Source organism: Neospora caninum, chromosome III (genome assembly GCF_000208865.1).
Source record: "Neospora caninum Liverpool complete genome, chromosome III".
In the NCBI taxonomy this organism is placed as follows: domain Eukaryota; phylum Apicomplexa; class Conoidasida; order Eucoccidiorida; family Sarcocystidae; genus Neospora; species Neospora caninum.
The window spans coordinates 22,716-145,600 of NC_018388.1; the positions used below are offsets into that span (position 1 = coordinate 22,716).

Sequence of the window (122,885 nt, forward strand, 5' to 3'; positions counted from 1 at the left end):
AATCCAGCATAAGCATGTCACCTTACCACCACCCGCTAGTATGGTATGCGGACGCAGGTGGTCATTCTACAGACATCAATCTCTAACACCGGAACTCCTGCTGACGCTAGTCTACCGCATAAAGTCGGTGTTAGAAGGTCGCAGCCTTTTGAGGCCGTCCGCCACCGCGCCTGGCAGCTTCGACTTTTCAGTTCGCTCTACAAGTGTGCATCCACAACCGGCTCCCTCCCCCTTCTGCCCTCCTCCGCCACTGCCCCTAGTCTAGGGAGAACCGCTAATTTTTTCCCATTCATCGAAAAAACCGAGTGAACAGCCCGAGAAGCCCCCGAGGGTGCGCCTACAGCCTGCGCAGGAGCACGACAAACAAACAACAGGTCCATCCCTTTAGTCAGGCGAAGTCTTATGATTCAAGCGAGTAAGGGGGAAATGCCCGAGTAGTCGACCCGCCCTCTCGTTTCCGGATATGGAGAGAACAAACGGTACACGCTTCAATACATGACCCGGCTCCTCATGCCTGCCTGCCATCTCTTGTGCTCATCTGTGGGGCTGGGCAAGCCCTACCAGACACAAAAACACGAGCTACGCATACATTACACTCGTAGCAAGGGCCAGCAGCCAGCCTTTACACGATCGCTCAAATACAGCCGATCGGCAGACACGAAAAACGTCGAGCACAAGCCCAGGCACGCACTCCCCGATGGCAACAGAAATTCCCGGCGGCTGCAACACGACATCTCCATCCACATCACTCAAGTCTCAAAAAACACAACTGCAAGCCTCTCGCTGTACTCAGCTTCCACTAGGCCACACGCGAAAACTTGTCCAGAGCTATATGAAGCACATCACGGGAAAAGACCGTAAAACAGTGGCTGCCACCTCGCCAGTCTACTCGCTCCACCCCGAGGACACCAGTGCATTGGGAATCCCAGAGCCTTCACCAACTGAGAGAGGCAGGAGCGATCCAACACACATCAACACATGGTTGGCACAACTAAAGACACAAGGCGCCTGGTCTGCAGGGACGTCGTCTGCGAACCGCGTGGAGGTATCACACCGCCCCATCCTAAGCTTTTCTTCCGCGTCCTACACTTGACCACAACACCTACGAAGCTCGTGACAATCTTTACGTGACCAGCACGACGGCGCAAACCGCCTGGTGGATTGATTTGTTGCCGGATTCCCGGCCTTCCTCTACCCCCGTGCAACAACTCCCTCGCCGGCATTGCATACTGACTGGAGCTGGAGAAACATGCCGCGCCACGCCGCATCCGGAACATATGCGCGACAGCCGATATGAAAGCGAATACGCCCCCCGCCCCCACCCCCCCCGGCCAGCAGCCTTCGCAGACAGTTCTGATGCGATGGTACAAAGGCACCCCGGCCACAAGACAACCCACTAAAACTGGCCTATCCACAACTACTGCAACCCTATTCGAACGAATTGCACGCTTCGCGCGTTACTTGGGAAACGTGCTTGCCCGCCAATGAGACTACAGTCACTACCACCCTCCCCACCATCTGCTAAATGCCGCACCCACCGTACCGGTCCACGCTGATGATCACACACAGACAGCAACCCACCTGACCCCGTGAATATCTCGCCCCACCAAACCGGCAACCTGACGGCAAATGGATTGACAGCCCGGTCCCACGATCGCCACGAAATAAGGTCACGGTGGTCCATTACACAGCCCCACTCACGGCAGCTTCCGGCACCTGCTTCCGCCAAACGTGGCGCCTCTGGACACACACACCCACACATGACAACACCCGATTTCCTCCTCGTAGCCACACCTGTGAGAGTCTCTCGGTCACAATGCCAGTACATTTCAAACCCAAGCACCTATACAACCTAACACCATAATCCACGACTCGCTGTTCACCGGTGCTCATCTCTGTCGCAACCCACTGCACCCCGAATCAAAGAACCCATGACTGCAGCTCGCTTCCCAAAAACCCCAGCAACCGGCTATCTCTCCAAGGACACTCGCCGCCCCGGCCACTGCCCGTGGCCCCACGTCCGTTCATGGCTACGTAGCGTTAGACTTCATTGGTCACCCCCTCTTCCGACCCTCCACAAATGGCCTACAGCCTGGTTGCGAGATCCAGACGTCCACCTTGTCAGGCATGTGGCGAAGCCAAGGCAACCGCCAGCAGGAACAGCTCCCGTCAGGAGGAACAGCTCCCGTCAGGATTGTGGTCCCCCTGAGTCGGACGGTGACGATGCCGCCACTCTAGCGAGCGACTACTCAGAACACACCAGCGCCACACCGGCCACGCGAGTGCCACAACAAAATCTTCCCACGCCACATGTCAACCCCCCCCCCCCGCACCTACCTACTCGCAATAGCATTCTCCCTAGATGCTCATGCCTTCTCGCGAAGAATCCAACACGCTCCAGACGGCTCACAGGTCGTACCACTCACATGGATCAATTCCTGCTCCATGTCCTTAGCTAGTTCATCGCAAACCACATGCAAGGACCATACCGCCTCAAGCTGCAGAGAACAGTCAAACGGGAATCAATAAGCATGCACGAATGCCAAGCTGATGTGCCGCCTCACCAGTCACACCTGCCGCCCATCCACCGACCTTTTCACGCCTCCAATATAAATCCGTGGTCAGCGCCACGACCTCCACACCCGGCTCCGAGGCCTACGCCGCACGGCGTCAACGCACGCACGTGCCTCCTGACTGGCTCGTCCCATTTCCACACAGTTCTTCAAACCCTGCTAAATAACAGACCCCCGACCGGTTGTGACCCCCAGTATAATGTCTACCCACAGACTGAGCCTGAACAAGCAAACGCGAAAGGCGCCGTCGAGGCCACGCTGCGACCACAACCAGATACGACTGAAACGGTGCCCAACAAGCCACCCCTCGCTACCGTCGGAGTGTCAGCTGTTTACGCACCAAAAGATTGCTTTCTGAGCCCTGGCCCCATGCTCTGCATTAAGCTGTACATCGAGAATGAACACTCTAGCCAGTGGGACCGCATCACTCAGTTCCACACATCATCGGCTCCCGGCGTGGTACCATCCTGTCTCTCGCCAAACCTATCGAATGGATTTGCCAAGTCGCACTGGACAGGAGGGCCGTGCCCAACCGTTCCTCACACCATCTCCTGCACCCCTCATGCGTCCGCACAGCTCCTGTTCATAGACCGTTGTACGGCTCTATGCACCCAACCACGCAGGCGACACAGTCTGGGGCATCTATCAGCGTCAATCCCCCGTCCCTACCCCGGCCCTCCAGACCCCCTGATTCACACTCTCTCATCCACAACGCCTTCTCAACACCTACACAGGCGCTCCATCATGTGCCTACAGCCTGCGCAAAAACCCCACAAACCATCAGACCCCTCGAGTGAAAAGAGACTTCGAACCACCTGCCACATGGCCCATCACAACCTGCATCAAATGGGAGAGCCCTCGACGCGACATCCCACACCACTAAACCTACTCATATTCAACACCCACATGCGGTGCAGCCGTACCAACACACAATATAGAATATATCATCAGACTGGCGACACTGTTCTCACTCCTTGATTACCTCACGCCTGTAGCCGCCCGCTCTCAAGGCAGCCAGGATCATCACCAGGTTGCCACTTTTTCAAAAAACCCGTGGCATCTCTGGACCTAGTGCACCTACCATGACCTACTCTTGCCCGAACCTCGATGCCACACTCAGTAGCCGTTCGCATGACACACGCTGTCCTCATCATCCACTAGCAGACACACGCTAACCCTTGTCCAGGAAGTACATGAAGCACATCAAGCGAAGCGACCATCAAGCAGTGCCTGGCACCTCGCCAGCCTAGACCGCCTCACCCGTATAACACCGGTGGATTGGGAACTTCACAGCCACCGCCGACTGTGACAGAGGCCGGACCAAACCAACACATATCAGCGTCTAGCTGTCACAGTCAAAGACACGAGGAGCCTAGTGGGCCTAGTCAGCAGAGACGTCGTCTGCGAACCGCGTGAAGGAATTAGACATCCCTATCCAAGCATTTCTGCTGTGTTCTGCACTCACACACGCAGCCGACGACATTCATGAGATACATGACCAGGGCGGCAGCGCAAATCGCTTGCTGCAGTGGTTTGCTGCTTGTTCCCCGACCTGCCTTCTAACCCCCTGTGGCATCTCTCGCGGTGCCCGACATACATCGGAGAACTGGAGAAAAACGTGACGTCACACCGCCCCAGGAACGCATGCGCGACAGCCGATACGGGAGCACCCCTCCAGCTGCCTTTGCAGACGGGTCCTCTGTGATGATCCAGACGCAACGCTCCACAGGAACGGCCACCACAGCTGGCCTATCCCACACTAATGCTACCATATCCAAACGAATCCTACCCTTTGCGGCTCAATCCGCAGATGTGCATGCGCTCTACTGACTCTACATTAAACACCACTCTCTCTTAATACATCTGCATGGGTCAGCCGCCGTACCGCTTGCATCTGAAAATAGCATTCAGACAGCAACCCACCTGACCCCGTGAATATCTCGCCCCACCAAACCGGCAACCTGCCGGCAAATGGATTGACAGCCCGGTCCCACGATCGCCACGAAATAAGGTCACGGTGGTCCATTACACAGCCCCACTCACGGCAGCTTCCGGCACCTGCTTCCGCCAAACGTGGCGCCTCTGGACACACACACCCACACATGACAACACCCGATTTCCTCCTCGTAGCCACACCTGTGAGAGTCTCTCGGTCACAATGCCAGTACATTTCAAACCCAAGCACCTATACAACCTAACACCATAATCCACGACTCGCTGCTCACCGGTGCTCATCTCTGTCGCAACCCACTGCACCCCGAATCAAAGAACCCATGACTGCAGCTCGCTTCCCAAAAACCCCAGCAACCGGCTATCTCTCCAAGGACACTCGCCGCCCCGGCCACTGCCCGTGGCCCCACGTCCGTTCATGGCTACGTAGCGTTAGACTTCATTGGTCACCCCCTCTTCCGACCCTCCACAAATGGCCTACAGCCTGGTTGCGAGATCCAGACGTCCACCTTGTCAGGCATGTGGCGAAGCCAAGGCAACCGCCAGCAGGAACAGCTCCCGTCAGGAGGAACAGCTCCCGTCAGGATTGTGGTCCCCCTGAGTCGGACGGTGACGATGCCGCCACTCTAGCGAGCGACTACTCAGAACACACCAGCGCCACACCGGCCACGCGAGTGCCACAACAAAATCTTCCCACGCCACATGTCAACACCCCCCCCCCCCCCGCAACTACCTACTCGCAATATCATTCTCCCTAGATGCTCATGCCTTCTCGCGAAGAATCCAACATGCTCCAGACGGCTCACAGGTCGTACCACTCACATGGATCAATTCCTGCTCCATGTCCTTAGCTAGTTCATCGCAAACCACATGCAAGGACCATACCGCCTCAAGCTGCAGAGAACAGTCAAACGGGAATCAGTAAGCATGCGCGAATGCCAAACTGATGTGCCGCCTCACCAGTCACACCTGCCGCCCATCCACCGACCTTTTCACGCCTCCAATATAAATCCGTGGTCAGCGCCACGACCTCCACACCCGGCTCCGAGGCCTACGCCGCACGGCGTCAACGCACGCACGTGCCTCCTGACTGGCTCGTCCCATTTCCACACAGTTCTTCAAACCCTGCTAAATAACAGACCCCCGACCGGTTGTGACCCCCAGTATAATGTCTACCCACAGACTGAGCCTGAACAAGCAAACGCGAAAGGCGCCGTCGAGGCCACGCTGCGACCACAACCAGATACGACTGAAACGGTGCCCAACAAGCCACCCCTCGCTACCGTCGGAGTGTCAGCTGTTTACGCACCAAAAGATTGCTTTCTGAGCCCTGGCCCCATGCTCTGCATTAAGCTGTACATCGAGAATGAACACTCTAGCCAGTGGGACCGCATCACTCAGTTCCACACATCATCGGCTCGCGGCGTGGTACCATCCTGTCTCTCGCCAAACCTATCGAATGGATTTGCCAAGTCGCACTGGACCGGAGGGCCGTGCCCAACCGTTCCTCACACCATCTCCTGCACCCCTCATGCGTCCGCACAGCTCCTGTTCATAGACCGTTGTACGGCTCTATGCACCCAACCACGCAGGCGACACAGTCTGGGGCATCTATCAGCGTCAATCCCCCGTCCCTACCCCGGCCCTCCAGACCCCCTGATTCACACTCTCTCATCCACAACGCCTTCTCAACACCTACACAGGCGCTCCATCATGTGCCTACAGCCTGCGCAAAAACCCCACAAACCATCAGACCCCTCGAGTGAAAAGAGACTTCGAACCACCTGCCACACGGCCCATCACAACCTGCATCAAATGGGAGAGCCCTCGACGCGACATCCCACACCACTAAACCTACTCATATTCAACACCCACATGCGGTGCAGCCGTACCAACACACAATATAGAATATATCATCAGACTGGCGACACTGTTCTCACTCCTTGATTACCTCACGCCTGTAGCCGCCCGCTCTCAAGGCAGCCAGGATCATCACCAGGTTGCCACTTTTTCAAAAAACCCGTGGCATCTCTGGACCTAGTGCACCTACCATGACCTACTCTTGCCCGAACCTCGATGCCACACTCAGTAGCCGTTCGCATGACACACGCTGTCCTCATCATCCACTAGCAGACACACGCTAACCCTTGTCCAGGAAGTACATGAAGCACATCAAGCGAAGCGACCATCAAGCAGTGCCTGGCGCCTCGCCAGCCTAGACCGCCTCACCCGTATAACACCGGTGGATTGGGAACTTCACAGCCACCGCCGACTGTGACAGAGGCCGGACCAAACCAACACATATCAGCGTCTAGCTGTCACAGTCAAAGACACGAGGAGCCTAGTGGGCCTAGTCTGCAGAGACGTCGTCTGCGAACCGCGTGAAGGAATTAGACATCCCTATCCAAGCATTTCTGCTGTGTTCTGCACTCACACACGACACTCGCGAAATCCCGTGCGTCTCGGCGAACAATCCGCAATGCGGCGCAACACCACCTAGTGGACTAGTTTGAGGCAAGTTGCCAAGCCTGCCCTCTGGCCCTCTGCGTCAACTGCCTCGCCTCATGTGCATACGCCCTGGGACTGTACAAGCGCGCCACGTCTCGCCGCACCCGGAACTTACGCACGTGCTCGATCTACTGGCCTGGACTCCAGAAACCTACGCACCTATCCTCGACTCAAAACAAATTCGTTAGTCGCTACTCCAGGTCTCTAGACACCCAAAGCATCCACCTTCCGTACTCTCTGCGTAACATGAGCAATGAATAGTAGCGGCACCCAGCATGCGACAACTGACGCGCATCCCCCATGCAGCCAGCGAAACACCTAAGTAGATTAAATATCGCAATACCTCCCCCACCGACTGCTCTAACGCCGCCTCCACATCACGGGGTCCTCAACCACATGCTTGAACACTTCCGATCCTTCTCGCTGTCCTCCTGGTAGCCCTATCTCTGTTCGTACAGCGACACACCATAATTCCAGTCACGTCTGCCGCCTAACATCAAACTTAATTACTTTTTCCATGGGCTCTGATGCACCGCCACCTCCTCCCACAACACCTCGAACCACATACTCCCTCGGCGACGCTCCGTTGCAAAACCCCCCCATGATCTCCTCCCCCCTCCCACCCCCGGTCACTCCCGCTGCCCTCCTGATTCTTCTGATTCACTCTCTCTCATCCACAACAGCCTCTCATCGCCTACGCAGAAATTGGATCATGTGCCTACAGACTGTGTAACAAGCCCCATCCATCAGACCCTTCGAGCGAAACAAGAATTACTACCACCTACCACACGGCCCACCACTGTCTAGCTTCCAATGGGAAGGCACCCCATGCCTCGTCCCGCTCCATCGGCACAACTCATCTTCAACGCGGCAGCGCAACCCAACCGAGACACAACACAACTCTTGCGCATTTGTGGCACGTGTCTCACGTCTTCATCACCGAACAGCCATGTAGGCGCTGTACTTAACTTGACCACGGTCAACAGCAGGTTCTTTCTTCGTCAATGCACCTGCCATCACTACTCTTAATGCACCAAGTATGAACTACTCTTGGCAGGACATTGCGTTCATACGTACAAGTGGCGCCTAATTTGCACTCTGTCCTCAGCACCCACCGACAGCAAAAGTCAACCCGCATGCAGGCACTACACGTAACAGGTCATCCGAAACTTCTGAGGGACAGTGCTACCTCGTCCTTCTACTTCGCTCCACAGGCAGGCCGGCACAGCATTAGAATACCCAGCGCCAACGGCAACTGCGAGGGTAGACGGAGAAACCAAGCTCAAGAAACTACAGTCATACCAATCACAGACACGGGGCGCCTGTGTTGCACATACATTGTCCGCACAGCGCATGAAGGTATAACACCACCCCATCCGAGCATTTCCGCTGTTCTGCACTAGGGCACAGCACTGACGAAACTCGTGAAACTCGTTACAAGATCATTAAGTCGGCGCAAACACTGCCTGGTGGAGTGAGATACTGCGAGTTCCCAGGGGCCGTCGGCCCCATCCAACAACTGTCTCGTCCAACATACATCGGAGATCTGGAGAAATACGCCGCGCCACGCCGCACCAGGAATGCATTCGCGGCAGCCGATACGGGGGCGAATCACATCCCTCCAGCTGCCTTTGCAGACGGGTCCTCTGTGATGATCCAGACGCAACGCTCCACAGGAACGGCCACCACAGCTGGCCTATCCCACACCAATGCTACCATATCCAACGAATCCTACCCTATGCGACTCAATCTGCAGACGTGCATGCTCTCTACTGACTCTATATTAAACACCACTCTCCCTTAATACATCTGCATGGATCAGCCGCCGTACCGCCTGAAGCTGAAAATAGCACCCAGGCAGCAACGCGCCGGCCCGCGTGAATATCTCGCCCCACCAAACCGGCACCCTGCCGGCAAAACTGGTTGGACAGTGCGTCCCCACGACACACCCCACGGAACTAGCTCACGACACCACCACACACACTACAGCTCCCCGCACATGCTTCTACGGAACGACGCACCTCTGGACACACTCACCCACGCAGGACAACACCCGATGTCCTCGTAGCCCTACTTGAGATAGTCTCTCGGCCCTAACATCAGTTCATTTCAAACGCAAGTTCCGATGCAACCTAAAGCAATACTCGATGACTCGCTTCTCACCGGTACTCTACACCCATACCGGAGCCCCCTCTACCCCGAATCACAGATCCCGTGGCTGATTCTCGCTTGTCCAACGCGCTTATAATATGCTGCCTCCATCCGAAGCTGTCATTCGTCAGTGCCGGTGCCCAGCAGAGAGCCGTAAATTATCTCGCCATCTCATCAGGATCGCCAAGTCAACACTGTGGCAGTCTCTGGACTATCCACCTACAGCCTGTCGGGAAAGTACAGAATCCACGCTTTAGTCCGAGACTGTCGGTAGTGTCCCATGAGCAGAGAGAACGCCGGCTGTCCCCTTGACACGAACAGTGCTAAGTGTGAAGCATCAACCCAAGGTATGACAACCACTGTTGGACTCCGCCAACCTGGGGGTCGATCGGTTTCCTCTCCTGCTCAACATTTCCAGGGAGATCTTCTTCAACCGATGCACTCTCTAGTCGCCCCCCACCAGCATCAAAACACGCAAGCACGACCTGCTAACACAGTCCCAAGGTACTAACACAGACCATGATACTAATGCGCTAGCCAGACGCCACACACGGTCCCTCACAGATAAAAGCCTCGCCCAGTCCAACGCCACCCTCCATTTCCACAAGTTTTCCCCAAACCCCCACAACACGATCGTGAGCCATACACTGTACTCCGCATCCACCACTAGCAAACAAGCCAACACTACTGCAGGCAATGCATAGATCGCATCACGCGAAACGACCGTAAAGCAATGCATCTCGACCTACTCCGCCCCGCACGCAGGTCAGCACCACAGAAAATCCCACAGCCAACGGCAACTGCGAGGGTAGACGGAGCAATCAAGCTCAAGAAACTACAGTCATACCAATCAAAAGGAACGGGGCGCGTATGTTGCACATATGTGGTCCTCACGACGCACGAAGGTGTAACACCACCCCGTCCGAGCATTTCCATTGTGTTCTGCGCTAGGACACAACACTGACGAAACCAGTGATAACCATCTCAAAACTCTCAAACCTGCGCGACACGCGCCTGATGGAGTGGTATGGTGCGAGTTGCCGAGCCTGCTGTCTGGCTGTCTGCAACAGCTCTCTCGCCTGCCGTGCATACCTGCTGGAGCTGGAGAAACACGCACCCGTACCGCAAGTACGACGACCGATTCCGACACGAGAGCGAATCTCCCGCTCCCCACCGTGGCCGGTAGTCTTCGCAGACGTTTCCACTGCGATGATTCAGGCGCACCGCGCCACACAACCGCCCACCATGACTGGCCTGTCCTGCACCACTACTACCCTATAAAAACGAATCACAAGCGTCGCGAGTCGCTCAGCAGATGTGCATGCGCTCTACTGACTCTACAGTAGACACCACCTCGTAATTTTTTCTACATGGCTCAGCTGCCATACCACCTTCAGCTGAAAAACGCACACAGGTAGCAAAGAGCCGGCCCGCAAAGACGAATCGCCCCATCACCCTGTTGTGCGGTGCCCACCTAGTGACCGGTTACCTCACTCGGCCCGGGTGCTCTAGCCCGATTCCCATAGCGCAAACAACACACCTCGAATGGCCGTGGCTCCTGTGCGTGTACCCGCATTCCGGCACACACAGCACACCTCGCATGAAATTACGCCCGCCGCATAATAACCAACTCAATCACTTTTTCCATCGACTCCAATGCGCCTCCACCTCCTCCCACACTACCTCGAACCGCGTCCCCCCTCATGAATGCTCCGTTGTCAAACACTCCAACAAACTCCCCTCCCCCCCATTACGTCTCCCCTCATCCCCGCTGCCCTCCAGACCCCGACAGTTCACACTCTCTCCTCCACAGCGCCTCCACAGTGCCTACGCAGACGCTCCATCATGCGCCTACACTCTGCGCAGCAACCCCACAATCCATCAGGCCCCACGAGTGAAAAGAGACTTCGAACGGCCTGCCACGCGGCCCGTCACGACTTGCATCAAATGGGAGAACACCCCATGCGGCATCCCGCAGTAGTGAACCTACTCATATTCAACATCCGCACGCGGTGAAGCCGCATGGACACAAAAAATCAAACAGATTATTCGCTGCGTGGCGACACTCTTCTCACTCCTTGACCACCGCATGCATGTAGTCACCCGGAACCAAGGTGGCCAGGATCACCAACATCTCGTCACCTCCAACCTAGTCTTGGCATCACTGGTCCGAGTGCACCTAGCATAAACTCCTCCTGACCCAACCTCGCTGCCACACTCGCCAGCCATTCGTAAGCCAGACGCTGTGCTCAGCATTCTCAGGATGACACATGCTCACCCTATTGCAGGCACTGCATGAAACGTCACGCCAAACGATTGTAAAGCAGTGCCACGTCGCCAGTCTACTCCGCTCCACCCAGCGAACAACGAGTGGATTCAAAACCCCTGAGCCACCGCCGACTGTGAGAGAGGCCGAAACAATTCCAACACACATCCACGCATCAACATACAGTTGTGACGATAAGAGAAATGAGGCGCCTTGCCTGCACAGACACCGCCCGCACACCGCGTGAGGATATATCGCCAACCCATCCCGACCATGTTTACCGTGTTCTGCACTCACACCTGACACTCGCGAAATCCCTTGAGTCCCCGAGCAAAATCCACAAAGCATCGCAAAACACCTGATGGAGTGAGCTGAAGCGAGTGTTTGGGCTTGGCACCTGGCCGTCTGCAACAACTGTCTCGCCGCCTTTGCATACATCCTCGATCTGGAGAAACACGCCACCCCCAGGACACATGCGCGACAGCCAATACGGCAGCGAACTCGCCCCCGCCAGCAGTCTTCGCAGACCGTTTCACTGCGATGAGTCACACCGCGCCACTGGACCGCCCACCACGACTGGAATATCTCTCGCCACCGCAGCCCTAGATGAGTAAAGCACATGTTTCGCGAGTCACTGGACGGGTTCGCTTCCGCTCGGCGCCTTCCGCCGCAACCTGCCGTCGCATGAAATTACCAAATACTCAGATGTAGTACGTGTTGTGCTTGAGGTGGGTGCAGAGGATGTGAATCTGCAGGGCCCGGAGTTACATCGCAAGTCTCAGTCAGGCAGAGTGGATGACCTTTTAATCAGCTTCATCAACGGAAACAGTTACTATATATCACAATCATGATGCACCTTGGGGTGCACTCAATCAGCCGTTGTGGACTGTCTACGATCGCCACGCGTAGCCAGCATCAAGAACCTGACTCTTCACTATCTGGCGCTGCTGCGTCACTCCGTTACCGGCTACACAAAAAGCTAGTTCAATGGCAAAACGTTGTCCATGAAACAGCACACTACGCGAGAAGCCACTCGGTAGCGTTGTAGAGACAATTTGTATTTCACTGGCGATGGAGATGACTGAGAAAACCACGCCAGTGCGGTGGAGCACTCGAACCTAGCGGATTTAAAAACTGATTGCCCAGTATATGCTGGGTGGCATGTCGACGAGTTTCCCCCGAGCTGTGAAGGGTTGATGAGGCCGAGTTGGTGAAGCCGTGCCGGCCTCTTTCTTGACAAGGGGAGTCAACCAACCGATCCACCGGCATCCAATTGATGCGGAGGCCAAGCTTACACATTTGCCGTCTTCACCACCACCACCACCCTTCAGCGAGTCTCCGTCTTGTGTTTCCTTCAGTTTCGCTACTGGTCTTCTTCAGTAGATCGTGCCGGCACTGCCGTAGCTTGACAGAAGCCAGCAGTAGCACGAAGACGGTTGCCAGCAAAAAGCCCGCCTTGGCCGCAGACATATATTTGGTACGACGTAACGCCGATGTTTTCCTCTCAAGTGGGCTACTTCTGCAGCGCAACGCCCACATACACATATCGTCTTGTAATTCCGTGTAGAGTGTATACGAATGAAGCTCTCTGGGAACTGACAAATGAGTGTGTGTATGCAAGCTGGCCAGAGAACGGCACTGGGCGAGAATGATCGAGTCGAGACACCGAGAAGGGTACTAGGCTTGAACATCAAGGGGCGCTGCCTCGCATGAAGATCACGGATCAGGACCCAACGCCCCGTATCCCGCTTTCACTCTACTACTTGAAACATGGGGGTTTCTCTCGCAGGTAGCGTCCCGCCGGGCCCTCTATCTATTTTGGGGGGTTGAAAAAACTCTACGTCACATCTCATCATGTCAACCCTACCTCTTTTTTCCCTTCAGAAGATCATGAACTTGTGTTCGTTGTTGTTGGGCTTCGGTTTGGAAGGCTGAGCCGAAGGCCACTGATGTTGCGTCGCTGCCATTGCCCCCGCTGTTGATAGAGTCTGCTGTCATTGCCAGACTCTCAATACAGCAGCTGCCCAGATAGTACGAAAATACAATGAAAAAGGCCGGAGCGACAGCAGAAACCTGGTCCACCATCATGTCAATTCGATGAAGATGCGAAAAAGACACATAACCACTCAGATGTAAGTTCGCAGTGCTCAGGCGACGGGTGAACCGCCGGGACGACTTCACGACGTGTCTGAGGTTGGAGAGAAAATATACCCGCGGCAAGGCTCTCTCTTGTATTTCTAGTTTTGTTTTAAAAGTTGAACTGTGCCTCAGTTGGAGGCAAACAGGCGAGAACACCACAACAAACGAGAAGTCAACACCCATGATAAATCGTAACCGTGCCCGCCAGCTCCGATTCTACTCCCCTCGCCGGTGGTGAGTGTGCGGGTCCGCCGGACTGCCTCGGACCCACCCGCGTCCGAAAAAGGTTTTTCTTGTCTAGCAGGCAAGTATCTGCCCCGCATTCACGTCGAGTCTCTAGAAAATGTCTTCGGAGTTAATCTAACCTGATAAGCCAGCACCCAAGCCTAAGGCATGATATTTTCAAGGCGTCTGCTTCGCGCTGCATCGAAACGAAAAGGGCAAAATGCAATCGGCTAGTGGGGTGGTGTTCGTGGCGCTGTCCGACGAAAGGGTACCCGAAAGCGCCGAGAGTCACATCTCCGCATTCCCTTTAGTTTTCAGTTCATCACAACATACTGCCACGTTGTCTTCAGCGAAGTAACAAGATACATCTATCCCGAAAGGGATGGGGGCATGCTGAGAGAAAATGCTCCATAATCCTCCCTCCAGTGACAGTCATCCTGTACCCCACCAGGCCAAGACAGTCAGTGCTGCCAACGCAGACCAGTTGCAAACGTTATCGTACGACGCAACACGAAACTGTCTGTGACATCACGACCCAGAGGCTCCCACTAGAAGGCCCGAGACAGCCTTCGAAAGCATCGTGAGCCCGAACGGACGTCGGTCTCTCAGGCATCCCAACGAGGACTGTGTCGAGTGCGAGAGCAGCTAAGCACCGGGCAGGGACACGCAGATGTCCACCAGCACGATGTTTGTGTTGCGCAGGGTGGCGAAGCCTGTAGTTACGCGTGTAAGATAAACTGTGTGTTCATCAAGATCTGAGATATGGAGAATATTTTGCAAGGTAAGGGTTCGTTCTCTATTCGCTTGGCGCAGTTACCCTGCTACAGGCCCCGGCAAAAACGTCACCAAAGGCTGGAGGCGGCAGAAAGCACGTGGTGCGCTGGACTATCGTGCAGGGAAATCCATCAATGAGCATTCCGTGCTTCAACAACTTACAGTTTTACGTTTTGTTCGCCTGTGCATCATCTGACAAAGTGGAAACTCCTCTGGCGAAATGTGCCACCAACCTCAATAGCGGGGCTCCCTCCGATGTGCCGAAGACGGGCGGCTTCACACGGATGCTATACCGAGCAGTTCTCACTTATTAACACTATGATGGTGAACTGGACCACGAATGTCGCAATAAAAACACAAATCACTGACTGGACGCCGGTGACCCAGTGTGCCAGCTGATGGCAAAAGTCGGTCCGCCGCGCGGCAAAATCGTGTTCTACATCTGTGGCCGCTCTGACTGCAGTCTCAGAACTGCTAGTATTTCATTGGGGTAGCAATGGCAGGCTTTGTACCGAATAGGTCCCCACCGGGGAGGCGACAGCCACACCTCCCCCGCAAGTCACACGAGGACAAGAAGCACCAGCAGGTACACGTGAACTCCCTCGAGAGAATGAGCGGTCTGTTTTACGATATATTCTTCAACCGCGTTCTGCCTTACATTCCCTTCGCCGGCACTTTATTTCTGCCGTCACCCGACTGGGAAATCTATCGCCGTCCAGGGCTCTGCGGTCTGCCGGAACAAATGCGGCAAGTTTCCTGCGTAACGTATGGAGCAATCGATTAAGACGACACAGGCGAGTGCAAACACCGTCTCAAATGGCAAGAGTAGTGGGAACATGGCTGGATAAACACGAGGACGACATCAAGAAGGGCAAAAAGAAGCTTCTCTTTCTCATGCGACATGCCGAGTCCGAGTTTAACGAACGGAGAAGGGACTCTTTTAGGCGCTTGCGAGTTCGTGGTAAGAAAACAGACTAGAAAGGTTTTACTCGAGGCCTACGAAAAAGCACATGTATTTCAGTAGAACTCGGATTCCTGGCCCAGTAACTTTCTGCCTTGATCATGCGAGTGAGCGCGGAGCCCTGAATTCATGTGTGACGCGTGTCTTCCCGTCTAGTTTTTCTCTGTGTAAGTTCGTGATGTGTTTCTCATCGCCTGCAGATAGAGTATTTGTCACTCTTCCGAAGAACGTTGCTGATGCTTCGAGAGCACCGGAATTCTGAATAGTGCTCCTTGAGGGGTAACGGCAGTGGGATGGAACAGAACTTGCATGTGTGTATCATCAACTATTTCATACCCTAACAGGTGCAGCGGTGTCGGCCGCCTGCCCCGTTTCAGTATACCGAATTCTATCTGTTCTGTCCACAGTGGAATCACTTCTCTTCACTCTCGCAACTCCTCTTCTTCAGTGACTGGATTTCTAGATGAACGCAGGAAATTGTACTGGCCGACTGCCAAGATGCTCGCCTGACTCCACTGTATCTGCCTCACTTTGTCTTGCCTGGTGCAGACATGTTCAGTTACGACCCGAACATGCAAGATGTTTGTCTCACCGATCGCGGTTTGCAGCAGTGTGCAAGCGCTGCAAGGTTTTACTCGCAGTTCCGCGCTGAACTACCCACTGTGGAGGTCGACGCCTATATCGTGTCTCCTCTCAGTCGTACCATTCAGACTGCTCTCAACACTTTCTCTTGTCCCGCTGTTTCTCGCGATCCGGAGCATCGGCTGTCTCCTCGTCCGCGTGAAGGTGAGTTACCAGAAAATCAAGCAGTAGAGCCGCTGCACACTCACGAGAAATGGCTTCTTCTTCCGCTCGTACGAGAGCGTACCGACACAACCGGCGATACTGGACGGAAGGCGGAAGAGCTCCGTGACCACTTGGAAGCTCTGAGAGCTAGCAGACGACTTCCTCCTAACTGCAGCATCGACGAAGACCTTGACTGGTCACTCGTGAACCCCCTCAATAAGTGGTGGCTCCAGTTCGCCGATGACGAGATTGCGCAAATCGAGGAAGTTCTTTCCGCGCCGTGGTATGATGCTGACGCAAGGAAACATCACCATTTAAATGGGGAAGAACATGCTCAGGAAACGCTACGCCCATCCGGTTCCTCTCATGGTCCGGCTTCTTCAGTTGCGGGAGAGCAGGCGGCAGCACAACAGTTGAACAAACTGGAAAGCGACGGCGAGGAGACACCTCTGGAAACGGAACCCGAAAGCGTTCGAGACCAACTGAAAGCGGCACTAAGGGATTACTCTACGGACGTTCATGACCTCATCAGAGAGCAGGCTTGGGCAGAACGCCTCCAGGCATCTTGGCGCTTTAGAAAAGTCCCCCTGGAGAGCAGCCGCGCTGTCCGTGCACGGATGCGTCTTGTCCTCAAAGCAATCTGCAGCGTCAAGGATGCGAGGGTTGTGGTTATTGTAGGCCATTCGATCGCGTTTCGCGTCCTTACATCCACTCCAAAGATGGGCAACGCGTCAATGGCTCCCTTCGCCCTCGACTGCGAGTCGAAAACGATAACGGATCTTCATTAACGCCTTCCAAGAATAACAAAGAAGAAGGCAGCTTAACAGACAGACGGAAATGAACCTGATGCGCGAGACTTCGGTTGTCAATCGTGTCTTCCGAACCTGGCTTCGTTTCCTGTGCCCGAGTACCCCGTTTGTCTTCCGTTCTGTTGTTTCAGCAGACGTGCGTCCGTGAATGCGGGTCTTGACGGACAGATGAGGCTGCGAAGAGGAAGACCATTCGAGCGACATCGGTAGTTGGTGTTGGAGTGAGTGTGGCGCTCTGATTTGCTTCATGTCTCCTCACGGCTAAAATTCTTTTTTGGTCCAATGTTAAGCTAGATCGTGCGATTGGTCGATGTTTTCCGGCACTAGTGCACGACAAGAGCGAAGAGAGAAAGGACAGAAGGGTACAGAACCAATCTTGCTTGGTCAGATGTGCCATGCGTGCGAGTGATAACACAGGAGATGAGATTCCTCTCATGATTCTCACAAACAGTACGGACGACAGGACTTTGAAAGGCTTGTCTCGAGACAGTCGGTCAAGGGTAGACGAGATAGACGAAGTCTAGCGTCTGGAATGATGGTGGGAACGTGTTGTCTCGATAAAGACAGGGTGGGAGACCAACGCAGACCCGGGCTCAAGAGGGAGGCGTCAGACAAAGCTACCGTTCCACGCGTTATGGGGCGGTGGACGCGGAAACAACGTAAGAAAGGAGGACAATGCGACAGAGAGCGATGTAGCCGGAGTAGGATACTTAGTGTCACCGAAGACGCCTCGCGAGGCGTTGGCCCCTCGGGTTGAGCCGAAGCAACCAGGAACAATCGAGCCTGGAATAAGTGATTCGATGACTCTTCTTAATGACCTAAAATAGGGGCCGCCTCAAGGCTCTGGGGTGACGCTGAACCACCGTGTTGCCCACCGACACGCATTACGGGTGAGCTCCGTCTCCCACAGCGTCTTGATACGTGAAACAGCGCGTGCAACTCGAACTGTTAGTCGCCAATTATCTGATGAATGACTTGAGATTGTGCGTAGCAACCGAATTCAAAGTGACAAAACACAGACAGGGCAGATTCCGATGTGCCGACAGGAAGTGGCGAGCTGGGCTACCTCACCGACCCTTAAGGCACAGACCGCAATGGTGACATATGAACTGAACAAGACTGGCTGACATTCCCAATGTAAGCTTGCGGATATCAGTGTACTGGCGTTGGCCAGTCCCAATGCATTACATAAGCAGTGACAGACCTGCACATGAGTTCCAGAACCTAGTGGGAAAAAGCTACTATCACAAAGGTGCTGTTGCCGTCTGATGTTTCTGTTGCAGACCAGATATGAGGAAAAGCTGTGACGTCTGAAAGCCTAGACATCACTGGAGCCTCACTGGGAAACTCCTGCAGAACACACAAAGTTGGGGCGTGATTCGAACGTTCCTACTTTTCGAAAGACCCACCAAGGGAAAGGATCCTTCGTGTGCCGCATGTCTCCGCCCATTCTGTGTGACAAGCCATCTACGTTCCAAACACCAATTTGCGGCTGCTTCGTCCTAGTTCATACCTTGGCTCGTTTCTTGAATCGTGCCCGTATCTGAGCTATTGTATTTCCAATAAAAAGTTGTCACAAGAGCTTAAACGCGATCAATGGAAACGGAGTGACCTAGCGTCGACCTCTCGAACGCTTTGGTGCCTCGAGCGGTTGCGCGCTAAGCTGTGCCGACGTGCTCTTGCATCTGTGCCTTTCCCGGAAAGATGAGCATACGCGCAAAATGTTCTTGTGGAAAACAGGCCATTTCTCGCTGCGGCATCTTTTCGATCCTTCGTACTAATGAAGAAGACAGACGAGTTCTCTGCGCATTTTTCACTGCTGACAGAAACTTGCTACTGCACGGTACGCCAGTGCGAACAGCTCACCGAGGAACCCCCGATCCAGTTATCTGCTCTTGAAATATCGGGAAACGCCGTGTCAGCAACAAAATTGCCGAACTCTACTGGCAAATATTTCGCCTTTTTAGTTTAGGGAGTGAACCGCTGCCGAATTTGCCACGGACTAAAAAGCCTTACTCATGTGCAGGTGAAGATCTGCCGCTGGATTCTTGTCGCACTAGTTTGCACCAGTGACTGTCGTTGCTTGAATCGTCGCTTGTCGAGCATCTTCTCTTCCTACACATTGAACGAAGGAAGGCCTGTCTATCTGAAAGCGTAAGGATATTCCCAAGTCTCTACAGTGTGATGCACGCAAGTGAGGGAATTAAAAGTTTGCTCAGGAGTTCAAATCTAGACCGAGCGGTTCACAGTCACACTTCCTGTTTGTGTTCACGGCCGTACCACAGTAAAACATGGAGAAAAACGAAAGTCGCCGCCGGCTCGCATCTTCATTATTCACTGACTGTCGCTTTTTAATCTGTCATCTCCTCTTGCATACCGCTCCTTCAAGAAATTCCCTGCCTTCCACCACGCAGGTAGGCACACTTCTGAAATGGGCCTACTGACCTCAAATCGATCTATTCCCAGGAAACCTCGTGCCGCTAGTCACACTACTCGCAACGAAGTTAAGCGTTGACCCCTTTTCGAGTACAGTTCCTCTGTCTCTCAAGCGTCTGTCAGCGGGATTCTGTAGATCTTCAACACGGTGTCCCTAGTTCAGATAAAATGCAGTCGCGTTGCGTGGGCTTTTCGACCTGGGTGCGACCTGTAGGGGGAATACTGGCCGGAAAAAGCGGTCACTAGAAGATGTTAAGACCCCTCCTTGTGGCACGGCTGGAAGAGCAGATCATGGAATAAAATGTTTCGAGTATCCTTGACCAGAAATTGTGTAGAGCCTCCATTTCTTCATCTCCCGGGGGCGACCTTAAATGGACGCGCCGTCCTGTTGGTCGACCCACTGTTCGTCCTACACATTCCCTCGTTGAGTGTGCCCATCTTCGTTGATTGTTCTATCAGTCTTGATTGCGCTTCGGTTTTTTGTTGCTAGTATACGAAACTTTGGTTATCGATCTTTTCCCGCTCCTTCGGAGCCGCCGTTCCATCCTCGGCCCTGTGCCAGTACAGACGGTTTTGTTTTCGGTTATCTCAGCTCTTTCATCTTTCACCGGCATTACTTGTTTTCCTTTACTATACAATGCCGTTTTTGGTGGATGTTGTTCCCCGCTCTGCATTCTTCCCTCCCCCCGTGCACTTTGGGTCTGGTGTCTTGGCGGCACGGCAGGCGTTTCTTCCGCTCCTGGACAGAGTACCCCCCTGGGAGGCGGCCCAGCATTTTCACATCGACAACTCCCATTTTGTCGATGACACTGTCTAACAGCGGCCAGTCTTCTGGTTTCCCATGTCCTCCGAGCGTGCCCTTTCGGCGTTTTCAGGAAGACTGCACACCCACACGCTCGCTACCCTCAAACGCCCCTGCCGCCGCGAGTGCCCGACGCCGTTCTTTTTCTACCAACGTCGGAAGCTCGGGCTGCCTGCGCAGACGCTTCGCTCTCGAGTCGGTCCCACTGTGGAGCCCTCTTTCTGGGAAGCGTCTGCCTTTTCATTGTTTTCTTCTTGTCCGCTTGCCTCGTTGCCCGTCGCCACTAGCGACGCGCGGGGACTGCTGCAGAGATGTGTGCACGCCTGCGGCTGCGTATCCAAGAGGAAGAAAAGGATAAACAAGGAAAAGAATCCCTCTCGAAAATGAACAAGGCATCGAGCGACTTCGGCTTTCCGGTTCCTTCGCTCTCTTTTGCACATCTCTCCACTGCGGCTGCTTGCTCCTCATCCTCAGCCTCGTCTGCGCCGCACGCTGGTCTGTCCCTTCAGATTGCCAGTCAGCTTTCGGCTTCGTCCGTGACTGCATCTGACGTTCCCTTCTCCACCTCGTTTTGTCCACTTTTTGGACGAAGCTCAAGTCAAGCGGACAAGGCGAGAGGAAAGGAAGGAGAAGAATGGCTGCTCGGACCAGCAGTGAGAGACAACCAAGGAACCGCGACAGCAACGCGTGCGTGTCCAAAAAGGCCAATAGATGGACAGCAGGTTTCACATGAGGAGAGAGCAGCAAAGAAAGGTGGGAATCCTGGGAGCGAAAGAGGTAAAGATTCAGCTGGAAAAAAGCAAGGCGCCCTCTTTCTGGGCGTGAAGCATGCGAAACCAGGTTGCACAAAAGAAAGGGGTTTCATGACTCGGGGCGGAGAGACTGCCGAGTCCAGCCTGTCACGCCGAGGCCTGTGCCTCCTTCCGTCCACAGCCGAGTCACCTCCAGATAAAAGAAAGAACATGCCAGCGAGGACGGCATTTTACTCGTTCTCTCCCCTCTCTCCGCCTTGTTCTCGGAAGGAAGCCCCCCAGGAATCAGTTCTTCGCAGTGCGTCGAATGCTTCGGAGGCTGACTCCCGCGGCGTCCTACGCTCTTCCGGTCTTCGCCTGAAAGATCGAAATGGTCTCCAGTCGTCTTTTTTTCTTCCGCCTTCCGTACCTCACTTGTCACAAAATCCAAAGAGCGACTGTTGGGATCTGTCGCCCCACAAACCGAGCCGCCGCGTCATCGCAGACCTCCAGGCGCAACTCAGAAAAATTAGGACCGAAGGGAAAGAAGCCCCGGCGCTCGAGAGGGGCGGGGACAAGGAGACAACCGTGGTCAGCGAAGGACGAAGCAAGAAAGCGGAGAGGCAGGGACAACAGGAAGCCTGGACACGGGACGCGAGCGAGCGGCAGGATGGAAGGAAGAACGCACATACAGAGAGGCAGAGATTGATTGAGGAAAGTGAAGAAAGCGGCTACTGTAGCGCCCTCTCCGCCGCAGCAGAGGAAGCGCTGGAAAGAGCGTGGAGTCGCCTAGACGGAACAAGTCGCGGAAGTAGCCAGAGCAGCTCATTGCGCGCCTCGCCGCTCTTCCAGGCAGAGAAGGGCCGGAGATTGCTGGACGGAGCACGGGAGAGCAAGTCTCTAACCGAGAAGGGGGGCAAACGATCGGGCCCCACCACAGAGGAGAACAAGACGACTCACACTCCTCTGTCGTCGGCTTCTCCGTCTGTTTCTTCTTTTCTCAGCAAAGCTAGAACTCTTGAGACCAAGCTCTCAATTGGAGGCAAGGTGTTGTGCGTGGACGACGTTACAAGCATTCGGCAGGGACTTTTCCGAGCGCTCGATCAGGCTCAGAGTCATTTCCGCAAATACCATTCGGCCGCTGTGGAGAAGGATCCTCATGCTGCACGCGCCTCTCTCTTCCCGGGCCCGGAGGCGCCGCACCGCCGCGACCGCGGTCGGAGGAGCGCCACCACCGAGCAGCCGGGGTGCAGAGCCCTACAGAATTCGGCAACAGAACAGGAAACTCCAGGCCCAGAGAAGAGCACACGAAAGTCAGGCTGTCTCTCCCTCGCCGAAGAGTCGTCGTCTCTTGAGGACGAGCCTCAGAACACACGAGAGTCGAGTTCCGGAAACAGGCAAGAAAGCAAAAGAAGGAAGAGACACCCGGCCACGCGACTGAGGTCTTGCCGAGAAAGAGAGACGCTGTCCGCGAAGAAAGCACCGGTTTCGCCAGCGCGTACAGACAGAGAGGAGACAGAAAAAACGGGCCATGCAGACGCTGGTGGTTGCCATTCAAAAGGCAATCTCGATGATCGCCAGGGCCCGCTTAACGGCAAGAGAACGGGGAGGAAAGAACCGACAGGCCTTCCAGAACTCAACTGTCTCGACGAGGCATGCATTTCCCGTAGACCGAATCCTGGGGAGAAGACAAGCATAGAAGAATCAGATGATCTGGATAACAGAAGAGCCATTCGTCCTCGAACACACTTGTGCCCGAGGGACTGTACCCCTAAAGAAAGCCCACTGCCTTGCGGTTCTCTTGAGAGCCCTCGAGCCCCCGATTCGTCTCCCTCCTCTGAAGACTCGCTGTACCACGGAAGTCGAATGTGCACGAAAGAGGCAATCGCGACCTCCCGCAGTCCTTTCGTCACCGCTGGTGTGTGCCCAGCAGAAGACGAAGAACCAAGAAGCGTCCTGACTCTAGGCAACCGGAGATGTGCGGACCAAAACGTTTCGCGCCTGTCGAGTTATAAACAGGCATACGACAAAGGGTGGGACTTGACGAAAGGAGGATCACGAGGGAATGAGTCCGCCCTACGAAACAGTCTCCAGGATTCGCTTGCAAGTTCTCCAAAGCGTATGCACTTAAAACCTAAGGGGAGCAACGAGGCTAGCTCTGCGTTTGCTCATCAGAAGGATCACGGGGGTTGCGTATCTAACGGAACAGGAGCCTTGGAGAAAACGGCGGTTCTTGAAACGGAACGAGCCCAGAAGGTTGTTTCCTCGGGCCCAGGCAGCTCAAACTGTGAAGAAGACGCTCGTGGCAGAGAACAAGTGAAGGCCACAGTACGTGCCGTTCCACACGCCGCAGCACAGAATCTTTCTCTCGTTTTGCCGAGTTGTCGCGGCAGCGGGGTTCCTGCCTCGGCGCAGGCCAGGGAAATTGTCGTCGCTAGGAGAAAAGAGTGTTCCTCCGGGGACTCCGCTTCCGTTTCCTCTCCCTCCAGAGCGAGTCACTCACGGCAGCAACAGAGGCAGCGCGCTTCCCGTCACAAACCGCGTGTCTCGACTTCTTCCCTGACTGAGGGGCGAAGACAGCAGGCCTGCGTCCTTCCTCTTTCGGCCCTCTCAACGACAGAAAAGCTGCTGCGGCGAGGCGCACAGCCCCTCTCAAACGAGAGGGAAGATGCCGCGCGCAGGAAGAAAGACAGCAGAGCATCGTCCATGCCAGTGGTGGAGAAACTCGTCTTGCTTCTGTCGCACGGCGGGGCCTCCCTCAAGCAGGGAGGGGACCGCTCTACTCAAGCGAGACAAGATCTGCCACCGCGTGGCCACCACCGCAACCCCGCGCAGTCCGCTTGCGGAATGCACTTTTCGGTTGAGACTTTAAAAGATTCAAAGGGACATGCGCAAAGTCGTACCACGGAAGGCCGTCAGCCCTGGGGCGTGCCTGCCAGGACAGCGGAGAGACACGGTCGGCCCTCCAGGCCAACCGAGTGTCTCTCGCCCTCCGCTGCAGGCCCCGGCGCGCGAGACCAGCCACCCCACGTTGTCCCTTCGCCATGGGCCCCGCAGCTGCGCTCCCCAGAGGGACGAGGTGGAAACGCTGTGCCGCGGGACCTCGAGAAAGAGCAATCGGCATCTTGTGCGAGTCACACAGGCGAGGCCGACGTGACGTGGATAGCCTTGAAGAGCCAAACTAACGAGGACAAACGTGAAGACCAGGGTGGGAAAGATGCATCACACCCTTCGCCGTCAACGTCGTCCAAATATGTGTTCCTTCTCTCGCACGCTTCTGCCGGAAGCCCAAGTGAAGCATGCAGCAGAGAGAGACGTGAGGGGGCTCTCGTGGGGCAGGGGCCCGGGACTAAGGAGCTGAAGCAAGAAGAGAGGCGCGCTGGAAGACTGGCGTTCGACGCCGCTGCTCCTCCCTTCCTCGCACGTGGCAGAGACTTAGACGTGCGCGTGCAGACCGCGATTCGGGCCGCGGCGAAACCAGTTCTGGCTGCTTCTGAAGAGGAAGCGAGCGAGGCTGTCCTGGTCGGAGATTCCCCCTCCTCGTCTGCGCTGCACTCGCCTCCTCTGCTCACCAGTCACGGAACTCCCTCTGCTGCCTCCGGCGCCTCTCAGAGTTCCTCAGCTTCGCTCGCCTTCTGCCCAGAGAAGTGTGAACAGGGGCGGGTGTCGGCGGAGCTGTCTCTGTCGCGCGCAAATGCTGCAGAGCGGCCCGCGGCCTGCTCTCAGCTTCTGCGTGAAGAGGCCTGTCCCTCGGCGGCTCGGGCCTTGAACGCGGAGGGCGGCAGCCGAGGGCAACGTGAGCCAGGCGCAGCGCTGCGCCCGGACGCTGCGCCTGTCTGGAAAGACGCCGAGCAGCGATGGGGCAGCTGCGGACCAGGGGGGACGGGAGCGCGGGCCTCAAACGCGCCTCAGACTGTGCCGCATCGAGAAGGGGAGAGGCGAGAGGAAATGTGTTTTGACATCTGGATTCGAGAACCGGCAAGAGGAGACCTCACAGATAAGCGAACAGCGAGATGCGAGAGAAACGAACTTGAAGAGGGGTGGAGAAGCTCCCGGAGGGCGCGTGGCGGGGCAGCTGGGTATCAGGTGTCGAAGCAAGAACTACGGTACTGCGCCTGCGCGCCGACAGAGGGAGACGTGGAGTATCGAGCCGGCAGCTTCGGGAGCGGCGCTAGCCTCTTGTCCTCCCTCCAGCAGCGTCATCTTCTCCGTAGAGGCTTCGAAGGCTTCCGCGCTCCTCGCTCCGCGCCCCAAGCTGCCTCTCATCCTCGCTTCGGACTGACCCCTCGCGAAAAGGAGACTCCGAGTCCCCTTCCGTCTCGCCGCCGCCCCGCATCCTCCCGATTGGGCCACAAGGATGAAGATGATCAGGGCTACAGAGACTCAGACGCGCTGGGGTCTCGTAAAACGGAAGGACAGCCATCCAGTCCAACTACGCAGACAGGCTTCCTCTTCTCCCCCAACACCAGAGCTGAAGAATCTGAAGAAGAAAACGCCTTCTTCTCTCCTCTTTCGGTTCCGCGACGCGAGGCGTGCATGCGGAGACAGGCGTTCAGAGATGCTGTCTCCGAGGGCGACAAGAGAGAGCGGGAAGACAGGGAGGTGGAAAAGCCTGAAAGGCGAGACGGCGAAAGACAAACACCGGATGAGACAGGACACTGGTCCCCACCGGAACCGTCTTCCTACCCGTCCTCTTGTCGCTCCGGAGGCTCTCTCACCAATTGCAGTCACCGCACCGTCCGCGACCCCAGAAGTCGAAGGAACAGCCTTGCTTCAAGTCTGCCTGATGACGATGGGGAGTTTTCTGCCGGCGAGCTCCGGCGAGAGGATAGGAAAAAAGATGTCGCTAAGGAAGAAGCGGACTGGGGAAATCAAGACAGTGGTGAGTCTGGAAAGCTGAGGCAAGCTGCAGTGACACGAGAAATTTCCAGGGACATTGCAACAGATGAAGCGACTTCTTCAAAGGCACACGTGATCACTGCCCCCGTCCTTTCGTCCTGTTTGCGGAACAGCGCCGGAGACGTTTGTCAAGCAAACGCCCAAGAGCCTGCAGACGGAGAAGAAGAGACGCAGACAGAGCGGAGTTGGGAACCTGTCCTTGAAGAGGAACAGGAACCTATATCTGTTACCTCGGACAGTGCTGGCCCCCCGCCTGCTGCTTTGTCGGAGGACACGGAAAGGGAGAAGCGAGCCGGTGCGCTGTCCTCTGGACAAACTTCCGAAACGTCTCTTTCTTCATTTCTACTGTGGCGGGAACAAGGTTCCCTTCGCGGCCTCGACAGAGAAATCGAGGACTTGTTGGACTCAGTGGAAGTGTTCCTGCTGGCTCTCGAGGGCGACGGCCACGCGCTCTCGCTCCGCCTGCTGGATCGGCGTGCACGCCAGTGCCAAGCCCGGCCGGAAACCGTAAAGGAAGGAAGCGAAATGTGGGAACCCAAGGAGGGGAAATCGTTCCTTTTGCGTCGGCCGGGGGTGGAGACGAAGGGAACCGAGCAGACAGCGCCCAGCTCGTCTTCAGCTTTCTTCCGTCGGGGCGCACCAAGCGCCGAGCCGGCGACGGAGGAGAGAGAAAGCGAATGGACAAAGGAACAAGATGCGTCGAGAGCGCGAACGAAAGAAAGGCTCCAGCTCCTCCACGAGCAGTTGCTCGCGTTCACGAAGTGCCACACCGGACGAGGAGAGACAGACGAACGGGAAGGAGAGGAAACCGACGGAGGAGACCGAGCGTCAAGCGAACACGCAGAGGAAGCGAAACGAGAGAGCGTGGAAAGCCCGCTGTCGTCGCGTGCGTCGCTCGGCTCCAGACGGCGCACCGGAGCCTTCGATAAGTCGCGAGGGCCTACTGCGGAGTCGAATGTGCACGCTAGCGCACATCTCGAACCTAGGATTGTGGAAGGCAAACACGCGGAGACAGAGCAGGCACGACAACAAGCAGGAGACGACCTGCCTCCCGACCTTTTTGGCACGGCGACGCCGCCAGCAGCTTGGGAGAGCCGAGGAGAACGTCGTCCCACTGGACCGTCGCCGATCGCGGAGGACGAGACCCTGTCGCACTCGCGCACAAGAGAACCCCACGGTCGCCGTATGCCGGAGGCAGGTTCTTTCCGGTCAGGGGCTCGACACAGCACCTCTCCCCTCACCCGTGACGAAGGCCCACAGAGTCTGGCTGTCTGTTCTCGCAGCGACAAACTGCGTGTCTCCGCAGAAGAGGCGAAGACGCAGCATGCGGAAGCAGAGTGGGGGCTCACAGCCTCGCTTTTTGGTGATGCGCCAAGGAGAGAGGGGCGGGGGAAGGATGCTGCGTTGCTAAAACTGGAAAAGGGCTGCAAAGGAACCGTGGGCTCAGACGTCTCGCTTGAGCTACCTAGTCTGTGTCTCGAGGACGCAGCTGCGAAGGAAGACGGGACGGCCGGGCGACGTGCACCAGGCGGCCCCGCTTCGAAGAGTGGGGAGGAAAGCGGCACCTCTTCTGTTGCCGCTCGCAGGTCGCCAATCGGAGAGGAATGGAAGAGGACACCAAATGGGAGAGACAGACTCACGAGGAAGTCGGCAGAGACAGACCGACTCTCCCCACTCGTCGACGCGTGCACGGAGAACCCACCATCAGGCCTTTGGAGAGACAGTAACACAGAAGCAATGACAGTAGTTCGGCCCCAAGAGTCGGGCACCTTCACCCTGTTGGGACCTGGGACTTGTCTTCAAACCGGCGAGACAGAGTGCATCGCGGATGAGGTGACTAGCGGAGTTCTTCTCTCTCCGACGCCTGAGCAGACGGTCGGCAGTTCTCCGTCCCAGCTCCTTCCTTCGTCTTTCCCGCAACCTCTCTCCTCTTCCTCGGGCAGCAGTGCGGATCCTCGTCTCAAGGTCCATGCCGCTCGCCTCCCTGCTTCGTCTTCCTTGCCTTCTTCTGCTTCTTTGTCTTCTTCAGCCTTTGTTTCGTCTCCTTCCTCGTCTTCGTGTCCTCTCCCGGCCGCGTGCGCCTCCCTCTCTGTCTCTCCGCTTTCTGTGTCTCCTTCGAGGGCCTCGTGTCTTCTCTCCCGCGGTGTGGAAAGCGACGGCCGGCAGAGCGAAGGAAACACCGGCGACGAGGCCTGCGACCGCTGGACTCCCTGCAGCCAGGCACAGGAGCGAAGCTCCGACCCTGTCTTTGGTCCCTACAGCCCAAGCGGGCCCATCCGGCAGATTCCAGGCCTTCGCCATCCTTCAGCCGGTCTCTTCGCGCCTCCTATGGGTCTTGGAGCCGGTTTGTCGGGACAAGAAGGCGGCGTAGTCCTCTCAGTTCTTTCGAGGCGCGCAAAGTGCGGCGAGTCCCGCCTTCAGTCGGCTGCGCCTATCAGGACTGCAGGAGAAGAGGAAAAGGCGAGAGAAGACGCAGACGAGGTAGCGGAAGGAAGGAGACAAGGACTAGCGGAGACCGAGGAAGCGACAGGTCTGGCCGCTCAAAACCTACGCGGTCCCGTGTCCCTTGTCGACAGCGGAAAAGCGCCCGTGGAGCCAGAGGGCCTCGACAGAAGGCGAGAGGGTGGGGACGCTTCGACCGTCTACGAGGGAAGCGCCGAAGTGTCGGGATTTCCGCACACAGACGGTTTCTTCGACGAAGACCCCAGCGACGACATTTTCTCGCTCGGAGACTCGCCTGCGGCTTCAGGCCGCGAAGAGCTCCACTCGCCTCGCCCTGCGTCCACTCTAGAGGAAGAAGACCAAGTTGTCCATGCTCTCGCTCCTGCCGATCCGCCACGACCTCCCTCAATCCCTCCAGCTTCAGGCCCGCGTTCCAAGACACGTGCACCCCCTCATTTAGAAATCCCCCTCGAGGGCGAGCTCCGAGGGCAGGGCGCGGAGGATCGCCCGCCCCACAAGGCTCCTGCCGACCCCGCTGTCTCGGAGCCTCCCACGCGCCCCCGCGTCGCCCTCAGAACGGAGACAGCGGAGAGGAGACACATCCTTCGGGCCGAGGCCCGCGGGGTCGCCAGGTCAGTTGAAGGCGACGACGAGGGACCACAGAGGACGGAAACGGAGACAGAAGAAGCCGAACCCGACAATAAGGCCTACCAGACTCTCAGGGAGCACTGCGCCGCGCCGGAACGGGGCGAGAGGTCGCCGAGAGCAGACCATCAAGCATCGATCGAGGCAGAACCAAAGGCCCAGGCGCAGGACGCCGAAGAGGAGACGGAGTTGCCGAAGAAGCCGGCCGACAGTCCCTTTGCCTGGTGGCACCGTAGCGTCGCAGACAGGCAAAGCCTCGCACGTGAACGCGAGGAAGCGCGAGAACAACCCGAGGAAGGAGCGGCCGGAAGGAGAGCTGTCGGCGCACAAGCGCGGCGCATGCAAGCGCTGTATGAGGGAGCGGCAACCGACGAGGCTTCCCGACGCCCGTCGGAGACTGTGGACACAGGGCACGGACGCGACGCGGCGGAGACGGAAAACGACGCACCCGAATCGGCCTTTCAGCACGGCGTGAAAGAAGCCGGAGCAACCGCCGAGGCGAGCAGTGGGAACGACGGGAGTATAGCGACGCGAGCAGAAGCGAGCGAAGGCGACACCGGGAAGAAGAGAGTTCCTTCCCCGTCTCCCTCACTCTTTTTGCCGGCAAATCCGAAGGAAGGAGGACTGAGTGAAGGAGGCCGCGTTGAGGGCGTCTCGAACCTCTGTGCCTCGGTGGGCTCGCCTTCACCGTTCTCTCCTTGTTCCTCGTCCACCTCCGCGAATAATCCGTCAGTCGCGTGTGCTGAAACAGACGGAGCGAATGGGCCGGACAGATCTGCGGAGACAGAGTTTGTGCTTTCAAACGCAACGCCGGGAAGATGTTCAGTCTCCTCGACTTCGTGTGCTTTAGCGAACCTCACACCTGACCCTGCGGTGCCTTCTTGTGTCTCTCCCGGAGAAGATATTTCGGCCTCAATTGAACTCTCTGCGATGCTCATCGAGGCGTCGCCACGGGCGCCGCCCCGATCGCTGGGCCCAGGGGTCCCCGCTGTCCTCTCTTCCGGACTTGCTGTCGCGGATTCGCTTTCCTCAGGTCCACAGGCGTTTGAGAGGGACGCGCCGACGACCTCTGAGCGAGGCGAGAACGAGACTTTCGGCGATCTCCAGCAATCGAGCCACCCGTGGAGGATGCACACGAAGCACCAGCAAGAAACAGGAGAGGTGAGCGAATCGACCGAAGAACCGGAAAGAGACTGACGAGAAACACCGGCAACTCAAACTGCAGAGGCTGCCGGGGGACAGGGAGAGAAAGGTGGAGGAAGGGAGAAGGGGAAAAGGGCGAGACCGAGAGAGAGGCAGGATGGGACGCATGAGAACGACAGGAGACGGGAAACGCTTAGGAGGAGCCCAAAGCGGGAACGGCAACGCGCACACAAAACAGGTCGACCAAGGGGAACTCAAAACGATAAGGAAGGAAACGGCCAAAACGAGGGGAAGAAAGAGACCGAAGCGAAGAGACGAGAACAGGAAAGAGGAAAATGAGGACGACGAGGTGGATAGGGAAGCGAGTGTGAAAAAGCTAAATGCAAAAGGAGAGAAAGAAGGATAAGACACGTGGTCGACTTGCGGTGACTCCACACACGAGAGACCAGCGGATACATGTTAGGTTTCGAGGATGGCTCCACAACACGCAGAGTTCGGGGACCGTGTGCGGAAGGAGCAAAAATTGTGGCTTGTGAGGCGGAGTTGCGCTTGCTGTCTTTTCGGCCAAGCCCGTTTCGATTCGTGCGTCTAGAAACAGAAGCCTCTGCGTCGGCATGTACGAGCTTTCCATTTCCAGAGCGAGAAAGCCTTCACGGTGGCAATGGGTCCAGCCTGAACTGGGTACCTTTCGGCCAAGACGCGGAAGGCCCACACCAAAAAGGCCTCGGATCGAGGCGCATTCGATGCTTGTCGGCTTTCTCACTAACAGCATTCACACACACGTGTGCCACGTTTTCTGTCTCTTCCCTGCAGGGAGGCACGGCAGAGGAGGACGCGCGGCTCTTCTTCTCTCCGGAGAACCTAAGACCTAGCAGTGTGGCGGTGGCGGCACCGACAGAACGCCTGGACGAACACAGTGAGAGAAGACCGAGCGAACCCAAGGTTTCTGCAACTGGGACAGGCGACGCCTTGCATGCAAGCACACTTGTGAAAGCGGGAGAGGCACACGCACAAGAAGAAAAAGGCCCGGTACCTCGTCCTGGGCACTTACCGTTATGCTTCAGAACAGACCTGGAAAAACACACCGCTCATCGGGCAGCTGCGCCTTCTCAAGGGCCTTCATTTTCCCACTCGGGAGCGAGAGAAGCGGTGCCTGGTCGTCGCCCTGGCGATCCCCTCCCGGTCGCTGGGGCCGCGGGCCCCACGGCCCTAGGCCTCGGGCCCCGTGGACGGGAGCAGCAGTCAGAAGCTCAGGGGGATGCTGGGAGGGCGGGGGAGGAGAGGAGAGAAGCGGAGGAACCTAGGAAAGGAATTGACGCGCGCGAGCACATGAGAATAGAAAAGCGTGAGGCGCCATCCGATGTACAAACTGGAGAGCCGGCGCAGCACGCCAAGAAGGGAGAAGGAACAGAGAACAGTCTCGCAGTCACCCTTCAGGGGGAGCGACGGCCAGATCCGTCGCTCTCTCAAGGGGAGAAGCGCCAAGAGGCAATCCCGAGCTCGCCTCCACTGGCATCCAAATCGTCCTCGTTCGGGCCGCGTGTCCTTGCCGCCCCGGCCGCTCCGAGCCTAAACCCTCAGCTCTTTCCTCCTCGCCTTTCTTCGCTTTCCGTCTGTGGGCCTTCTTCGCATCGCGTCGAAACGGGACGGGCCCAGTCCCCTTCCTCCCCCTCTCGGCCCCAGTCCCTTTCTGCGTCGTCGCCGGCCCCCGCCGCCACCCACGCGACGCTGCTCCGGGCATTCGCCGGGCGCCGCTCGATAAGTGGAGAAAACCGACGAGTCGACAGAGCTGAGAACGGGTCCGGGCAAGTCTCGCCTGGGGGGAGAGAAGCAAGGACTCGCGTGACCGCTGCGCAAGCTAGGCATCCCTCCGGCGGGTTTGGAGAGCACGCAGGACGAGCGTCCTCGCTTCCACCTCAGCTGACTCAAGGATCAGCGGCCTCGCATGCTTCTCCAAGTCGCCCTGCGTTTCCGCCAACCACGCATCCGGCCCCTTCGTCCTCCCTTTCTGCGTCTTCGACGCTTCACAAGGCGAGGCGAAGCCTCTCGCTTGCGGCATCTCAAGAGCAGCCAGTCGCAGATTCTCCCTTGGCGCCGCCTGCTTCTCCCGAGGAGACGGGGCCCGACACGGTCAGGTTGGGAGATCCGCTCTTCGCCTGTGGAGGGTTCGCGAGGGCCCCCGTCCCTCCGCGAGCGCCACTCGGGCGAGAGGCCGGCTCCGGCCGTCACCCCGGGCCAGCAAATGCGAGCACTGCGGCGGCGCCCGTAGGGCGAAAAAGTGCCGTGGGTGGTGGCTGGCCCTTCCCACACGCGCTGTCTGCGCCCGTGGAGACGGTGGCGACACTGGGACTGAACGGGGACAGAAGGCAGCGCGAAGGAGACGCCGAGACACCGCGCGGGGACGGACACGGGGCACGGGAGTCTGAGGTTCCAGAGGGCCCGAAAGCCCCTCAAGGCCCCAGAGGGAAGGAAGAGACGGGTGACTCATGCGAACCGCCGGACATGGAACCGGACGATGAGATCCCGCGCCCGGCAACGCACGGAGAACCCGCGGTCGGCGCGTCGTCCAGTGCGTCTGCTGCCTCTGTGGCGAGAGCAGAAACGGAGAAGGCGTGCAGAAGCGGTAGCCTCGGCGCAGCCGTCCGTCGCTTGGGATCCAAGTGTCGGGTGGGTAGCCTCAAAGGCAAAAGTTCGAAGTCCAGAAAAGACACCGCTCCAGAGGATGCTGCCTTGGCGTCAGATCAGAAGCGTTCGGACGCGCTTCCGTCCTTCTTTCTGTCCTCTTCGCGCCTCCTAGGGAAGAAGGGTGGCGCGGCCCAGCCTGCCCCAGACTCCACAGATCCCGAATCGCGAGCGTCGAAGCGTGGAGCGGGCGAAGCGCCGGCAGAACAGAAGCCAAACAAGAGTGACGGGCCCAGCTCAGGGGCGATGAAGGCCAGGGACAAACAAGAGAGAGAACGGACACAGAAGGCACGCAAGACACCGAGACAGTCCGCACCAGACGACCGACCTCAAACCCTCGTTCACCCAGCCGCTCAAGCGCTGCCCCCGCCTATGACGCCTCGCCTTTCTTTCCAGAGCGCGCGAGGCGCGACCGGCGGCCAGGCGCCTGCGGGCTCCGCGGGGCAAGCTCCGGGGCCGGAGACGGAGTTCCACGCGCTTCCGATCTCTGCTCATTCTCGCAGTTTGTTTCGACGCTTCTCTTTTAGCGCGGGCGAGCCGGCGGAGATCCCTGCTCCTTCACTCTCGACCAGCGGGGCCGCGCACGGACTCGGTTTCTCGGAGGCGTCACACAAGGGCCCTGGCGAAGGCGTCGTAGCGACGAAAGAGAAGAAATCCTTCAGAGGGAGACGATTCTCGTTGGGGAGACGACACAGCGTGGAAGGACTGAGCGGGCAAGAGAGTGAAAGGCAGTAGAGCAGACAGGGAACGGACAACGACAGAGCGCGCCTGAGTTCGTCTCGCGCAGACAGCCCGCGAACCAGAGAGATGAAGATGGAAGGTGTGGAACGGGACGACAAAGAAAAGACGAGAAGGGGCCTGTGCGACGGTTTAGGGTTAATGAGGAGACCACAGGCACGGGGAGAGAAGAAAGTTCATTTTCCCCTACGTTCTCGTTTGCGTGTGGAATGGACGAGCACTCGGGCAATTTGATCGTGCTGTGTGTCGGCCACCTCTCTCACTACACAGGTCCAGGTAGTTGTGTCTCGAAACGGATTTTCCTTTCGGCTTTCCAACTGTCTGCGGGCCAGGCCCGTTCCTCTGCACGACGGGGTGCGTTTCTCACTCTTCAGTTTCTCTGATTTCCCCGATCTCGAGCCACAGAAACCGCGTCCAGAGAAAATGTGCCGAGTGAAACGGACCTGCTTTGTCCGGTCGGCCGCTGCGGCCTCTGAGACGTCCCAGTGTTTCGCGCTTGACTACTGGAAAGACTCAGGGACACGCCTTCCTTTTTTGTGATACATGTTGCGGATCGCGGAAGCATCACGGGCACCTTCGTCCCGTGGAAAACAACTTGGATCCCGTGAAAAAGACCTTCCAGATCTTAACCAGTATAGCCCAACCCGTATTACATACTCTCCAGAAAAAAGGGAGATTGTAGAAGCCTAGGAATCCCGTTTTGAAATTTGTAACAGTTGCCTATCTTCAGTTATCTGATCGGTACTACATGCCTTTGTCCAAGCTTCGAAACGCGTCGCCTTCACTCCGGTGTCGCGACGCCCCTACTGAAACAGAGGCTCCACGTTTCGTGTGGTGCAACGTGCCATTCTCTAAAGATCACTCTGCTTCTGAACAACTCTGCACAGCCCACTTAGTTTTCTTCGACTCTTCGGTTCAACTAGCAAACTTCCTTTTCTCGAGTGCTAGCATCCTCGGTGCTCGAGACGAGACAGGGACTTCAAAGAAGTTGACGGGGAGAAAACTCAATACCACAGGAGACAAAGCAAGACGAGGCAAAACAAAAGACACGCAACAACAGAAGCGCAACAACGACAGTCGCAGAAGCCTTGTATTTCGTTCTTTTCCACCGCGAGAGGCGGACGCGTCTCCCGGAATGGCAGGCTGAGAAGCCTGTCGAGGCGACGCACGAGGCAGCCTACGCGCGACACCGGCGGAGCCTGTCACTTCGCTCTCGCATGCCCTCTCTCGGAAAAAAGAGAAACTTTGTGCCGGCTGGTTTCGGAGGCGCGCCGGCAGCATGTAGACAAAAAAGCGCGTCACCGGGACAGTGGGAAGAACGGCCTGTTTCTAGGTCGTTTCCGACGTGACGTTCTCCCCCCAAACAACATTGAGAAGGGAACGGAATTGACAATAGACGTGAACACAGAGACAAGATATCGAGTTTGAGCCTCTTTCGGCGAAGTTCCCCCTCCCCCCTCGCGACGGGGGGAGGACGCAGCCCCACGAGGGCCGCCGTTTTGTTCAAGAGTCCCCTTCCGGCCTCTCACCGGCGCGAACTGGGACAGTCGGCTATGAAAAAAGAAGGAAGGTCACAGATGAAGTCACGCGACAGGCGCGAGAGCGGATGCTGGGCGAGAGTGACCAGAGAACGAGAGGGAAACGCACGGCAGGCGAAAAAGCACTTTCTTCCGTGGCATCGCACACGCCCAGCTGGACGCCCGGCAGCGGAGGTTCACTATGATTTCTCTCTGGATCGTTCCTGCATTTTTCTCCCTCTCCGTCTCTTTGTTCCATCCTTTTCTTCTTCGTTTCACTAATCCACACGCCGCACCGCCTTCTACGGTTTGTCCCGAAAGGTTGTTTTTCTCTGCATCCCCCGGAAGAAACGAACTCCCCCACCAAAAGCAATCCTTTGTCGCAGTCTCCCATGTCTCTCTCTTCTGTGTCTTCTCTCTTCTGTATCTTCTCTCATCTACTTCCTTTTCGCAACTCTCTCCTCCGTCACCCGCCCCCTGCGGGTCGGGTCTGCCTTCTTCGCGCCTCTCGGCTCTTTTTGTCCATCTGAAGTCCTCCCTTCTCGGGCTTCACTGGGCCGTTCATCTTCTCCAGCGTATCGGGGAAGCGCGCGCGCTTCTCACGACTCCTACAGCCCCCCAGCGCCGCGGTCGTCCTTCGCTGGGTGCTGTTCAAACCCTTTTGTGGGGTTTTGTGACTCGCCGCTACCCAGAAGCTGCTCCCCACTCCTCATCCGTCTTGCAGCCGTGTGTGTGTGTGTGCGTGCCGTTTTTTCTGAAACCCTGGCCGTCTTTCCGAGTCTGCATGCGCGCTCTGTGCTCCTGGCGTCTCCGTGCCGTAGCGAGACTCGCCGGCGACGAAACCTCACCCTCCTCTCCTTGGAGTCGGCACACAAACGCCGCACGTTCGCTTCTTTTGTCTTCGCTGTGCCTGCAAGGGATCCGCTGAGGCAGCTGAAAAAGGCGCCTTTCTTGACCACACGAATCCATCTGGTCCGCAAGAATGAACCCCTTATAAAACAGAACCTCCGCGATCCTGACGAGCACTGGAGGTCGACAGGACGCGCGCTGACTTGGACGTGATTTCCTAGTCCGTCTTCCGCGAAGCCTGAGAGGTTCCGTTCCTCCGGTTGATGATGTGCTTGTAAGACAGTAAGCAGATGCCCAGCAACACAAAGGTCATGAACGCCGCACTGTGGTACGTGTAATTCTTGCCGAGGACAGACGCGAAGGCTTCAGGAAGGCCCGCTGGAGCTCCCGAATCCCGGCCGTGGAGCGTGAAGAGGAAGAAGTAGTAGAGCGCCACCGGCCACCACATGTACTGCAGAGACCGGACGCCAGAGGCAGCAAGGAACACACGGCGCACAGTGGGAGACAGAAAATCGAAGGAAGCTCGTGTCTGCGAGCAAGACGTCTGCCGCGCGAGAAAAAGACAAAGAAGGACTCGCCACGAGACACCCGAAGAAGACAAAAAAGATCAGAGATGTCGCGTCCCCATGAAGGGAGCAGACGAGATTGACAGTTGCCTGCATCAACAGGGTGTGGACACTCTGACTGCACGGCACGGCGGACAAACCTCGAACATCCGTTTTGCTTGCAGAGCGCACGCTCCCTCCCCTCCCCCCCCTTCCCTGCTCTTGACGCCTGCCGTGTATCACGATTCGCCCCGTGCCTCACCAACTGCGTCCGCACATGCAGCTTAAGTCGGGCGGCGATCAGCTCCAGGCAGAGAAGAGAGAATACGCCCAGCTGAAGCAAAACGGGGGGCTTGAAGGCGAGCGACTGTGCGACACAAGACACGCCCGGTCCCAGAAGCGCATGCAGTTCTCACAAAGTCACGAACCTGTCTGCAGCCCCCGAGGCGCCACCTCCCACCGAGCTGTGCAGGCGTATCGGTTTCACGCAGAAACGCCTTCTTCCCCGCCCAGTGAAACGTAAGAGCAGATTTCCACGTCGCGGGTGTGAGACTCCGAGGGCAAGCGCCGACGCTGTCTCTTTCGGAACCGCGACCGTGCGCAGGAGACTGTGTGCATCGAGGTCGACGTGGTCACCTAGGGAAGGCAGTGACTGCAGCGCCACGTAGAGAGACGCGTCGATACTTTCGCGTAAGTACAGGACACCCAAAACAGCGACAGAGAGAGGAAGAAATTAAGAGAAGGAGAGAGCGAGCGAAATCGAGAAACAGAGAGATAGATCGACAGAGAGCAAGACGGGTCCGGCCCCGAGCTCCTTTACATCCCTGAAATCACTAAATCAAATCTTCCTTTTGAGCGACTCGACACGCTCTACAGGCAGCGAGAAAGCTGGTGGATTTCCACGGAGTTACGTTTCAGATTGTCTTCGCTCCCGTCATGGATCGCGAGCAAGTCGACGCTGGCCGCCACAAGCCGAGAGGATCTGCTCCGGCACGAATGCGGCGCGGCCTGGTCTCCTTGCTTGTAACCTGGCCCGTGGCAACTGTTCGCTGGAGCGAAGTGTAGACGCGCTGGAAGAGAGTTGAAGGCGCCTTGGCGCCAAAAAGCGAATGCACGCGCCCGCCCCGACATGGTAGTTCGGTTCGGCCTTTTCGCTTACCCCGGCGAAGAGAACGACGCCTGGCAAGAGGCGCGGCAGGTGATCATACTTGACGAGTTGCACGAGGAGCCTGGAGGCGAAAGCGCGGAAAAGACGCGTCTCACGTGGAAGGCAAAACACGTAAAGTGCAGAAAGCACCGACCGCCTGCTGCGCGTCTCGAAGCCGCTGTTGGCCTCGCAAAGAAGCCTTCGAAGGAGAAAGAGCGGCATGTCCGCGGACACGGACGCAGCCGCGAGAACTACCTAGTCTGCGTCCCCACGGCGGCAAGGGAGGGCCGAGGGGGCCGCCCCCAGAAAAAAAAAGGCGTGAAAAAGACGACACATGTATATATATGTATATATATGATTGGCAGATGCATGCCACGACAGATAGCGAGGCCAGTCGAAACACGCCACACAAAGACACGCTCAAACAGATGCTGCCAGCGACTGCCTTCTATCAACGCTATACATGTACGTCTGTCTAATAATATATATATATATACATATATACCCTAAACCCTATACATATATATATATATATATATATATGTGTATATATATTTTATATATTAGTGCATGCGGTCCCCGGAGAGCACGTGGGGGGTTCTAGCTTGTATGAAGCGATTGGGAAGCTCAGTTTGTGGAGAGGCGAAAGGGAGATATGAAGAGACCGTGGCTGGCCTCCACCGCTCACCTGGTCGATGCGACGAGAGACAGCATGCAGCTGGCGAAGATGAGGAGAACGCCCAGAGTAACTTCTTCGGAGTCGAGTTGGAAGACAATGCCGATGGCGGCGGAGAGAAAGGTGACGACGGGGTGTACGAACGCGGGGAAGTGGGGTAGCAGCGACACGAGTGCCGTCGACCAAAACGTGGGGACCAGGGCGCGCACAAAGAGCAGCGAAGGAATGACGAGGAAGTTTACTTCATCGACCTGGGGCGCAACGACACACATCCGAGCAGACAGGAGAAAGTTCCAGCTGCGCCGTGAAGGTGTGCGCGGTCCTCTTTCCGCTTCCATTCCGCACGGCCTCTTTGCGCCGTGTTTTGTTCTTGGGCAACAAGCAAAGAGGCCAGCGGCGCTTCTGATCAGACCCGGCTGAGACTTGACAGCCGACACAGAGCGTCGAGCGCGGAGGCGGACGCCGCGAAAGGCAGCTTTTTTAGGTGGGCGTCGGCCAGTCCCAGTCGGTCGCTGGGATCGAGGAAGTGAGCCCCTGGAAGGTCAGAGCCAGGACACGCAGTCTCCAGAGATGGCGTCCCCAACCTTCCCGCTGTTCGCTCTTTTTGCCAAGCAGCGCTCTTTCCGCTCGCCCGTGCGTGGCGCTCCAGGCGTTGGAGAAACTCACAGAAAACCAATGGCAGCCTTCCAGTGAAGAAGAGAGAATCGTTCTGCCCACGATCGGGTGAGCCCAGGTGGCGATGAAGAAAGGAAGTTGCGTAATCAAAATGAACGCCAAGCAGTCGAGGGACCCAAGCGAGATCGTGTGACTTGGGTAGGCCTCGGCCGCAAAGGGCGCGGGGGAAACAGACAAAAGACGAGACGACGAAGGACGACGAGCGGACGCAGGCTGAAGAAGCGCCCACATGACCACCAGCCCACTCAGCGACGTCACGATGCTGTCGCTCGAGTGGTCCAAGAAGTCGCCGCCTGCCGTGCACTGCCGCAGGCGACGAGCCTGAAAGCGAAAGACACCGAAAGACACTTAAGAACCGCATGTGTGTATGTACAGCCACTCGCGCAGACGCAGGCGTGCGGCAACGTGGCTCTGTGGACCTTCGCGTTCCCTCTGGAAAGCGCGGTGGGGTACGAAACGCGAAGCGTTTGCCGTCGCCCAGGCTCGCCCCTGCGGGTGACCGTCAAAACGCGGCTTCCGCGCTGTCTAGACAGCCCGCGCTTCGCATCCACCAAGGGTGGTTCTGTCCTCCGCGCGCCTCTGAACGAAGTCGTCGCGAAGCCGGCGCTCCAGGCGCTTCTCCGCTTCCTGATGGAGACAGCGGTTTTGTCCGCGGTCTTTCACACCCAAAATTTTGCGGGCTCCTCGGGCTGCGCGTTGTGCGGGGTCGCGTCGCTGGTCCGCTGACTGGGCCGCGCGGTCCGGCTCTCTCCAGAGACGGGAGCGCTCCCGTCTCTGGAGAGAGCCCCGGCGGCGAGGCAGCGAGGGAGACGTGAAGCTCATCCCGTAACCTCTCACTGAGAAAGCTGGACGGCGCGCCTGTCCCTACGCGCGTCGCATTCTCTCACCTGTTTCCCGTCGACATTGTCTAGGACGGAGTAGAGCATCCAGAGCAGGCCTGCGACTGCCCAGAACGGGGTGTCCGGTTGCGTATCGACTCCCAAAAAGTTGAGGAAAGAAGAGACCGAAGACAGAGAGAGAGCGGGAATGAAGGCGAGGATCCCCTCGCTTTCCTCCTCTGCCCCGGTCTTGCCTCGTGACAGTGCTGCGTCGCCGTTCGCCGACGCACCGAAGCTGTGCCGGTCTGCTTGCCAACAAAAGAACGTGGCGAGGGATGCGCAACAGAGCGCGAGAAAGGAAATGGCGTCTGGGCAGACGGACGGGGGGACCATCCGCAGACAAATCTGGTCACACAGGGGAGACAGGAAAGCCCGGTAAAACGGGGAGCCTGTGGGGACGGCAGAGACGGGAGGCGGGACGGACGAAAACAAGGGGTCGGAGGACGGAGAAGATGAGGGTCGACGACAGGGGCGCGACCTGGAAGATGCGGCCTTGCTCGCGGGGCCAGCCGGCGTGGCGGACCCGTGGAGAGAAGCTGCCTCGGGTGGGGGGGTGCTCATGGTGAGGTGGGACCGCGGGAAACCGACGCAGAGGGAACCTGCAGAAAGGAATTATACAGACGCGTTGACAGTCAAATTTCACCACGGAAGAGGAGAAACCGCAAGGGAGGCGGTCGAACCTGGAGCGAAGTACCCCTCTCGGAAGCACGCAGGGATCGCGGACTGCGAGCACAGCGGCTCGTTTTCGAGACCAGGCATGACCGACGGCACACACGCGTTCAAGAAGCGCGAGAGTACGGACTCGCAAGAAACCACGGGGACCCGAGTTTGAGCGGAAGACTGCCTCCTACCACGGAGACACACACACACACACACACACACGGGGCTTCGTTCTCAGCGTTTCGAGAAAGTCTGAGGCGTGCAGGGGAGGACGCGAAGTGGGGATGCAGGTGTACAGCTGAAATGGGAAAAACGCAGCCATGCACGACGCGAGGAAGAAAGGAGGGAAGAACTCCCCCCCCAAACGCCGGTCTCAAAAAAGGAAAAAGAGGACGGGTCTCTGACGGCGCCAAGAATCGAGGAAGGCGACTGCGTTCGGGGGGAGGGAGACGGAAAATGAGCGGAGGCCGAGGAAATCGAGAGACGCGCTGTACGCGATTAAGGGGAAATTCGTAGAGGCGCGCCGATGGGAAAGAGCAGAGGCTGTCGAGAAAGAGTTGGCCAGATGTGTGGTTCTGTTGAACAAAAGCGAGGAATTTTCTCAAGACAAGCAGGCAGGCACAAGGCCCGTTTTCTGTTTTTCAGCATACCTAGCCCCCATAAAGTGGAGAATCGCGTATCGGTTTGGTACGACCCGACCGTGACTGCGAGAAACGCAGCAAGAAAGCCCGCTGATCGAGAGAACCCCAGCTTCTTTTCCCCGCGTCCTGGCTCGGCGATGCGAAGTTCTCTTCCAGTGTGCCGTCTCCGGACGACATCTAAGAGGCAACGAACTCTCTGTATACCGCAGTGGGAAGTGAGGGGAAGGCGGTTCAAGTCACATCACTGCTGAAAGAGCCTGGAAAGCGTAAGGTCCAATCGACCACGCAGCGGACGTTGAAAGCAATTCCGCCGATAGGGCACTTTTCCCACCGTCTCGCATCTGTGTTCTCACACTGCTGTGCGGAGAGGCCGCTTTCTCTCCCTCGGCACATGCTCGTCCTCTCCCGTGAGCGTTGCACATCGACAAAGGCGTCGCCAGGCTTCTGAAACGGACTCCGTGGATAGAAACACCCTCTGTTTTGGCATGTGATTCCTCGTTTCAAACGAAGTCCCGTTCTTCCGGAAAGGGGAATCCCACTGTTTGAGGGAGCAACCGTTGCGTTGTGACGGCCTGCAGTGTGTGACGTTTTTTTCTGAGTCCGGGGGCTGAGCATGCAGTTTCGGCGGACACGAGAGTTACTCCTTGTGCTGTAGCCCCCAGTAGCGGGACAGTGAAAACCCAGACTTTAAAACAAAACACACTTTCGCGAACGGGAGCGCGCAAACTGCATTCGTTGTACAGAACTGCGTGGACAGGTCCAGCGGACACTCGACTGCTGGGCCAAACCTCCACTTTTCCGACCCGTGCTTTATGCGATAGGCCGTATGGATAATCACACGAGACGCGCCAATCGAGCGACGACAGGCCAGTGTATCGCGTTGGAGTATGGAATCCAGAACCCCCGCTTCTTCAACACGGTGGAGAGAACCTGACACAGTTAGCAAGTCAGCGGTCAGCCGCTCACACGACAAAGCGTAGATCCATCTGCGTTCGATACGAGTAGGCAGTGCCAGGGAAGACGATGCGCTCGAATGGCCTCGCTGATATACATAAGTCTCTGGTGTGCTCACGTTCCGGTTTCGCGAGGAGCGGCAAACCTCGAGACAGGTTCATCAGGTGAGGGAGGTAAATCTCAGCGGTTCATGGTCTCGACCGTTGCAGTGCGCTGTGCCGCCTTCGTTTGCCCGCCACGGTCGCATTCCAGTGCCTGCTGCGTAGGTCACACAGCGTCGCTCCTGACTTGCTCATCTATTCCTGTACATTCTGCGCCGCAGTTGGGTTCTTCCGCTTCCCCTTCCAGCAGTCAGTTTCCCGATGCCGCTCTCTGTGTCGAAGGGACTGTCCTCGTCAGACCTTTGCACGCCGGCATACAGCGAACCACATCTTACATGGTAGATTCGCTGCTATCTTACATCTTGCTACCGGATTGGTTCTAAGGGTATATACGCAGAACTCGTAGGTATGCTTCCACCAAGTGGTGGAGACATGGGTGCGTCTCAACAAGTGGAACGGCTTCCTATTTACTTATGCATCGAGGCTAGATAAGTTGGATTCTCTTCCACGGGGAGACATGACCCCTTGAATCAGAAGCGACGTGGACACGCCAAACAGCGTTCCTCGAGACTGCCAGAGCAGGACAATTTGCCCGCGGCACGCATCTGCTTTCTGAGATATTTGGAGGCAGCTCTTGTTGCCGGGGGGAGCACACCATTGCTCGATGGACATCCAGAGAGCGTGAGTCGTGCGCACGGGGGGGCAAACTAAGTGGACGCATGCACCAGGCTCTTGTGTCACGCCTCGTGTTTTTTGTCTGTGGCAGACGCAACGGAAGGGCAGTCTCCGGAAAGGTGTAAGCGCGGAGAAACAGCGATTGTGTACACACAGTTTGCCCACCGCCTGAAGGAACTGGAGAGAGTCTGCAGATCTAGTGCCAAGACCGACCGAGCGGCCGGCCACAGAGCAGGCGGACCATTTCAGGTGGGAGTTCTGATGCGCGACGGTACAGTGTGTTCCTTAACTTCGAGATTGCTTTCTAGAGCCAAGAGTTGCTTCGAACGTAAACAGCAAATGAAAGCCGAGCTCTCGTAAATCGGCCAGAGACACGCACAGCTCGACGGCTGTTCGCTGCCTCCGACTAGGCAGTGCTTGGGTCCCAAGTTTCTTGTCGTGGGGAAGGTCGACGGTTGAACAGCGCAGGCTCGAGCAAAGCTCCAGTTTGGATTCCGGCTGCGTGAGAAAACTCGCCATCGCAGGCTGATAACCAGATGAGGCTTCGTCAGAAGGAGAGGCAGTTGTGGAGAAGCAAGCCGTCGTCCGCCTGGCAACGAGCTGACACATGTCGCACACAGGTAGCAGACAGTGAGTGTTTTGTGGTAGGTGTAGAAAATTTTGTCTGAAAGGGACGGAGCGGTCAGCAAACTGCCGAGGATTCATCGCTCTGGCATACGAGAAATTGCGAGTCTCCCGCAGGAGACTTCAGCTATTCGAAAACTGAGGTTTCCTGTCGGCGGCTTCTTGGAGAAAGTGTGTGCCGGGCGAAAAACAGAAGGCTCAGAAGCCGTTGCACTCGTCCGCTTTCGCCACATCATGATAGCACGTATTTCGCTCGATGATGGAGCCAAGCAGCGACGGCCGACGGCTGCGGACACACAGCTCAAGTGGCGAGAGTTTCGACGGGTACTACACACGCTGTGGCAAAGCTGACCCCAGCGAGGAGAGACAGTAGCCGTCTCATCGCTCCGAGACTGGTAAACATCCTTTGTTCAAGTCGGTAAGGGATACTAGCGTTGCCACGTTTGTTTTTGTCTCCGTTTTTTGTGGACTTGTCTTTCTTTGGCGAATGCGTGGCAAAGAAAGGACTAGCTGGCCGCTGAAATTCCCTTCCCTGAGAGCCGGCCGGCCCCCGTTACCTGTGCGACTTTTTGCGTTCCTAAAAGATCCCCAACTTTAACTTCATGCCTGGGGGAATGTGCCGTAAATACTCTTTTCCTTCCCTGTTTTCTTTGTCCGGAGACCCCTCTTTTTTCCTCGTTACCTGAGGAACCAAAAGGGGCGTCCGAGGAGCTGCGACCCATCTTTTTTGGTGAGTTTTCTCGCATGCGTTCGTCTCGGAAACTTGGTTTCCTGCAGACGCCACCTTTAAACATAGACAGAGCGTTCTTTTCCTTCTCCACTCTTTCTTTCGCATATTTCCACTCTGCTGTGCTACGGACTGTCTTCCCGGCCGTTCTTCTTCCCTCCGTTCGTTTCGTGTTTCCCGCGGCGAAAAAGTCGCGGAGACAGCGACGAGGCGCTTGCTGGCCAGTCTCGACTGGTACACTTGCTTGCAGGTGTACCCCCCCGATTGGGCCCATCGTTTTCTGTTAGAGGGACCGGAGCATTTAACGGCGGCGGTCGCACTTGGGCAGCCAGCATTCTTCGTTCGCTCTGTACGGTGTCTCGACGGCGTGGACACCCTCGTGACCGCCCCGAGATGGAGAAAATCTAGGCCGAGGACCATGAACAGGCCAGGCCCCTGCGAGCCTCTCGAGCGACTCGTTCCTCGAGGGAGGATAGCAGTGGGACGAAGTGGACATTCGCATTTCCTCGCGTGAGCAGCCCAGGCGTTTTCTCTGTCCAGTTCACACTGTTTCGCCTAAATTTCTCCACGCGATGGGCACAGACCGGCAGCCCGGGCCTCCGCCAGGAGGTCCGCCCCACTCAGCAGACAGCCAGTCACGGCTGCCTCTCGGCGCAACTTCTTTCCCCTCGTATGCTCCGTCGCGTTCTTCGCCGAACGCGCCTTCTTCGGGGCACCTTCTCGGTCCCGCGCCGGCGTCTAACGCACCGCCCTTCTTTCCACATCGTCTCCCGTTCTCCGCTTCTTCTCTCGCCTCCTCCTCGTATGCGTCCTCGTTTTCCTTCGCTCCTCCCTTCGTCGCCTCCGGCCACGCGCCAGGCGCCCCACACACTGTCCCCAGACACCCCGCGGCCTTCGGGCCTCTCGGCGCCCCGGCGGCTCCACCCGCCCCGCCCTCGCAGGCGGACCCTGCGGAGGCGCAGTTCTCGCCAGCTCTCAGTGGAGCGAGCGGCGAGCCTTCTCAGACTGGGCCCATGCGGCGGCCTCCAGGCCTCGTGAATCCTGGGCTGTCAGGCCAGAAAGACGGCGTGCCGAGACAGGGCGGGAGTGGAAACGCGTCTCTGCCGCTCGCCGAGAAGGACGCCGCGGCGGCGGGAAGGCGAGATCTCACTGGCGCCCCGTTTGGAGACGGTCAGCAGTTCGAGACCCACCGCATGCAGGCTGCCGCGCCACCGTCGCCCCTCCCCGGCCACACCTACGTCTCTGGCATCTCAGGAGGGAGGATGCAGCTGTCGCCGGAACAGATCGGCGCAGCCGCCCGATCGGCAGCTGGGGACGTCGAACCCTCTTCGCCGCTGTCCGGCGGCCAGAGCCGCGCTGCACGTCCTGCCGGTCCGCCCTGGCCGCCCTTTGCCCCGTCGAGTTCCCAGCCGGCTCGGCCGGGGCCCTTGGCGAGTGGCGGGGCTGCGTCCGCGACTCGTTCTTCTCCCCCCGTCTCTGCCGACTGTTCTTCGTCTCCAGCTCGTTCGCCTCCGGGCGCGACCTCGCCTTCGCGACGCACCGCGGCGCCGGGGCCAGGCGCGTCTCCGTCTGCGGACCTGTCTGCAACGGCCCCGACGTGTCCGCTCGCGCCCTCCACCACGCCGCAGGAACTCCTCGACCTCCTCTACCCTGCAGTCAGCGCCTTCCCAGGACACAGTGCGTCGTGGGCGGCTGCAAAGTCTGGCGCGTTTCTCGCATCGCACGCAGCCGCCTCGGCTGCATCCTCGCGGCGACTCCCCGCCGCCCAGAAGGGTGCGCTCGGGAGCGCCAGGGACGCCTGCAGCGCAGCGGCGGGCCCCAGCTTGTCGCCTTCCCACTTCCAGCAGCTGCGGTGCGGCCTCGTGGTGAAGCAGGCTGACCAGCGCGAGCTGTGGAGGCGGTCCTGCGCGGCGGCTTCACTCGGAGCGCAGGCCGCGCATGCGCCCCACACGCCATGCACGCGCCTGGGGCTCCGTCCCGCTTCAGGCTCTGACAGCGAAGATGGCTTGGAGGACCGCGTGGCCGCAGAAGCCAGCGAGAGGGAGGCTGAGGGACGCGCTGCGCGTCTCTCGGGACGCGAACGCGGCCTGGCACTCGCGGGGAGAGCCGCAGGCTGGTTGTGGCAGGGCGACGCGCCTGTGGGGCGACACGACAGGGATTCCAGATGTCGCCGCTGGACGGAAGAAACCTTGGAACGTGTGTATCTCCTGCGGGAGTACGGCGGCGTCTTTGCAGACGCGTGCGAGAGACCGGACTCCCTCGCGCTCCTCGGCCCTCTTGGCGCGCCCTCCGGTCCGTTCTCGGCGACGCTCGCGCGACAGTCGCCGTCTGCGTGGCTGCATGTCTCCGCGGGGATGTCGCCAGACGCTCTCGCGTCCCTCTTCTGCGCGCCTGCGCCGTGCTCGCCCCTCGCCCTCCTGTCTCCTCGGCATTCGCCTGCGATAGGCACTCTGCCGCTCGCGCCGGCTCTGGCCGCCGAGTGGCAAGAGCTCTTCTCCTCGCTGCGGCTCGCTGCGTGCACGTTCTGGCTGCTGACTGTGCAGACCGAGGAGGAGATCGCTGCGGCCGACCGGCGCTATCGAAAGAAAGTCGAGGTATGGGAGTTGCAGCGGGAAGTCCTGGAGATACAGGACCGGCTGTATCAACACCAACTCCAGGCGCCTCGGGGAAACAGTTCGTCGCTCGCGCGGCACGCCTGGAAAGTCAAGCGCCGCTTTCTGTTCCACACGTATGCGCAGATTGCGCAAAAGTACCGCGAAGCGCTGTCCGAGCAGCAACGCGTTTCAGACGTCTCTCCTCAGAACTTCTTCTCTCCCCCGTTCTCGCCGTCGCAACTGTTCGATGCCAGCGAAATTCTCCCACACGCCCGGCGCTTTGCACACCCCGGCAACTCCTTGCTGACGCTCAGAAACATCGGCTTCCCCCGATGCTGCTGTACAGACGCCGCGACGACCGCCGCAGCGTCTGGTCCGCTGCGAGCTTTTCGGCGACTTCCCGGGTGCACATCGACCTGCGGATGCCGCGTCTGCGTCTACGGCCTCGCGGGGAGTGGACACTCCCCAGAAGAAGGCGAGGCAGGCGCCAGCCTGTTCGAGCGGGAGGCCGCGAGTTCCGAGACGGCTTTTTCGCCGCGCGCGTCGCCGGACGCCTGCCAAAACACCCAGCACGAGGACTCGAAACCGCTGTGCGGGGCGTCGGCCGACGGGGAGGCAGCAAAGGGCGTGTCGTCTTTGGGAAGTGGAGAAGGAATCGGGCGAGGCGGTCCCGCCTCAGCTTCTACAGGCCCCGGCTCGAGAGACAGAGCAGCAGCGGCGATTGGGCAGAAGCCGTGCCATGCTGGCCTCTCCAAGGACGCAGGGGCCGAGCTTGAACCTTCAAAGGCGCATTCGACATTCGGTGGCGGCGCGGCCGGCGAGGCCTCGCTGGAGGAGGAGCGGACTCGGAGTCTTTCAGTGTCCTCCACAGGCGACCCCACAGTCAAAGTGAGTGGCGTCAGACACGAGGCTGCGTCCCGGCTTCTTCCGGAGTCGGATGAGAACGCGTACTCGGACGGGAATTCACGAGCCGCGTTTCCGGTGTCTGCGCAGCCTCGTGAGGCCGGCAAAGACGTGCTCGACGCAGGGCCTTCTCTCGCGCCGCTCAGCGCCCTTCGTTCGGGCTCGCTCCCAGACGACGTCGCGCCGTCGCCGAGTGGACCGCGCACCGCCTCGAACGCGTCTTTCGGGATGGGGCACCCGACCTCTTCGCGAGCGGACCTCGATGACGAGTTCGAGTTCGACGACGCCGACATGGAGGAGGCGCAGCAACACCCCTCCGGCGCGGGCGCGGGCGCGGACGCTCTGAACCGATCCCTGCTTCACCCTGGGTCTCGCGCGGCCCCCGCGCAGGCCGAGGCCCAGCCGGCTTCGGCCGGCGCCTCAGGTGTCTCCGCCGGAGGCCCCGGGCCCGGCGCTGTCTCCGGCGGACTCGGGCCCGCCGATGCACACGGGCGCCACCCGTCGGGCGCGCGCCAAGGTGCGGGCCCGGGCCTCGGCGGGGGAACGCGTCCCGTCGGGGGCGTCGGGCCTGGGGGCCCGCGGGCTTCGGGCCCCGGGGACTTGGGGACCGCCGCAGGGGCGTCCAGCTCGCCCCAGATGGCCTCGCTTGGAGGGGGGAGCGGGGTGGGGCGCGACGGTGGGGCCCAGGGCTCGACCGTCGGGGTGGGCCGAGGCCCACAGGCTGTCTCCGGTGTCTCATCTGCGCAGTTTCCAGAAGACGAGGGGACCCTCGCCGCCGACGGCAAGGGGTTCGCCGCCCTGCATCCCGTCGTGCTGCGCGAGTCGCTGTGGGGCGAAGTCGAGGGCACTCTGGAGTGCGACATGACTCGTGTCCATCGCCTGCTACACTGGAAGAAGAAGGAAGCGGAGACCTTGGCGGTGGCTGCAGCTTCCGCGGCGCGCGGCGCAGCTCAGAAGGCCCGGACGCGTCTCGACCCCGACAGCGGGGCGACTGAGGATGGCCTTGCGGCGATTTCCAGCGCCGCGACTGCCGCAGCCCTCACCGTCGAGGAAGAAGAAACCGCGCTGCTGACCGAGAGGATGGAGCTGCTGAAGCAGGCCGAATCAAATCTCGAGCGCGCCGTCCGCAGTCTCGAAGGCGGCACGTGGAGCGCGGGCGTGTCAAGCTTCGGGTAAGCGAAAAAAAGAAGCCCCGCAGCCGTTTCACGGGGAAGTGCCGATTCCTCTCGCGTCGCAGAGTTTCCAGGAATAGAGGTCTGTGGTTCATACTGTATCGCATGCACTGTGGCGGCGCGCTACGTCTCGAGAGTGCTTCCGGGCGAGAGCCTCTCCACTGCGAGTTCCAGTCTCTTCTAGACACACGACACGGTTAGGTTTCCAAGAGCTGACCACAGTGCAATTGGTCGCCTCTTTTTCTGGAACCGAAAACGGGGCGGAGAGACGCTCACCCTCGCGCCTCGCATGCGGGCTCGCTTCTCCCTCGAGAGGTCTCGCTGGCGGTCGCCGCTTGAGTACAAAGCCGCTCCGGGTGGAAATATCCGAGAAAGAAAAGACACCCGTGGCGTGTTTCGTGAAGAAGAGACCGACGCGAGGCAGCGAACTGTTCATCCCGGCCTTGGACTTTCCTGTTGTTTCGATGGCGCCTCTATATCGCGCGGCTGTGAAGCGGGCTGTGTTTCCCCGGCCGCAACCCTCTCGGGCGTGCCTGCGTGTCTCGCTTCGTCTCTTCTGCCTGCAGGCCGACAGCTTCTGCGCTCGCGAAGGCCTCACCTTTCGATATGCCTCTCCGCCACCAACAACAGGCCGAGCGCTTTCTCTTTCTCTTTCTCTCGGCCTCTTATCTGCTCCCCCCCGCGCCGGCCGCCTCTGCTTTGCCGCGGGTTGAAGAGCTGCCGGACTCGCCGCCTGGCTCTTCGTCCAGGGCGTTTTTCGTGGCGAAGGCAGGCAAATCCGAGAAGAGCGCTCCCCTCGCTTCTTGCTTCGAACGCGAAGAGAAGGCGTATCGCGGGTCCCAGGACGCGCTTCTCTCCTGCGTCTTCTTCGATCTGAACGATGACCTCCTCTTCCGCCTCAATGAAGAACTCCCAGAAAAAACTCCCCAGGCAAGAAACGCGCGTCCTGACACGACGAAACACGCGAAGCGTGCTGTACCTACCTATACATATTTATATGTATATATATATGTATTTACATATATATATACATATATATACATATATATATATATATATACATATATATATATATACATATATACATATATATATATATATATTTATATGTCTATTTAGGTGCTCGTGGAAGCAGGTGTGTTTGGTACACCTGCTTCAGGATGCATGCCTTTTCAGACGTATGTGTCTTGTCAGGGCAGAAGCTCTTTGCGTGTCTGCGTGTGTATACGCGTCTATATCTGGCGGTCGCTGTCTACGCATGTGTGTCGGCGCAGAATCCTTGTCGGGAGGTATTCTCTTCTTCCCTGGCAGAACATGTTTCGTACTTCCTGTCACTCTCCACAGTTCGCCGGGTACGCGTGGCTTCTCGCTGTCTTCTGCACTGCCTCAGGACGAGGACGAGCTCGGCGACCGCAGTTCGACTCCCCCCGTTCCAGGCGCCTCTCCCGGGTCTGCAGAGACGCAGGGAGAAGCCCCGTCAGCATCGACCGCTGCTTCTTCCTCGTCTGCGTTGGGAACGGGGAGCGCGAGCGCAGCCATCGCTGCTATCGGCGCATTCTACGACTCGGACGGCGCCCTGGCAGGCGTGTCGCGCACTGCGGCCTTGCGGCTCCGGCGAAAGGCGAAGCAGGTGAGGCGGGAACCGGACGGGGCCCAGATCGGACAGGAAACGAGGCACACACACGCGACTGGAGGAGAGAAAAGAGATAGAGTGGAGAGAGGCCGTTGTGTCTCTGCCTCGAAGCACATACGCTTTTCGGCCCGAAACGCGCGGAGGGGAGATGTATGGGGGACAGGGAGTACGCGCTTGTGCGCGTGTGTACATCAAAGGAACAGTGGAGTCCGAGGGAAGCGAAACACAGGGAACCGGGGAAAACGGAGTCCCAAAAAAGCGCGACAAGGGCGGAGGAGGCCGTTGCCTGGAGACGCGCCGCGGCGCTCAGGCTGGCGATGAAGCATGACCCAGAAGAGGCGTGAAAATCAGAAGGGATGCCGTGGGACTCTGGAAGAAAGCAAAAGGGAGAGAAGTGGGGAAACTTGGAAATACTCCGAGCGAGGCGAGGGACCTGGCTGTCTACGCCGTTTTGCTCCTTCACCGCGCCGCGGCTCCTCTTTGTCTGCTGGGACTGCCGGGTCTCGCCACCGGAGGCGGCACTCGAGCACAAATGCCAGCAACACCGCGCTTTTTTCTCTTGATTTCCGCTTCTTTTCTCACTGTCCCGTTTACTTGTTTTGTTTTCTTCTCTCACTGTCCCTTTTGTTTGTTCTCTTCTTGTGGCTACTTTTGTTTTGGCACAGGAGGTGTTGAAACTCGACAAGCAAAAACGAATCGAGTTGGTCAAGCAAGGCAAAAGTGCGCTGGAGCTCCACGCCATGGCCGCCGCAGAGGTGAGGCTTCCACAGGAAAGATCCAAGTTGCTTTTGTGTTTTTCGAGACCGCTCGTTTCTGCTCGGCTGAACGGCGGCGGCGAATCTGCCTCGAGACGGCCCCTGCTTGTCGCGGAGTAGCCATCGGCGTGTGTGCATTCCTCCCCTGCTCGTCTCAACTTTGCGAGTCTTCTCTCCTCAGGGAGGAGGCGCATCGCTCTCTCGGCTTTGGGCCTTCTCACTCTCTGCGTCGTCCCTCGGATGTTTGAACACCTGCATGCATGCACTCGTGTCTCTGAATTTGCCACACATCCACCGACACATCTGCATACGTGAACATATGTGCATATATATACAGATACGGATATCTGGTGTTCCTGCATATATACGCTTCGAAGATATGTATATCTTTTGTATTTATATATATATATATATATACATGCAGATAAGTGTGGAGATTTCCATGTTTGTAGGTATGTAGATGTGTGCCTAGCGATGCCGTTTCCTCGCTATGGAATGGAGATATGTGTCTATGGCCAGTTCCCTTTGCTGCTGTCTCTGCATGTATGCTTTGTCCACGTCGAGATATGGACCCCTTTTTTTCTCCGGCGCGAAGTCCGTGGATGTTTCTTCTCCGTTTGCGTCCTCGTTTGCGTCCTGGTTCGCCCCACCCTGCAGCAAGAGACGCGGTCTTCGAAGGCGCGCAGTCCGCTCCAGGAGTTCGTCGTGACCCTCGGGGAGTTCTCTTTGAAGGAGAAGTTGGGAAATGTTTTGCAGAGGTTGAACACATCGTTCGATGCGTTTCAAGAAGACAGGCGCCTGCATTGTCGTGGCAAAGAACAGGGTTTCAGAGGTAAGCAAAGGGAGCTTCAACGGCCTCGCGTGCGCTCTCCCCATTGACCGTTTGCAGGCTGTCCCATGCTTTCACCCTTTACCAAGTGCGCAACCGGAGAGCAGGAGAGCCGTCCCGGAGAAAAGGAAACACCAGGCAGAAAGAGAAGTGTTTGCACGTTTACGTTGGCCTCCTGTCTTTCCAGTCTCCGTTTTGAAAGCGACGTTTCCTGGTCTAGGTACACGATGTCTTTCTCGTCTCTTTCTTCTCAGGCGGCATTCCGCTGATCCACACCAAAATCGCGTTTCAGCTTCAAGGGACACATCCGGTGGCGGGGCGCCGCGGCCGGCTAGCCATGCTCCGCTTCCACCGCCCAGACTTTCGCTCGGGGCTGCTCGCGTCTCAGAAGAGTCTCGGCGACGCTGGATCGTCTGTCTCGAGCTCCTGCGCGAGAGAAGAAAGACGGCGGAAACTCCTCGGCGTTCAGAGTGTCGAGCGCGCGCCGTGGGTCATCCTGTAAGTTCCGCAGACGGGCGCCCGAATCCCTAAAGCACTGACAAAACTCTCCACCGACAGTCCATGCGGGACTGAGTCGGCATATGCATCTCTGTGTCTTAGATTCTGCATCGAGTGGGGCAAACAAAATGCATCTGCCGTGTCTCTGTTTTTCCTCGTCCGTCTTCTCTCTTTTCTTCTTTCCTGCTTTTTTTCCTTTCCGGTGTCTCTCTACCGCGCCCCTTGTGTCCGTTTCGCTCTCGATTTCTCTTTCTTCGTCACAGTTTTTCTGCATTCCGCTCGGCGTTGCATGCAGGCCGCCTGAACCGAGCGAGGTTGTGCGGCGGCTGCGAGAGGAGTTGTACGGCCGGAGTTCGGCTGGGGGCGAAGACGGAGACGGGGCCTTCCCTCGCCTCGACCGCGACGAAGAAGACAAAGCGTCGAGCGTTTCGAGCGCACGGAGGCAGGCGGAGACAGGCGCGCAGAGCGACCAGACGCAAGACGAGAGAACAGGAGGGAATGGGGGCGGCGCGATTCGACTCGAGGATCGGGAGGGCAGAGAAGGCGAGCGGGAGACCATCCACTTGGCGAATCACTTCTACACGCCGCAGGATCTCTCCCTGCGCGACGATGCCCCCATCGCCGTGTTTGAGTACATGGAGCAGCAGCCGCTCCTCATGAACAACCCTGGAATGGCCGTTCGAATCATCCGACATTTCCTCCCTCCGACGCCGCCAAACTCCGAACTCACGTGAGGCCCTCGAAATGAAAAAAAGCGGAAGCTCCAAAGCCCTACATCTCCCAACACGTGTTCATCTCTTCAGTGCGACAAAACACACAAGCATATATATATATATATATATATATATATGCATGCGTTATGTGCCGCTGTCTCTATGAACATTTGCACAGGTGCATGAATATATGTACATATTTTGTGTGCATCTCTGGATGTGCTTGTGTCTTTGCGAGGTTTGTGTTAGGCGTGTCTTTTGTTTTTCAACCGTGTTTCTGGGTTTTGCCTTTCCCATGTGTGCACTGTCTCGGGCCACACAGGCGGCAAGAGCAGGTCCAGCAAGCGGAGCGGCAACTCAAGGGTCGGCTGGGGCCTTTCGGCGAGTTACAGCTTCAGCAGGACGACGCGAAAATCATTCTCTTCGGTGCACGTTTGCCGCTGTCGAGAGGCCAGGGCCAGGCTGTCGCCGAGAGTCCCTTGCTGAAGGCTCCAGTGTACATCCACCCGAGCACGCCCAACTTGCCTGTGAAGCGCGAAAGCCGCTTCCACGATTACCGAGACACAGACTTCATTCTTGTCCGCACCCGCGCCAAAGATCGATGCAAGGTACGGGAGAACCTTCTCCTCTCTTCTCTGCCCTCATCTGTCGCGTTTCCGGGTTTCCCTTGATGACTGACATGCGGTGCTCCGGATCGGCACACTGTCTCGCGCGTTCTCTCGCCGTCGACCTTCTGTGGGCACTCTTCTCGACGAAGGGAACTCAGCTACTCGCCGAGGGTCCGCGATGAAACAAGGCAGAGAGGGAGAGTGTCGAGCAGCTGACGGAGAGACCGAGAGGGAGAGATCGTTCTCCAGTTCGACGGGTTTTTTCTCGTCCGCGCTGCTCTGTGTGTGGCGGTCTGCCGTGCCTGCGTTCTCTTCGGGTTGCGTCTGGGACCAGGCGCCTCGCATGTCCTCATTCCTTCTGTCCACTCCCGTCGTCCTCTGCGCAGTGCATCTGTTTTCCCTGCTTGTCTCCCCGGGTTTCCGCTTTGGGCTACTTCCCCCGTCGCTCTTCTGATCTTCGGACTCTCGGGTGCAGGTGTACCTACGGCCGCTGCTGTATCCGCCTCCCGAGAAAAGCGCCTGTCGCTCAGGCTTCCCGTTCCACCGCGCGTCCGGCTTGGAGAGTCTCTCGGTCCTTGGCAGCCCCGCCAACTGCGGTGTCTATACAGTCGGCCAGTGCGAGCCGCGAATGGAGGTCCACGCACCGAACTCCAAGAAGCACGTGGACGACCGAAAGTTGCATGCAAAGGCCTGGGCGCTCAGGTAGGGGGCTTTCAAGCGAGCAAAGCAGACAGCCGCAAGTCCCAAAGCTTCGCGCAACAGAGCCGCGGCGGCGCGTGTCTCTGTGACCAGTCGGCGCGTCTCCCGGTCGAGATTTCCACTCCCGCACATGTCGCCTCTCGCGCTTTTTTTGGTTCACGGCGGCCTGCGACGTCTCTCTTGGCGTGCTTTCCGTTCGCGCTTTCCAAAACGCTCCTTCGACGCGCGACACGGCCCCCCCCCCCCTCTTTGCTGTCGACTCTCGGAACTTGTGTCTGAAACGCGAGCTGCGTTCTCTCGGCCCTCTGGGCGGGAAAAAGCGATAAAAACGGATTCCGACGTAGCCCTGGTTTTCGGCGTGTGTCTGTCTCGCGGCGCAGGTTCGCTGCTGAGCGGAACGTGACGGATATGAAGCGCGTGAAGGATCTCGTCAAGCAGCGCTTCTGCCCGCCGGTCATCGAGAAGGAAGTGACGCAGATGTTGAAGCTGCTTTCGCCGATTGCCCCGCATCGTCTGCCGCGCTTGGACGACGTCGCGCTTCGCTCGATCATCCGCCCCGAGTTGATTTGCTGTCTCGAGGCCGCGCACGCCGCGCTGTATCGGCTGAAGGCGATCGGGATCATGACGCTGACGTCGGCGGACGGCTTGTCGGGAGTCGCGCAGTTCATCGAGAAGGAAGAGCGTCATGCGCAGGAGAAGGTTTTGGCTGCGAAGAAGCGCATGAAGGAGATCGAAGTGAAGTTCCGACAGCAGGCCGAGGCGCGGCTTCCGGCCTCGGGGCCGGGGAACGCGGAACTCCGTGAGAAAGCGATGCAAGAGGTGAACGCGGCGTGTCAGCGGGCGAGCGCGGCGCTCCTCAGTGTATGCACAGCGTACGCGGAGAGCCGGATTGGAAAGCGGTACGGACACCTCGTCCGGTTCATCGAGGAGTTGCTGCTCCTGACGCCCTGGAACTTGACCAAGGAGTGCAAGGACGTCCTCACAAATAAAGGCAGCGCGCAGTTCATGCTCACGGGTTTCGGCGACCCTTCCGGCGGCCGCGGCGAGGGCGTTTCCCTCATCAAACGCCTCAACCGCGAGCGGTCCGGTCTCTCCTTCCTCTCCGGGATGGGCCGGAACTTCGGCAGCTTCTCACGCGACGGCGCGCGATCCCTCGCCGGGGCGTTCGGCCCGGGAGGCATCTTCCTTGGCGCGCACCTCGGCCCCGCGGCCATGAGCGGCGGCGTGGCGGGAACCGGCGAAGATCTTCGCAAGCTGTCCATGCAGGAGCTCCGGCGCCGCCTGATCCAGTACGGCCTCTCGGAGTCGGTGATTCGCACGCTCCCGCGGTGGGACCAAGTCGCCCTCGTTCGGCAATACCGAGATGGGTTCGGCAGCGCAGATTTCGCCGGCGACGACGCGGACGGCAAGAAGGGGAGGAGCAGTCTCGTGGCAAAGGGCGGCAGGCTTCGCGGCGAGGAGTACGAAGAACGTCTCACAGACATTCTGCAGAGACAAAAGAAGGCGCTGGAAGCCGACGCGCCGGCGATCACCGACACCGAAGACGAAGAGGAAGACGAGGACGAGGCGGCGCGCGACGCCCTCGCAGAAGACGAAACCAAAGACGATGTGGAGAAAAAGAAAAAGGGGAAGAAAGGGAAACACCAAGGCGAAGAAAAGGCCGGAACCGCGAAAAAACATGCGGCCTCTCCGGGGACCAGCACGACCGGAGATGCGACCGGAACCGGACAAGACAAAGGAGTCGAGGACGCCCTGCTCGCCGCCCTAGATGGAGAAGAAGAAGAAAAGGAGGTCAGACAAATACCGCTCCCGATTTGGACGTGCGCATCCCCGTTTTTGAGTGTTTTCTGGATTCTCTCTGTCTCGTGCTTTCCTTTTTTTGTTCCTCTCTTCCTTCCTCTCACTTTCGTTCGCTTGTCCTGGGTCCGTTCCCGGCTTCCTCCTCGTTCCAGTTCGCGCTCGGTTCCCTCTCGTTCAACCATCATCCACTCTCTCTCGCCCTGCTTCCTGTTTTTGCCTCTCCTGCTGAGCCTTCGCTTCCATCGGCGCCTTCCGAGGGCGCATCGGGGCGCGCATGCAAGGCCTGGTGTCTCTCCTTCTGACGTCGCTCTTTGCACTTTTTTCAGGCAGATGAAGACGAACTCGAACGGCGCGAGCTCCAGGCGCTGCGACAGCGACAGGAGGCACGGACTGCCAAGCCGCTGACCGCGGAGGAGCAGCAGAGGGCCGACATGAAGGTAAGCCTCGAAAACCAAATATATATATATATATATATATGGGGATAGGTCGTGTTTCTCTGAATGGACACTCGCCTTCTCGTGCAGGCCGTAACAGGACAGGACAGGCTGAAGCGCGATGGGGAAGGCGGGTGCGCTGCCCCCAGGGAGGAAGACGCAGGCCGGAGACCGTCGCTTTCTTCTCTCGCATGCACTGTCTTTCAGACGGTCTGTGTGTACGCGTTTTGTCTGTCAATGTGGGAGGACACACGGCCCCTTCCTCCGTCGTTCGCGACGGGGAAGGGGCTTCAGCCTTACGTATCGCCTTCGCGCTTCCTACCGGCGCGCGTCGCCTCTTCTCCGTCGGTGTGCACATCTCCTTTCTCTGGCATTTCCATCGCGTGTCTGTTCAATATATATATGTATATGTGCCCGTTGGTGCGTGTGGTTCTTTGTGTCTTCCTCTACATTGAGTCCTTTTCTGTTTGGACGTGAAGCACATGAACTTGCGGGCACGCAATGAAGCCTGACGTTTGGAGAGGAACCTGGGAGGGAAGAGAGGAGACGGAAATTGAGGGGCTAGGCGCGTCGGCTTTCTACATTTCTACCTCTTGTTTCTCCTCGCTCAATGACAGGTTCAGGCCGTTCCGTGTCTCCGGTGGATTCGCCGCTTCCGCCAGCAGGCAGGCGAGCCCTTTGGCACGGAGCGCGTCGTTCTTATATACGGAGAAAAGAACATAAAAGATTTCATCCAGTGGCGCACACGGCGCCTCGAAGAAACGCGAGCGGTAAGAAGAGAGAGCGGAGGAACACGAGAGCCGCGGCCTCCCGTGGAGAGAGGAAAGGCATTCGGCTTATATTCGGGGTTTGTGTGCGCTCACGACCAACCTGGAGCGGAGCCTTTCGGCGCCATAGGTCAAGCGGGCTGACTGGAAGCGAGAGAGACAGACGAACCAGAAGAGGTGCATGGCTGCCGTTCATCAGTGTTCCAGCGGGTGTTGTTCTCTCGTTGTGTCCACATGCATGCATGCATATATATATATATATATACAGATATAAATGTATGCATGTATATAAGTAGTACTGGGTCGTATCTACATCTGTGTGTATTTGGATAACCATGTTTGTGGTGAGTGTCGAGCCTTTTGAGAGGATTGGCGGACTCTGGAGCGCACTCCAGAGAGCGGAGACAGCGTTGGTGGCAACCGATTGACCGTTTGTTTTCAGCGCATGCTTGCGTCGACAAGGAGCAAAGAGGCCTTAGCCGGGAAGCGCGTGTGTCGAGCCTGCGGCCAACCAGGACACATTGCTTCCAACGTGGTGAGTGGATTCTTCCCCGGTGTCTCTTTTTCTCCGTGTGTCTTTGCCGTTCGCCACCGTCTGTCACCCTTCCTTGTCTCCTCGCGCCGTTTCGCCACCCTAGCCGGAGGTTCTCGTCGCACCTTGTCACAGAATTGGTTTTCCGGTTTTCAAGCTCAAAGCCTCCCGATGTTTGAAAACGCTTTGACAGGTGTTGTTAAATCGCGTTCTGGGATAGGTTTCCACCACCCAGGAACTGTATGTGGATTTCTCTTCTACAGCACATAAATCTGCGAGGTGCGCCAAATTCTCGCGGACAGCGTCGACACACACAGAGACACATACACACGGGCCCTCGCGCGCATGCGTCGAGAGAGTTCTGGAGGCACGTCTTGGCTTTCTTTTGCGCGTCCAGCGTCGGTTCGCCGCGTGCAGTTACTCGGGTGCAGGCTGTGTGCAGGTGTCCGTGCCTCCCGTGATCCACAGATCTGCGCATCCGTTTTTCTCTTTTCTTCTGTAGAACTGTCCTCTGTATAACGGCCCGAAGCGTCCAGCAGCTGCAGCGACACCACCGCCGCCTCTGAAGAAGCGTCGGAAGGAGAACCAGGAGTTGGAGGAGGATTTGTTGATCGGCCTGTACGCGGAGGGGGGCGAAAACGACAGCGAAGTGAACGGGATGGTGGCGGCGAATTCGCAAGCTTCTGGAGGGACGCCGGGGCGACAGCGAGGCAGCGGCGTGTCGAGCCATCGGGCGCGCGCATCCCGGGCTGCCTGGGAAGACGACGAGGACTTTCTGGGCGACGGCGCGTCGTCTGTCGTGTCGTACACGAGACGGCGCGGCGGCTCGCGGAGCGTGGTGAGCGCTGCGGACAGCCACGTGCACTTTGCCGGGAAGGGCGGCGCGGGGGCTCGGAAGAAGACTTCGCGGAAACGCGGCGCAGGCGCTGCTGGGTCAGGGCGATGCCGCGAGCGCACAGAGGAGGAAGACGACAGAACGCTCGATGAAGACGACGAGGAAGGAAGCAGATGGGCCCCGGAACGCAACCGCCGCACCGCCACCGACGAGCTGAACATCGCGCTCGCCCGAATCGTGAACGTCGTCCTGCAGCAACAGATCTTCAAGGTGAGAAGGGAACGACGGAAGCGCGCCGGAGCTCCCCAGACGGGGCGAAACCCGGGTCGTTCTGGTGTCCACATTCTGGCGGAAGCATGCGCTCTCCCGCGACACAGGAAAACGGACTCGCGAGGAAATCGCTCCGCGTTTTTCAGGGACCGGTTGCCGCAGCCCCTGGCAGAGAGTGTCGGGGGTGCAGAAAGCACCAAAGTGGCGGTGCGGAGACACGTGAAAAGTTCAGGACGAATGTGCGGATATTTGAGTGTCTAGACAGATAGAGAGAGCTTCTTGGGTAAGGACCGGAGGACCGGCATGAAGCATCTGCGTTTCGCCGCACTCCCGTCGCCGTGCCGGTTCACAAAAGCGGGATCGACTCGGGGTGCGGCAGTGAGACTCGCCGCGTTCGCAGATGGAAAGTGACCGACTTTGGCAGAAGCAAACGGGTTTTGCGGTCGAGGAAAACAGCTGGGGAGAGGGGGGGGGGGCGGGGCGAGGCAGTCGGAGTCCGCAGCCCCGGGTTTGTGATCTTCGCTTTCATAGGTTTGTTCTTTTCAGTGTCTCGCGGTTTCGTTTCCCGCGTTTTGTTCCGTGCATCCCACGTTTTCTGTCGCGTCTGCGTTTCTGTTTGCTTCCCTTCCTCCTTCGCCTCAGCCGTTCTGGCAACGCGTCGACGAGCGGTACGCCCCGAACTACTACCGGGTTATCTCAAATCCGATGTGGCTGCAAAAGATCGCCAGCAAGTGCAAGCAGCGAGAGTATTTGTCCGGCGAGCAGTTCCTAGCGGACATTCGCTTGGTGGTGACGAATTGCTTCCTGTTTAATCCGCCAAACTCTCCAAGTGCTTGGCTCCGCGAGCGAGCGACGAATCTCGAAGAGACGGTTCGCCAGAAATTCGAGGAGCAGCGGGCGACGGTCGCGGAATGCGAAGCGATCATCCTGGGGCACGTCGGCATGGGCGGCGACGTGGCCTTGGGTGCGGCCGAAGGTGAGGGAATGGAGGCTGCGCATATGGACTACTCGATGATTTGAGAGAAAAAACTCGAAGCGCTCGCCCCAGGGAAAGGCGGTTCCGAGTCCAGCGGCGGGTCGGTGGGGCGCGAAAACGCGCAGAAAAACCGAGACGAAGGACGACCGTCCCCACGCGACAGAAGCCGCCTCGTCGGCATGTCCTTTTGCCGATGTGAGAGGAAGGGGAAAGAGCGGCGCGGGACACTGCACTGGGGTACCCTGGAAGAGAAGGTACTCGGCCTCGTTTGATTTGTGCAGTGGACGCGCGATGCTGGGCGTGGGTTTCCGTTGTCGGCTTTCGGGGGGGGGGGGGGGAGTGTGGGAGCGAGAAAGATTTGCGCCGGTCAAAAGACGCTTCCAAGTCTCCAGCGTAGGTGTTTGTGTTTGACGGAAACACAGCCGTCGACCAAAGCGCGTGTTGCGCCGGCGTTCCACGGTTCGAACAGCCAGGGTGCTCCAGACTGCCGTAGAGGCGGAAAGGAACGCTCACGCGGGATCCCTTTTAAAAACGGAGTGTCTTTTTCGCGGGCATCGGCCTAGATGGCTGAGCAGTGTGGCGGGCTGCCTGAGAAACAGCGGGGAGCTGGCGCCTAAATTCGGTTTCAAGGCGTGTAGGTACGCTGCTATGGGCAGAGAGAGAGAGAGTGGAATTCCTTTGATAGCAAACAGTCACCTTCGGTCGCTGCGAGGGATCAGTTCCCCATTGACTTGGGCGGCCAAGCGCCACACGGGACACCCTCCAGAGCGGCTGTATGCTCGGAGGCGCAGCGGGACCGCACGAGCCCCGCTCTCCGCCGACTCGCTAGATCGGTTGCTTTTTCAGTCGCTCGCTGGGCGATCGAACCCCGGTGTGCCTCTGACCACACAGGGCTTCTCCAGAAAAAACAGTTGACGAGGAAGGAAACTTCTGACGCACCACGGGGTTACAAATATCGGGTGTTTACCTGTCTCTAAAGCCGTAGCATGCCTATGCGCGAATGAGCGTGTGCACGAGTACGGACCCAGTCCAGTGAGAAAGAAGTCCCAGACGCAAGGTTTGTTCCAGCAATCCCACAGGGATCGGCAATGTCGCATCTGTATTGCATAACTGTAGTCCTCTTCAGCATGTCTCCGAGATGGTACTACGAGCTTTCTTTTCGATGGCTGTACGTGTCCACACTGGTGTAACTTGTGTTTGAACTAACAAGCATACATCAAGCAGGGCTACGGCGTGTGCCTGGCGTCAGCAACGGGTACAGATACGTTTTTTTCTGCTCAATGTTGAAAGTCCAAGGTACCCTTTCAGACATGCAGACGGTACTGTGGACGATGCTATATTGCCATCAAAGGATGTGTGGCAGGAGACGTTCCAGAATTACACGGCAGTTTTGCAGAGTGTAGAGAACAGGTACGTAGAATATAGACCCGCCTTAGTTCTCTTTACCGTATGGTGATGCAGTCGTCGATCATAGCCGAGTTGCTGACCCCCTCAAATTCCAATGTGGCTACAGCTGCCCCCAAAAAAGTGTCATAACCATGTGGTGCGCGAACCCTCTTCCTTTTAAATGGAGATCTGTCGGCGGGTGCTTCAACCCCCCGACACCTTTTCTGGCTGTGGCAGCGTCGCTTCACCTCTGTGCTCTCGCTAAAAAGCGGCATTGACCCCTTTTAGGAGCAGGAATAGTTTCGCACCCTACGATAAATTTCACTGGAGCAAGACCAAAGGAATTCGCCAAATCAGGCGAAGGCGTCCGTCGGCGTACTCGGCACACTCCGAGCCCGTTCGATCGGGCGTCCACGGCTCGACGAGTCTCTGCTTTTTTGCGACACCGACGAGTCGGCTTATATGCGGTGACCCTCTACAGCCACTCTTTTCCGGGGCACTGTATAAGGCGGCGCTTGGCTTCTGCTGCTCGGAAAGTGAACAGCCTGGTGCTCTGCATGGCTTCTTCTTTAAATGAAAGCGGTTCTTCTCTTGCAGAACACGTGGTGCACTTTGAGAGCTGGAGCTGTTCGCGTAGCGGGCATCTGGGTCCACGTTGTTGCCGTTCGCGGAGGCTGGCTGCGGAGTCACGAGCGCACGCTGTCGCGTCGACACAAATGAGAACGAAAAAGGCGGGAGAGGCGTTCGTGTCATGCACATCAACATCCCGGTCTCGCTGGTCCGACTCCCGTGTCCATCTTTCTATGAGCTGCGGGCTCCTGTAGCTGGTTCTAGACAGGGTTTCTACGAAGGTTCGCCGCCTCTGTGTTGTATCTCGCGTTGTCTGAAAGGGCTGGCTGGGAACTTGTTAACTCAACCGCCTTCCACGTGCGCCGCTGCGCCCTCGTCCTTTCTTTTGGTTAGCCCCAGTGAAAACCTCTGGCTCGTTGGCCGTTTCCAGTGTCGACGGCGGGGAGGGCTGAGTTCTCTTTTGTCGCGAGATACCTCAATTGTTTGTCTTTCGTAGCTTTCGGGCGACACGGCGGCGCTGTGAGAAGCTGCGAATTTCCATTCTCGCCGCACACATCCGGCTTCTTCGGCGCGCGCGCGCGACGGGGAAGACCTCCCCGCGTTCAATTTACGAACGAGACGTCGAACGAAGCGGGCTGTTTAACAAAACAGGACGAGAGAGCGAACTGGTAGGAGCGGAGAAATGGGCTCGGCCACGGCAATTTCATCGCGGGGCTCATTTCCAGAGAGACAGGTGTGCAGAATCTGAAAACAAAATCCGCGCGTCGCACATCCCCGGCGCTCTCTCTACCTTTACCTTGGCGAGTGGTTCGGGTCCCTGCAGCACCGAACTCGGATTTCCTTCTAGCCGCGCGGGAGCGCCTCTTCGCGTTTTCGATTTTAACTCGCGTAAAAAGGTAAAGATTCGTTTCTAGCAGAACCTCGCATCCTGCCGCTCCACGCATCGGCTGTAGTAGGGGGCGTTGCGCCGCTCTTCTCTCGCGCGGCCGCACCCGCTGCGTTCGCGGACTCCCCGGCGTCGAAATGCATCGAGAAAGGCCATTTTCTACCTCGGATACTCGGCAAACGAATTTCGGCGAAGCTTTTGCCGCGTGCTCCAGCCTGTGTTCTGCTGGTTCAGGGGAGGTGCGCCTCCAGCGGCTTTGTCTTCTGCGCTCGGCCTGTCCAACTTTGTGCCCGCCTCGCTCGGTGCCGAAGGCGAATTCTGTCAGCGCTGTTCTGTGATTCCGCGCTCGACTCTCCCTCGGAGATCCAGGGCTCTCGCGATCCTTTTCCGTTTTTCCGCAGCCACGGGCTCGGGGCTCCTGGAGCGGATCCTGGACAGCGGAGGCGTCGCTTGGCGCGGCCGCGGAGACCCCGCTCCCGGCGCCTTCTCGCTGTCTCTCGTCCTCACACCTGGCGTTTCGAGGTGTACCACATGGGCACAACGCGAACAGAGAGGCGCAAGAAAATGTCTATTTCTGCCGGCCGACGGAGCACAACTGCGCCGTACGAGCCTGTTCGCACCGTTCCCCCGCTGTCCTAGCGCACCGTCCCAGTTACAAGCTCTGAAATCAGAACCCCGAGACGCCTTTTCCTCGTCCACGAGGCACGTCCAAGTTGGGGACATCTCGCGTCCTCGCGGGATCTTTGGGAGATGCGCGCTGATTCGTTTTGGGCGCCCCGCCAATCGCATCAACTCTGCGCGCCTCTGCTCAGCAGAAACGCGTCTGGGCCCTCTCCGACTTTCGGTGCGTCTGTCGAAAGCGTCCAGGTTCAGAGAGGAGCTCCACACACACACTCACACCCTGCGTGGAGAGAACGGGACATTCCGTCACAGAAAGATCAGGCGTCTGAGAGAGGTCGTGAAGGCCGTCGGCGTACGACCAATTGATTTTGATTGATTTTGTCGCGCGTTCCTCGTCGACGGGTTCACCCGGGGTGCGGCTTGGGAGGCACACGCAGACACACAGGGCCTTCCTAGCCGGCTTCCTCGCGTCTTTTCTCGGTCTCGCCGTTTCTCCGAGAACCCAGGGATAGGAAAACGCGTCTTGTCGTCCCGCGCATCCTCTCTTCTCCCGATCCCGTCTTCTTCGCTGCATCTCCTGTTTCTCTCCCGCTCGACGAGACGCCCTTTTGACGGGTTCCTCTGACATCCACAAAGGGAGAAGACGGGACACGCCTGTCTTCTCACTCTGTCCCCGCGGGGGCTTCAGACCTTCCTTGAGAGGGACAGTCCCGTTTCTCCTCGTGGGAAAGGATCGTCCTTCCCACGAAAGTGATCGTCTTCGGCTCGGTTTTCCGCAGTGGCAGTAGCTCGGCCGCTTTGGAGGTCGCCTCGCGAGGCCCTCGTAGTTTCTTCTCTCTCGCGCGTTTCTTCTGGTTCACTTTCCCCCGAAGAAACAGGAATTGTCGCCGTTCTTCGAACGTCACGGACACTTCACGCCCCGCCAAGAGCTTCCAGGAGGACGGACCTGGAGCGCGCGCGTGCGGACAGAGAGGCGCGCAGAGTCGGAGGCAGCACGGGTGTCTCCCGGAGTCTTTTCGGATCGCTGACAAACAGGTGACGGAGACGTGTCTCCTCCCGGTGGAGCAAAACCTCAAGAAAGAAACGTGTCTCGGTGTTTGCATGCCAGGGGTTCAGGTGCGCGGCGGAGTGCGAGGAACCACACAGCCGGGTGTACGTTGGAAGACACGGAGCGGTCCCGGATCTGCAAGCGGGGAACGCGAACCTTTGCAGGTTTCTTTCCGCAAAAGGAACGCGACTGTCCCTGCTCAAGAGGCGACGGAAGACGCGGACGCGCCGCGTGGGAGGCTCAATACTGTGCATGCCAAAGGGGAGTGTCCATGGACCCTTTCTGTTTTCTCTAATCCTGCGGGAAATCGCCCTTCTCTCCTCGTTTCTGTCCGTTTTTCCTGTCTCGCCTGTCTCTCTTTGGGTCTGTCGCCCCACGGGAGAGCACTGTGGGGCGGTTGCCTGCTCCCCCGTCGCCTCTTTTTCTCGTCGACTTCCGAGTCCTCGTTCCTCGTCGTTCCCACTTATCCGCTTTACCCGTTTTGCGGGTCTCCGCCGCGTGCCTGAGAGGACCAGAGAGAACAGAGAACGCACGCCTGTCTCTGGGAGGGAGACGCACAGCGATAGAGCCATCTCCACCGAGTATCGCGACTTTCTGCCAGGCGGTTGCTTCCTCGGCTTCCAGAGCCGCAATTCTTCTTTTTTGGTCCTGAACTGCGAAGAATGCTCTCGTGTCTCGAGACGAAGCGACAGTGAGCGACCGCGAGTCAGAACGTCGAGTCTTTGTGGGCTCCTCTCTGTCGCAGTGTGTGTCTCGATTTCGTTCGCAGCCACTCCTGACACACGAGCAGCTCACCTTGGAAGCCTCTTTGCCCCTCGAGCTTCTCTCTGGCTAACAGCCAACTTGGCGAACTGCGAAACGCCTGCGATTTTCTCCCTTTTTTCTCGTGGATCCAGGGAGACGCGAGACTCTGCATGCGTTTTCTTCCATGGTGCTGGCCAAGATGGGCGGAGGCGGGGGAATCGCCCAAGGGGCTTCTGGAGGCTTGGCCTCACATCCCCTTTACTACTACAGCACACACAATGCGTTGCGGGCCGCCGAAGGCGCAGAAAACTTTTTCCCAGTCACCTTCGTTGAACTGCACGGCACGCGAAGCTGCAAAATCAACGTCTACCCCTTCTGCGACGTCCAAATGGTGAAGAGAATCCTCCTCAAAAAAATGAATCTCTCCAGCTGCATGAAGGTAAATACGCATCCACGTCTCCCCACGTTTGTATGGCGACATACATACATATGTAGGTAGAGACATACAAACTCGCTGTAGTTCTATATTGGTGTGGATATATATATATATATATATGTGTAGGTGGAGATATACAAACTCGCCGTAGTTCTATATTGGCGTGTTGTTATATATATATATATATATATATATATACGAATGGAGCTATTTGTTATGTGTCTGCATGTGTATTTGTGAGAGGCAGTTTTTTTGACGCTGGAATTTGGGGAAGGAGACCTGTTGCGTGCAAGACCCGTCGGTGTTTTTTTCCTTCTTGAGCCTTCTGTCTCGCGTGTTTCTTCACAGATATGTATGCCCACTGTGTAACGCGAAGCGGTGTATGTCCATACGTGGGTGTATCTCTGGAATGTGTCTGTGTGTTTGGATATCGAGAGAGCGAGGTGGGTGCGATGAGAGGGAAGACGTTTTTCCTTGGTCTTCTGTGCGCAGGTGCGCGACATTCGTTTGCTGTACAAAGGCAGCGAACTGCCCAACTGGCGGCTCATGAATATCTTCACAGATGCGCCCCTGAAGAAGCTGCACTGGAGCATTCGCAGCGACAACATGAGAGCGTCTATCCGGCCTCTCGTCAGTCAACAGAAACTTCGCAGAAGTCTAATCCAGGTCATTGAAGAGGTAGGCGACACTCCGTCTGGACGCAAGTGAAAAAACAGACTTCCCAGTCTTCTGGGCGCCTTTCCTCACTTTCCCTCTACATACATACATATACATACATACATACATATACATACATACATATACATACATACATACATACATACATACATACATACATACATACATACATACATACATACATACATACATATAACTGTGTCTGAATACCGCTATGGAGACTCATTTGTTTTTTCGCATACCTATATATATATATATATATATATATATTGTGTGTATGTGTAGTTGTCTATGTACGTAACACAGATTTTTTCTTTTGCTCGGGACCGCTGTGGCGTCTGTGCGGTGTGTCTCTGTGGGGTTTTTGGTTTCGGTTGTTTCTCGACTCGCCCTCAGTCGTGCTTTCCACTCTGAGTCCATTTCTTCGTAGGTGAAGCTTGGCTTCAGAAGAAACGTTGCGCCCAAGCTAACGATGGACGGGACCGGTGGAACGTATATCCTTTTCGACGCACGTCGTCGTCCTGTGGGGATTTTTAAACCCGAGGTGAGCTGCTAGTGTGTATAGCGAGAAAGGGCGGAGAAAGAGAAACGTTTTCTCACCGTAACGCGTCGGGGCCGTTGTTCACATTCCCCCCTTCGCTCCCAGTCGCTGAGAGGCGCATTCCGTCTTCTCATCGAGACCCCACTTACACTCATGCTCTGTTTCAGTTTTCTCTTATTTCCAGATCCTTCTCTCTCCTCTGTCTGTTTTTCCTCTTTTCTCATCTCCGTGTGTATGCCGTCTGGTTCTCCTCTCTGTGTTACTTCTTTTCTCGGGGGTTACTCTTGTTTCCTTTTCGTTTCCGGTCTGCTTTCCTCCGCTGACCAACGATTTTTCCCAATTTTCCCCTCCCGTCGCTCGTGCAGGACGAAGAAGCCTTCGCGCCGTGCAATCCACGAGGCTACGAGGGGCGCATCGGCCAAGCAGGTAAAAAACTTTTTTCGATCGCCTTCATGCTTTTTGCTCCATTTCTACTGGGGTAGTCAAAAGAAGGCACTTTCATGCATATGCATACAAATGCGTATATTTTTGTATGTGTATGTATGTATGTATGTATGTATGTATGTATATGTATGTATATGTATGTATATATATGTATATATATGTGTATGTATGTGTATGTATGTATGTAGGTATGTATGTATATGTGTCTGGACATAGATATGCGCACGCCGAAATTCTAGATATACACATGTCGATGCGTTCACCCAAATATCTATAGGTTTACACGAAGTCTCCAAAGAGTCTACGTGTTCCCAGGAACATGTATATATATATATATATACATCGACTTGTATTTGTCTGTGCTGATCGAAGCGCATATTGGCATCGCATTGTGTGCTTGCGTCTGTAGATATCTATCTCTCGGCGACAGATGGATTGGTGAGGCGCGAGGTTTCGTGTTCTTGGTCTTTTCAGGTTTTCGAGGAGGCGTTTTGAGTGGTGAGGGCGCGGGGCGTGAGTACGCCGCGCACATCTTGGATTCTCTCTACAACTCCCCAGCAGGAATTCCGCCTACCACAATGGTTGAGGCTTGTCACCCCGCATTTTGCTACAAATCGCCCGTTCAAGTGAGCCATTTTGCGAAGCAAAAGATCGGTTTTCCGCAGAAACCGCAAGTCGCCTCTCCACACAGGCACACATACACTCACGGACACCGACGAGAACGCAAGATATGGACGTGCATCGACAGAAAGACTGAAATTGCGAGCGACGTCGAGAGACGGGCAGAGCTACACGCAAACAGTGGACAAAAAGGTTGGGGATATATGTACATCGGGGGCTCTGAGCGTTCTGCGCTCTGCATGCGCATCTCTAGGTCAGTCCCCGCTGACACCAAAGGTCCATCTTTGTGACATCTGCTTTAAATCCCATATATGTGTGGTTATTTGCGTCTGTGGAATGTGGTTTTAGTTGGGAACGACCGGAGACCACCTGATGATGAACAGCTACATGGCCGCGACTCCGGAGAGCAGACACGCGCCATCGACCGTGGCAGGCACGCATCTGAAATGGAAGGCGGGAAGTTTGCAGCAATTTGCTCAAGCAAAGGTGAGTCGCATTCGAAGAGTCGCAAAAACCTGCGCAGATCTCGCGCCTCGTGTCTCTCTGCGCTGTCGCTCCACCCAAACATATTCCGAAATGCGCCTCCGATCCGCCCATGCGTAGGCGAGGCCTGAAAAAAAGAAAACCAATCGCGTTTTTGAAGAGACAGAGCAGGAGTCGCGGGAGTAAGATTCTTCCGCGTTCACGCCGGGACCTTGCACCCACCCGCCTTTCTGCAAGCGTCGCGCTTTCCAACTTCTTCGTGTGAAGGGCAAGCGGTCCTCCTGTGTCCAGCGCGAATGTCCTACAAACTCGACACCTACTTGTATGTTTGTGTGCATCGTATATCAAATATACATCTATATATACATACATATATATATATATATATATGTGTATGCATTGGTGCAGAGGCATGTATGTCATCGAGGTGGTGGTAAAGGAATGTGTGTGTTCTGGGTTTTTAGGAGAGCTGCGGGGATTACAACCCTCTTTTGTTTAGTGTTAGTGACGTTCATCGCATCGCTCTCTTTGATATTCGTGTTATGAACCTCGACCGGAATGATGGAAACATCCTGGTCGCGCCGCTTCACACGTTCCAAGACATCACGGCCTCCCTCAACAGGTCGGAATCTGGCGGGCATGAGGTGAGAGACGGAAAATAGACAGGGAAATAGAAACACTCAAAGTTCAAGACGTCATCAGTCAAGTCTTCTGGTGATTGTACATGCACATAAATGTGCAGATATACTCTATATCTGGGCACACATAAACGCATTTGCCTATCTCCCTATATATATATATATATATGTGTATGTATGTATGTATGCATGTATGTATGTATGTATGTATGTATATGTAGGTGTGTGTATTTAAGGTGGTCAGAGGGGCGCTTCTCTGTGTGCACAGGGCCGGGCCAGGCCATTCCAGGCTTCTTGTTTGTGCATGGGTATCTCTGTACATACCAAAACGTGTATGCTCTTATCTATATATATGTTTATTCATGTGTGTGGATGTGGTCATTGCTGGAGGGAAAGACGAGTTGTCGCGTCTCTGGCGGTTTTTAATTCAAAAACGAAAGAAACGCGGAGGTTTCTGGGCGCGTCGTTTCTCGCTGCATGCACCGCTCGCCGTAGAGAAGACCAAGAGGTTGGAGAAGAGAAGTCAGGAGTGTTTTCTGTTTTGTCTTCAGCACGTCGCTGGTCGGTTAGCCCAGCACCAGCAGAAGATGATGTCGAGACAGCTCGCCTCGAAGCTCCTGCGCTCCGTCTCCAGTGTCGGATGTAAGTCTTCTCTCGTTTTATGGAGTGTCGACTCTGCCACTCTCCTGTTCAGGCGCAGCAAATCCCTCTGGTGCATATCTTACCTCTCTCTGTGTCTCCTCCCAGTCTCTGTCTCTCTCTTTGTCTGTCTCCTTCCAGTCTCTGTCTCTTTCTTTCTCTCTGTGTCTCCTCCCAGTCTCTGTCTCTCTCTGTCTGTGTGTCTCCTCCCAGTCTATGTCTCTTTCTCTCTGTGTCTCCTCCCACTCTCTGTCTCTTCCTCTCCACTCCGAGTTTCTCGAGGAATGCGCCCCCGTCTGCGTCGCCTTTTTTCTCGCAGGCGTTGGCCGCTCAACGGGGAGCGATGCAGCGGCTGCGCACGCAGCGACGGAAGCTGCGCACGCTGCGCAGTCTCTGGTCACGCCTGATGGGCATCAAACAAAGTGAGAAAGGCGTGCGTGTCCCAACGCTTATAACCCTAAATACATGTGTATGTTTATTTTCATGGATCCAAGCGGCTGTGCAAAAAATAACTCGAACCTTTTATACCTGATACTCAGAAACAGATATGAATGTACATAGGTGCGAGGGCCTCTTCTGCGTAAGCCTGTTGAACACTGTTGCTCATTTAGCTGAGCGTGGCAAACTCAGGAGGATGCACTTGCACGCCTCAGTTTCCCCACACAAAGCCACGCATGCGCCGGCACGCGCGACATGCACATGTCTCGGAGAATTGGGAGTTGAGGGTTTCAGCGGGACACTCGACGACCTCGGTGGAGTGCACCTTTTATTTATGTCGTGTATAAAAGGAACAGGAAAGAGATGCGCTAGAGAGCGGAGCCCGCGTTTTCCTACAGGCCTCTTTCCATGTGCATCTTCTCTTTCTCTTTCCATGTGCCTCGTCTTGTTTCATCAGGTTTCGGCTGATTCCGATTGACCACGGACTGATTTTGCCGGATGTCATCGACGTCGCTACCGTCGACCTCGTCTGGTTCGACTGGCCGCACTGCAAGGTAGACCGCTTGCTCTTAGAACGCAAAATCCTCGGTCGTGTGAGCTTCCGGGGCGCGTGGCGGAATGCTGTTTCGTTCCTTTCTCGTTTCTCCCTGCCGTGTTCGAAAGAAAAAGTGGGACTTGACAAAGTGCGCAACAGAGAGAAGGCGGGGAAGCCGCGGTGAGTTCTGTCCGGCTTGCGGAGCCTCGTAACTCGGGTAACGGTTCTTAATCAGAACATAAAATGCGATTTGTGGATGGGCTCGCCGCGCAGTGGGAGTGTTTATGTGCATCGCGAGATCTGTGTTTCTTTCCGCTAGAGGTGTCGAGGGCTTTTATGGTAACGGAGGGGAGCCTTTGAGAAAAAGCGTTGTGGCTGCATTTTCTCTCAGATGCCGTTCTCCGAGCATGACCTCGCGCTCGTCTACTCCTTTAACGCAGAGAGAGACGCTGAGCGTCTTCGTCGAAGACTGCTGATGCGGTGAGAAAGCGGTTGAAGAAACCCTGTCAATTTTGCCGACTTCAGCCTCGATAAACTGCAGGCGTAAACTGAGGAGGGAAGCACGTGCAAACCGTACAAGGAAACGATCGGGGAGACGGGGGAGGGGAAGACCACTGTCTTTTTCGACAAATTCCTCTCGTTGCCCGAGTCCTCAGCTCCACGGCGGCTGTGTTTTTCGTGTCCTCTGTCCAGCAGCCACTCCTTGCTCGTCTTCGTTGCGTGCGCTTCTTCGTGCATCGCTCCCTCTCTGCCGGTGCATGCATGCGAACCTCTCGTCGCCTTCTGTGAGGAGTTTCCCGTATTGCGCGCGCCTCTGTGTCGGTTGTCTGCGCCGCTATTTGCCGATTTTGAGGGAGCGCTCGGGTCGTCTGTGACAGCTTCGGTTCGCTCGCCTTTTTGCAGTCTTAAATTTCTCGGAACGCCATCGATTGGTTTTCAATCTGTTTATCTCCAGAGACGACTGCTTGAGGACGCTGCGACTCTCCACACGCTTCCTCCAGCAGTGCGTGCGGCATCACCTGAATCTTCACCAAATTGCAACAATCGCAGCTCGAGCCGATGTCGATCAACCGTCTACCCTTGAACTCCTCGTACGTGGCTCTCCTGTGTCTGTCCTTCTCTCTCGTTCTCTCTTCTTCTCTCTCATTCTCTCTCCTTCCCACCTCTTCCTCTCCTCTCTCTCTTCTTCTCCCTTCTTCGCTCTCTCCTCTCTCTTCTTCCCTCTCATTCTCTCTTCTTCCCTCTCATTCTCTCTCTTCTTCCCTCTCATTCTCTTTTCTTCCCTCTCATTCTCTCTCTTCTCTCTCTCTTCTTCCCTCTCATTCTCTCTCATTCTCTCTCTGCCCTCTCTCTCCTTTTCTCTCTCTCTTCTCTCTTTCTCTACTCTCTCTCGTCTCGTTCTTGTTCTCTCTTGTCTCGCTTCTCCCCGCTATCTTTCCGTTCTTCTCTTTTTCTCTCTTTGTGTAACGAGGGTTTCCTGCCTCCTCTCTGTTTGCTCGGTTCTCAGGTTCGTACGAGTTTGCAGCGGGCGTATTTGACGATGGATTGTGCGTCGCTGGTGTCGACGAATCGTCTCGGGTTCGGCATGCTCGACTTGGCGGAACTGAAACTTCTCGATGAGAACGTCCTGGCGTCGCTGCAAGAGGGCAAGCAGGGACGCCGAGAGACGTCATCAGGCCGCTCGTCGCGCGCCGCGTCTCGGGGGAGCGCAGCCCCGCACGCGAAGGAGGCGCGCCGGCGCGATCTCTCGACGTCTTCCACGACGCGCACCTGCTGCGCGTGCTGCTGCCGGCACGGTCCCCCGTCTTTCGCTTCGAAGACCTCGCGAGAAGAAGAGTCCAGCAGCAAGGTTAGAAGCAGGACCCTCCGGGAGTCTGCCTGCGAAGGCTGTGCATGCAAAGGCAAGCGCGCACCTGCCACGGCCGAGCGTCGAATGTTGATGCCGTCGGCGCCGACTCTTGGAGAAGAGAGCTGTGCGAGGCGAGCTGACAGGCAGGAAGAGCAGAATGGAGAAACGACCGGTGTGTCGTCTGTAGGCGACACTGTCGCGGAGACTCCGGAGACAGGGGATCGGAGAGCAGTGAGTAAAGCGGTCTCCTTTGAGAAGATCGGCGAGGCGGGTGGGGCGCCTCCGCGAGATTCGCCGTTCCCAGTCCCTTCGTGCGCGGGATCGTTCGAAGAGACGACAAAACGCGGGCCGGGCCGCCTTCGGCACTCGTGCACGACGAGTTTCTCTTCCTTGGGGGGCGCTTGCCGCAGCAGCAACGCCTACAACTGGTTCAAGCCGGGACAGTCGTCGAGTTTCGAAGGCTGGTCAGGCGCCGGGTCGTTCGACGACGCAGCCGTGAGCGCGCAAATCCGCGTCGCCTCGGCTTCGCCCAACTCGGCTGCGGAAGAAAACGAGTCCAGGCGGGCGGTCTTCTCGGCCGGGAGTCAGGGCGAAGAGCGCGGCGGGAGCGGAACGGAGGGGGATCGATCTGACTTGCCGCGCGAGGGAGCTGTGTGTACACCGGGATGCGCCGCAGCGGTCGAGGGGGGGACAGTTTCCGGAGTCGCGGCGTGCCAAAGATGCGTCGACAGCGGCTGTTTGTCCAGTGAAGACTTCTCGTCGTGCTTCACTGGGAGCGACAGCGAGGGCGGGGAAAACGGCAGGTCGCGTATCAAGTCGGAGTCCAGCGGCTCAACGCGCGGCGACGTGTACGTGAGTGAGAGCTTGAGTGACGACGGCTCGGACGCCTCCAGGTGGGATTCGTCCGAGAGTGGCTACGACAGCGACCAAGAGGAAGAAAGGAATCGGACGCGAAACGCCTGCAGCAGTGGGAGCGAGCGAGAAGTGGAGAAGGAGAAAGAGGAGAAACTGGGCACGAGCCATTCGGCGCCGGCGCTGCATGCAGCCGCGTACCAGTTGCGCTCCCTGCCTTCCGCGGCGTTCTTCGACTACCCACCAAGCATGATGGGGACGACTCCGGAGAAGCAACGCGAGAAAGAACGCCGGAGAAAACGAAAGGCGCAACGCGCAGGGAATACAGAGAGGAAGGAAGGCGAGGCAGAGAGCGGGCGAAAGGATCACAAGAGACAGGAAAGCGAAGGCGGGGGGAAACCCCGAGTGCACCGTGAGAAAAAGGACAGTGAGAAGGGCGAGGCGGACAAGAAAAAGGCAGAGACACACGAGAAAAAAGAAGAAAACGTCTTCGATGCAGTCCGAGGCACGCAACGCGGAACCGTCAGAAGGTAAGCCAGAAGAAAACAAAAGAACCCAAAACACCCTTCAACTTCCTCCGTCTTTCCTCTTGATGTGTATTTATTGCGTGCATCCAACGTGTATGCCTTTATATATATATATATATATATATATATATATATATATATATGCATGGATATATGTCGGCATAGAGGGTGCAAGATACAGTAGCACACGTGAGGTTTTGCATGCATTCGACGCGTTTTCAGCGGCTCGGGTTGGGCGGGTGTCCCGCGCCGCCCTCCTTTCGAGTGAGAAGACCATGTGCGTGGACGCGCGTGCATGCCTCTCCTGTGTGGAAATCTTCGCAGACTCAACGGGACTGCTGCGGGTTCGGCTTATCGGCGGAGAAAGCAACAGCCGCACGGCGTGGGAAGCACGTGGCTCCTGTACGACACTGATGGGCGCTCCATCCCCCTGGATTGGGCAGAGCCGCGGTTCGACAGGTAGGAGAGGGTTCTCGACTCTCGTCAAATTTTAAACTTCCAGTGGTCTTGGCACACCCGGTCACGCCTCCTTCTGTGTCAGCCCTCGGGCGTTCTTCGTGTATAAGCCGGTGGACAGCCGTACCCGAGAGCGTTTCGCTGCGTTTCGCTGCAGGCTGGGTGTGTCCAGTCGGCACACGCACGTATCCCGTCCGGACCTGAGAGCCTGTCTTTCTCCCGGGCTTTCTGGTTGGCTTCATCGACAAAGACAGATATTGATAGATTTGGGTCCGCGTTGATATAGGTACCCGTTGATAGATGTTGAGAGATGGATGTTGATAGATGGGTCGCTCTAGGTCGCTAGCTGCGGTAGATAGATGTGTACGTGTGTATTTTTGTCCAAGGGTTATTTCGTGTGTCTGTCTTACCGTTTGTGTGTATCTCTGCGTCTGGTCGGGAGGTGTCTAGAGAGAGAGGAAAGCGACGCGCAGCGTTGTGTGTCTCTCGCTCTGCTGTTTTCGAGACGGGGTTTGGAGATTCGCGTGTCTGTGCCTTCAGGCTGTTTTTCGACTGTTTCGAGGAGCTACTGCGCAAGTACATTGTCCAGCAACACCCAGAGTGGGCGTCGTACCCGTACAAAGGAGCGCGTCTGGAGGCGCAGCTGAAGAAGGAGCGAGAGGCGGGAGAGAAGCTGAACCGGCCCAGTGAGAACCTCGCCTCGGGCTACAGCTTTTCGAAGAAAAGCCCTAGCCAGTCGCCGTCGCCTGAGAACTCGCCGACTGCGGAGTGTTGCTGCGATCACGGCTACCACCACTGCGAATTGCATTTGCAAACTGCGAGAAGTGCAGCGAATCCTGGGGCGAGACAGGAGACGGGAGACAAGCGAGGCGACACTTGAGGGGACAGGAGAGGAGACACTTGAGGCGATAAGAGAGAAGGGCCAGCGAGGCGGCCGAGCAGGTTAACCCGGCGGGTGGAGATTTTGAGAGCGCAAAGGCGAAAGAAAGTGAAGAGGAGAGCGAAAAGGCGGAAGGAAGTCGGGGGCAAAGAGAAGTTTGGAGGCAGTGGTGCAGAGCCGTGTACGAAACGAGATACTCGGCGCGAGGACGCCGGGTGTTTTTCTGCGTTTGCAGAAGGCGAGGGAGCGCGAATTGACGAAGGGGGAGACAGGGCGGAAAGAGGCGCACGATCCAGAGAGAGAAAGGAAGAGAAGAAGGTTCCTGTGGGATTGTCTTTTGAGGGGAAGTGGAGAAACGAGGGAATGGAGAGAGGAGGGAACTTCCCTTTTTTGTCCGAAGGAAGGCGGGGCCGCTGGAGCAAGGCTGGTGGACTGTCCATCGTTTCTTCAGACTTTCGCGGCGCATGCACGGAGATGGAATGCAGTGGGCATACAGCAAAGATTTCATCGCGGGAGGGAACCGTGTATATTATTATGTGAAGAAGTGGGGGGAGACAGATGAGCAGTGCGATGAGCAGGCACGTGGAGGAAAGGAACGAAGCGAAAAGCGTAAGAGAGCGGAGAAAAGAGACTGTGTTCAGAGAAACAAGAGAGGAGAGACGGACGAGAGACACAGGCTCAAAAAGAAAGGCATGAACAATGCGAGGAAGAGAAGAGAGACACCGGTAAAGGCAGACACGCCTCTTTTTCGCTCTCCCGCCACAAACCGACGTACAGATATATATTGTTATTTTTTTAGACTCACGATGTCTTTTTTTCGGTTTTTCCCGAGTCGGTGCATGGATTCGTAGGTTTGTATTTATTTAGGATTTATTCCGGTGGAGTGTCGAGCCGAGAAATCTTAGGTGGAAAGAACGGCGCTGGGCAAGGTGGACCACAACGAGGAAGGGCCGTTTTGGTGTCGGTTTGTCGCTTTCGTCTCGCGTGTCTCAGATGCGCCGTGTGCCTGTCAAAAGTGCTTCCTGTGACAGAGAGAGAACACGAGTCTCTCGCCGTCGCACTCGCCCACTTCTGTTTTTCTCTGGGAAATTCTCAATGAGTATATGTCTGACAAATCTCGCATGGGTATGGAAAGGCGTGGAGATGTGGCAATTTTGTTCGTCTGTATTGGCGGGCGTTCTTCAGAATCCAGGTTTTGTGAAATGACGCAAAGCGTGACCTCCCCAGCTGCATGCGTGCATGCAGTTTTACCCATCTCCACACGCCCCGATATATATATATATATATATGACTCTCTGTGTAAAAGTCTGTGTGTGTATGCCTGTGTGTGTCGATATTTTTGAGAAGAGGAATACGGAAAAGAGGTGAAGAATCGGTACGTAGGGGGAGAAACGGGGATGCAGTGAGAGACAGAAGAGCGCAGAGAGAGGCGGTCTGTTTTTCGTCGCTCCTTTCTAAAGCACCCTTTGGTTTTTCTTCTTTCCGAGTCATATCCAGGGTTATCTCCTTGACTGGAGTTCTCTGCGTTTCTCGTCTTCAGGTGGAAAAGAGTGTCAGAGCTCCAGTTGTGTGTGTCGCAGTCTCTTCTGGATTAAGATGTGACGGGTGAGGCGTGTCTCGTCGCAGGGTCGAACGCGGAGGAGCCGTTTGTTGGAATGTCGAGGTATGGAAAAGTGATTGGGGGCACTAGAGTGCATGCACCTTTTAGGTCCGGTAAGCGTGGAGATGGTTTTGCGCAAGGAAGCGTCTGTCGTTTCAGCGTCGTGTGCGGCGGAAAGCGACAGTTTTCGGCGAATCTTGGTGGCACGCGAGTCTTTCCGTGGTGTAGAGAACGCGTTGCAGCGGCGACACTCTCTATTTTGAGGTAAACATAGTTACACACTTATGTGTGCATTTTGTATGTGTTTATATTCTGTTTGTACAATTTTGTATAGATGTGGCGCGGTGAGAAGTGTGCACGCGGGTGCATGTTTTGGGCTTTCGTTTTCGAGAGTCAAATCAGAACCCCGGCACGAGGGGTCTGAGACTCGCTATGCCGTCTGGGAAATGGGAAGTTCTTCACAACTCGGAAGTTGAAGCAAAGCGTAAAAACGGTTGAAAGAACTCAGCCAACACTCATCCTAACACCCATATATATATGTATATATATATGGTACACATTTGTTCAGATAAAAAACGTAGACATGCACTTGCGTATATAAGTATGTATATATATATATATATATGCATATGGCTTATCGGCGTCAAGAAGGCCTTTCGAGGACACGGGGAAGTAGTAGTCTGGGGGCAGAACGAGTTCTTTCTTTGCTTTTGCTTTCTCGTCGTCTCACTTGGAGATTGGCCGTTCTCTGTCGCGAGGCCTTGCAACGCTCGTTCTCTCGGTTTGCACCGTGTGCTGGTCGAGGCCCGCGGTTGCATGCGCCTCCGTCTGTCCCGTTTCGGGGTCTGGTGGAGAAGTCGCCTCCGTCAGAAAAAACATATGCTCTGTTTCCCTCCGAGGAACTGGCCTGATTTGTCGGCTGAGTGCCGTCTGCATCTCCATATCCCGATACACCGGGAGAAACAGAGATTTCCCATTTGGGGTGATACACTAGGAACGGCTTTTTCCTCTGGTCTCAAGAGGGTTCTCCTGCCCTCAGCTAGTGAGGGAGATGTCGAGAACAGACAAACCTCGAGTGTGTTGGCCTCTCCCGCATTTAATTCAAAGACTGAGAGTTAGAAAAGGTTGCATGATCACCGACGACGGCTCCTCTGGCGATCCAACCTGCGTCTCGCTTCTTGGACCTGTCCCAGAGCTCCGGAAGACAGCTGAGCGTATTAAGGGTGGTACCTTGCTCGGACTTTGTCTCTAGAAGGTTTGTCAGTTCGCAATGGAAATTCTGCTCGCACTCAAACTTGGAGCGTAAACGGGAAGCTCCGATTGAAAAATTGCTAGACCCGGGACACAGGAACCAAAACGGAGTTTCCAACCGTGATGCCTCTTACCAGCCTCGAGTATCGCTTAAACACCATTCTCGTTACGATTTAATAAAATAGAATGACTTACAGGAGAATAGGTACAGAGGTACCTACGTCCCAAATGTGTAATCTGCATCCATGTGCAGATTCGAGCAGCTATCTTTTCGTCTCGATGTTATGTGCAATCCTGAAAAAACGCCGTTTTCGCTCGGAAACCGGTTGGTACGGGGTTGTTACTTTAGGCTGTGTATGTGTGCTGACAGTCGGTCGAATTCTCGCGTGTGTCTCCCACGCGGTTGAAACCCGAATGGAGTTTCGAACAGAACTTTCCGTAGGCATTTTGGTGCCGATCCTTTACGTTCACAGCGCACCATGTAGTTTGTGTCGCTTCTGCGCTCTCTCTTGGGTCATCCCTCTTCTTTTTGATTTCTTTTTGATTTATGAGGTCGGTGACTCCACGCGTCGTCTCTGTGGGCTTTGGAGCGTTGTGAATCCCCAACTGTATGGGACCGTCTCCTCTCTGCACTCCTCCTCGCGATTTTCTCGCCTTCTGGGAACGCTATGGAGAGATCAGTGTTTCCGCCCCTTTGCTTTTGGCCCTACAAAAACGAAGACCGTCCACCTCTTTCTACACAGTGTCTGGAACTCCCCAGCGCAGAAACCGCCGTGCTCTGCATACTGTCTCCCGCGGGTCTGCAACCTCGATCTGACGCCTTGTGTTTCAAGCATTTCAAATGGAGACAGCTCCCAGCCGCTCTGAAACAGTGGAACTTACCCGAGCCTTCTCCCAGAGTCTGTTCTGAACGGCGTTCTACAGCCGATGTTCGCAAAGCAATCCTTGGAAAACGCGAACGTCGATCTTTCCTCCGTTTCCTTCCTGGAGTTCTTGCTTCGTCCCGCGCGACTCTTTTCGGCACACATCTGCGTCTTATCCGGCTGTCGACCTGCAGCCAATTGCACGCCGAGACCGGGAAGTGCTGGTCCTGTTTTCCGCGTCCTTTGTGTTTGCAGAGAAATGCGAAGAACACCAAATTGTTCAAATTGTTTCTCCCTCTTCGCTTCCTGGAAAAAGAAAGAGACTGCGCACTCGCGCGTCGCCCACACAAACACCAAAAACGCGTTCTGTTCCGAGTCTCCCGCCGTCGTCGTGGTGCCCGAGAGCGCTCGCAGAGGAAAGCGGAGGAGACAGGACGCGGGGGACTAGGGACAGTCCTAGTTTTTTTTTTGCGCAACGCAAATCCGTGGCGAACCACGCAGGCCCCAGAGTGTCGTCTTTATGACTGGCGTTCTCTGGCCGCTCTTCTGTCTCGTCGGGCCGCACTTGTGCAAAACAGCTCCAAAACTCGGTTCCAAGCAAAACCCAATTTCCACAATGAACGCCCAAGCGGTCTCGAATTCGACAGATGAGCCTTTCCTGCGATACTGGGAAAAAAAGCAGGTGCGGTGGAAGAGTCTCGCCATCAGGCCCTCTTTCTGTCCTTCCTCAAAATGCCGTGGTGACAGAAGGAGCAAGACTTGCGTCGAATCGAAAGGCGTCTACGTGTTCAACTGTCCACAAACATCGACACACCTGTACAAAAACAAATGTGTATATAGCCTCATATGCACATATGCATGTGTAAATTGACATGGATACATACCATATACGTGGCATATCTCGAGAGAGGAGGGTCAAAGTGCATAGAGATGCGTCCGAGCCGTTCCGGTTTCTTTTGCACAACAGATGGCGTCCTTGGTGTGATTTTTAGGATGGCCTGGTCCCCTCAGCTTGGTTTTCTCGCGCGTATTTGCGGGCGCGCGCGGCGCTCGCGAGAAAGCGCCTCGAGGAGGCTTTCGTGGGCGGTGCCGAGAAAAAGGAAACAGAAGATCTGCTCTCCGTTTCAGAAGACCGCGGGGAGGAACAGAAACGGGAGCATGCAGGAGAGGCGACGCGGGGGACAAAGAAGGCCGCAGACGACGGCGGGAGAAACGGAAACGAGGGAAAAGGGCTGTCGAAGCCCTTGCGAGGTGAGAAGCATGCACAGAGAAACCGCATACGATCTTGGGGAAAAAAGACAACACTGTCCTGAGGCCGAGAAGGGGGCGAGAGAGTGTTTTGGTTCCGTTTTCCCAGTGCAGAAAGGTGGGGAAAACGCGATGGACTCCGGCTTTGCTGAGTGAAAACATCGTGCTGCCTCCAACCGATCGCACGAATCAACTCTGAACTGTAGGCATACACCCGAAAGGGCTACTCTCAGTCTCCCGATGCATGCATCTTAAATATATGGAGACAAAGAGAGGTGCGTAAAAGTTTCTGTCTGTGTCTGCTCATGGAACTCTCTCCAGAGGCAAGTTCAGAGTGTCGACATACGCGATCTTCATAAACGCATTCATGTATAGGTTTTTTCTTCTCCCTGTCGCTCCCTCTTTTCCCCTTTTTCTTCCCCTCAGTGTGTACCTGGCTATCCACACAAACATATATATGCATATATAAATATATAGATGTGCGTTGACCCAGTCGCAGGGAAATCTGTGTCTCCCGCGATGTGTTAAGAGTGCGTATCTTTTGGTTTCAACGAGGCACAGGGAGCGCGCCTTCTCGACGGGGCCTTGAGGCATGTTCCCCAAGCGCGTTTTTCTTCTCTGTTTGTCTGGGAAGGCGTATGCATTGCACACTACATGACAAAGAACAGGATCGAGGAAGTGATTCTTCGCCTCGCTGCGAGAGCCTCCGGATACGTCCCCGTGACCATAAACTGGGACGCCGACGGGTAAGACAAAAACACGGAAGGGAAAAATGCACGCTAACGTCTTCTCTATCTATTTGCCTACATGCATATATCGATATAGATAGATATAGATAGGTAGACATGTATAGATATTAGATATATCTGTATATAAGCATCTATGAACCCTCTCTGAGTTCCGCTATGTATGCATTTATCGATACACCTATAAATGCAACTGTACATTTGTCAATGTAGATTTATAATAAAGGAGACAGAATGTATGGAATGTTATCCACAAAGAGATGCACACGTATATCAATACTACACTGACAGATACACAAATGTATGTGCACATGGGATCAAAATCGATCTTTCGGACACGAAACAGCCTGTGTTCACAGACGGTTCTACTGTCTGGGTATGCATATAAGGAAGTCTGTTTCTGCCATCAAATATGCAAGCATATCGATGTACATCAATTCAGAAAAACATGCTCAGTAACTCATGTATATTCACAGAGAGATTTGGTATGCATGCAGATGGAATGATACATATAGAGAGGTTCAGATAACCGAGAGCAAGATGATTGGATGTCAGCGTCTGAACCTGGATCAGATCTGGGTTTGCTTGTTTCTTTCCTAGAATCGACCGCGTGCTCTACAAAATCCACTCTACTCAGTGCAAGGCCGTGATTGTCGATGAAGACGTTCCGGCCTCTTGCCGCACTCGCCTGGCCGAAGCAGCTGAAGGACATTTCCACGTGAGAGTACAACTCGATTTGCAGTGCTAGCAGTTCTTTTTCAATGGTTAAAGACAGCGACAGGAAAAGAGAAAGTGTCGACGACTCTCACTGGGAATGCGTTGCATCATTCGCAGAGGAACTCAACCATAAACAAATATAAAACAAATATATAGGTGTAGCTCCGACATTACAGAGACAACGAGGGATACGCGTTTTCGGCTTTCCATATGTATACAGCATTCTGTACCTCCACAGAGATATATCCGTGCTTTTGCAGTTTATATATAAATAGATAGATACTATGATATCTAGAGATTAAGATGCGCATGTGTTGTTGTGCTTAGTACATAATACATAATATATATACATATATATATGCATCACTGTGTTCGACCGCACATTGCAGGTGCTGTCTGCGGCGACGTTGTGTTCCCCGAGCGGTGACAATCTTTCAGAGGTCTTGTAGGTCGCGCAAAAACGAGAAGAAAGTGCTCCGTGCGAGAGCAGACGTCTTTTCTGATTGTTAATTCCGATTCACTAAAAGCTTCAGTCTCTCTCACCTGTTTAGGTATCTCGGATTGTGTGCACACCTGTGTAAAGAAATGCGTACAGCGATACTTGTGGGCGGTTTGCGTTCTCTGCCAGCTTTCCTGATCGGAGGAAGTTCCTGCACATAAATCTGTGAATATCCGCAGAGGCCCAAAGATGACCACAAAGAAGCATGCCTATTCATACGCGTACGAAAATATCAGGCATACGAAGTGAAACGGCTATATTTACATACATATATGTACATACGCATATGCAGAGTCAAACGGCTGAACATGTACAGCACACATACAAAAATGTGTGCATATAAATATACGCATATATATATATATACGACTGTGGACGGAGCTGAAAGGCTAGACATACACATATGCATGTGGATATCCGAGAGATGACACTGTTAGAGAGGCGAGACGTCAGCCTGTATATCCGCATGCATTTATGACTGCTTGCGTATGCATATATATATATATATATATATTGAGAGAGAGATGCATGCATGACTGCCAGTCTGTATCGACAGGCCTCTGCTGTCGGCAGACGCTTTCTTTTCGTTCAAGCGCAGAGAGCGTCGGATTGTAGCGCCCATTTTTGCGACGACCGCGTCTGCTCGGGAGCTGTGGCTGTTTTTTGTTTCTCAGAGAGAAGCCGATCTGTCGCGAGATTCAGGAGAGCATGCAGGACTGCTGTCTTGAAAATTTGTGTTCTTCGACCGGCTGTCGCTTGCGGATTCGCACTGAAGAGGGGTCAGAACGGTCACCCGCAGAAGCCGACGGAGAATCCAAAGACGCGGTCTGCCTGGTACGTTTACTCCTGCCGAGAAACGGGAGACACACGTATTCAGAAGCGCAGAAACTCTCAGAATGATATCGAATGGTTTGAGTAAGATCGAGAGGAGTCGAGGAACGGGCAATCAGTGATTCCAGAGGTAGATAGGTCGCGCACATGTCGATATGCACCCGTTTCTATCACATACATGCACGTATCTATATACAGAGTATATATATATATATATATATATGATCTGTAGTCCACGACCTATATATAAATCTTCAAATCCACGTGCCTATTTTTATCTCATATATATATATATATATATATATATATGTATTTAGAGGGCTCGATCTGTAGATGAACCGGAGCTCATGCAGACTTTTTCTTGGTTTTCTTGTGCGATGTTCTGGGGCGTGCGAGGAAGATTGTCTTCACTTCTGGGACGACGGGGTTGCCAAAGGGCGCGGTCTTGACCAGCAAGTGAGGCGAAGCTAAAAACAAACGAGAAATGTCTCGCAAGAGAAAACTGCTTCCTCTGTTCCACATCCCCGGGTCTCTGCACAGACACCCTTTTTCGCCATCTCCCTTCTTCGTGCTCCTCTACCTGTTAATCTCTTCCTCTCCTTCCCTCTGCCTTCCTCGCTCTTCCCTTCTCTTTCTCTTCCTTTCTCTGTCTCTCTCTTTTGCGGAGAAAAGACTGCTCTCCCTGACTCTTTGTGCGTGAGACGGGGCCCTCCCGCTCTGATTCCACAGGAGGCTGTGCACGAGCGAACTCGTTTTTTTTCGGTCTCTGACCACTTTTCTTCGTTTGTTTCACAAGCGTTGCCATCTACTATGTTCTGTTAACCAGTCGAAAACGTGGATCCGGTAAACAGAGACATTCAAGATGTAAACCAGCAGACGAACTCTCGCGTATATACTCTCCAGAGAACGCGTATAAGCAATCCTGTCTCAGAGACGGTCACGTCCAGGACAATGGTACCGATCGTACCAGCATCCAAGCAATAGTTTTCTTTCTCTCCTGGATTCCAAAAATGCTCCAGGTAGATGTGGGGTGCATGCCTGTGAAGTGTTGCGAAGAACTCTCCCTTGCCTTCAACCTCGTTCTTTCACCTTTTGTCTCTTTTTAATTACTGTCGCTTTGCAATTTCTGTCTCTACAGAAATATGGAGACGTCTTGTCTCTCGTTTCGACAACTGCTGGAGCTGCGCGATGACCTTCCTCTCACAGTCGTCATTGTGAATCCTCTGCACCACATTAACTCATCGGTCATGCTCGAGCTCGCCCTCTGCTGCCCGCGCGCAAAAGTTCACTTGGTTTCCAGGTGGGTTTGCAGGTCGACACGACCAGGTCACAGCTCTGAGAAATGCAATCCCCTCCAAGCACTTCCCTAGATACTCACCTGTCCAGAGTTGCCAAAAGAGGCTCTAACGGAGAGAATACGAAGGAGGGAAAAGGGGAGAAAAAGGAAGAAAAGAGAGAGAAGAGGAGAGCGAAGAAGAGAGAGAAAAGGAGGGAGAGGAGAAGGAAGAGAAGAAGGAAGAGAAGAAGGGAGAAAAGAAGGGAGAGAAAAGGAGGGCGACAACGGGAGAGCGAGACCAGGAAAAGAAGGGAACAAAAAAAAGAGAGGCAGCGAGAGAAGAACCGAAGGAGAGGGAGATAAAGGCAAGTGGTACGTACGGAGAGAAATCAAGAGACAGATGGCGAATCGAGGCGTCGCCCTCGAGTGCCCGAAAAGATTCCGACATGCGTAGAATGTGCATCTCCATATGAATCTGCCTGGCATTGTCTCGTGTACCCCTCTGAGCAACTCTCTGTTGATTTACCATCTCTCCTAATGTCTTTGGAGAGACTCTCAATTTATTCCACGTGAACTCACGGGCCACCCGACACCCGAATAGACCTGCGCGTCTTCTTCTTCGGTGCCGATCTTTCTTTTCTGTCGTCTCGACTCCTCGTCTCTCGCATTCCCTTCAGGTACACAACGTCTTACTGGCGCGTCCTCGCTGAGATCGCAGAAGCCGCACAGCAGGCGGCTGGGATGTCAGGCGCGCCCGACCCTCTGAAGGGCGATTTCCGAGTCGTCGTTCCTCTGGTCTCGCGCCACATCGACTTCCTCCGCAAACTCGTGGACACCGCGAGCTTGCCGAACGGGATGTCTGTGCAGCGGCTCTCACGGGCGTTGAAGCCCAAAGAAATTGTCGTGTTGCTGGGATCTGCGCCGGTCGGACCCACGACTGTCGAGGCCTTTCGTCGCCTTCTCGGAAAACTGCCGTCGATTCGCTTCGGATCAACGGAGACTTGTCTCCAAGTAGGCACCACTCGGGGGAGGGGGGAACCGTCCTTGCGCTGCTCGAAGTCCCGCATTTCGCTCGAGAAAAAGCACGCCTGCGGCAAACGCTTTGCCGTTTTTGCGCGGGATCCACGCAAAAGTCCGAGCGCCCTTCCACAAAGAGGAGAGTCTCTCTACACACACGTCTGCTGCTGAATCCGACAGCGACACACACCCGAACTACTCTACACCATGCATGCAAGATGCATGCAGCTCCGCACAGACACACCTGTTCACAAAGTACATTATAGGTACATATATATGCATGGATCTGGTGGTACTCATACCAAATATATGTAAATAAAAATAGTATATGTATACATATGTCTGTGTATTCATATTGTATCGACCGACACTGGTGTTCACACGTACTCGCATATAGATGTACGTAAGATGTCTAAATGTACACATATATAAATATATGTGTATACATGCATATGGATCTCACTGCATGCATATATAAATATATATATTTCTTTATATATATATATATATATATACGTAATTGGGAGATGAAGTTGCACGTAGATCGTACCGTAGAGAGGAATTGGTTAGATGCATAGCAAGCGATCTTTTGTTTTTCTCTCGAGGTCATGGGAACCCCCTTCTCCTTGACAGACGAAGAAAGGATGAGAGCCTTGGAGAGAGGATGGCAGCACACCTATCGAGGAACGCCGCAACCAGGCTACTACATTGGACGGCCTCATCCCCCCATGACAGAAGTCAAGATCGTGAAGAGCACAGATTCGAGCGATGCCGAATTCATGGTACGGCTACCCCGTTTTCTACCTCGTCTCTCGATCTGCCCTCCACAATGCACCTCTGGTAGCAGATAAATACAGAACAGAATCTACACAGAGATTGACGGACACACATAAAAACATATATATATATATATATATATATACGTATGTTTGTAGATATGCAGTTGACGACAGATGTAGATATATATAGATATGCATGCATTTACGTGGAGATGCATGTATATACGTAGATATTCATGTAGATATACAGATGTACACGGGGATACATAGATGTACATGTATGGCTAGATGGGTCCATATGGAGTTGACACCAGTCCGACTGGGTGTTTCCGAGAAAGCCCTTGCGTGTGAGTCTTCGAGGAACCGTGTCGCGAGGCGCTGCCGAGAGTGTCTGAGGGAGGAGATTTTTTTTTTCCGGAGCTTTCCCGGTTGGACGTTTTCGACGGGGACACGTGCAGGTCAGTCTCTGTAGTTCCTTTAGCGAAGTCTCCCTCGTTACCAGTCGTTTTTCTTTTTTTCTGCGACCTCAGGTCCCCTGCGAAGAAGGGGAGCCTGGAATGTTGATTTGTCGGGGGCGGAACTGCATGCGCGGCTACACTCCTTCGACAGAGCCGTCGAGGAGCGTCTTCTCGTCGGACCACTGGTACTTGGGTTTAGGCGACGTCTGTTTCTTCCTCCGTCCTCTCGAGAAAGGGGACCAGGCAAGACACGGTGAGGAAGAGAGAGAAGAGCACGGAGAGGGGCGAGGAGGGATCCGAGGGAGGGAAGCGCGACTGGAAGGAAGGCAGAGTTGTCAGGACAGCGAGGCGTGCACCGATTATTATTGGGTGACGCGCTCCGCGGATATCGTTATCAAGGGAGGGGCCAACTACTCAAGTGCACAAATCAGCGAGGATATCAAGGAATGCTTGCTGCGTCTCTACGAAGGAAAGCTGGCCGAAACGCACATCTCAGTCGCAACAGTCGGCATGAAGCTCAACAGTGAACACGAGGACAGCTGCTGCGTGACCGTCGAACTGACGCAGGGAAAACGTGGACTTGGCGATCAAGAGAACACAGAGCAGGGAGAGAAAGAACAGGGAAACGAAGAGGACGCGTGGAAGGCACTGGTTTCCGACATCCAGGAGAATTTCCTTTCTCGGGTGCGCACGGACTCCTCTCTGCTGCCGAAATCAAGCCTCCCTGACGTTCTGAGGATTGGAACGATCCCGAGAAATTTCAAGGGTTTGCCAGACAGCGCAGCATTGAAGAAATGCTTTGCCGAGCATCTGAAGAAGAACGACTGATGCACGCAAGGCCTCGAAAGCAAGCACCGAGATCCTTTTTTCTGTAAATCTTTAAAGAGCAGCCTCAGCCGACTCGTACGCGACTAGTCTAGGGACGGGTGTGCGGCCACGTCCCCAAAAAACCTGTCGAAAAGCCTCCCGCCGTTTGTCTCTCACCGCAAAAGCACTGCTGACGGCTGACAGATCTTTCTGCTATACCTTTTTGTGATAAAAAGGTGGTCTGTAGAGCGTCGTTTCATGTTCAATTCGCGTGGCCGAACCTGCTGGTGCTCGCATGCGAAACTTCCGAGTCTACCTTCCCTCCCTAAACAGCCACCCATTCTTCGCGTTGTCTTCACTCCCAGAGGCAAACAGCCCCATCTCAGCGTACGCCCACCCTCGTTTTCGTGCTCCGCTTCCATGCATACACGCACTCGGTGTACCTTCTGTTCACCCAGGAAACAAAGTTCGCTTCCAGCTGTCTACCGCGCGTCCGCCGAGCAAGACACCGCAACAGTTCTGTGAGACGAGGAAGACTCGCGTTCCCATACGTTTCTATGCGTCTCAGCACCTACCGCTTGCTTCGACGCTGTCTCACATGCACACCGCAAATCCATGTATAAATATGCGTTTGTGCATGCAGAGTATGTACTATTGGTTGATACACCTATTTGGAGAGATAACGAAGACCGAAAGCTTCGGTCGTGCTTGTACAGTGACCGTGCAAGCCTCGTTGGCTATACAGCACTTCTCGCCTGAGTACCCGTGCACTATAAAGCAGAACAGTTTCGATATCCCCATGTGTGTGTGTGTTGGGGGGTGCCGGGATCGCTTTCCACTCTCTGCGCGACGCTTTGTTACGCGTCTCGTATCCTATGCGGCTTTGTCAATCGCGGCCCGGGAAGAAACCGAGACACAGCGAGACGGACAACATGAGAGGACAAGAGCCTAGAAGGAAAAGAGAAGAGAGACGCCAGCGAAGTTTCTTGGGAAAGTGCATCTCTCTTCTGTGAAGGCGCAGAAGCCCCTGTTCTCGACTGAATACGCGAACGACGGTTGGATTTTTCGAGGCCCCTAGAAAAGTGTTTTCGCTTTTCTCTCTGAGCAGATCCCGGTGTTGTCAGTTTCTTCCAGAAGAAAGAACTGTAGTTTCGCTCCGATGCGCGAGTGCATGCACACGAAAAAAGACAGGACCAGCAGAGTCTCCAGGCGAGAGAGGACGCAGTTCTCTACCCAAATACGTTTCTTTAAAACACAAACAACGAGAGAGGTTCCGACTATCAAGAGAATCAGGAAAAAGAGAGACGTGCGACTTCCTCTAATCAATGCTGAAGACACACACACACACACGCCACCAAGACAGAAGCTGGAAATGAGAGAAGCTTACCGGAGAAAGGAATCCAGAAAGTGATCAACAAACAAAAACAAAAACAATCAAAACCATGTGACGAAAACCGAGGCCGTCTGACACAGAGCCACTGCTCCAGGTGGTTGTCTTTGAAGAATGCAGCTTTTAAAAAATGCACTCCAGCGCCGACGCTACTGGATGTGACACGCGTGAAGCGATGAAAATGTAGACGTCGACTTCTGTTCCCTCGCCCGCGCCTACTACATCATCGTCAGACGCTCCACTCGAAAGCGCCCCAAAGCTGTCCTGTCTGGGTGAGAGGCAAGACGCTCCATGAGTACACTGCATGCAGTGAGCGAGGAGTGCTTCGAGGTAAACTCACTTCTTTTGTGCGAGCGTTCTCGACAGCCAGTCCAGTCCCTCGTAGAGACCGTCTCCAGTGGTCGCGCAGGTGGACTGAATGAACCAGTTGCGGTGTCGGATGCTGTGCAGATGAAGCTTGTCTGTGACCTCCGCTGCAGTCATCGCGTTGGGGAGATCCTGCTTGTTGGCGAAGATCAGGAGCACTGCGTCTCGCAGTTCGTCTTCGTTCAACATACGGTGCAACTCTTCGCGGGCTGTAGACGCGCGACACGAAACGGAAACCCCGTTGAGAGTCGAGAGACGGAAGCAGAAACGAAGAACGAACGGATCTCTCCGGAGCTTAAAGAGGTGACACACACGTTCGCAAGCGTCTGTGTCGCGCCGTCGCTCGCCAAAGAGACGCTATACACCACAGCAGTGAGGTGTACGTACACCCCACCGCGCCGGTCACGCAAGGACGACGCCCGCATCCGAGGCAACTCGGAAAATGAGTCGACCTCGTGCACGCTCCGGACGCGATTAACCGTCCAGAAGTGTTCAAAGAGAGGTGAGCTCTACCAGAAGACCGCGTCGCTGTCTCGCAAAGTTCAACGTTGGGCGCATTCCCCGACTGTCGACAACTCACCATCTTCAATACGATCTCTGTCGTTGCTGTCGATGACGAAGATGAGACCGTGAGTGTTGGAAAAGTAGTGACGCCACAGAGGGCGGATCTTGTCCTGCCCGCCAACGTCCCACACGGTGAAGGAAATGTTCTTGTACTCCACCGTTTCTACGTTGAAGCCTGTGGAAACACGCAACAGTACTTTCTCCGCATATCGATGTCGCACACCATCTCGTCTGTCCTTTTTCAAACTCGCGAGCAAAAAGACTGGATGCATATCTGCAAACACGCACGCTTTTGAATGCTTCTTCCCAGAAAGCTTGGGCTCGGATACACATTTATCAAAACCTCCACGTCCATATGCATTTGCATCTAAAAAATGCTATGTGCATAGAATCCATACACTTCCCGAACTTCTACTTAGGTGTGGAGCTCCGCACAACAGAAACGGGAAACGCGCGCTGTTGACTAAAAGGGGCTCCGACCACGACGGCTGTAATTGAAAAGGACACATGCAAAATGAGGGAAACCGCGCGTTGCTCCCTGCGGCAAAAATCTGCGTCCGAATATATATATATATATATGTATATGTGTACATGATATCATTAAGGCTCACACTGCATGTACAACCCAGGTGCACACGCATGTTTTGAAACCGCATTTCTTGAGAGAAATGCATTTAAATCACGTGGAGCCCAAGGTCGACTCTGGTACTTCGGAAACTGGATGACACACGCTGCTTTAGAAGCGAAGACACTGAATCTGCCTCCTGTTCTCCGCGGCTTTCCGTATATAACGGTGTTTCTGGCCGAACTCGTACACATGCGCAAGTTAGGCACATCTACAATTGTACCTCAGTGCCTCGATTTGAGTAGTGCCGCAAGGAAACGGCTAGCCACACAGCGGAAAGGATTCTCCTCGCCTTTCAATCCGCCTCAAAACACAGCCGTGCACTCGCCGAAAACACACAAAAGCGAGGGGTGAGCCTGTTGCGGCAGCGGTATACCCGTGCACAATGCACTACGCAGTTCGTGTGTGAACGCAAGAGCAGCACAAACTCTGTCGATTTTGGTGTACACACAACGCCTCGGCATCATCATAACGAAACCGCAGCCTTCCGTGGCCACGTGGAGAGAAGGAAAGACAGTCTGAGACGCCCCAAGGAGGCCGCCGGCGCTCTTTGAGCGCACCGCCCGTGTAGGTTCGCCGCGACGGGAAAAAATCCGCCGAGACTCTTCTCCTTACCAATTGTGGGGATCGTTGTGACAACTTCTCCCAACTTCAGTTTGTAGAGAATCGTGGTCTTTCCGGCGGCGTCCAGTCCGACCATGAGAATGCGCATCTCGCGTTTGCCGAACAAGCGGCTCCACAGTCGGCTGACGCTCAACCCCATTTTGTTTTCAAGGAAAAGTGGCCAGTGTCGAAAAGGACAGCTTCGCCGACCGGGAAGCCCGCTGGAGAAAAAAAGCGCGAAAAAGGAATGCGTGGAACAGAAAAGTTCAGAGGCGCCGATATCTCGGGAGGAGGACGAGGGGGGAGGGGGGGGACGATGAGACGCTCCCTGCGAAGTCGCGGATTTTTTTGGTGTTTTTTCGTCTTCAAAAATTCCTTTTTTTGCGCGAGGTCGCGGCGCTCCCGAAAAGACAGTTGCAGAGAACAGAGAAAAAAGAAAGGGACTCGAGAACAGAGAGATGTAAAGACGCAGAGAACAACGGCCGACGGGCCCCGAGAGATTCGAGGTGGGAAAGGCAGGAGATAGAGATGAGGACAAGCGCGCGTCAGAGAAAAAGAAATTCGCCTGCGGAAAAATGCAGACACCCGAAAAAACCGAAACAGGGAAGAAGACAGATTTAACGCGTGCGACTCTGGAAAAAACGATTCCCCGTTGGGCGTCGGCTTCCGGAGGCAACAGGCAACACACAACAGTGTATGTGGATATATGTGTATAAATGTGTATGTATCTACATATACATACGTTTGTCACGTCCACAGGGAAAAGAAGACAGCGATTTTGCAGAGTTTCAGGGGGTGGAGACAAAGTCGGCAGGCATTTGGTGCAACAGCCTCCCACTCTGGCGGAAGGCGAGAAAGGCAGAGATTTTTGTCGCGACTGACATCAGAAGACCGCGAGAAACGCACAGAGAGATGGTGGGTGCTGGCAGCGCCGACGTGTGGACGCCATACATCCAGATGATCGCGAGAAACAAAGGACGAGTTGGGGGGATCTCGCGAAAGAAAGCCGAGAGGGTTGCGCAGTAGCAGAGTACCACGGTCCTCGCGGTGGTCGGCACTTGCCTGCGCATCATCCCTTCGCCGCGCGTCATCGGCCGAGTCGGCAAAGAGAGTGCATTCTCTGCGCATCAGAGAGAAACGGGAGGGCGTCGCGACGGAACACGGCAACGAGCGCAAGACTTCCGGCCGTTCGGCGGCGCCTTCGCTGTGCCCTACAGCAGGACAACCCCCCTACGCGGGGCTCTCGCAGTGAAAAATTAGAAAAACCTCAGAGTTCCACTTCTCTCTCCACCCCTTGCTGTTTGCTGGCGGAAAGAGCAGGAGGACAGGTTCGTCCAGATAAATCGGCCGCAAGCAGAAAACGCAATTCACTTTCGAGTGACAGAGGCTTCCCTTCCACGGACCAGAGGCGGAGTTTTGAGCCAGCCTACAAACAGATGCCAAAAAGTGTGGAGTCGTGCGAAAAGACAGCGGCGGCTGTGTCTCCCGAAGGGAACACAGCCGCCAACAACACGCAAAGGGTCGTGTGCTCCCAAAAAGACTTTCTTCTTGCAAGTCGACCGTGCCCAGCTTTCTCCAGTCCGAACACACCACGAGAAAGTTGAAGAACGTGAACTTTCCAGCGTGAAAGGTGCCTCCTGTCCTTGAGGCCGTCAGTCGTGTGTCTTGTACAACGCGGACCCAGAAATGAAGGACTGAGAGCATCTCCCGGCCGTCGAGAAAAGATCTGGTGTGTAGCGCTCCACTCTGTCAGAAAGATTTGCGAATCCAAAGGCACCCTGCTGACCGCCGCAAGGCGGTGACCTCCGCTGTACCCTGCGGCGTGGAACTAACGGTGTTTTCACGGTTTAGGCACGCACAGAACGCTGCTTCCACTTCACTCAAGTCGCGTAACAGTTTGCGGTTCCCTTGCTGAATCTCCACGGTGTAAACACAATTGCTGTCTCCCAACTGCACTGCGGCGGGTCAGCCTGCAGTTACGCGAAGTTGGGCTCTCAAGATCTGAGAGAGAGAGCCTTCACCTAGGTGCTCGCCTTATCTGTGGACGGAAACGGATGCCATGCGAGATCATTCAGCCTGAATCCGCAGCTCCACTGGCTGCACACCCCACGTCTTCCTGCCGTGCTTGGCGACGGGTCAGACCGAAGGCAGAGTCCCCCCTCTCGAGACTAAAGTGCCCATAGGACTTCTCTGGAATCTGTCCGTGTCTCGTCGTTTGTTCTGCCCAACTTAAGAGCAGCGTCTTTTTCTCTGCATCGGTGCTTGCCTGTTCAACAGAGACGGACGCTGTCTCGGGCACACAGTGACAGCATCTGCTGCCAGCGTTAGTCGGTAGAAACAGATATAGGCATGTGGCCAGGCGAGAGTAGTTGCCCAGAGAAGGACACATTGCTCCATGGGAGTGTAGGGGCCAGCGACTTGGAGAGCTCGGGCAAAGTATTGTGTTTCACAAAGGAGCTCGCCTCGTGGCCACGTCTGGCGACACTGTTGGACTCTCGAGGCGGGCTGGACCACGCGTCCAGTTGCGGGAGAAGTGGAGACTGCCGGAGGTATAAATACACCCAACAGTGCGGCGAGGCAGATCCGGTAACTCTGCTACAGACTAGAACGGCAGTTTGACCTGTGACCATGCCTAGCATTGTTGAGGGCTCCACACAAGCGAATCCAGTCCAAAAAAGGTGTGGTACTGGTTCTGAACGCTTTATGTAGTTTCTGATTGCGAGGCAGACCCCGCAAAGACGCGGCCGAACTGGGGCCGCGTCAAGGTTGCGCAGTGGCATCACTGCCACGCACCAATCTAAAATGTGGCATCAGGAGACCCAGGCGCGAACCGCCTCTCGGTGACAAAGTGAAAGGTTTCAGCGCAGAACGCGCGATGCGTATCCATTGGACTTGAATCAGAACATGAGACTCTCTGCACGGTGGGGAACCCACCTGCAGCTGCTTGTGACACAAAACAATTCCGGATCGGTAAAAGGGAGCGTCGGACGCCTCTCGGCCACCGTCTGTGTCTCGCCCTGTTTACCCATACAAGCGATGCTCCTACCTTTCCCGTCCACCTGCTTGGCGCTAAGTCCTGTGACGCTTGACTGACTGGGAAAGGAAAGACGGTTGTGGCGCTGCAAACTTCGCGTCAATGCGGGATTCATCCGCATCCTCCGGAGCGCCTGCCTGCTCTGAGGCGGCTTCAGACTCCGACTCTCCAGCCTCTCGGTCGTCTTCAGAGGGTTGGTGAGTCCGGGCGGCGCGCATCACCGTTACTCCGCGTAGAGTAGGGAGTGTTTCAACGGAGAACTCGCGGTTTCCTGACGGCTCTGTTGAGGAATTTGCCGCAAGCTGCGATGTGGTGGGCTCCTTAGCTGGCGTCGGGGGAATGTGTTTGCCATCCCGGAAAAGGGAAACTTCCCCTACCACCGCAACGCGTTCGATAGCCATCTCGTTGACGCCCCGAATCACTCTGGCGTAGCCGCCCTCTCCCCACCTCGCTCCCCACGAGTTTCTCACTTTCCAGTAAGGCAACCATTTGTCTCCGTGTCGCGCCCAGCCCCAGCCGACGACTACCACTGCGTGGTCCACCTAAACAGAAAACGGCAAAGAAGAAGACTCTCAAAACATCCGGCTGCACTGACGTGGCTTCCAAAGGCTCGTCCGCCGCAACGGCCGCGCCAGAGCGTGCGCGTAGCGAGCTTCTTTTTTGCCGGCTGAAAACCCGCAAGGCATGAAGCGCGCAACGGAGCACTGGTCGGCCGGGTCTGAAGACGCAGAGCCACGTGCCCTCTCCGGTCTGTTTCGCCTCGCCAGTGACGTACCTTCTCCCACACCCAATTTTCTCCTTTCTGGACGAGGCTGTTGTACGCCGACTTGAAAACGCCCTTCCTGTAGACGGTGAAGGCGACTGAGACGCACAGACACTCCCAAACACCACCAGTGGATCTGAAGGATCTGCCGACACGGTCGGAAGAGAGATATCGCCGAGGTCGCAGACGGTACACACACACACACACAACACGCCCCACAACACGCCTGGCTGACGCGACTCACCTGTCGGCTCGATGGACGCAGCCATCGGCCCGTGCTCCCAGAGCGTTCGCAGCATGGCATCTTCCGAGCAGCCTCCGTAAACGCCTCCAACGTACTGCCACGAAGCGACTTTGATGGAGACACTGCAGGACTCCGGCAAAGACGACCGCGCCGGCGGAGCTCGACAGCCGTACGCTGACGTGCCGAGCTGGCCGCCGAGGTCGTGGCAAGTCTGCAAGGAGGGCGAGAGGGGACTGCTGCGGTGGTGCGCCTGTTGCCACACAGACAGCCACTCAAGCAACAGCGAGATCTCTGAACGGAACGCAGCTTCCACGACGAGTGCCGTCTGTGTTCGTCCCATCTTGTCGGATGCAAGGTTGCAAGCAGCGTTGGAACTGTCGTGAGTGAAGAAAGACTAAGTTCCGAAGTACGAAGAGAGAGTGAAGATACTCCGGCGCCCCTTGTCTCTCTGGGCCGAGCGCCAGGCTTACTTCTCTCGTGTACTCTTGCACGCACTCTTCTGTGCGGAAACCGTGCTCTTGGCCGAATTTCAGCGCCAGAAAAACGTAGCCGCCGCCGCAACCTTGGTTATACACGTTGCAGCTGGTTCCCTGAGGTTTGAGTCAGAAACAGGAAAACGCAGACCTTTGCTTCTGTCTCTCCTAACGACCGTTCCGGGAGCAAGCGCTAGGACCGTCGCTCCATACCGTCTCTCCGCAGCAGTGACGCGTGTTTTCAGCCGACCCGCAACACTTCCCAAGGGAGGCCATGGCGTGTATGCGCGAATGCCACGAAGGCCGTGCAAGTGCTGTCTCGCACCTGAAAAGCACTGACGTTAATCTTGCCGAACACGTCATCGTTCGCCGCGTATCGAATCCACAATCTGGAAACAAAGACACACCACCAGTCGCCGCTCCTCTGTGCGCCTGCAGACTGCGAAACCCGCCCACATCCTACAGGCTCCAGTACAGGCAAGACTTGCATCCGAAAGAGGGACGCGCTACATAGAAGCCTCCGGCGAACCGATGCCTCTGTGCAGTCAGGCTCTGCTCCGCTCCCGTCACCTTGGGCTGTGCACGAGCTACCGCATGCTGGCGGGGCGAATGGCTGGGCTGCTTTCAGACAGCTGGACAGGGTTGGCGTTTCAGCAAGGCACGGGGATTCGGGACTTCACAGTTTCGCTCCTCAGGAAGAGGGGACCGCGGGCCTTACCGAGAAGTGAGCACGGTGCCCGTCGAGATCGCGTAGCACGAGCCGCAGCGTCCTTGGTTCGGCGCGTCCGGCACCACCGAGCGCCGCCTTCCTATCTGCACGCATATCGCAGGCAGCCACCCTCATCTCTCCTTGAATCGGCAGAGCGTTCTCACGGGCTCCGTGCGCGAAAGACGTTGCGCTACAGGAAGCGCGGGAACACGCCAGAAAGGGCGCATCTGCACGACTTGGAGAAGACAGCGTCGGCTGCCTCGCGAAAAGAGAGCGCTAGAGACGAACCGCCTCTCGAGCAAAGGGAACACCTGCCTGGAATGGAAAGATCTACCCGCGCGAAGACGCCACGCGCGCTCGACGTCTTCGCTGCCGTCAATCGTCTGCCGTGCTTACCCGTAGAGCGACATGTTCTTCGTTTGACCAGTCAAATTCTCGAATCGTTCGCCAGGGAGGCTCGGACCCGGCGGGGCTTCCAAAGGGCTGGACCCCGGAGAGAACGTGGAGGGGCAAACTGGCTTTGACTGTCGCTCGCCTCCCCTCTATATGCTGCCTGGACATCAGCAGCGGTTGGTTCCCTGCATTCTCCCAGACTTCCTGTATCGACCGCAACTTCCGTCCTCGGATTTCGATGTAGTCGTCTTCCACGGGCTCCCACGGGGCATCTGAGAGACAAAGACGAGAAGGCCCGATCGGCCGCGAGATCAACCGATTGCCCGCTGATTCTCTCACGCCAAGCGAGCCAAAGCTCACAGTCCGCTCCGCCACGGGGGGGAACCAGGACGTGCGGAGAAACCGAGAAAAAAGGATTCGAGGCGATGTGCAGCCTTGGTCTCTCGGCTGTCTCTTTTTCTCTGGGTCACAAGCTGCGTCGGGAAAGGGAACAGTCTCTCCCCCAACGAAACGAAGGAAAACACGCGAGATGATCGCGGCGAGCGCGCCCCAGGCCATCGGATGTTTCGCTGCCCCAGTTACGAACACGACGCGTGAAGCTCAGACAACTCAAAAAACCCGCCTCGTTTGGGGCGTTGCGGCAACCACGATCGCTCTGCGTTCTTTTGCACTGTGCAGGACGAGTTTTGCTGGACACAGTCAAGGCTGAGCCGGCTCCCTTTTTTAGCGTCCTTTCTCTCGGGAACCTCACCTCCGTTTTCAGCACTCACCGGTTGACAGGCTTTTCCGCACTACCGCAGCGACCGACTGGATATCCGGGGGAAGCGAAGTAGGCCAAATCGGAACATCCAAAGGCGTGCGGCGCTCTTTGGGAACTTCGTTCGTCGGCACCGAGAGATCTTCTCCCACTTTGCGGCCCCACCAGCAGCCGCGCTTGAGCGAGTGCAGCAGCTGGTCAGCGGGTGTCTCGGGGACCACCAGCTCGGGGACGTCTGCGAACGCACCAGAGGCAGTTTGACTCTCAAGGAGAAAACGCGTAAGCCTCTGACAGGGGAGTTCCGCGAGTTCCCCTCAACGACGCAGCCACCATGTGTTCACCAGAGCGTGGGGTTGCGCGCTCGTCGAACGCGACCGCGCTGGAAGACGCGGTGGAACGTTTTGCTCTTCGCGCGCGTTTTCTCACCGTAAGCTGGCGGTGTCGGCTCCAAAGACTGACGAACCGCGTCTCCCTGTGGAACCCGATCCCACCACCCGACGAGAGTCGTGTGGCAGTAGCTCCACGCTAGGTTTCGGCCATCCGGAGCAACTTCGTATTTGAAGAACGCAAAGAAGCGCCGGCTTTGAGGAGTTGTCACCTCAAAGTGGAGTCCCTCGTCGTACACGAGCGTCCAAACCCCTGTGGATCCGTCGTCAAAGTCCACTCGGAAATCGGGGTGAAGCGTGAACCGCGAGGTCCGAAGCAGATGGAAACTCGGCGAAATGTTGGGAGGGGTCATGGGATCTGAGCAGCAAGCAGAGGAGAACCGCACCGGAGGCTGCCCTAATGTGCCTTGCCGCCTGTCGACGGCCTGTCAAAGGTTTTCGACCCCGGGCGCGCCTCGAAGTCGCCCCCGGCCGCTGCTTTCCCTCCAAGCCTTTGTGAGTCTGAGAAGAACCTTCGGGGGACGAACCGGGAAAATCTCTGACCTAACTTTTTCAGCTCGGAAGGTGAAGGTTGGCCATGCGTGCCCGGGGAGGAAGGCCTGCTGCAGAGGAGAGACGGGCGCCGCCATTCCCCCGCACCGAATGCGATACCACCTCTCCCAGGCCTTTTTCGTGAACCAAAAGGCTTATTTGTGAACCAGGCTGTTTCGTGATCCCCAAGTCTGAAGTTTCTGTGCAGACTCGAGGAGCTCGACGCACCGTGAGCGTCGATCTTATCTGGGACGCCGTATCCGCAGTATGGGTCGTGCAGCTGGGCCGCCGCTGCCGTAAGTTCGCCTTTGCACGGCAGCCAGAGTCCCTCTTGGATCTCCCATTCTCCTAAAACATGTCGGACGAGGCAGTGAGCGGGTAAGTCTCCTCGCACAGGCTCTACGAACTTTGTCCAGAAGGGGAGGCCGAGCGCACGGCAAACGAGCAGCAACGCGGCGAGAAAGGACGCGCGAGGGAGTCTCGAGTGGCCCACGGAAGTGCCGTGCTGGGCTGTCCCCGTCGCGACGAGATGCCCCGCAGGTGACATCCTTCCCTTTTTGAGTGAATGGGAAGGAGAGGCAAGGCGCTGTCGCGGGGCTGGGTTCCGAAGAACCCCCTCGCAAATAAACCGACAAGACTCCCGCAGTTGGATCTCTACCACCATGTGTCTCGCTGGGGAAGCACGGGCTGTTTTGGCCAAGAAGGACGGCGCCGGAGAACGCTCCGTCAGAAATTCTGTTCCCAAGAAAACGCAAGCCCGACCGGCGCTGTCCCAGTCTACGAAAGCGCACCGCAGCTCTCAAATATACACGGTGAGAAGAAAGGTTAGATGTTGGCGGAAAATCGATTTTCCAGTCCCTGGCCTGCAGAGACACTTCTGTATATACGGAACGGCGAGGTCTCCTGCCCAAACCTCAAACTCGCCAACGGATGAGATCCGCCCCAACAAGTCACGCTCAACCATCCGACACGGGCGTGTTTTTCGGGTTCGTAAAAAACCCTCGAGTCGCCGGCTCCGGCGCGAGCGTCCAGAGTCGTGAACCTGCAGATCCAGCTCTGACGCGCAAGACGACTTCTCTCACTAAAAAAGCCTCCTCCAGCGCCGTTCCTGAAGACTTGAGACTGAAGTGCATGGAATGCAAGAAAGCCCATGGAAGCACAGATTATCTGTCACGGGGCTTGCAGACAAGACACAACGATACGCATGCGTTTTGGGAGCTACGGCTTTTCTCGTGCCGTCGTATTCAGCACGCGTCGAAAGAAATGGCCACGAAAGGCCGAAGCGCAGCATTTGCGAGTGGAGCGGGGACCAGAAACAACGGTGACAAAAGATCTTCAACGAAAAACGGCAGATCGTCCGCTGGGCTAGCCTCCCGCAGACCTTGGGGGCCCCGGCAATTCTTTGAGTGCCGTGGCGCGTTTGAGTTTGCCTCGCGGGATTTTTGAGCCGGAACGGACCCAGTTGGGGTGGAAAAGTCGGTGAAAATGGGAGAAAGATCCAAAGGTAGTCGAGAAAAAAACGCGGCTGGGTTCGGGAGACAACGGAGAAAATCCCGCCGGCTGCGTAGCTAGTCGGAGAGAAACTGGCTGTCGCGGTCCCGCCAATGTTGTCTAGCTAGGGAGAAGACGCCGAGCTAGGAACACTCTCGGATCCCCGTCCTGGAAACTCCTCTCTCTCTCATACCCACGCAGAAAAATGCTGGACCAAAACGGGCGGGTTTACGAGGCTTGCTCCGAAACGTATCGAGAGTCTGTTCTTGCCACAACCACGCGCCAACCTTACGCTAGCAGAAGTTTTGTGTCTGGGAGAGTGCCCGGAAGGGATTCAGCTTCGCTCAAGAAAGCACCCACAGGTTCGGCTAGAGGAGTTTGAGCAGAAAACGCGTGACTCGTTCCACTGGACGAAGGCGACATGGAACGCAAGGCGGCCAGCTGGCGGCAATTTCAGGGGGTTGGGTTTTCAGAACACAGCCGTTCCCTGAGAAAACTTCGGGAAGCCGCGTGTACTTGGGTCCGGAAGGAAAGATACGGCCGGTTGGGAGCGGTGACTCAGAGTCACGACGTAAAGGCGCGGGGAGGTTTCCCACGACACTTGCGATCGCCCAGTCACGGGTGTTTCGACAACTTTTGTGGGAATTTGGCGACGAAAGAAGGGAGTTCTCGCCTAGCAGGTGTGCTCCAAAACAGAATGCGAAGCTGCCGCGCTTGGTAGTGTGACCCGACCGAAGAAAAATCTGTCGTAAACGTCGCTGCTGCTCCTATCCAAAGCAGAAAGTACATCTGGTAGTGACTGGATATTGCCCAGAGACCTAAGTTCTTCCCCATTGGCTCCAATGGTCAGAGCACCGACGTCGGAGGAGGGAGAAGAAGCGCAAATCGGAGATTTTTTCGCGGGGCTCCGGTGAGGACCAGAGAAAGGAGCTTCGTGCCGTACCGGTTGGAGGCGGTGGTCCTTGCCGATCACATGCGAGAAGGCATCTGGTAGAAAAGTGCCTGCGGCCTCGTTTTCGTCACAGCGCTTTGCGTTAGCGTTGCCTTTGGGATACACGCTGCCGCTGTCATGCTACGACACGAGTGAGCAAAGTTTTGCCCGAAGCTTGTTGCACTGTTAAGTTCCTGGCAAACAAACAGGACGCATTCCTCCTCACAGAAGACAGTCCGTTCCAACACTGGAAGCAAGCTTGAGGCGTCTCTCCCACCTCAGTTCCGTACCACGTCGCTGATATTCACTGCCGATGCATCATACCGGGAAGGCTCCGCGCAATCTTCGGCTAGTAAGCGTCGACGGTAGACGCCAGATTCGTGCATCGAAACCTCCAGTGACTTGTGGCAGGAGCAAAACCTCGCGGGCGCAGCAAAACCTCGCGGGCGCAGCAAAGACCCAGTTTGCGAATTCGAGTTGAAGCTTCAGCGCAGCTGCGCTGCATACCTGAGCCGTGCATGTTTGGATGCAACGGCGGCTCTACGGCTCAGACGGGTGTCTGTGCCCATTAGCTAATGGAAGTGAGTTCCTGCACAAGCTTTTCAAGTCACGGAAAGAGCGGCCTCCAGGTGTAGAGCGGTTACATTCTGAGCTCCACCTTTTGAGAGCGAGCGGCGATTTCCGCACCGGAAACTCTGTGTTTGTTTCGTGACTGTCTGTGGCGGCACAGCCGCCCGAGCTGGTTCGCAGTCACGTAGGCCACTCTGAGGCCGATCCGTTAAAAGCGGAAGGCTCCTTTAGGGACCTGTCCGTATACTCCCGTGCTGGAAACAAGCTCCAGTGTCTTGTAGACCAGAGAATTCTCTTGATACTCCTCGCGGTTGTCCCGGTCGCTCCACGTTCCCTCAAGACGTCTCTCTGAGGTCGTGCAGAGCTCGTGCACACTGAGAAAGAACCTGCTCTGCATCACGCGCACGCCTGTCGCCGCCGCCAAACAGGGAAAAGCATATTCCGCAAGCACGGCGAAGACACTCATAGCTTTGCAAGAGAACCTTTTCACGCGCACTGAGAACCTCGCTCGGCGACACATTCTCTGGTATCCTCGTCCCGTCCGATCCCCATGCGTGCCTGTCTGCCCCCTCTTTCCCGCCCGGTTCACATGCAGTTTCAGGTTTCTCACCCTCTTGCCAGGTTTGCCAAGCCTTCCGAGCTTCTGTGTCGTCTCCCTCCCCGAGAAACAGAAGCAATCGACCGGCCGCCTGAAGCTCGTGAGCGGCTTCGGGCGACGACGGCCCGTGGATCGCCGACATCGCGTCGATCTGGTGCTCCTGCAGGAGTAAGACGCAGGGAATGTAAAACTCCGGCTGGCCGAGAAAAAGGGACAACACGCGGCCTCTGAGACCAGCGAGGAGGAGGTTTCCAGGGTGGCTGTGGGGGAACACCGTCTTGTACACGTACAGAAATCGATGCAGAAGACGCGACAGTTCTGGGCAAGACGCTTCACATTCCAAACGGCGCACCAGCCACGGCAGTTGTGCGAAACTCTGCCGCACCGCCTCCTGGTCTCGCAGGCTCAGTTCCCCCTGGCACAGCGTACACACCGAACTGGGCCACGGGTGGTCTTCCGTCGCAGTTTGGCCTTTCGTTTCTTCCCTCGACGCTGGAGGAAACGCGCGATTTCCCTCGGGAGCTAGACACACCAAGTCCCGCGCAGATGGCGCCGAGCCGTCCTCTGAGCGCCGACAGAGTCGGACCGGCAGGCGAAGCCGAATGTGCTTCGCCCAGGTGTCTTGCCTTTTTCTTTGCAGCCCCGAAACAGACGCCGAGCTTTGGAACCCGCAGGCGTTCCCACATGTGTCATCTTGAGAGCCAAGAGCGTCTTTACAACGGCCACGCGTCTCTGGGCGCCCGGCGGCAGCCATACACTGCAGCCTCCTTCCGTCCTCGAGGGCGAGGAGTGCATCGCCCTGCGGCGTGTAACAGACTGCGCGGCACTGGGGCGAATTGCAGAAGAAAATGTTTGCCGTTTGTGTGTCGAAAGCTTCACTGAGCGAGAAGAGACAAGGACTGAGATCCCTGTCGCCGTGGTTCGAGTTTCCTCCACAGACTGCCTTCTCGAGGATCTCCGAGCTACGCGGGGCCCCCTCCAAACTGCGGCGCTTCTCTGGAGTGGACACGCTCGTCTCCTCGTTTCCGTCGTGATCTTTTTCTCGCGATGCTGTCCCGTCTACCAAACGCCCCGCCTCCCCAGAAGGACGCTCCCTCTCCGCTACGGCTACACGCAGCAGCCCCGCCTCGCGCCCGTTCGCCGCCCCCACGCAGCAGCCACAGCACAGCGGACAACAGCAGAGAAATCCGTAGCCGCGAAGGAGGTGTTCTCGCCGCTCTCTCGCGCGGCTGAACGCGACTCGAGGCACGTACGAAATGCAGATTTCCTCGTCTTTTTGAATGTCGCGAATGGCCACAATGCGAATGGCGAGTCGAGAGCGACTGCCGTCACCAAAGACCGCTCTCGCGTTGTATGTACAGCTGTGGTTCATGCAGCTGATCGGCGGCCCGTACAAACCCTGGGCGCAAACGCTGTCCGTGAAACAGCAAGGACAGTTGGAAAGCGACGCTTCGCTGGACTCGAGAGAGGCTAAACAACCTGCAGCTTCGGAGCCTAACTGCGCATCCCTTCCTGCGTTCCGGCTCTCGACATCGGAAGTCAACACTCCCGGGCGAGCTGTCGTGACGCTGGACTCGCTAGGCTGTCCCGAGAGAATCGAAAAGAGATTTCGTGACAACTTCAAAAGCATACATGTCAACTGATCTACTGAGAATTCCTGTGTCACGCGCTGCGCAAAGCGCGCTAAGCTGGCCTGGTGTGTGTGGCGAGACAAATCTGTTTCCGTATGTCCGTCTGACGCGCCTGCCGAAGAAGGCCCAGAGGAACAGACAGCGAGTGACTTGGAGAGAACCACAAGGAGGAGAGAAACAAACTCCCGAGCTGCGGCGTACTCCTGCCTCTCGGTTTCTTCGCTGGCGCTGACAAGTGAAGTGCCGTTCTCGCGTGTCGGATCGAAACAAAAACACCGGAGACTTTCGTCGACATAACTCAGCGCCGGCTTGCATGCGACCTGTCTCTCCTCTGCTGAAGAAGCCGTTCCGTCGGCCGTCCTCGCCTCTTCTCCAGCTTCATGACGCTCCTGACTCCGCCGAGAAGACGCGACTCCCTCACTCGGCCCGAGCGACGGAGCGGAGGAAGCGCCGCCCGCCACAAAGGCCGCGAGGTTGACGCCACGCAGCAGGCATTTCAGGAGAAGCCGTTGCACGGCTGTGGGGAAGAACCCGCCGGACACCCGGAAAAGTTCTGAAGCGCGCAGAAACGCCCAAACAGGAGAGGAAAAGGAACAAATCCGAGAGATGGAACCACGAGAACAGGCAAAATGTGGGCACGGCTTTCAGGAAGGCACCAACCCATGTTTATATTGGTACAAACAAATATAATATATATATATATATATATGTATATATAAATGTATATGTGTATACGTGTTTCTGTTCACATGCCGTTTCTCTCTCTACGAATATCCTCTATCCGTGTCCGTGCGATACACCTGCACATAGGGACACGCGCGCGTGCTCGACTCCTGCATGCGAATCTCTTTCTCTATCCTACACTGTATATCCACAAACACACACATACATGCATACAAGCATACATACAAGCGTACATACAAGCATACCTACAAGCATACGTACACGCAAACAAGCATGTAGTTTCATTAAGAATGCGCTGCTCGCCAAACTCCTCCAGTGTGGAGAGGGGTAAGCTCAGAAAGGGGGAAGCCAAGAGATGGACCCCGACGAAGAGAAGCGAGAAGAGAAGCGGCCAAGGGAGAGGAAATCACAGAACTCCCTCTCGCAGCACGGCTTTTTTCGGTGGGCTGTTTGTAGGAGTGAAAAGGGTTTACCTCCAAACAGCCCGCACTCTTTCTTGTGGTTAGTCCAGTCTTCTCGTTGACAGCGCATGGAGCAGTAGTAAGTGCATCGACACTGAGAGCATCTCAGGACTTTCTGGGATCTTTCGCTTCGAGAGGACGCGCAGTCTCTTTTCGAGACCAAGAGAGAGACATGATTCACTGGAGTGAGACACACTGCGCAGGCGGTCGGCCGACTCGCGGCATGCTTGGGGGTGTTTGAAGTCTTCGAATCGCAAAGACACTCGCATTCTCCCTTCTCGCGTCTCTTCTCGCCCTCCGGCCCGTTCGCTGTCTCCTTCCCTCGTTCATTCTTCAGCACAGAAGAAGAGGAAGAAGAAGAGGAAGAAGAAGAGGAAGAAGAGGAAGGACGAATTGGTTGATGAACGGAACAGCTTGGGTCGGCTACAGGGACAAAGACGAGAGGCTCGATGGCGGATAGGATTTCGGTCCCCGAAGGAATGTACATTCGAGCAAACAGGCCTCTACCTTTCTCTCGGCCTGCGTCTCGCACCTCTGCACGAACCAGCGGCGCCATGTCCCCTCTGCAGAGGATTTTCGATCTTTCTTCTCTCCTCTCCGGGAAAACCCCGTTTTCTCCGGAAGAGAGGTGGAGAGAACAGAGAGATCGAGGCAGGGAAGAGCACGCGATACAGAGAAGAGAACGCGATAGACAGAAGAACGCGAGACGGAACACGGAAGGGAAGGAACGGGAGACAAACGAGAAAGAGAGCAGGCGAGAGAGACACCAGGAAGGAAGAAAGACGCGCAGAGCACGAGCGGGAAGAAGTTAGTTGGCGAGGCGGGGAATCCCTCACGAGACAGAGAGATCTGAAATCCGAAGGCAAAGCGGAGGAACGAGAAGATATATCACGGAAGCAAAAAGGAAAGAACGAATCGAACGAGGAAGAGAACACGACTTTCCGGTTACATTCGCACAGAAAGCACTGACACTCGACATCCTTCGCCGAATGTGCGCGCTGTGAGAAATCGTGAAAAGCGTGTTTATATCTCCATATCCGCCACGTCGCTCTCTGTCGTTCGTTTCGCCGCCTCAACTTCCCGAGAGCTTCTCCTGCCCCTTTTTTCTTTCCCTGATTCTTCCTGAAACCAACAGGAACCGCCCTCAGTCGGAAAGCTTTCCACCGAGAACCTTTCCTTGTCGCAAACTTTTTTTCGTGCCCGTGTGTCGAGCCTCACGACCGGCGCGAGACAGCGAGGCAGGCTTAGGTCGGACGTCTGAGAACCTTAATTTTCTCTCCTCGCTTCTTCCCCCTCTTATCTTCTGCGTTTTCTTTCGTTCGTTTTTTCGTTTCTGCTTTCTCTCGCTGCTGCCTCGACCAAGCTTTCTCGCTTACGCTGCAGAGAGAAGAGAGACACACGACGAGACAGAGAGACGGGGCACGCAAAGGTGCCGCTCCCTTCTTCTTCTTTGCGGGTGTGAGAAAAAAGGGAATTTGAAAGGAACGCGCAGTTCAAAGCTCCAGTTGTCCACTTCACTCTTTCTCTTTCAGCCTGTGAAAAACGTGGCTTGCCGTTTCTGCGCCTTCACAGAGCCTCGTTTCCTTAACAGACGCGCAGCAGCCGCCCTCCCGCGCTGTCCGGATTCCCCCTCCTTTCTCCCGACATCTTCTCCTCTTCAAAACACCCTCTTCCTCGCCTTTCTGCCTTCTTTCTCGCCTTCTTCACGTTTTCCTCCCTTCCTTTTCCCTCGTGAACTGAGTGGCAACCATGGCGAAGAAAGACGCAGGAGAAGAATGGAGGAAACGGGTGATCTCCATGGGGGAGGTGAAAAAACACAACAACGACAAAGACATGTGGTGCGTCATCCACGGCGTCGTCTACGACCTCACGCCTGTCTTGGATAAACACCCTGGGGGCGCGGAAGTCCTCCTCGACTTTGCCGGTGAGAAAACGCGCTCCCGGCGTCTCCTGCACAAGACATGCTCTTCTCTCCAGCTTCGAAACAGGGAATAAAGACAAATTTCCCCTCACCTCTCTCCCCGACACACACTCCAAAACACCAGTCGTTCTTTGTCTGTACATATTTGTGTATTTATATATATATATGTATATATATGTATATATATATGTATATATATGTATATATATATGTATATATATGTATATATATATACATATATATATATATATATGTATATATATGTATCTATATGTATATATATGTATATATGTATATATGTGCACATGTATATATCCATCTATGTGAATCTGTATATATGCATGTGCATCTATCTCTACCTGTTTATACCTACATATATGTCTCTATATCTAATCTGTCGATCTCGAGGTGTATCTGTATATTGCGTTTGTGCGCCTTTTCCGTTTTAGGCCAGGACGCGACGGACGCTTTTGAAGATATCGGCCACAGTTTCAGCGCCCGGCAAATGGCCACGCCTTTCGCCGTTGGAGTCCTCGAGGGCTGCGAAGACACCGCGACTGGATGCGTCACGAAGCCGCCTCCGACAACCTGCTCTGTAAGCACACACAAATGCGGGCTTCGAATATCAGGCGTTCCCTGCGTATGCACGGACGCAGCTCTCCTCTCTCTGTGCCTTTTCCTCTGTTTTTCTCTGGACCAATACATAACCACGATGAGTATATATATATATATATGTATAATTGATATCCTCTCTCGTTTGTGTGTATATATATGCAAGTGTGTGCAAATACATGTAAAAATTATATGTATAAATTTGTCTCAAATTCAGTATACGTGTGCATATAAGCATGTCTAATTATAAGCATAGTTGCCAGCAAGCAGTCCTTACGGGAGGTGCGGCTGTTCAGTTGCAGAAAGCGAATCGAAGAGACGCCTGCGGCCGCGCCCGGAGACGCACAGTTCTTTCTTCCGTTCTCTTTCTTTTCCATCTACCTTTCTCTTTCTGTCTTCTTCAGTCTCTGTCTCTTTCGCAGCCTTTCGTTCTGTTCTTCTCTCTGTGTCTGTAAAAAGGCATTCTTTCTGTGCAATACAAAGCCTCGACAAGCTTTTGCAGATCTTTGGAATGGTTCTCGTGTTCTTAGGCACAGAGGCTGAAGAACTGCGAATCGATGAAGGGTGGTGTGGGAGCAGCGGCGCTCGTCGTCCTCGCGGCGGTAGCAGCCGTTTACTACATTTTTAATCTTTCCTAGAAAGGAAGACTCAGCGGAAGATTTAGAAACAGCTACACGAAAAAGTGAAGTGACGAGAGGTGTAGCGGCCGGAAGACGGTGAAGACGAGAGTTGCAAAGAAGGAAAGGAGGCACTTCTTCTTCATTTTGTGATGGTTCTGACCAACAAAAGGCGTGTTTGCTTTCGGTTTTCTGCCGCGCGGCTTCCTGTGGTCTTTTCGGCGCTCGTCGCATTTCTCTCTTCTCTTGACGTGATGCCTTTCTCTGTTTCACAAACTCTTTTTCACCTTCTCTCTTCACTGCCTTCTGATTCGGGGCGTCTCTCGTTCGCTTCTCAACGACGGGGATCTTGAAACAGAGGGCGTGGCGCACACAAAAACTTTCCTTAAACCTGTCTCTGCACGTTGTGTCTTCGTCCCTCTTCTCGAGGTTTTCTGACGTTTCATTTTCTCCGCTTTTCCACTCTTCTGACTCTCTTCAGTCGGAGCCTCTCTCCCTTTCTTCCTCTCAACGCCCGAGGCGCTCAAGTGCAAGAAACAACCTGCAAACCCGCAAACTGTTTGTTCCTTTGGATACGTACGTCTACGTAGATTTTATCTTTGAACTTTGCACAAACCCACGGATACATATGGCCATACACTCTGGTTTATAACATGTATGCATACGCTCGCGAATCATCTATGCATCGACCCCCCAACTCTATCCTCAACCTCTCTCCGCATGCGTACCAGCAGAAAGAGAGGAGTGTCTATGGGTTGTGTATGTCGGTCTGTAACTATGTACTATAAACATATGCTTTAGACGCTCGTATAAATTCGTTTTATAAATATGCAAAGAGGTGCGTTTTTCTTGTGAAGGACGACAGGTGCTGAGCCTGTTTAGAAAGCTGCACAGAGCAACGCGAAACGAGAACCACGCGCGAGGACGATCGAGGAGAGAAAAAAGGTGAAGAACGTTTTAGACACAAGGAAAGACCAAAAGAGAGCGTTTTAGACAGAACTCTTAGCTGGCGAGAGTTCCTTTTCCGCAGACGAGAGGACACGACGCTGCTCTGCTCCCGTCTTTTTCGAGAAAGAGGAGACAGGCACTACCCTCTCTGCTGTGTGTTTCTCCTTTTTCTCCATACGTTTGCGTATTTTTTTGTTCGCACTGTCCTAGATCTCTCTCCCATTCTCGTTTTTTCCACTTCCTCGAGACTCTCTTTGGATGTCTTCTCACAGGTTGCAGCTGGAGAGGAGATAAGGTTTCCTCCCTGTCTGTGTGTCCCAGTCGTGGGAACGCAGAGCGATGTTTTCAGTTTAGGTTTCTCGCCCTTTTCGAGTAGGCTCCGCCTTTCCTAAAACCGTTCCGAGTGAATGAACGGGAAGAAGAGGGTGAAAACAGAAGAGCAGAGGAGACACAAATCTCCACAGAAAAGCTACCATGTGGAAAAGAATGAAAGGAAAACTCAGGCGTAAAAAGATCTCTGCACAGCTGAGGAAGAAACCAGTTTGTGTTTTCCCGTTCTTCCTTCCAAGAAGGCAAACCCGCAAAGAGAAAGACCCGTCAATCGAAGCATCGCGATCTTCGGGTTCACGCAGAGGCCGTTTTTTCCAGCGCCTCGTGTGTGTGGGTCTAACCAGCCAACGCTGTATCCATATATAAGCCGACCCATCAAGTGCGGCGACCGGAACGATCTCCGGATGGACAGTCCACAGAGAGCTGAACCGATCTGTGGAGCCTCGACACGAGATATGGAAACCTGTATCTTTCTTGAGAGAAAAGCATGCGTGTGATGAACTGTATAAACCCCCGCATGCATATCTCCCACACATGTATGCACGTCTAGATATGTATACACGTATGTTGATGTGTGGACGGCGAGAAAACGACCTTTGCGTTAAACGATTACCGAACAAAAAAAGGCGGAGACGCAGCTGCCTCCTGAAGAAGCTTGGAGACATCCTCTCCTGTTCAAATCCGTGGCAACCAATGGCGCTCTCTTCTCCGCTTCACCCGCGCTGCCTTCTCTGTCGCCACAGAAGCGCAGAACACGCCTCCTCACCTTTTAAACTTCTCTCCTTCCTCTCCTCTTCCTCCTCGTTCTTCTCACTTTCCCCACGAAACTCTTCAAAAGGCCTCCGCAAAAAATCCTCTCGTCTTCCAGGTGAAACACCCGTCCATCACCTTTTCATAAATATCGCCACAAACACAAATACGGTCCTCTCTACCCTCTCTCCCTTTTCCAAGCACACATATATATACCCATATACAGATGTATATATGAACAGATATACACTATATATAAGTATGCAGATTATATGCATATATATATATATATATATATATATATGCACGTAAAACACGACTCACCATCTTTATGCGCGCCCATTTCCCTTGCTTCTTCGTGTCACGCATCTCTCTGTTTTTCCTTTCTCCCCTCTGTTTCCTGTGCCTTGAGGTAGTTTTCCCAGATTTCTCGCGCATTGATTTTCAAGTAGATGCACTGCTGACTGATGGGCTCTGCCTCGTTTCCCAAACCGTCTTCAGACGATTCCGCGGCATGCGCCGGCAGCTTTGCTCCCGTTTTCGCTGCCTCGGCCATATCGGCGTCCACGGCGAACGCGGACGTCACCTCCTCCCAGATGCTTCGCGCCTTGTCGTTTTGCGTCGTCTGAAAAAAACCAAAGAACCTGGCAGGCTTTCCACCCCCTTCGCATGCGGGAATGTACTCTTTCCTTGAGTGTCATTAACGAATACCCAGATATACGCATATATATATATATATATATATATATATATGTATATCTACGTATATATATATGTATATCTATGTATATATATATATATATATATATATATATATAGCTGTGCACAGAGATGAGGGGTAGTGTCTATTTGAAACGAAGGCGAGGCGTGTAAAACAGGCAAACGTTTCGAGGGCGTAAACAGGCTCTCTTTCGTCACCCTTGAGGAAACACTCCCGGTTCGAAGAGAGATGCTTTCTCAAAGTTCCACGAGAAGAGGCAGACAGTGTGAGTGTGTTTACACATAAAGCAGATTTGGAACGTAGAGAAGAGGGAAACGCGGCACAAAGAGGCGGCGAAAACAACGTGGGGAGACAGGGGTGAAGAGGCCGAGAACCGATCCTCTCCTCTCGGTTGGCCACCCGAAAACGCGTGCACACTTGGCCTTTTGCTTTTCAAAACCACCGTTCTTCCCCTTCCCCACGAACCGCGAAAGACAAACCCGACAGCCTGAGCGCTCTTCTGTTGGTACATCGAAAAAAAACGTGCAGGACTCCCGAGTGAGTGACGCGCGCGAAGCTCCTCAACTTCCCTCTGTCCCCGTCCAGTCTCTGTCTTGTTGCATTCTCCCCGACTCTTGCCTCGTGTGTTCTCTTTTCCCCTCCTGCCTCGCCCACCCCTCAACCCGCGTCACCTTTTCTTTGTATTCCTATTTCTGCGAGCGTGCGTGTTTTGTCGTCTTTCGGTTACCTGCGTGTGAAGGGCGTCTTTTATCTTTTCGTGGAGAGCATGCGCTCGACGAAGGCGCTCGAGATTCACCGATCCAAACCAGTGCACGTCGATTGTCACTTTTTCGAGGAGGGTTTGGGCTGTGTCTTTGGAAAGCGCTTCTTTCGAACCCGCCTCCTTCCGCTCTTCCGTCTCCGTTTTCTCTTTGGTTTGTCCCGTGTGTTTTCGTTTCTTCGACACCCCCAGCAAGGCAGAGAGCGAAGAGCCGCGACGCTCGGCCGACCCGCCCCAGATCGAAGAAAGAGAAACTTTGTTGCGCGGCGCCTCCGCGGAGACGCCGTCCGAAGCTGCCACGTGGAAACTGCGACAGAGAAGACGCGAGCAGTAAAATGCAAAGGTTGGGGACAAAAAACCCGCGAGAAACAGGAGAAAAAGGTGTGCGGAGAGAGACACGAGATCCAGGCGACCTTGTTCGCTCTGCCTCACAAAGAAACTCAGAGAAAAACCAAGCAAGGGAAGAGAGCACGATACGAAAAACAGGAGAAAAAGGTGAAAGCAAGAAGAGAAAGAAGGTGAGGGAGAGAGGCGAGAGACAACGACCACGAAAAGAGGAAAACACTGAAAGACAATAGGAAGAGAAAGACAAGAGAAAGAAAAGGAAAAGCGAAGGAAGAAAAGGAGAACAGGACCACAGAACGAATCGAAGGAGACGAAAAAACCTACCAATACTGGATGTGCGCATGCAGCTGTACGCCGACGGGGCCCTCCGTCTTTGAACACAAGTGAGACGGAGAAGAGGAAGAGGAAGACGAGTCAGGAGAGGAAGGAGACGAGTCAGGAGAGGAAGGAGGCGAGTCAGGAGAGGAAGGAGGCGAGTCAGGAGAGGAAGGAGGCGAGTCAGGAGAGGAAGAAGACGAGTCAGGAGAGGAAGAAGATAGTCTGTGGCGGTTGGACGGGGAGTGGACAGTGACAAGCTGATTATGCATCGAGTTCGTGGGAAGAGGAACGAGGAGACAGAGAGGAGGGAGAGAGAGAAGAGGAAAAAGGAAATCGACGCTCGACCCTCCGGTGTACGTTCGATTCTGCAAATGGAGAATTAACAACGCTTCGAGGACCGAGTCTAACGTAGCCCTGGCGTGCGGACGGAGAATGTCGTGAAGACGCGTGAGGAGCCGCGCAAATCCATCAGCGCCTGAAAACAAAGTTCAAACCGGAAGTGCATCACCTGCGCGCTCCTCTCTTCCTTCTCCCTTCCACTCGCTCTTCTCTTTCCATCTCTTTCTCTTTCGCGAGGCGAGAATCTGATTTCCTGACCGAGATGTGAACGGGCGACGAGTTGAAGGCCGCGAATCTTCACGAGAGCCGTTCCCCGTCTTTCTACAACAGCCCCTGAGGAGCGACGCGACTGTTTCGCAGTCCACACTGTCCCCAAACACGCACCGGAGACGAAACTCCCGTTGAGGAGGAACGAGTCGCGCTGGGCGTCCTTCGCGTCTTGCGCGACCTGCGGAAGCGCTGAAGCGGAGAAGAGGTCGGCTGCGTCGTGGCGAAAACACACCGACGGAAGGCGCAAGAGCCGGTGCCTGAAACCAGCGAGAGAAGGCAACGAAAAACCATGAGAGCGGAAAGGAACTAACGGCACGGGACAGCTGCACTCGCAGGCATAAAAACCGCATCAACCTGTCAACAGAAACGATGAAACCGCACACAAAAACTCCTCTATCTACTCCACTCGACATGCATATATACATACATACACACATATATACATACATTTTATATATATATATAGAGAGAGAGAGAGAGAAGTGGATGTCTCCTTCTCTCTGTCTCTGCCTGGAAATGTGGATTTATCTCGCTAGATTTATATATATATATATATATGCTGTCCAGATTTCTGTCGCTGTCGATGGCTCGACGCGGTGCACAAGGCCGAGGCGAAAACCGCCCTTCTCAGGAGCGTTTCATTTCTCCATTTTACACGTGGCGTCTCTCCACACGCAGTTCTTCAACTTTACCAGAAATCGACGAGGTCGCCTGCCGCACTTGGCCGCGCGCGGGCGAGAGCCTCTCTCTGCAGAGCATCCGTCGGGCGCCGGCAGCATGTCGGCTGCATCCAGAAACTCTCGAAAGCCTCGTCCGCTCGACGCCCGTCGCTGCGCCGGAGTGTACACACACGCCGGAAGTGGGAGGCGAACCGCTCTCTGTCCGCGATTTTCGCCTCCTGGACCGGGAGCATTCCCGAGTCAGGCGGTGTACATACACCCGAAGCGACTGTTGAGACACTCGCCAGCCGCCAGGCCTCTGCTTGTTTCTGCACGAGAAAAAAAACCCCGAAAACGCGCCTCAGTCTGGAGATCCCCGTGGACGAGACGACCCGAAGCGACACCAAGAACCCCGCAAAAAACGCGAAGAGACGAGCAAAATAAAGAGGGAAAACAAACCACAGAGATCACACACACACATACGCTGGGCATACATATATACGTATGCAAATACGTATACAACATATATATATATATATATAAATAAGGATAATCTATATGTGTGTGTATTACGCTCCGACAGGTGTGCAGCCACGTGCGAGTGCGTTTCCCCCCTTTTTTCTGCTTTTCTCGCTTGTTTCTTCTCCTTTTTTTGGCTACCTCGGAAGAGAGACATCTGGAAGCAGCAGAGAGAAGCGACAGTCGGAGCAGGTCAACTGAGAGCGAAAGGTCGACAGCCTGCGGACACGAGAGAAGGGACAGAGACAGTTGAGGAGACAGCAGAGAGCAGAGAGAGCGGGTTGTAGAGGGGCGAGGGAGAAGGGTAGAAACCGCGGGAAAAAGAGAGACCGAGCCGAAGGAAGACACAAACTGCCGAGGGAGCGAACATTGCGGACCCAGAGACAGACGGCGGTTGACGACTTAAAGCAGAGAAAAAAAAGAGGGAAAGGTCAACGCTCGCGAAAGACGAGACAAGACAGAGAAGAGAAGAAAGAGAAGAAAGCGGAGAGAAGAAAGACGAGACAAGACAGAGAAAAGAAGAAAGAGGAGAGAAGAAAGAGAAAAGAAGAAAGAGGAGAGAAGAAAGAGGAGACAAGACAGAGAAGAGAAGAAAGAGAAGAAAGCGGAGAGAAGGAAGACGAGACAAGACAGAGAAAAGAAGAAAGAGGAGAGAAGGAAGAGAAGAGGACACAAGAGAGCGGAGGCAAGAGCCAGGAAGGGTACCGTTAAGCCTTGTCGGACACGGTGAGGAGAGAACAGAAAGATCCACCCTACGAATCAGACGACCTAAAGCCAGCAGACAGAGAACGAACGGACGTTGGGACTCGAAAGTGAGGCTCTTCTCTTCTGTCCGTATCACCTCAAAACACACAGATCTCTCACCTCCTGAGCAATGTCTTGGCGCATGGCATTGACCTCGAAAAACAACGACACAGCCTCTGCGCCTTCCTTCTCATCCTCTCGCTCTGCCTTCCCTCCCTCTTCCTTCTCTTCATCCCCTCCCTGTTCGTTCTCTTCCTTCACTCCGTCTTCTTTCTCTTCTCTTGCTTTTTCTTGATTTTCTTTCTCCCGGGCAACCTGTATCGCCTCTCCGGCGAGCCGGAACACCTCCTTTGCGAAGTGTTCATCGAGGGTTCCCCAGTCCCTCGCCGTTTCTTGCCTTTCGGCAGAGCCTCTTTGCGCACCATCGCGGCTGGTGAGTTTCGACACTTCCCACAGAGCGGCGGCACGGAGAGAGATTTCCTCGAGGTCTGAGAGGAGTTCTGCCTGCGACAAATCTTTCCATCGCAACCGATCTGAGGCGGGGAGGAGCGGCGAAAGAGACAGCGAGCGCTGACATGGCTGTGGTAGAACTCCAGGCCCAGCCGGCAAGAGCTTCGTTTCCATGGTTGCCTGCCTTGCCAGGAAAGGAGGGAGAAAGAAGAGAGAGGAAGAAGTGAGAGAAAGAAGAGAGAAGAAGTGAGAAGAAGAGAAAAAAGAGAAAGCATGAAGTGAGAGGAAGAGAAAGAAGAGAGAGGGAGAAGTGAGAAAGGCACAACAAGAAGAGACAGAGAAGGGGAGACGCGAAGAATTAAAAAAGGCATAAAAGGGGAAAGATGCTCGGCGGGTTTCTGAAAGCTCGCCTGCGAGATGTGCAGGCCAGCGAACCGCTACCGTTTAGAGGTACGCCTTAATAGGAGTGAGAAAAGAAGAAAACGACAAAGAAGAAAAGGGTGTGTAAAAGCAAGAGTAAAAGAGGTGAGAAGGAAATTGCGGTAAGAAGAAAACACACAAGAACCTGTGCCAGCTTTTCCCAGACATGCTGTGCGTAAAGGAAGTTGCAAGTCGGGGCAAAGCGGGTCTAGCGGCTGGGTGGGTCGCCTGGAACTAGCTCGAGGCATTTTCTATCCCTTTCTCTCTCTTTCTCTCACTTTTTCTCTCACTTTCTTTCGCTCTTTCTTCTCTCTTTCCTTCTCTCTTTCGCTTCCTTTCCACGTTTCCTGCTACCTCTCTAATCGTGCGTCTGGACAGGCGGGAGAGGAAAAACGAAGAGGCTGAGAACAGCTTGTGTCGCCCTCTCACCTCGCCGGAAGCAGAGATGTTTTCTTGTAACAGCGCCGTGGTACGTCGCCCTCTCTCCTCCTCTCTCTCGCATTCCTCTGAAAATTCTTCCGTTTAACCCTCGTTGCACTGAGAGACTGGAGGCCGACACCCCCGGAGTCGCCGGACTCGTCAGGGAGACTCTCACGCGCCTGCCGTCGTCAGGACAGGAAACACAGCGCGACGCGCTCTGCGCTCTTCTTTCTTGCCTCCACACAGAAATAATACGTTCAAGGTGCTAAAGCAGTCGAACCTTGCCCAACAGGAGACAGAGATAAGAAAAAAAAACACAGGGGGACGGCGAACCGCTGCTTGAGAGACACACTGGGGACAGCGGTGAGAAAATTCACTTCCGCATTGAGAGACAGGAGCCTCGTGCGCTTCACATACTTTCAGATCTTTGCGTGCAAATGCCTGTACACTTGTCTCTGGAAACGAGATTTCACAGATGTGTGTGGACGAAGGGCGCTTCTCGCCTGTAAATCCCTATATATATATATATCTGGATAGGTACATACGGATATATATCTATATATGTAAATGCATATATCCGTGCACATATTTTTATATCTGTGTATTGACATGCACATCTTTATACCGCCCGTCTATATATGTATATATGCAAGTATATATATCTTGATACGTAAGTGTATGTCTCTGTGCTTGACGGATTGGGAGGCGTGATATTTCGGATCTTCTCGCGGGAGAAGCGTTGCATCTGCTGAGAGGAAAAAGATGCAAGTTGAAGTTTCCGCACTCTCTGGTGGCCCGTGCGAGTATCTGTCTCTCCACTCCAAGCGGAGTCTGTACACTCCGGTGAACTTGGGAACCACACGATGAAAATCATCCCAATCCCAACGCAAAGAAAAACTGGCACGCGGCAGCACAAAACGGGTTGAGCTTTTTCTTTTCGAGACGAAGTCGGAAGCGAAGAAATGGGTTCTAAGGACACACACATACATCCACCGATTTCCCAGAGCGAAGTCCTTGGATTGTTTCTCAAGATGCTACAGATGTGTAGTTTTTTGCGAGTTTGCTTTCGAGTTTCCTTTGCCGCTCTAGCCGCGAACAACAACTTTTTCGTCTGAGAAACGGATGATGGGTTTTGTGCCGCCGGGCTGAGTCGCGACTTCTCCCGCTCCGCGAAGCAAGTCGAAAGGTCGCTGAAAACCCTCACAAGAACGAGACGGCTCTTCAGAGGTGCCTACCAACAGAAGAGATTCTCTCTGTGTGCAAAGCCTTCCTTCGGAAACAGGGATTTGCTGTCACGTCCCCCATCTCTGAACATTTTACACGAGACTTACAGAAGAGCCGGTGTAGCTAAGCAGCGCGCGACGAAACAGCTCTTCCCTCTTTTCTATTCTCCTGCCTTTGTTATTTTCGTCCTCGTAAACCGTCAAGTGATGCAAACCATCCACGTTCCAATCCTCGTGCGAAAGACAGGAGGCAGTCGCCGTCTCTCGCGCGCTGTGACGGCACGCAGAGAGAGAAAGAGAGGGGAATTGGACAGAGAAAGACTAGAAAAGAGGCGAGAGAGTGAGGAAAGGGAGATAAGGCAAAAGGAGAGAGGGAGAAGAGGCAAGGAGAGTAAGAGGAAGAGAGGAGGGAGGAACTGGAGAGAGAAAGGAACAGAAGAGAGAGAGGAGGGAGAGAAGACAAGGGGAGAGAGAGGAGGGAGAGAAGACAAGGGGAGAGAGAGGAGGGAGAGAAGACAAGGGGAGAGAGAGGAGGGAGAGAAGACAAGGGGAGAGAGAGGAGGGAGAGAAGACAAGGGGAGAGAGAGGAGGGAGAGAAGACAAGGGGAGAGAGAGGAGGGAGAGAAGACAAGGGGAGAGAGAGGAGGGAGAGAAGACAAGGGGAGAGAGAGGAGGGAGAGAAGACAAGGGGAGAGAGAGGAGGGAGAGAAGACAAGGGGAGAGAGATAAGGCAAAAGGAGAGAGGGAGAAGAGGCAAGGAGAGTAAGAGGAAGAGAGGAGGGAGGAACTGGAGAGAGAAAGGAACAGAAGAGAGAGAGGAGGGAGAGAAGACAAGGGGAGAGAGAGGAGGGAGAGAAGACAAGGGGAGAGAGAGAAGGCAAGAGGAGAGAGAGATAAGGAGAGAGGCTAAAAGGAGAGGAAGACAGACAGACATTCAGGAGACGGACGAGAAAGACCGTCATTGACAGGGGGAGAGGAAAAAGAGAAGAACTGGTGACTCTCTGTTTGTCGCAGCCAGACTGGGAGTTTGCAAGTGTGCCATGCGCTCGCCTTATATAGAGGGAATCAAATCGACATGCGCGTTTCCTTTTTTTCTCTAGAAAAGAGGGCTTTTTGCACTGCCGTGAAGATGCATTTTCTTTTCTCTTCTCCCTTTGCTTTCGCGAAAAAGCGTTTTTGCGTCGAGGTGCGAGTCCGTGGTTTTTTTTTGTCTTGAATCTCCGGCGGAGACCCGACCTCTTGCGGCGTCGAAGAGACACACGGTCGGGAAGACAGAACGCCTGTCTCCCCGTCGTGTTCTCTCTTCCTTTTTCTCCCCTTGTTCTCTCTTCTTTTTTCTCTTCTTTCTCCCTCTTCTTGTCGCTCGCTTCTCTCCCCGTTTTTTCTTTCCCGGTCAGCAGTGGAACTTCTCTCTTTGTTCTTTTCTCTTTCCCCCGTCGTTTCTCTGTTACTTTGTTTCTCCCCGCGTGGTCTCTCTCCTGCTTCGTCCCCCCGATTTCTCAATCATGTTCGCACGCCGCGGGGGAGGCGACGGCGCCGTCTTCAACGCGCTCGCGGCTGCGGCTGCAGCCTCGGTTGCGCGCACGACTTCCCCTCGCCCCCACGCTTCCACGTCTTCTGGCGTCTCGGGAGGCCGAGAGAAAGGCCGGAGTCGCGAGGAGAGGAGTTTGGAGAGAGAGTTTGGCGACGGGCGGGAGGAGCGGAAGCGCCCCGGCGAGGACTGTCTGCCTCATCGCCGGCGGTACAGGGAGGGCCGGGAGGTGTACGACGAGGATCGAGAGGATTTTGCCCACAGCGAGCGCAGTCTGCGCCACAGACGCGGCGGGCGCGAGCGAGATGCCGACTACGCGTGCGCGTCGGAGACGGACGATCCGGAGAGACGCGGCGATCGCGAGGACTCGCGGAGGGCGAGACACCGCGCGCATGAGGGCGAGGGTAGCAGATACTGCTACTACGACGACGGCGAGCCAGACCGAGACAGAGAATCGTTCAAAGACGACAAAGCGAGGAAGGGGAGACGCCACCGAGACAGCTACTTTGAGAGCCGGAACTGCGAGACCGAGAGAGACCGGGGATCTGAGAGAAGACGCGAAGAGAGCGGCAGCGGCCACGCCGACGAGGAGCCCCTCTACCGCCGGCGACACGACCGCGAAAAAACGAGACGAGACGAAGACGACAGTCGCACGTGGAGGTACTCTCCCCACAGTTCCCGGCATCCGCTCTCGCCACGGCCAGACGGCAGAGAGAAAGAGACAGACCGAGAGAGGGAAAGAGAAGACAGAGACGGAGACAGATACAGGGAACGGAACAGAGGGGGAGAACGAAGCAGAGGGGGAGAACGAAGCAGAGGGGGAGAACGAGACAGAGGAGGAGAACGAAACAGAGGAGGAGAACGAGACAGAGGAGGAGAACGAGACAGAGGAGGAGAACGAGACAGAGGAGGAGAACGAGACAGAGGCGGAGAACGAGACAGAGGGGTAGAACGAGAAAGGGGAGAAAGGGACGAAAGGGGAGAAAGGGACGAAAGGGGAGAAAGGGACGAAAGGGGAGACAGGGGAGAGAAAGAGGGCGAGAGAGGGGAGATCGTCAGAGAGTTGGAGAGAGATGAAGTCGAGAGGCAGAGACGCCGGGGAGACGAACCCGAGCGTTCGATGTCGAAGGTGGTTCGCGAGACGCCACAGTCGGAGAAAGAGAGTGAATGGAGACGAGAGAAGAGTGCCTTAGCGTCGTCGCCTTCGTCGGGTGGGCATTGGTGGGAGCGCAGCAGCGGAGGCAGCCGAGAGAACGCGAGAGGCCGCCGAGGACGGGGGGGAAGAGGCTGGGAGCGGAACGAGCGAAGAGGCCGGACTCGAGGAGGAGACACTCGGCGACGAAGGCCTGGCGGACCCTGGAGCTGAGCCGGAGGGCGGCGGAGACAGCGACAGGCGCGCTGACGAGAAGCTGGAGAATTCGACAGGTGCTCCGCATGCACGTGGACGGAACTGGCGAGGAGGCGCACGAGGCGGGCTGAACGAGGGCGGCCATCCCGGCTACCCCCCCGCAGAAGCCGCAAAGCGAAGAAGAGAGCCGCGCAGCAGACAGCCGAAAAGGTCCCAACAGAGGATCGGGAAGGAAGGAAATGTAGGCCGAAACGAAAAGATCTAAGAGAAAGAGACCCAGAATCTCTTATTCTCCTCTGTCTCTCCCTTAATCTCACCTTTCATGCATATCTTCTCCCGTGTCTCTCCCGTAATCTCACCCTTCATTCATATCTTCTCCTGTGTCTCTCCCGTAATCTCACCCTTCATGCATATCTTCTCCTGTGTCTCTCCCTTAATCTCACCCTTCATTCATATCTTCTCCTGTGTCTCTCCCGTAATCTCACCCTTCATGCATATCTTCTCCTGTGTCTCTCCCGTAATCTCACCCTTCATGCATATCTTCTCCTGTGTCTCTCCCTTAATCTCACCCTTCATGCATATCTTCTCCTGTGTCTCTCCCTTAATCTCACCCTTCATGCATATCTTCTCGTGTATCTCGCTCGTAATCTCACCCTTCATGCATATCTTCTCGTGTATCTCGCTCGTAATCTCACCCTTCATGCATATCTTCTCGTGTATCTCGCTCGTAATCTCACCCTTCATGCATATCTTCTCGTGTATCTCGCTCGTAATCTCACCCTTCATGCATATCTTCTCGTGTATCTCGCTCGTAATCTCCCTTCATGCTTTTCTCTCCTTCTCTATCTCTCTCTGACTCTCCCTGTTTCCGTCTCTCGCTTTTCTGTGGCTCTCGGTCCACCGCGTCTCTCGTTTTTAACTTTCTCTCCCCTTTTTTCTCTCCTCTTTAGCGCGGGACAGGTGTTTTTTTCGCGTTTTGCAGGACGCGGCCGAAGGTGCGCCTTCCGGCGAGAAAACGACAGACACTCTGCCCTGGTGGGAGAAACTGGCGTTGCAGCGGCGAGGCCGCGGCGGCGTGCGTGGCCGCGGAGCCTTCCGAGGCGGCTACCGGGGCGGGCCCCACCTCGTGCCTGGCGGTCTCCCCGCGGAGGTAGGAAGAAAGAATCTACACCGCACACAGAACTCCACACGCGGATGCTTATCCAAAATTGTCCATGACATGTTTCGTCTAAAACATTACACGTGCTTATATATATATATATGTGTGTGAGTCGATTCTTCTGGTCTGGGAATGTCCATTCCCCGGGTTGTCCCGGTGAAAAGGTGTGGACGTATTCACACGGTTTTCTGTCTTTTCTCTCGCTCTTTCTTATTCTCCTCTCGCTCTTTCTTCTCTCGTTTTCTTTTCAGGGAACCTGCGGAGCGCCCGGCGTGCGCAGAGGCCCTCTCGGCGCGCCGTTGCCACCCCGCGAGGGCCTTCCGGGACCGGGCTCTTTTCCAGGTAATTTCGCAGGACAGAGAGGGGCTAGCTAGACTGTACCGTTTTGAACTGAAAACGGTGAAATGGGGAACAGTTTTTTCCCTTTTTTTTCTCTTCAGCGCCCGGAAGCGAGACTGGAGAAGGCCCTCCGCCACAGGTACGTCGCTGTCGAGTCTTCTCGCAACACGAGAACGAAAGCGAACAACCGTGACTCCGTCGCTTTGCACCCAGTTCTTTAGCAGAACGACGCATGCGTGCCGTCACGGCTTTTCTTTTCGCGTAGGCAGCTAGACATCTCCATGCAAAGCATACCCACTGACATGCGTACACACGCACATGGACACATCGATCTCTGTCTTCATCTGCCCATATCGCTGCGTCTCTCTCTCTGTATCTTCTTTTTTCTGCATGTCTATCTACCTGGCGTTGTAGAGCTCTAAATAGATCGTTTTTCCGGTCGTGTTGTTCTAGGGAAGATGCACGCACACACACACATTTGTGTGTGCAGAGCCTCTGAGCGTGTTTTTGGATGGCAGACTTTCTCTCTCCTTCCTTATCGCCTTCTGGCCTTTTGTCTGTCTTCGTTTCACCCGTTCTTTCAGCGACCAGGACTCGCGCCGTGCTCGCCGACGCGGGGACAGCCTTCGTTCCCCGCGCCGCTCGAGTCTTTTCCTTCGTTCCCGCCGGCGCCCGTCAGCATCCAACTCCGGCCTCGCGCTCTCCACCCGTGCACACCCGCGGAAGAGCGCGACGAGCAAACGTTCTTCCCCGGCGAGGGCGAAGACTGGGGAGGCCCCGGCCGGAGCCCCGTCGTGATTCTCGGCCCCAGACCGCGGCCCGTGCCTGCTGTGCCTCTGACGGCCGGAAGAGGCGGCGCTCCCGTGCGAGGTAAGACATCCACAAATGCTCAGCTTTTTGCTTGCCAAACACATTTCCTCCATCAACACACGGGCACACTCTGCAGCGCATACACCCTGTGCACACGCATATATAAAAGTAGATAAACATGCATATATACCTACATGCATATCTATAGATATACATGTGTGTATATATCTCTATATCTCTATAGATCTCTATAGATCTATATAGATCTCTCTATATCTATATAGATCTATATAGATCTATCTGTCTATGTAGATAGATATATAAGGGTAGAAAGTGTGTACGGGGGAACAGTGGAGGTGAGACGGGGGGGTGGGAGGGAGAGCCTGGATTGAGGGTGCGTCGGACCACTCTGGGAGT

At 55.5% G+C, this 122,885-nt stretch overlaps 13 protein-coding genes across 13 annotated transcripts; 7 read left to right on the forward strand and 6 right to left on the reverse strand.

Annotated features, from left to right (window-relative positions):
* Positions 1-12,756: 12,756 nt before the first annotated feature.
* Positions 12,757-13,446, reverse strand: NCLIV_006930 (hypothetical protein; the record flags this gene model as incomplete). The annotated part of the gene is made up of 2 exons (XM_003880204.1): positions 12,757-12,967; positions 13,316-13,446. The coding sequence occupies 2 exons, from the start codon at positions 13,444-13,446 to the stop codon at positions 12,757-12,759; spliced, it is 342 nt and encodes a 113-aa protein (XP_003880253.1).
* A 1,956-nt stretch (positions 13,447-15,402) lies between these two features.
* NCLIV_006940 (conserved hypothetical protein) lies at positions 15,403-17,121 on the forward strand (the record flags this gene model as incomplete). The annotated part of the gene is made up of 2 exons (XM_003880205.1): positions 15,403-15,547; positions 16,097-17,121. 2 exons carry the CDS (start codon positions 15,403-15,405, stop codon positions 17,119-17,121), a joined length of 1,170 nt encoding a protein of 389 aa, XP_003880254.1.
* A 6,696-nt stretch (positions 17,122-23,817) lies between these two features.
* Positions 23,818-33,657, forward strand: NCLIV_006950 (conserved hypothetical protein; the record flags this gene model as incomplete). Its single annotated transcript, XM_003880206.1, has 2 exons — positions 23,818-30,258; positions 31,054-33,657. 2 exons carry the CDS (start codon positions 23,818-23,820, stop codon positions 33,655-33,657), a joined length of 9,045 nt encoding a protein of 3,014 aa, XP_003880255.1.
* A 2,586-nt stretch (positions 33,658-36,243) lies between these two features.
* Positions 36,244-41,268, reverse strand: NCLIV_006960 (putative CDP-alcohol phosphatidyltransferase domain-containing protein; the record flags this gene model as incomplete). The annotated part of the gene is made up of 8 exons (XM_003880207.1): positions 36,244-36,477; positions 36,834-36,938; positions 37,731-37,800; positions 38,407-38,645; positions 39,061-39,390; positions 39,957-40,192; positions 40,628-40,794; positions 41,258-41,268. 8 exons carry the CDS (start codon positions 41,266-41,268, stop codon positions 36,244-36,246), a joined length of 1,392 nt encoding a protein of 463 aa, XP_003880256.1.
* A 3,633-nt stretch (positions 41,269-44,901) lies between these two features.
* On the forward strand, positions 44,902-60,391 carry NCLIV_006970 (putative bromodomain-containing protein; the record flags this gene model as incomplete). Its single annotated transcript, XM_003880208.1, has 15 exons — positions 44,902-48,998; positions 49,565-49,973; positions 50,389-50,628; positions 51,297-51,386; positions 52,044-52,218; positions 52,470-52,713; positions 53,009-53,443; positions 53,749-54,034; positions 54,510-54,736; positions 55,114-56,524; positions 56,860-56,970; positions 57,585-57,737; positions 58,177-58,269; positions 58,769-59,371; positions 60,014-60,391. 15 exons carry the CDS (start codon positions 44,902-44,904, stop codon positions 60,389-60,391), a joined length of 8,952 nt encoding a protein of 2,983 aa, XP_003880257.1.
* A 5,410-nt stretch (positions 60,392-65,801) lies between these two features.
* Positions 65,802-75,619, forward strand: NCLIV_006980 (hypothetical protein; the record flags this gene model as incomplete). Its single annotated transcript, XM_003880209.1, has 15 exons — positions 65,802-66,041; positions 66,531-66,716; positions 67,147-67,260; positions 67,623-67,683; positions 68,176-68,327; positions 68,671-68,808; positions 69,270-69,449; positions 69,995-70,085; positions 70,402-70,504; positions 70,978-71,074; positions 71,447-71,535; positions 72,011-72,146; positions 72,563-74,286; positions 74,608-74,742; positions 75,280-75,619. 15 exons carry the CDS (start codon positions 65,802-65,804, stop codon positions 75,617-75,619), a joined length of 3,786 nt encoding a protein of 1,261 aa, XP_003880258.1.
* Positions 75,620-79,949: 4,330 nt separating this feature from the next.
* On the forward strand, positions 79,950-87,732 carry NCLIV_006990 (conserved hypothetical protein; the record flags this gene model as incomplete). The annotated part of the gene is made up of 10 exons (XM_003880210.1): positions 79,950-80,015; positions 80,326-80,584; positions 81,216-81,327; positions 81,928-82,045; positions 82,372-82,433; positions 83,319-83,377; positions 84,513-84,579; positions 85,328-85,661; positions 86,273-86,449; positions 86,977-87,732. The coding sequence occupies 10 exons, from the start codon at positions 79,950-79,952 to the stop codon at positions 87,730-87,732; spliced, it is 2,010 nt and encodes a 669-aa protein (XP_003880259.1).
* A 1,297-nt stretch (positions 87,733-89,029) lies between these two features.
* NCLIV_007000 (adp-ribosylation factor 4, related) lies at positions 89,030-91,419 on the reverse strand (the record flags this gene model as incomplete). The annotated part of the gene is made up of 4 exons (XM_003880211.1): positions 89,030-89,039; positions 89,442-89,676; positions 90,048-90,206; positions 91,272-91,419. The coding sequence occupies 4 exons, from the start codon at positions 91,417-91,419 to the stop codon at positions 89,030-89,032; spliced, it is 552 nt and encodes a 183-aa protein (XP_003880260.1).
* A 2,909-nt stretch (positions 91,420-94,328) lies between these two features.
* Positions 94,329-99,096, reverse strand: NCLIV_007010 (putative cathepsin C2 (TgCPC2); the record flags this gene model as incomplete). The annotated part of the gene is made up of 10 exons (XM_003880212.1): positions 94,329-94,835; positions 95,069-95,154; positions 95,301-95,550; positions 95,771-95,890; positions 96,099-96,162; positions 96,492-96,586; positions 96,879-97,147; positions 97,646-97,867; positions 98,059-98,376; positions 98,778-99,096. The coding sequence occupies 10 exons, from the start codon at positions 99,094-99,096 to the stop codon at positions 94,329-94,331; spliced, it is 2,250 nt and encodes a 749-aa protein (XP_003880261.1).
* Positions 99,097-101,749: 2,653 nt separating this feature from the next.
* Positions 101,750-105,471, reverse strand: NCLIV_007020 (putative zinc finger MYND domain-containing protein; the record flags this gene model as incomplete). Its single annotated transcript, XM_003880213.1, has 3 exons — positions 101,750-101,949; positions 102,152-104,323; positions 105,423-105,471. 3 exons carry the CDS (start codon positions 105,469-105,471, stop codon positions 101,750-101,752), a joined length of 2,421 nt encoding a protein of 806 aa, XP_003880262.1.
* A 1,193-nt stretch (positions 105,472-106,664) lies between these two features.
* On the forward strand, positions 106,665-108,086 carry NCLIV_007030 (cytochrome b5, related; the record flags this gene model as incomplete). Its single annotated transcript, XM_003880214.1, has 3 exons — positions 106,665-106,839; positions 107,286-107,431; positions 107,979-108,086. The coding sequence occupies 3 exons, from the start codon at positions 106,665-106,667 to the stop codon at positions 108,084-108,086; spliced, it is 429 nt and encodes a 142-aa protein (XP_003880263.1).
* Positions 108,087-110,454: 2,368 nt separating this feature from the next.
* NCLIV_007040 (conserved hypothetical protein) lies at positions 110,455-115,392 on the reverse strand (the record flags this gene model as incomplete). Its single annotated transcript, XM_003880215.1, has 7 exons — positions 110,455-110,718; positions 111,542-111,881; positions 112,244-112,712; positions 112,961-113,103; positions 113,539-113,834; positions 114,166-114,243; positions 114,889-115,392. 7 exons carry the CDS (start codon positions 115,390-115,392, stop codon positions 110,455-110,457), a joined length of 2,094 nt encoding a protein of 697 aa, XP_003880264.1.
* Positions 115,393-118,786: 3,394 nt separating this feature from the next.
* On the forward strand, positions 118,787-120,425 carry NCLIV_007050 (hypothetical protein; the record flags this gene model as incomplete). Its single annotated transcript, XM_003880216.1, has 2 exons — positions 118,787-119,472; positions 120,041-120,425. 2 exons carry the CDS (start codon positions 118,787-118,789, stop codon positions 120,423-120,425), a joined length of 1,071 nt encoding a protein of 356 aa, XP_003880265.1.
* Positions 120,426-122,885: the final 2,460 nt, after the last annotated feature.